The following is a 138,544-nucleotide window of genomic DNA, read 5'->3' on the forward strand; positions in this document are numbered from 1 at the left end:
GTAATAGAACTTCAAAAGTGTTGCTCTCCACTTTCTGGAGGACAGAGTTTTGAAATCAGTGGAATGCCCGATGAAAGCAGGGTATGATAGCTAAGGAGATGGGGAAAATTCTGGCGTTTGATTGCAAATATGCAGAGGGATTCGAAAAGAGAACACACAAAAGGCTGTTGTATAAAACACCTGTCTCCAGATTACATCTTCAAACTAAGGGCAACCATGGCATCTGTGACATAGAGGGAGAAGCAAGAGGGTCTAGCTAGCTACATTTTCAGATATTATACGTTTCTAATTCTGTCAGAAAGTCATTTTCATTGCAAGGTAAAGCATACTGTTAGCTAGATAGCTAACATTAGCTGGCTGGCCCGCTAGCTAACATTATGTGTATGATCTGTGTAGTAATATTATTCATATCTCAGAGCCATTTGCATTGCTAGTTATAGCTAGCTAGCTAACGTTGAACCTAGTTGGTTAGCTTTAGCTACCTGCAGATTCATGCAGGGTAGTAACGTTATGAGTTGGATTATGGTTCATTGTTTATCTAGCTAGCTGATGTCTAAACAAAAGACTCCACTATGCAAGTAACCATTTCACTATACCGTTTACACCTTCTGTATCCTGTGCATGTGACAAATAAACTTTGATTTTATTTGAAATAGTATGTGTTTACCAGAGACTGTAATGTGAAGAACAACATGACCTGCACCAAAGTCAAATTAGGATATAACGTTAGGTCAACGAGACAGTGTCCAAGTTCTAAAATTTGCCGGTAGAATGCCCTGCTTTTATTTCGTCACACTCACAACCGTAAGCTATTTTCAGTAATTGGATCACCATTAACTTGTAAATAATTGTCACGTTCGTTGAGTACAGGATTGGACCAAGGTGCAGCGTGGTATGCGTACATGTTCGTTTATTGAATAAACACCAAACAAAACAACAAAAGTAACGTGAAGTTCTAAAGGCTAACATAAAACAAGCCAAACAAACAGAAACAAGATCCCACAACTAAAGGTAGGCAGAATGGCTGCCTAAGTATGATCCCCAATCAGAGACAACGATCGACAGCTGCCTCTGATTGGGAACCACACCCGGCCAACATAGATCTACAATATCTAGATCTTACACATAGAAATTCACACCCTGACCAAACCAACTAAAGAAAACCGAGCTCTCAAGGCCAGGGCGTGCCAATAATGATCTTGTTGTGAGTTTATTTTCGTGTAATAATGAATACAAATGAGCTAAAGTGAAGATGGTGTCTGCTATATGATATTGTCATTATTTGAACTGGCTAGACAGCTAACTTAACATTAGCTAGCTAGCTAACAAGCTAGAAACGAACCAAAACATTGTTTAGAAAGTTGCTTTTAGTTGCCTGGTTTGCTAGATTGACATATACTACATTAATTTTTAAACGGGTGGGTTTATTGGTGTTAAAATACACCTGTTATGCTATTTTGGACCACCAGTCTGCTGTCATTAACATGCCACCTGTAGTTTTTGTGTTTATACTTTTTCATAATGACAACAAGTTTATCAACTTTCAAAGCAGAATTAATTTCCCATTGTTCCTCAACGGTAGTGTATGATATACAATTTTCTAGCTCTGAGTCTCTACTTTGATCCAATGTAAAAAACACAATTTCAAATTTTGCTACATAAGACCGAATTGAGTCGGTCGGTCACGAATGCCCTCTTGGGTAAATAAATGAAACTAGCTCCAGTAGGCTAATCTTTTTTTAGTGTGAACTGTATTACTGTACTGTATTATATGGACTGAAATTACGCATATCGTTCAAACCATGATAAAGCAGAAGAGAACAGGCGATTCTGGTGCAGCACATGCAGCCTACAAAGTTACAAGTATAGGCTAGCGAATTTGATTTTAATTTTGAAATATTTGTATAATTAGTAGGCTGACATGTACAGTGGGGAGAACAAGTATTTGATACACTGCCGATTTTGCAGGTTTTCCTACTTACAAAGCATGTAGAGGTCTGTAATTTCTATCATAGGTACACTTCAACTGTGAGAGACGGAATCTAAAAACAGAATCCAGAAAATCACATTGTATGATTTTTAAGTAATTAATTTGCATTTTATTGCATGACATAAGTATTTGATCACCTTACCAACCAGTAAGAATTCCAGCTTTCACAGACCTGTTAGTTTTTCTTTAAGAAGCCCTCCTGTTCTCCACTCATTACCTGTATTAACTGCACCTGTTTGAACTCGTTATAGCCTACCGCTATAGCCTACCGCAATCGAGTGTTCGCTCTTTCAAACTACCCATGAGTTCTATTGGTTGCTGTATTTAACATTTAGCAAAAAAAAGCTTGCGTCCCTCTTCGAATAGTCTATTGGTAGGCTATAAGAAATGCAACAACAACAAAAAATATTGTCCAGCAAGCTCTTCTAGTCTAGATTTTCCTGCATGGGACTCCAAGAGCTAAGGAGTGTTTTTTAAGGAGAGGCTAGCGGAGCACAGGTGCTTGTGTCTTGTGCAAGAGACAGAGGCTACAAGTTAGAAGCTTATTATGCATAACCCATCATTCATTTGCTAAATATAAAGGCTAATACTGCATTTAATGTATTACCTGAAAGAGGTAGGCTAGGACATCTATATATAGGGCTGTACAGTATATCAATGTAGAACAGGATTATCTATTTTGAATGCAATTTGAATGGAGTTGATGGAGAGAGAAAGACTGTGAGAGAGTGCTCGCGCGTGCACTGATTTAAAGCAATGATATTCGAGTGATAGGCTGTTTTAAAATTGCAGACCCCCAAAAAATCTTTATAATAAAAATAAAAAACAAGGTGACCCTGAAAGCCAGATGGAGATGAGTAAATTAGATTTGACTTTCGGTATTTATATTACTGTAGCATAGGCTGTGCTGCAGCAAATGTAGGCCTACCTGTCACAATAAAAAAACGTTTCCATTATGAGATGATCGGACTACATGCATTGTGAACTGCACTCCATACTGAGATGTTCTGTCCCCACCCTGAGCCTTGACTCATCATACAGAGGCCGTAGAGAAGCCAGATTTAGACTGCATTTAATTAACAGTTCAATTTCACACTTCTCATATAAATAATTTATTATAATTTACCAGTTTCTCTCAGTTATTTATCCCGGGAAAAGGGAGTGGGTTTTGGGCGTCAAATCCCGGTAAATATCAGTAACCGGGTTCCCGCCATTCAACCCTAGTTCACACACACACCACACTTTAAAACAGAGGTGAACTACTAACCTATATGGTTAATGGTGTCGTGACATGACTTTCATTGTTGTGATGACTATTATTTATCGAATAATTACCAACTATGTTTAATTGTTACTAGATTAAATTAATCATGTAACAATTAACTCATTAGGAATTTGGGGCACCACGGGAAAAGTTGTTTAACGAGTTACCGTTTCCCAAATTAACTCTAAAGATATATAGATATCTCTTATCATTTAACAGTCATTTATTAATCATTTACCTCATATCAGTCTCATTCTGAAAGTCGTAGGCTCTTTAAGTCTGCACGAACCCGGGTCTTACTGATCATTCCGTACCACACAAATTGATTTAATTATTTATTTACTAACTAATTAAAAATGATAACACAAGATACAAACACATACACGGTATAGGTAGGGATTAGAAACTTAACACAATGAAAATGGGTCCCTAGCGGACTAACACAATATGACACTTGTTACAAAAGATGGCGATTTAAAGAGAGAGAGAGCGAGAGAAAACACTTAGATACACATGGACCTATACTCATAGTAATCCTAATAATTTGCCAAGTACTGCCGCCTGTTTGGTAAGAAGTAATGCATGTATTTACGTGTTTGTCTTCGTCGTCTCTGTTGGACCCAGGCCTTTGTGGGAAGGGTCGATTGGGCCTTCTCTTTTCGGATGGCCTTTTAGATGTAAGATTCAGATGTAAGGCTCAGATTGTCCACAAGAGGTCACAATGTCCTTCTTCTTAGTCGTCTGTTTACTTTCACTCGTTCTGGAAGTGGTCTTCTGAGGACGGCTAATTAGCCGTGTCGATGATCCCCTGTGGGGTGATGAGAGCAGTGTAGTAGACGATGGTTTGAAGAGAGTAACAGGATGGTCCCACTTATATTCACCGTCTTAGATACAGTACTTAGAACAGCTACTCAGCCGTAACATTGATTGTTAGTGGAGGCAACTTTGTCGTCTTCACCTCGTGTTGATTTTCAGGGTCGGGACCAATATAGAAAACAGCTGCAGCTTGAGGTCTGTCTAGTCTGATCTGATAATTCTTATCTAAGTCTTTTATGCACGCTCTCTGAGCTCCCTCGGGTGTGGCTAGTTACGAGGCAAAAGTATTATTATCACTAGATTTTGTTAGCTTTCTAAAATCACATTCCTATCTTCACGAAAACATTGTCTTCCTCCTTGATATTTTCTACACAAGGTAAAGGATGTAAGCCTGATATACACAGTGTAAAAGCTCTTCAAGTTGCAATGTTTTCTTTATAACGCCTTTATACAAAAAAATTTATAACGCCTTTATACCACGTTTGGATGTTGAAATATATTGCCCCAATGTTCATTGTTGGATGTTGAAGTTTTTGGGCGGCAAAAGTCTCTGAAACAAAGGACATTCCTTTCACCATACTACAGGGCCAGAGATAGATTCATGACAATGGTCTTTAACAGTGTATTCATCAATCATTACAGTACACCGTCAGGCATACAGTATTGTACGGTCAATCGAGAATATCGTGGACAGCGATGACAGTGAACTATTATTACCTAGCCAAACGTGTTGACTACATGCTACAACTAATCTATAGTATGACAACACTACATAAACACGGTTGACCACAGAGGACCTTCAAATGTCATCGACTCTTAATAACCACCATGCCATCCTTGCGTATCATTGGTAATGTTTAGTTACGTCCCAAATGGCACCCTATTCTCTATGTAGTGCACTACTTTTGACCAGGGCACATAGGGGCCTGGTCAAAAGTAGTGCATTACATAGGGAATAGGGTGCCATTTGAGATGTAGCCCTTGTTATACCGCAGTGAGGATATATCTGGAAATCCTTGTGATTAGTTTCTTCATTGAGAAACAGTGTGTGTGCTGTGCTCTGAAACACTCCACTATAGAGATCTAGCCGAATTACCTATTAATGCTTGGCGCACGCACAGACGCACACACAGAAATCCACAGCAGTCCACCCTCATGTATTCCTGCCCTCGAACATCCGACAGCTACTACTGCGAGCGACAAATCACATTAACAATGGCTGGGCACAGACATGGTCGGCCAACACTGGAATCACTTGGAGCTCATTTCCCATTCACACAATGTAAATCTCACAGTACAGCGTGGGGAAGAGAGGGAGAAAGAGGGAGAGAGAGAAAAACGTATCTAGTTCTAAAGACCAAGTGTTCCAGAGGATTTTTCACAGATTGTACTAAATTTGGCTCAAAAGCCAAATGTCTAAAAACGCATATTCCTCAGACATGTAATGGATTCAGTGCATAGTGAACAGAACTTTATTTTGGTCCTGGACTAAAATTAGTATGCTCACAATCTTAAAGAATTGTTTCTCAGACAAGAACAGCTGATATAGGATCAGTTTAGCCTTGAAAATCATAATGAATTAGATTATAGATGGAGAGCGGGGGGGGTCTGATCCTATAGTTACTCTGTCTCTCTTCAAAAGAAGTACCTTGTAGAATCAGAGTTTCTGCAGGGAATTGTGTCGTCTCTGTATTAACATTTTATATATATTGTATGCAGACACTCCTCTGGGGTTTCTCTCATAGGATATGGATAGAGCGAACTCATCTGTCAGGAAGTGATGCGAGGTTGTGGGCGGCTAGCCAACTAGGCCATCACCTGAGAGAAATCATCACCTCCTCCCACAATGCACTGCGCTCTGGGCCCCTATCCACAAAGCGTCTTTGAGTAGGAGTGCTGATCTAGGATCAGACCATACAATCTTATTCATTATGATCTAAAAAGCAAAACTGATCTGAACTCGGGCACTGGTCTACACTCTCTACTATCACCTCAGAGCTATTATAGCTTCGCCTTAGATCAGTGGTATTCAAATACAATTTTATTGAGTACATTTATTTATTGGTTTCTTTTCATTTTGATAAGTGATTAAAATACAATGAATTGAAGATTGTGTTTATGACCCCATTAGATTTGAGGTGGGGTGGAGAGAAATTCTTTGGGGAAAAATGGGGAACCCAGAAATTCTGGCGGAAAAAATGGGGTCCCCGCTAAAAAGGTTTGAATACCACTGCCTTAGATGAACTATAAGCAAAACCTTTGAAGCTACTAGAACTAGAGGATAAGTGTTAAAAACTAGAGGCTCAATCAATAAAACTGACTGAAATGGAGGCAAAACAAATCTAATAAAATAAAAATACGACTTCATTATCCGGTGTAAAACAGAAATTAATATATCACTGAAACTAAACCTACAAATACAAAGTAGACCCACATAACCCTTCATTTCCATAAGCACAAGAAACAAACAGTCAAATCTTTGCATCTGCACACACACAGAATTCCTCAGCGCTTCGCTGTACAGAAACCTGTTAACGCAGATCTCGCCTCTCCATCTCTGACTCAGACAATTACTTTGTCATCGTGAGAGGGGAAGAAAACACTTTCAAGGGGTGCATCCCCAATGGCACCCTATTCCCTATGTAGTGCACTACTTTTGAGCAAAGCCCTAACCTTAACCCTAACCCTAACCCTATGGGCTCTGGTCAAAAGTAGTGCAATAGGGAATAGGGTGCCATTTGGGACACAGCCAAGGACTGGCGCTTACGAAGGGCATACTGCCAGGCAATCTAGGCAGTGACAGACAGCTTTCCAGCACATTGGGTATTATCAGCACTCTGGGCCTCCTGAGAGTTGTCACCCTGGAATAAGGGCCTTGAAGGGATGTTCTTTTCCACAAGGTTTAGCTTATTTTCATTTCCTCCAAAACGTTTTTGAATTCGTTAGCTGCTTATTTAGCAAAGTCCAGAATTGCTAGTGGAAATAACAGTTACCGGGGTGCATTTACCAGTACAGAAAAAGATCACCAGCTATAAGGGCCTCAGCTTTGGCTCTCACTGCTGCCTCTCTTCAGGGGCAGACTGACGTGCAGCAAGGAGAAAAGCACTGTGGTCACGTTTGTAGTGTAGTGCACCCAAATAGGAGACGTCATTAGGACAGACAGTGGCCATTTTTTTCTCCCAAACTGCTTCAAAATGCCTCTTTGGTTCTGGAATATTACAATATCACCACATAAAAGTAATCCATGACCCCATTCCTGATCTTTTCAGAGAGCAAGCGTGTGTATAAATACTCAGCGTGAGGCCTTGTAGAGGTGGAAACATGCTCTTTGCTCTCCCTCCCCATTCCCTGTCTGCATGTGGTCCAGGTGTTTGAAATCCACCCTGTCGCTGCCATGGCGACAGTCAACAAAAGCGTTGCCCTGCCCGGCGGGTCAGCGATCCCTCTTGTGAGAGAGTCATCACATTGCTAGCGTAGCTTTGCCCATCATCACCAGATACCATAGCAATGAGGGGAGAGAGACAGCAGTTAAGAATCAGCGAATAGGTGTGTGAGATACGGAGAGAAAGGGGTAATAGACTGATTGAAAGAAAGAAAAGAGAGAAGAAGTTACAGACGGACAAGCAGGTAGGCAGTCAGGCAGACAGACAGACAGACACAGAGAGACCAGACACCGACGCTAGACGTCATTCCAGCCTGATATAAAAATAAGAGGCGATAACGTGTGGCCTCTTATGAGGTGTAAAGCCTGGACACTTTATCCACTCCTGGGTCTGAGGCCCAGCCAGTCTCCCTTTAGACGCCAGTCTCCCCATGGCAATAATATAAGACCTTAGATGAGGTTTGAACTCGGCTTTGATGGTGATCTGTTAGGTGGTGCCTCTTTCAAAAGCAGTGCTGGAACGAGGATATGTGATCTAAAGACTATACCAGGGGTCTGAGCCTGGCGGTCCAGATCACTGCTGGTTTTCTGTTCTTCTACCTGATGATTAATTGCACCCACCTGGTGTCCCAGGTCTAAATCAGTACTTGATTAGAGGGGAGGAATTAAAAATCAGCAGTGGAACTGGCTTCGAGGTCCAGATTTGAATTTGTATTACGTGATGTAATTTTCCCCTCATTAGCAGTCTCCACAGCATTTTGAAATAAGCCTAAAATGTTGTGGGTCTGTGCTATCATCTTATACACTCAGTTTGTTAGTACCGGGTCGGACAGCCTGAATTACTCGGGGCAAGGAAACGGTGCTCAATTGGTATCAAGGGACCTAACGTGTGCCAGGAAAACATTCCCCACACCATTACACCACCGCCACCAGCCTGTACCATTGACACCAGGCAGGATGGGGCCATGGACTCATGCTGCTTACCCCCAATCCTGACTCTGCCATTAGCATGACGCAACAGCAACCGGAATTCGCCGGACAAGGCAAAGTTGTTCCACTCCTCAATTGTCCAGTGTTGGTGATTGTGTGCCCACTGGAGCGCTTCTTCTTGTTTTTAGCTGATAGGAGTAGAACCCGGTGTGGTCGTCTGCTGCAATAGCCCATCCGTGAATAAGACCAACGAGTTGTGCATTCCGAGATGCCATTCTGCACACCTCTGTTGTACTGCGCCATTGTTTGTGGCCCGCCTGTTAGCTTACATGATTCTTGCCATTCTTCTTTGACCTCTCATCAACGAGCTGTTTTCGCCCACAGGACTGCCGCTGACTGGATGATTTTTGTTTGTCGCACCATTCTCTGTAAACCTTAGACACTGTCGTGCATGAAAAGCCCAGGAGGCCGTCCGTTTCTGAGATACTGGAACCGGCGCCTGGCACCGACCATCATACCACGCTCAAAGTTGCTTAGGTCAATCGTTTTGCCCATTCTAACATTAAATCGAACAGTCCCTGAATGCCTCGATGCCTGTCTGCCGGCTTTATATAGCAAGCCACGGCCACGTGACTCATGGTCTGTAGGAGCGAACCATTTTAGTGAATGGGTGGTGTACCTAAAAAAACTGGCCACTGTGTAGTTCATCAAGTGTAGAGTTTACGTTAGCCGATAATTGACAGCTTTAGGCCGATAAATAAAATAGTTGCCGACCAAATTGACTGGGAGAAAGAAAAAAATACAATCTCATTGCAAAATAATGCTTTTTATTCATTGATGGAAATACCAGTCGATTGAAATACATTTGCCTGTCATGCTCATCGGTCTATAGATTAATTTGCATAATGTACTGGAATTTTCGTTAGTCATCATGCATCTTATTTATCACACGTGCATAGCATACAACGCCTATTTTGAGCGGAATATCAACTACAGACAGCGCTAGACCTGCTGCAGCTCCTCAGCCCGTTTCTGCTGGAGTGAAACATGCTTTTATACACCCAGTCATTGCGCAACTATTCTAAATGCAATCACGTGTTAAAAGCAGTTTTGATGGGCACGATTAAAAAGAGCTACTATTTGTATTTCTCAACTGGTAATTGAAGCTCGCCTCCCATTGGCCATTCAAGTCCATAGGCAACGGTAGGCAGGATATCAGCATGTCACCCACCACTTTGCAATCTGAGCTGGGGGCAGTATGCATTTTTTAAAAACATTTACTGTACTTCATTATTTGAAACCTGGATGTTTTACTTCATATTATGAGGCATGTCTTACCTTGATTCAAAGTAGCCTATAGGCAAAATCCCACCATAGAAACGTGGAGCCAATTATTTTATAAAGGCTTTCTTTCATTGTCCAGAAGCCAAAGGCAAAATCCTAGTCAATCCAACCCATCCTAGTTGTTGCATCTTTAGATTCCCCCTCTTTCTAAGTTTCTAACTGAGATTTTCATCTCTGTCACATATGGAACCACTCGCATCAGGTGCGCTGTTTAGAATTTTCCCGCTAATTACATTTTGGCAAATGTTTGAAAATGTTGGTTTATAGGCTGCTTCATTAAATTAGTGGCATGTTCTGTGAAGATTAATTACCATTATCTAAATGTGATATCTGTCATTCTGAGCACCGTGGGTGGACACCCTAATGGGTTGGTTATGCACCCAATGTATATAGGTCCAGTACATTTCTGAATTGGCCGGTAAATTAAAATCTTCCCGGTCACATTGTCCGGTGCCACATTTTCCTAACGGAAACCCTGGACTAGCCCTAGTATAGATCTGGCTGGTTCACAGAGCAACACTTGTGATCTATGTGGTTGTTTTACCTACTTTAGTTGAATGCACTGTTTGTAAATCGCTCTGAATAACATTAACTTGGAGCAACAACAAACCACAGGTACTGCTAGGCTACATTGTATCCCACAATTGTCATGGCTGCAGCATTATAGCTTGCCTAGCTCCCCGAAACGTTTTCAAGGCTGCAGCTGCATTGAGAGTCATTTCACAATGCACGCACGCACGCCCACACACACACAGAGACACACACACCTCTGGCCTGTTCCTCTGTATGCAGTACTAGAGGGTGTGCAGGCTGAGTGGCTGTGACACATTATCTGCACGGCTCAAATAGGCCTCCACGCCCACATACTGTAGCTGTTAATGAGACGGATCCATCAGAACATAGCAGGGGAATGTGCTCTCCTGTTCTCTGCCAGACACAGAAGGAGAGAGCAAGAGTGTGCTAGATCAGAGAGAGGGAGAGAGAGAAAGCGAAAGAGAGGGAACGAGAGAGTACCAGAGAGAGAAAGCGAGACATTGGAGAGAGAGATGTAGCGAGGGAGAGATCGGAGAGTGAGAGATAGAGAACAGAGCTCTACGTTGATGAGTCTTGTGGTATCCGTTTTAAATGTGCTGTTATTAGCTCCACGGCTGTTTAGATTTTAGGCAGTGTAGATGCAATAAGATATTTAAGAAATAAGAAAGTTCTGCATGAACTCATGCTTGTCACTGTAGTTTTGTGTTGAGGAACAAAATCCAAAATATTTTTCATGGAGTGACCCTTTGAGCACAACCTTTCCAATCTGTGTCATCTTGCGCCAAAGCACCTGATCTCGCCTCCTCCCGCCTACCTTCCATGTATTTCCATTGTTAGAGCGGTCACTCGACTATCTTGTCAACATAATAGAAAATCTTTGGTACAACCAACTACAAGGTTCTACCAATGGTGCTAGTCTCCTTTCCCAAAGTTCACAGGTTTTTCAGAAATCCTGGTTGGAGGATTCTCAGAGGATAAGCAGGGAGGGAATCCTCCAACTGGGAATGGTGCAACCAGGAATTCAGAAAAACCTGGGAACTTTTTTCAGAATCTCCTTGCACACAATTGCTGAGGGCAGAACAACAAAAATGAGAGAAGACAGAAGAACACAAAGAGAACAGAGAGAAATTAGAGCAAGAGATGGATAGATGCGCTGCGTTGTGACATCCCACACTAGTACTCTGAGCTCAATTCTAAATCTGGCGGATTTTACGGCGGTTTCGAGATTTTCAGATCATGCGCCTATAACACTAGACTTATATACCAGAGTTTGTAGGCCACAACTCATGAGCAGTTAGGGTGGTAAATCCTAGCTGTACTGACAGTGTGCCATTTGGGTCACACAGTCAGGGTTAAGATGACCTGGTAGAGGCCAGCTAAGGGTAAGTGGATTCTGGAGACCAGGCTCTGGACATTTGAGAGGGGACATGGTCCGCCCTTCCAACCTTGATGATCCATAAAGGAACTGAGAGAAAGAACATCCTATTTGGGTTAATGTACCACTCTGTTCCATAATCTCAGTTTCCGAACAACACTGGCTTTGCCTTTTACTTCACACCCAATGCTGTATTCACCAAACAACAACTACAGATCTATACAACAAAGCCAACTTTCCCACATTTCAGCTTCCCCAACAGTACTGGCTTTTACCACTATTCCATTACTCCACAGATTATTGTTTCACTGCTCCATATACCTTGACATATCTGGCCAATGCAACAATTCTAAGGCTCCTATCTACAGTCTTGAAATAATATACACTGTTGGATTTACTTTGAAGATTGATATTTGTTTGAGACGCTATATGAATACAATTTAATATAGATACTTAAGCTCGGCATTGGCTGTGTTGAGGTTTACACACTCGTAGTTACAAATAGATGCACGCCATTGACATTCCTGAGAGGCCACAGGTCTGTTATTGACAATTACCAACTAGCATACCAGCGATATTCTGAGAACCAAAAGTTGTCATCGCACAAAAGGCAGATAAAAGGAGATTAGTCACTCACTGTTCTTGGAGGATAAAATCAACGTTCTCCTGAGACACCTGTCCCGTCACGGGGTGCCGGAACGCCGTGGTCCTCTGGTTATGGCTATGAGAGGAACAGAGGAGAAGAGAGGGAAGAGTGGTGGGGAATGGATGGAGGAGGAGAGAGGGGGAAAAACAGAGTGGAACAAAATTAGCATCGCTGGCTATCAAATCAGTCTGCGGTCATTGCGTTGGATTTTCACCCCCTTCCACTCACATGTAGACACAAGCGGATCATTCTCTAGATCATTCTCTAGGGGGTTTCAAATGCCCCCTAACCCTCTACTCTCGCCCCCCTGACTTTCTCAGGCGTGTGTAGAATGTGTGGGGTGGCGGTGGCCCCCTGTCCTGGACAGCTCGTATGATCTCGCCCTAAAGTGTCAGGCTCAGCACTAAATTCTGGACACACACACACACACACACACAGAGAGATCGGTCAGGCCAGGCAGGGCCTCCATTGATTTCGACCTCAGCCAGTGATTCAGGGCCTGCGTCCCTAGGCTATTCCCTATAAGAACTACTGCACTACATAGGGAATAGGGTGCCATTTGGGACACAGACAGGCCCTCTATCAGGGGTGTAAAAGCATTCCACTGCCAAGGGGATAAACAAAGAAGGGGTGGTGGCAGGAGGGCTGGTCAACGCTTTGCTTTGGAAATACTTTGAAGGTAAATGGCACACAATGTTTTCCAACTATACACAGTCTACAACACTCGACTCTTGTCTCGTGGGAGCTCGCAGGGTGAGGTTGAGTTGGAAAATCGGTTAACTGCCAGCGATAAGGTTGATGACAAGTGTTCCATTTATGAAACACAATCACTCACAGTGTAACTCACGCTAAATGAATCATTCAAGTTTTTAAAATGTTTTTTAAATGAATTTTAAAAAACATACAATCCACCTGCAGTGAAGCCGCTCAACATTTACATTCGATTTTAGTAATTTAGCAGACGCTCCCATCCAGAGCAACCCACAGGAGCAATCAGGGTGAAGTGCCCCGCTCAAGGGCACATCGACATATTCACCATCCAGTCCACTCGTGGGACCCGAACCAGCGAGTGTTGACATCTAATAATAACTAGAGAAGAAATGTGTGTAGCATCTTCTGATATCGCAAAGCCAATCATACATACATACTAAGTTCAGTTAGTCTTCAACAGGTATTGTTGTTGCTTGCTATGTAGGTTAAGTCAGTCCCTTTCAGAACATAAAGGCAGATTTGGATCTTTAGGGAGATCGCTGACAAAATCACAATTTGCAGCGCTTCGTCCCCAGATATCTCAGAGTACCAGGAAGCTCTAATGCATTCCTCTTCTTCCAGGGGTTAGGATGTAATCAGTTAGGCTCTGCGTACACACCACCAAGCCTGCATCCCAAATGGCACCCCATTCCCTATATAGTGCACTAATTTCGAACCGGGGCCCATAGGGCTCTGGGCAAAAGTAGTGCACTATGTAGGGAATAGGCTTCCATTTGGGATGCAGGCCAAGTGACTTCAAAACAAGCCTTTATAGGGCACACGTCGCACAACACCCTCCCAATAGATTCCCTCCATCAAATCCCTGTACGGGAGCTGCTGCGGTCCCTGTTCCTGTTCCTGTCCCTGTAGGAGCTGATGTGGAGTGACGGCTGAGAGCTCACGTCCTGGTTTTAAGGAAGGAAATAAGCACTCCGGTCCAATACACACAGGGATGTGTGAAGTGGCTGCTGTGCTGTTAGTTGTCTTGACAGAGGCTGCATCCCAAATGGCACCAAAAGAAGTGCACTAAATATGGAATAGGGTGCCATTTGGGACGCTGCCAGAGTTATGTTTCTCACAGGCAAATACGCACAATGCTCTAGATACGAGTATGTCTCAGGGGACACTATTGGGGTCTACATTATCATAGACAATTATCTTAGAAAAGTTTGTACTGCTGTCTATGCAGATAGGCATAAGTATTAGCGATATTGGCTGAACAGGAATTAATACTTTTATAGTACTTGAGTAATAGCGCTGTCCAGGGGATGGCAGTGGCACCCACCCTCCACAGTATTTTTAGCCATGCGCTAAAATGGTGACGTGCTCACAGATCCTCATCAAATTCAACAGCAAATGTAATGTTACACTGAGGTCATCACAAATCGTTGCATTACTAGTAAACAACCAGTGCCAGTCTCAGGGCCCAGAGACATTACAACAGGGAAAATCACTGTGTTTTTGCCTGCTACTAACTTTTCAATAAAACATTTGACCCATCATGGAAAAGCCCATTGAGAAATGGTTTCAATCCTTTAGAATTTAAATTGTCTGTTTCCATCTATGTTAACGTATATTGAATTCACTTTAAATTCATGGTTAACTCTATGGAATGTCTTTGGGACCGCCAGATGGAACATTTTATAGCACAGATGTTCCCACCACACCATCTCAGGCAATTCTTATCCATGACGTCTAACATACAGTGCATTCGGAAGGTATTTAGACCCCTTTACTTTTTCCACATTTTGTTACGTTACAGCCTTATTCTAAAATTGATTAAATAAACAATTTTCCTCAATCTACACACAATACCCCATAATGACAAAGCGAAAAACGTTTTTGAAAATTTTGCAAATGTATTAAAAATAAAACAGAAATACCTTTTTTACATACTGTAAGTATTCAGACCCTTTGCTATGAAACTTGAAATTGAGCTCAGGTGCATCCTGTTTCCATTGATCATCCTTGAGATGTTTCTACAACTTGGAGTACACTGGTAAATTCAATTGATTGGACATGATTTTGAAAAGGCACACATCTGTCTATATAAGGTCCCACAGTTGATAGTGCATGTCAGAGCAAAAACCAAGCCATGAGGTCCAGAGTTCCTCTGTGGAGATGGGAGATTGCCAAAAAGGCACCTAAAGGACTCTCAGACCATGAGAGACAAGATTGTCTGGTCTGATGAAACCAAGATTTAACTAATTGACCTGAATGCCAAGTGTCACGTCTGGAGGACGGTGAAGCATGGTGGTGGCAGCATCATGCTGTGGGGATGTTAGATATTACTGCACTGCTGGAGCTAGGAACATAAGCATTTCGCTGCACCTGCGGTAACATCTGCAAATCTATGTACGCGACCAATTAACTTTGATTTGGGTATTTTGGGGTTGTTTCTAGTAGTTTCCGGTATTTTGAGGGTAGCTGTTTACAGTAGTTTCTGGTATTTTGGAGGTATCTGTTTGGAGTAGTTTCTGGTATTTTGGGTTGTTTCAGGTATTTTGGGGGTAGCTGTTTCCGGTAGTTTCTGGTATTTTGGGTTGTTTCTGTTAGTTTCTGGTTTGGGGTAATAAGTAAGACTACATAAATGTTAACTCTCTAATTATCTGGCTTTGAAAATGTTGTGGAAGAACCTAAACAGAGCCACAGGTGAAGCAGACTCAGTCTGCATCATAACAACAGATAACATCCCTTTAAGAAAAAATTTTTATCTCATGGTGAGAGAAATAACCCATTCCACACTGGCTTTAACGCTGAGCTCAACCCTCTACATGTACGGTGTGGTATTTACCTACAGTGCTGAGGGGGTACGTAAGGACACTCGAGTCTTGACTGGCACATCAAGGGAGGTAAACATTAATGTAAACAAATGTTGGTTACTAGGCTCCCATGCCCCCACCCCTTCATCCCTATACAGTTGACTTAATAACCTCTTAGAATGTGTGTGTGTGTGTGTGTGTGTGTGTGTGTGTGTGTGTGTAGTAGTAGTAGTAGTAGCAGTACATCTAACATCAGCAAGCGCTGCTCAATAAGTAGGGGTGTGAACGTTTAAACTTTTAAACAAAATTGGGATCCTTATTGTCGAGTAAAATCCCTAAACGAAAAACAATGTTTTTTTTATGTAGATGCAGAACGTAAACAGCATAGTGGGTCTTTTTCCGCATCAACTACGAGCGTTGAAGCGCAAAGCTCAACTTCTCCACTGTTTTGGTGCCCTGGCTACCACACTGAACAGCGTGAAGTGAAAACCGTGCACATGCGCAGATACTGTGTGTGACTGTGTGAGTGCGAAGTATTGCATCTCGCTCACCTCAATATCCTAGCCTATTAATTGATGATAGGCCCTGCTTGACTGAAGTTGCTTGAAATTGCAATCCAAGAAATTGCGAGATACAGCATTTCATTGCATTGCGAAATTGGTTCTGACTGTCTGCCTGGTGGCCGACTTGCCTATACGGTGCCCCTCCCCTCTCTCTCCATCCCTCGCCATGAAAGATGCGAGTGCTTGTGTTCTCGGAAGTATGGCAACAAATCAGTCTCCTCTGTTCCAAAAATACTGAATCTTAGGAGTCCATTCCTAGTGGAATCGAATCTTGACACTCAGAAATGGCAGTAGACGCCGGGAGTCGACATGCAAGGAGTCAAGGAATCAATTAATTTGGAGTTGACGCTCCACCACTACGTCATCATCGTTAACAGTTGGAAAAATGGCAGAGAAAAGCCAGCGACAGCAGCAAAAGTTCTTTATTTCTGGCCATTTTGAGCCTGTAATCGAACCCACAATTGCTGATGTTCCAGATACTCAACTAGTCTCAAGAAGGCCAGCTTTATTGCTTCTTTAATCAGCACAACAGTTTTCAGCTGTGCTAACATAATTGCAAAAGGGTTGTCTAATGATCAATTAGCCTTTTAAAATGATAAACTTGGATTAGCAAACACAGCGTGCCATTGGAACACAGGACTGATGGTTGCTGATAATGGGCCTCTGTACGCCTATGTAGATATTCCATTAAAAATCAGCCGTTTACAGCTACAATAGCCATTTACAACATGAACAATGTCTACACTGTATTTCTGATCAATTTGATGTTATTTTAATGGACAAAAAAAATTGCTTTTCTTTTGAAAACAAGGACATTTCTAAGTGACCCCAAACTTTTGAACGGTAGTGTATACACACACACACACACACACACACACACACACACACACACACACACACACTGCCTTCGGAAAGTATTCAAACCCCTTGACTTTTTCCACATTTTGTTATGTTTCAGCCTTATTCTAAAATGGATTCAATTGTTTTTTCCCTCATCAATCTACACACAATACACCATAATGACAAAGCAAAAACAGGTTAGGAAATGTTTGCTAATTTGAAATATCACATTTACATAAGTATTCAGACCCTTTACTCAGTACTTTCTTGAAACACCTTTGGCAGCGATTACAATACTTTGAGAAGTTAAATGAGAAAGAGATGCTAACTTTGCGAGGTGGAATTGAGGTACAGCAATGGTAGTACAGGTACAATGCTTAACCATCTGAAAGTGACGCACCGTGAGATCCAAACCGTTGTTGGCAGCAGCATTGTGAATTCACGTGGAACTGTATGCATTTTTCTTATCGTAAAAAAATACAAAAACAACACGTTAACAATTTTTTTTCCATTTGTCACATCCCTATAACTCACACAACCTAAAACCAGTATTTAACCTACATTCTCCTAACCTGCTGCCATTTCAGACTGAATTCAAGTCTCCCATGGGTGTGAAAAGTGTGTGTGTGTGTGTTTACTGTAAAAGCAGGATGCTGTGTTTGGTTAGCGGTGATATTGAAGTGCTGTGATCTGTCAGGGGCTCTGTATTGAGGCCTGTCAGGACACGGTCAGCATCAAAGGGCTGTTTTTGTTGCGCATACACACACACACACACACACACACACACACACACCTGTTACTGCACTGCCTCTCTGATCTCCGCAGCAAATACACATTTCCCTTCAACAAAACCAGCCACCATTTCTACCACAAGCTCAGGAGCGTCAATAAAACCAAACACACACACTTCTCCTATAATAGGCCTTGGCTTAACAGTTTCCTTTTTTTCTCATCCAGTACAGTATGCATTTCCCTCTGAGAAACCATCATTCTCCTATATCAAAACCACTATCACTGAGTGAGAGAGAGAGAGGCTAAAAGGTCATACAAGTAACAACCTGTGAAAATCCTTCTGTGCATGGTTGTGCACTGAAGCAAGTAGTACACTACATAGGGAATAGGGTGCATTTTGGGACACAAACCATGCTGCAAACTGCTCTCTGTCTGGCGGTTCTCTGCTTTAAGTTCCTACAGTGCCTTGCAAAAGTTTTCATCTCCCGTTTTTCCTATTCTGTTGCATTACAACCTGTAATTTAAATAGATTTTTATTTGGATTTCATGTAATGGACATACACAAAATAGTCCAAATTGGTGAAGTGAAATGAAAAAAATAACTTGTTTAAAATAATTCTAAAAAATAAATAACAGAAAAGTGGTGCGTGCATATGTATACCCTTTGCTACGAAGCCCCTAAATAAGATCTGGTGCAACCAATTACCTTCAGAAGTCACATAATTAGTTAAATACAGTCCAACAGTGTGCAATCTAAGTGTCACATGATCTGTCACATGATCTCAGTATATATTGTGATGTCACGAGAGGCTACACAGCTTTCAGCGGGATTGCTCAAGTAGTGCAAGGAGACCAGGTTCAACCAAAACAAGGATTTTATTAAAGGTCTTGGGAAACTAACGAAAGTATAACACAATACTGTTCTCTGGTGGCTCTTAAGGGTTAACAGTTCAGGGATGTCTCTTCCACATCCAAAATCATAACTCTCCTCGCTCAAATAACTTTTCCCCCAGTCTTACTGTCTTCCACGTTGCAGCTAGTGGCCAACCCAGCAAAAACGTCCTTCCAAATGTCCCACACGTATTTCCACAGGTGCATATATCCAAAGGTGAGTATTTCCCAAAGGTAAGTATCTCCAAATCCTTATATTCCTCATGGAAGTGGACGTGCAGCACTCTTGTCCTCCAGAGAGCCCAGGTTGGAGACTGTGTCTCTTCCCCTTCCCAAACCTTCAGCTCATCAGCTCCTCATTTGTTTCAGCTGCGTGGGAAGATTGGCCATAGAGGGTTGGAGTTCCCGACCATACCAGCAGATGGAGCCATAGCTGTCTGGGTTTGCAGCCATCTCAGGGGATGTAACGTCCCTCCAGGACACAGCCTCTCGTGACATCACACATCCCCCCTCCTCGGGACCGACGTCCCTCGTCGGGGTAAAGGCAGCGAAGAAGGCATCACGCCGGGAGAGGGCGTCCGCATTGCCGTGGTGCTTGCCAGACTGCTCTCTCTTCAACTCCTCCAACTCTAGGACCAGGGACTCAGCCTCCTGTTGTCTCTCCTTGAGTTTCTTACTGAAGGCATCAGCCTTGGTTTTAGCAGAGTTTAGCTTCTGTTGAGCAGCTTTCAGTTCCTTCTCTCTCTCTGCCTCCGCATTCTTCATCTTGTTCTCCAACACCTTGTACTTCTCCTCTGCCTTCTTCTGGACCTCCCTTACTACTGCGCAGGGTCTCCTCACACTCCTCGATGGTCCTGCGCAGCCTCTCCAGCTCCTCCTGTTGCTTAGGGGAAGGAGCTCTGTTGGAGTTTAGCCTGGAGGATATCTAACTCTTCTGTCTTCATGTCTAACTGTTGCTTTAACAAACGATACCTCTCAGCGGTCCCCTTCAGACCAGACAGTTCTTTGTCCAGATTCTGTAGCTCCGTCTCTGTGTCGGTCTGGGCACCTGCCATCCCTATCAGAGCCCGGGCGGGGAGTGAGTAATTGGAGGATTGCACCGGAGCCTTCCCAGGATGAGTCTTGCCTCTCCGTTTCCGAGGTACTCGGGTTATCCTCTCCTGAGACTCTCTCCAGAGTGGGTAAAAGGCTGGGCAGTCTCGTCCAATTGGGACAGGGGACGGGGAGGGAATCAACCACCCCACGCCCCGTCGTGTGTATGGTTCCCCGTGTGCTGGTCATTGTAAGTTCAGTAATGGGGTATTCTCTGGTGTCCCCATGGACACAGGGGAAACTGGGAGGACTTTCCCGGGGTCAGACACGTTGGGCCCACCAAATCCTTACGCACCAGGGTGGCCCGGCTACCAGAATCCAGTAAGGCCTCCACATCATGGTGATTCACAGTTACCGGGCAGGTGGGGGGGTCGATCTGGGCCGCCATCTACGACTCCCAAGAGCGAGGCAAAGCGGTGTGTGGGTGCTGAGCTGGAGGACTCCGCAGTGGGCAGGTTCATCGGCTGGTTTCCCACACTGCCAGGAGATATGTCCCATCTCCCACACCGGTAACACTGTCGAGTTTCCCCCTCCTGGTGTACTCTTCTTGGACCCGCCTGGTTTCTGGCTCCCCCTGGAGCCGGGATAGTCCTGACGTGGCTGGGTTCGAGACCTCAGGGGTCCTTTGGACGGGTTCTTCCCATTTGTGGTGGGGCCGCCCTCCTGGGGTCTTTTCGAAGCATTCAGCATCTCCGCTGTGGCCTGGTACTTTTCCACAGCTTCCACGGTCAGATCAGCCGTGGTCAAGGCCTGTTGACTGATGAACCGTTTTGCCTCATAAGGCAGGGCGCGTGAGGTAACGATCCACCACAACGGCCTCCACCACCGCCGCTGCTGTATTCCTCTGCGGATCCAGCCATTTCCTTGCGATTCGGACAAGTTCATGCATCTGCGCCCGAGGAGGTTGGTCTGGTTGGAAGGTCCAGCTGTGAAAGCGCTGGGCCATACCAAACTTTGTGAGTCCATATCTGCTGAGGATCTCAGACTTCAGGGCATCATAGTCAGTAACCTGGTCAGGGCCCAGGTCCCGGACAGCATTCAGCGATTCCCCGGTTAGAAAGGGGGGCTAACAGACCAACCCACTGTTGCTTGGGCCAGGCTTCCCTAGTGGCCGTGGCCTCAAATGCATGCAGGTATGCCTCAATGTCATCCGGTAGCTCCCATCTTAGATATAAAGTCACTTGCCTTTATTGGGCGGGTATTTTGGACCACCCTCTGTCTCTGCAACTGCAACTCCTCTGCCTTCAGAAGGTTGGCTTTCTTTTGCTCCTCCAAGAGAGCCACGTTTGCTTGCATCTGGGCTTGCTGGCCAGCAACAAGGGCTTTCAATATGTCCTCCATTCTCAGTCGGGCGGGAGCCTACGGCCAACTTGGAAAACTGGGTGATCAAACCTTCGGTATCCTCCTCTGACATGCACTATTAACGCTTGAGCGTGCCTGTATTCTCCACCATCTGTGATGTCACGAGAGGCTACACAGCTTTCAGCGGGATTGCTCAAGTAGTGCAAGGAGACCAGGTTCAACCAAAACAAGGATTTTATTAAAGGTCTTGGGAAACTAACAGTATAACACAATACTGTTCTCTGGTGGCTCTTAAGGGTTAACAGTTCAGGGATGTCTCTTCCACATCCAAAATCATAACTCTCCCCTCGCTCAAATAACTTTTCCCCAGTCTTACTGTCTTCCACGTTGCAGCTAGTGGCCAACCCAGCAAAAACGTCCTTCCAAATGTCCCACGCGTATTTCCACAGGTGCATATATCCAAAGGTGAGTATTTCCCAAAGGTAAGTATCTCCAAATCCTTATATTCCTCATGGAAGTGGACGTGCAGCACTCTTGTCCTCCAGAGAGCCCAGGTTGGAGACTGTGTCTCTTCCCTTCCCAAACCTTCAGCTCATCAGCTCCTCATTTGTTTCAGCTGCGTGGGAAGATTGGCCATAGAGGGTTGGAGTTCCCGACCATACCAGCAGATGGAGCCATAGCTGTCTGGGTTTGCAGCCATCTCAGGGGGATGTAACGTCCCTCCAGGACACAGCCTCTCGTGACATCACAATATACACACACCTGTTCTGAAAGGCCCCAGAGTCTGCAACACCACTAAGCAAGGGGCACCACCAAGCAAGTGGCACCATGAAGACCAAGGAGCTCTCCAAACAGGTCAGGGACAAAGTTGTGGAGAAGTACAGATCAGGGTTGGGTTATAAAAAAAGATCTGAAACTTTGAACATCCCACGGAGCACCATTAAATCCATTATTAAAAAATTGAAAGAATATGGCACCACAACAAACCTGCCAAGAGAAGGCCGCCCACCAAAACTCACGGACCAGGCAAAGAGGGCATTAATCAGAGAGGCAACACCGGGATGCTGACCTTCTAGGCAGAGTGGCAAAGAAAAAGCCATATCTCAGACTGGCCAATAAAAAAAAAAGATTAAGATGGGCAGTCTGAGATATGGCTTTTTCTTTGCAACTCTGCCTAGAAGGTCAGCATCCCGGAGTCGCCTCTTCACTGTTGACGTTGAGACTGGTGTTTTGCGGGTACTATTTAAATGAACCTGCCAGTTGAGGACCTGTGAGGCGCCTGTTTCTCAAACTAGACACTAATGTATTTGTCCTCTTGCTCAGTTGTGCACCGGGGCCTCCCACTCCTCTTTCTATTCTGGTTAGAGACAGTTTGCGCTGATCTGTGAAGGCAGTAGTACACAGCATTGTACGAGATCTTCAGTTTCTTGGCAATTTCTCGCATGGAATAGCCTTCATTTCTCAGAACAAGAATAGACTGACGAGCATTGAGTCTTCTTGGGTATGACGCTACAAGCTTGGCACACCTGTATTTGGGGAGTTTCTCCCATTCTTCTCTGCAGATCCTCTCAAGCTCCGTCAGGTTGGATGGGGAGCGTTGCTGCACAACTATTTTCAGGTCTCTCCAGAGATGTTCGACTGGGTTCAAGTCCGGGCTCTGGCTGGGCCACTCAAGGACATTCAGAGACTTGTCCCGAAGCCACTCCTGCATTGTCTTGGCTGTGTGCTTAGGGTTGTTGTCCTGTTGGAAGATGAAGCGTCGCTCCAGTCTGAGGTCCTGAGCGCTCTGGAGCAGGTTTTCATCAAGGATCTCTCTGTACTTTGCTCCTTTCATCTTTGCCTCAATCCTGACTAGCCTCCCAGTCTCTGCCGCTGAAAAACATCCCCACAGCATGATGCTGCCACCACCGTGATTCACCGTAGGGATGGTGCCAGGTTTCCTCCAGACGTGACGCATGGCATTCAGGCCAAAGAGTTCAATCTTGGTTTCATCAAACCAGAGAATCTTGTTTCTCATGGTCTGAGAGTCTTTAGGTGCCTTTTGGCAAACTCCAAGCGGGCTGTCATGTCTGGCCACTACCATAAAGGCCTGATTGGTGGAGTGCTGCAGAGATGGTTGTCCTTCTGGAAGCTCATCACCACAGTGGAACTCTGGAGCTCTGTCAAAGTGACAGTCGGGTTCTTTGTCACCTCCCTGACCAAGGCCCTTCTCCCCAGATTGCTCAGTTTGGCCGGGGGGCAGCTCTAGGAAGAGTCTTGGTGGCTTCCATTTCAGAATGTGGAGGCCATTGTGTTCTTGGGGACCTTCAATGCTGCAGACATTTTTTGGTACCCTTCCCTAGATCTGTGCCCTGACACAATCATGTCTCGGAGCACTACAGACAATTCCTTCGACCTCATGGCTTGGTTTTTGTTCCGACATGCACTGTCAACTGTGGGACCTTACATACACAGCTGTGTGCCTTTTCAAATCATGTCCAATCAATTGAATTTACCACACGTGGACTCCAATCAAGTTGTACAAAGATCTCAAGGATGATCAATGGAAACAGAATGCACCTGAGCTCAATTTCGAGTCTCATAGCAAAGTACTGAATATTTATGTAAATAAGGTATCTGTTCTTTATTTTTAATATATTTGGAAACATTTCTACAAACCTGTTTTCACTTTGTCATTATGGGGTATTGTGTGTAGATTGCTGAGAAAAAAATAATATTTAATCAATTTTAGAAAAACGCTGTAACGTAACAAAATGTGGAAGAAGTCAAGGGGTCTGAATACTTTCCGAAGGCACTGTTTATGGCTATTTCAGCCACACCCGTTGCTGACAGGTGTATAAAATTGAGCACACCACCATGCAATCTCCATAGACAAACATTGGCAGTAGAATGGCTTACTGAAGAGCTCAGTGACTTTCAACGTGGCACCGTAATAGGATGCCACCTTTCCAACAAGTCAGTTTGTCTAATTTCTGCCCTGCTAGAGCAGCCCGGTCAACTGTAAGTGCTGTTATTGTGAAGTGGAAACGTCTAGGAGCAACAACGCTCAGCCGCAAAGTGGTAGACCACACAAGCTCACAGAAAGGGACCGGAACTGGAAGCAACATCAGCACAATAACTGTTCGTCGGGAGCTTCATGAAATGGGTTTTCGTGGCCGAGTAACCGCACACAAGCCTAAGATCACCATGCGCAATGCCAAGGGTCAGCTGAAGTGGTGTAAAGATCGCCGCCATTGGACTCTGGAGCAGTGGAAACGTGTTCTCTGGAGTGATGAATCACGCATCACCATCTGGCAGGCCGACAAACTAATCTGGGTTTGGCGGATGCCAGGAGAACACTACCTGCCCCAAGGCATAGTGCCAACTAAAGTTTGGTGGAGGAGGAATAATGGTCTGGGGCTGTTTTTCATGGTTTGGGCTAGGCCCCTTAGTTCCAGTGGAGGGAAATCTTAACGCTACAGCATACAATGACATTCTAGACGATTCTGTACTTCCTACTTTGTGGCAACATACGTGTGTGTGTGTATATGTGTGTGTATAAGTTGGCGTGTGTAATGCAATGTGGGTGCGTGCATGCGTGGTGTCATAGACAGACATTTAAAGTAGCCCTTTGAGTGGAGCTGCAATGTAGGCTCTGAATCATACAGCTAATAATTAGCCTTCCATCCCACACACTGGCTTTTGTTAAATGGATGAAGAGGCTCAGGTGTCATCAGAAGTTGAGAACTCAGAACACCAGCACTCTCCTCCAAAAGAACACTGTTTTAACACCGACTTTGAACTATTGGTAAAAGCACAGATTGATTTCGACAGTCGGGTAGTTAGGACTGGATATACAAGCCCCCACACACAACCATCACACGCAGACCACATACAGTATGTACACGTGCGTACACACATGTAGCCTACACGTACACACACAAGTAAACGTGCATGTACACGTACAAGTGAATGAGCACACGATCACGCACACAACCCTGCCAAAGACTAAAGGGTATCATGTATGATGAGTGAGTCCACTAGGTTGAATTACACAAAGCCAAAGTCAAATACAGTGGGAGCTGTTTTTCCACAAAAATGACAATAACTTACCATTTGCATGACAATTAATCCAGAATTCCATTATCGTCACAGCCCTATGTACATTTACCAAAACTATAAAAACAACACACCTCCCAGAAATGTTATCTAAGGTTACTGTGCATGACAGTACAGCAACTGTCAACTTTATCACAGTTAAGCTCACTAAAGCCATTCCCTCTCCCTCAATGACATTGTTGTCACCTAAATGAGAACACCTCTTCCTCTTTAAATCTTAAATCAAATCCCAGCTAAAGCTAGCACGTCCACACCTGACTGTACTATCACAATAGATCAATGGTTAGCTTGTGTAACTGCACCGCACAACCCGCTGAAGATAGCCTACAATACTGTATATAATAACCAAGCAAAGCCCCAGCTCACCAAAGCGACTTGCTGCTACATCTTCCGAATACAAACTGCAACTCAGCTGAACTATGACAGTAGCTACAGTTCTAGCCCCGTTTCAGAGCTGCTTCGGTTGGTTTCCCTAGAGCTGGTGCCACTAGGCAGTTAGCTCCTACAGCTCCAGCATTGCCCCCGCGGTCAATGTCGCCTCAGTAACCCAATAGCTCAGTTCCACCTTGCCCCTCTCTCTCTCTGCCTCTCGCTCTCCCTAGATTGCTGGAACTCAGTGCAATCAGTGAGCACTAACAAAATAGTTTTTTTTAAATGGTTCAATTAAAGTTAAGGGTTAAATCAAGCTGGCCTCTTACCTGCTTCCACATGGCTACGGTTCTGGCTTTCCCTCTGCTGGTCTGTGGGTGTGTATGAGCTATTCCTGTGTTTAGCGGGGAGTGGGTAAAGTACCATTACAGTAGCTAGGTCCTGTCATAGGGAGGAGGGAAAGGGGGGAATACTATCTGAGCCGCACCTCACTCTCTCATTCCCTCTCTCTCCCTCTTTGGCTTCTCAGTACGACTGCACTGCTGCCTGGGATTTCATTCACATACAGTGAGAGGCAGTGACAATATAGCCTTGTTCCAAACTACCACGGTCTCACGTCCCCCTATACAGCGCAGGCAGAAAGCTATGGGCATTGGCACATGGAGAAAGTAGGCCCATTTATCAGTGTGGGCCGGCTGTGTGTAGAATCCTATCTGTGTGTGTCTGGCGGCACAAATCACTTTAATGAGGGTTACTAACCACGCAGGATGAGCATGGGCCATTATACGCCCATTTTACCATCTCCTCTGTAACAAGCCCCTTCGGAAATATCATATGCTATTTTGGGGCGTTTGTTTTGCAGCAAACTCCAAGTCCTTTAAGACTGGGCCCCTCAGAGGTATTTTGTGTTCACCTCAAATAAATATCAGGAGGTTGTCTTGGCAGTGACTTCAAAAAGCCTTTGTTGCAAAGAACTGGAAAAGCTAACGGTCAGCTTGTTCCTTTCATATGAATCCACAATTTCAAACTTTATTTGTCCATCTGTTACGACGGAAATGTGTCTTCTGCTCTGCTCTCACGCACAATAGAAATGTGCGCGCAAACACAGACATGTACACACACAGTATGCCTTCATATCTCCATGTTACCAAGCCTCCATATTCTCCTCTATACCCAACTAACTATTCCCTCCCATCTCCATTGTCCTTTCGATAAAGTATAACTTGTGGGATTGCTTTCACCCTAGGGCTTGACGTCACAGCCTAACCCTAACCAAGCAGCCTGATGCATTAAAGTGGTGTTTGGCATTGTGGCACTCAGGAAAGCTTTTGTTTGGCCAGCTTGTAACCAGTGCCAGCCCCCCCTCTCCTGTTTCACTGTGGCCCTGAACAACAAGGGCATCTCCAGCACAAGAGCTGGGGAAGGGGGCATGGCGGGCACTCAATGCTGGTGACAGCCTGGCATCGCTGCTATGCTGCGACAACCTTGTGCAACATGCTGTTGATGGCAGAACATGCCAACACTGAGGCGGCCATTTTGCATTGAGAGGTTTGTGTATTGCAACCCCCATTGTCTAGCTGGTGTGATATGTTTATCAACTGTGTGTTGATGCCACCAAAACAAGCAAGAGATCTGAAGTCCAGGTGTCTCGTGACCCCAAAATGTTGAGGGTTATGCACAGTCTCACAGACATTTACATTTAAGTCATTTAGCAGACGCTCTTATCCAGAGCGACAACCACCCCCTTTTTTTTATGGGGGGGTGGGGGATGGGGGGGTAGAAGGATTACTGTTATACTATTAGTATAAGTATGTCTGAGGTGTAATGGCATGTGATTAATCAGTATCCACATTCGTAGGACTATGAAGCCAACTGAAGCTAGCCATCTTTAGAAAATCCCAAATATGTCTAGCTGGCTTCGTGACATATGCCTCAGGTGTTGGAGGGCCAGTAGGAGGCACTCGTTCCTCTAGTCTAAAAAAATATCCCAATGCCCCAGGGCCGTGATTGGGGAAAATTGCCCTGTGTAGGGTGCAGTCTTTCAGATGGGATGTTAAACGGGTATCCTGAATCTCTGTGGTCACACAAAAATGTCATGGCACTTATCGTAAGAGTAGGGGTGTTAACCCCGGTGTCCTGGCTAAATTCCCAATCTGGCCCTCATACCATCATCCCCAGTTTCCAATTGGCTCATTCATCCCCCCTCCTCTCCCCTTTAACTATTCACCAGGTCATTGCTGTAAATGAGAATGTGTTCTCAGTCAACTTACCTGGTAAAATAATAAATAAGTGTGTCTCGTCTCCAAAACATTGTGGATTACAAACAGACTCATAGACGAAAGAAGCAGGGAGAAACTAGGCTAGAGTAGACTATCAACTCTATCTGTATTGAGAGGATACAAGAACATAACCTATAGTGACTCCATTGGACTTTTCTTGCTCTGTCTCCAGGTTTGGCAGCAGCTTGCCTGAAATAGACTACAACAATCTCCTCCAATGAACAGGTTGGTCCTGACCCTCCGTTGAACTTTCGGAACACATGCACATTCCAAATGCATTAAATCGGATGTAATACCACATATCTGCATTGTTAAACTGCAATACGTTGGAGGAGAACAGACTTGTGTATGTGTGCGAGTGTGATGTAGGGGGAAACAGCTGGTTTTACAGCACCAGTGCTAACATTAGAGGCCTGCTAACATTGCGTGAACATTTGTATGAGTGATTTATAGTTTACACTATACCTATAATCCCCTCTGGTTGTCCTCTCTAGAAAGTGCTCTTTTAACGCACGTCAAATTTACTTTCAAACAGTGTTGTTAGACATGGTCAAGGTAACTGAGGTGAGTGTCAGGGTAGGTCAAGTTTACTCAAGTAAAAAAAAAATCATGACTCATCTTGTTCACTTAATTGAGTTCACTTAACAAGAGATTTTGGCAAGGTCACCAAGTCAAGCTTTTGCGCTTGAACATTATGTTTTTCATGGGATGAAATTAACTTTAACACTGGGTAAAGTGAACATGAAATGAGTTTGGCATGCTTTATTACTTTAACCAGAGTTTCTTAAATCAACCAAGTTAGCTTCAACACTCTGGCAAGTTCACTTTAAGAGGCGTTTCCTCAATCACTCAAATTTCCTCTGGAGTTGGACTGCTTCCCTGATGAGCACATGCAAATTATTTTCTCCGATAGCTATGGAAATTAGAGAGCTGGTTGTTCGACCCTTGACCACGCACCAATCAACGTTGCCATTTTGGCAGTCTACTTCTGTACTTCTGTGCCTGATTCGCTTTCATTAAACCCACTCTGGGATAATACAAATATTGACATTAGCATAACCACTGATGGCAGAGAGACAGCGATGTGGCATTGTGTGATTGGGATGAGTGCGGTGAGCGCTGAGCAGTATTGAGACTTGTTAGAGAAGGGCCTATGCCAACTCCAAAACCCAGTCTACACACGGCAGTTCATGCATTCACTGCAAATGAGCTATTTTCCCCCAACTGGGAGGAGAATTAGAAATTAGAAATGTACTCCTATCTCAGGAGTAAAGTGAGTGTGTGAGAGGATGAAGGTTTGCATAATGGACTAGGGTTCTGTTCGTCTTCCTCCTGTATAGCTTGATAACATTTTTCTCTGTCTTTTCAGAGTTTAATGGTCCAGGGAAGTGACAGGGACAGATGGTGGGTTTGAGAGAAAGTGATAGAAAGAGTGTGGGGGAAAGTTGGAGGAGAGGAGGTAAAGGGAGGAGAGAGATTAAGAAAAATTAAATAAATAGCAGTGCAGATGGCACTCTTTTGGTAAGTGCAGATATGTATTATAGGTAATGAATGTTTAAGGAAATACTACAGATTTTGTGGCGCAGCAGAAAGACCAGCGTACCTCAAATGCAGAGGTTGTTAGTTCAAATCCCAGGTGGGGTCATATTTTAGCTGAACAGCGATAACACATGGAATTGCACATTTGAAAAAACATGAGGCGTTTCAAAAACATTGGAACACTTCATGTGATAACATTGCTGTTAATTTAGTGGTACATTTTACGTTCATTATACAGTACATTTCTACATTAATAGGATACTGTATTAGTGTTTTGCTACATATTTACTGTCAAATCAATCAAATCAAATTGTATTTGTCACATACACGTGTTTAGCAGATGTTATTGCAGGTGTTGCGAAATGCTTGTGCTTCTAGCTCCGACAGTGCAGTGGCGCAGTGGTCTAAGGCTGTGCCACTAGAGATCCTGGTTCGAATCCAGGCTCTGTCGTAGCTGGCCGCGACCGGGAGACCCATGGGGCGGCGCACAATTGGTCCAGGGTATGGGAGGGAATGGCTGGCAGGGATGTAGCTCAGTTGGTAGAGCATGGTGTTTGCAACGCCAGGGTTGTGGGTTCGATTCCCACGGGGGGCCAGTATGAAAAAATAAAATAAAATAATAATAATAATAATGTATGCACTCACTAACTGTAAGTCACTCTGGATAAGAGTGTCTGCTAAATGACTATGATGTAAATATAAGTAATATCTAACAATTTAACAACATATACCCAATACACACAAATCTAAGTAAGGAATGGAATTTAAGAATATATACAAATATGGACAAGCAATGACAGAGCGGCATGGACTAAGATACAGTAGAATATTATAGAAGACAGTATATACACATATGAGATGAGTAATGCAAGATATGTAAACATTATTAAAAGTGACTAGTGTTCCATTTCTTAAAGTGGCCAGTGATTTCAATAGGCAGCAGCAGCCTCTAATGTGCTAGTGATGGCTATTTAACAGTCTGATGGCCTTGATATAGAAGCTGTTTTTCGTCTCTCGGATCCAGCTTTGATGCACCTGTACTGACCTCGCCTTCTGGATGATAACGGGGTGAACAGGCAGTGGCTCGGGTGGTTGATGTCCTTGATTATCTTTTTGGCCTTCCTGTGACATCGGGTGCTGTAGGTGTCCTGGAGGGCGGTAGTTTGCCCCCGGTAATGCGTTTGGCAGACTGCACCACCATCTGGAGACCCCTGCGGTTGCGGGCGATGCAGTTGCCGTACCAGGCGGTGATACAGCCTGACAGGATGCTCTCAATTGTGTATCTGTAAAAGTTTGTGAGGGTTTTAGGTGACAAGCCAAATTTCTTCAGCCTCCTGAGGTTGAAGAGGCTCTGTTGCACCTTCACCACACTGTCTGCATGGGTGGACCATTTCAGTTTGTCAGTAATGTGTACGCCAAGGAACTTGAAGCTTTCCACCTTCTCCACTGCGGTCCCGTTGATGTGTATAGGGGGGGTGATCCCTCTGCTGTTTCCTGAAGTCCACAATCATCTCCTTTGTTTTGTTGACGTTGAGTGAGAGGTTATTTCCTGGCACCACACTCCCAGAGCCCTCACCACCTCCCTGTAGGCTGTCTTGTCATTGTTGGTAATCAAGCCTACTACTATTGTGTCATCTGCAAACTTGATGATTGAGTTGGAGGCGTGCTTGGCCACCCAGTCATGGGTGAACAGGGAGTACAGGAGGGGTCTGAGCACGCACCCTTGTGGGGCCCGAGTGTTGAGGATCAGTGAAGTGGAGGTGTTGTTTCCTACCTTCACCACCTGGGGGCAGCCCGTCAGGAAGTCCAGGACCCAGTTGCACAGGGCCGGGTTCAGACCCAGGTCCTCGAGCTTAATGATGAGCTTGGAGGGTACTATGGTGTTGAATGCTGAGCTATTGTCAATGAACAGCATTCTTCCATAGGTATTCCTCTTGTCCAGATGGGATAGGGCAGTGTGCAGTGTGATGGCGATTGCATTGACTGTGGATCTATTGGGGCGGTAAGAAAATTGAAGTGGGTCTAGGGTGTCAGGTAAGGTAGAGGTGATATGATCCTTGACTAGTCTCTCAAAGCACTTCATGATGAGAGGTGAGTGCTACGTGAGTGCTACATGCTCTGAGGATGCGGCTAGGGATGCCCCTTTCCTTTTGTAGTCTGTGATTGTCTGTAGACACTGCCACATACGTCGTGTCTGAGCCGTTGAATTGCAACTCCACTTTGATGTTTTGCCAGTTTAATTGCCTTGCGGAGAGAGCTAATCCCTACCATTGTGACGCAGAGTTGTCAAAATGCTTCAGCAAATGTACATTACATCAGGGGCGTCGGTAGTCACAATATAAGTAACCTAATTTATGTCCCTCTAACTGCCCTGAATACCACCGCTGATCCTACAGCTATTGTGTGTTGTAATCATGTGCCTAAGAACCAGATTTATACTGTTAGCACTGAGCCGGTGTAACCGAGGAGGCAGTCCACTGTGTGCAGCTCACCGTGCACTAACATAAAGAATATGAGCACATCTACTGCTGCTAAGCTTCCCAGTAAAGCAATAAAAACAAGTAAGTATCCCAGATGAAAAGTGCTCAAAATAGCCCACGTTAACATACAGTTGAAGTCGGAAGTTTACATACACCTTAGCCAAATATATTTAAACTTCACAATTCCTGACATTTAATCCTAATGTATGACCCTCTAACACCCTGTCTTAGGTCAGTTAGGATCACCACTTTATTTTAAGAATGTGAAATGTCAGAATAATAATAGAGAGAATGATTTATTTCAGCTAAAATTTCTTTCATCACATTCCCAGTGGGTCAGAAGTTTACATACACTCAATTAGTATTTGGTAGCATTGCCTTTAAATTGTTTAACTTGGGTCAAACGTTTTGGTTAGCCTTCCACAAGCTTCCCACAATAAGTTGGGTGAATTTTGGCCCATTCCTCCTGACAGAGCTGGTGTAACTGAGTCAGGTTTGTAGGCCTCCTTGCTCGCACATGCTTTTTCAGTTCTGCCCACACATTTTCTATAGGATTGAGGTCAGGGCTTTGTGATGGCCAATCCAATACCTTGACTTTGTTGTCCTTAAGCCATTTTGCCACAACTTTGGAAGTATGCTTGGGGTCATTGTCCATTTGGAAGACCCATTTGCGACCAAGCTTTAACTTCCTGACTGATGTCTTGAGATGTTGCTTCAATATATCCACATAATTTTCCTTCCTCATGATGCCATCTATTTAGTGAAGTGCACCAGTCCCTCCTGCAGCAAAGCACCCACACAGCATGATGCTGCCACCCCCGTGCTTCACGTTTGGGATGGTGTTCTTCGGCTTGCAAGCATCCCCTTTTTCCTCCAAACATAACAATGGTCATTATGGCCAAACAGTTCTATTTTCGTTTCATCAGACCAGAGGACATTTCTCCAAAAAGTACGATCTTTGTCCCCATGTGCAGTTGCAAACCGTAGTCTGTCTTTATGCCGGTTTTGGAGCAGTGGCTTCTTCCTTGCTGAGCGGCCTTTCAGGTTATGTCGATATAGGACGTGTTTTACTGTAGATATAGATACTTTTGTACCTGTTTCCTCCAGCATCTTCACAAGGTCCTTTGTTGTTGTTCTGGGATTGGATTTGCAGTTTTCGCACCAAAGTACGTTCATCTCTAGGAGACGGAACGTGTCTCCTTCCTGAGCGGTATGACGGCTGTGTGGTCCCATGGTGTTTATACTTGTGTACTATTGTTTGTACAGATGAACATGGTACCTTCAGGCGTTTGGAAATTGCTCCCAAGGATGAACCAGACTTGTGGAGGTCAACAATAGTTTTTCTGAGGTCTTGGCTGATTTATTTTTATTTTCTCATGACGTCAGACAGAGGCACTGAGTTTGAAGGTAGGCCTTGAAATACACCCACAGGTACACCTCCAATTGACTCAAATGATGTCAATTAGCTTGTCAGAAGCTTCTAAAGCCATGACATCATTTTCTGGAATTTTCCAAGCTGTTTAAAGGCACAGTCAACTTAGTGTATGTAAACTTCTGACCCACTGGAATTGTGATACAGTGAATTATAAGTGAAATAATCTGTCTGTAAACAATTGTTGGAAAAATTACTTGTGTCATGCACAAAGTAGATGTCCTAACCGACTTGCCAAAACTATAGTTTGTTAACAAGAAATATGTGGAGTGGTTCAAAAACGAGTTTTAATGACTCCAACCTAAGTGTATGTAAACTTCCGACTTCAACTGTATGTAGCTTAAGAAACAAGGTTCATGAAATCAATAATTTGCTAGTAACAGATGACATTCATATTCTGACTATCTCTGAAACTCACTTAGATAATACCTTTGATACAGTGGTAGCAATACAAGGTTATAACATTTACAGAAAATATAGAAATGCCACATTGCCTTTATTATTTTACTCTAACTCTACCTCCCCTCCCCTAATTGGAGTAAACTAATGGGCAACAATACTTGTACTTCCATCTCATACATGCATTTTATGGACACTGTACATTTTACACGAGTTATCCTTTTGTGTCCCACTCTTCAGCTACCCCCAACACTTCCCATCAATCTCTGAAAACCATCCAGTTTAGATTTCTACTTGCCATATATTTTTAAACTGTGCTGTGATGTTTCACAAAAGTTCTGAACCTTTCTATTCTCATAGTTTCTAAAGATAGTAAAGAGTATTATTATATTATTGATCGAATGACTATGGCTTTTTAAGTCATCCATCAGTGCTATTTGCAGAGTTAGCTTTAGGCAAATGTTGTGATTTTTCTGCCATTCCTGAACCTGTGATCAAAAACAAGCTACATATGGGCAGTACCAAAACAATTGATCTGGATTCTGTATCTTCGCAGAAAGATCTGCAGAGCAACATTCTATTGGTTGCAATAATTTTGTATAACACATTTAAATGGAAAAACTTTGTTTTGAATCCAGCATTGTTTTGTATATCAGTTCATAAACGATGTGCCATGGAATCGGAATATCTCTTCCGAATGCTTTTGACACCTTGTAGAGTCCATGCCACGACGAATTGAGGCAGTTCTGAGGGCAAAACTCAATATTAGGAATGTATTGTACACTCAATGTACAGTGGGGAAAAAAAGTATTTAGTCAGCCACCAATTGTGCAAGTTCTCCCACTTAAAAAAAGATGAGAGAGGCCTGTAATTTTCATCATAAGGTACACGTCAACTATGACAGACAAAATGAGAAAAAAAATTCACATCGAGGATTTTTATGAATTTATTTGCAAATTATGGTGGAAAATAAGTATTTGGTCACCTACAAACCAGCAAGATTTCTGGCTCTCACAGACCTGTAACTTCTTCTTTAAGAGGCTCCTCTGTCCTCCACTCGTTACCTGTATTAATGGCACCTGTTTGAACTTGTTATCAGTAAAAGACACCTGTCCATAACCTCAAACAGTCACACTCCAAACTTCCACTATGGCCAAGACCAAAGAGCTGTCAAAAGACACCAGAAACAAAATTGTAGACCTGCACCAGGCTGGGAAGACTGAATCTGCAATAGCGTAAGCAGCTTGGTTTGAAGAAATCAACTGTGGGAGCAATTATTAGGAAATGGAAGACATACAAGACCACTGATAATCTCCCTCGATCTGGGGGCTCCACGCAAAGATCTCACCCCGTGGGTCAAAATGATCACAAGAACGGTGAGCAAAAATCCCAGAACCACTCAGGGGGACCTGGTGAATGACCTGCAGAGAGCTGGGACCAAAGTAACAAAGCCTACCATCAGTAACACACTACGCGCGCCAGGGACAAAAAACCTGCAGTGCCAGACGTGTCCCCCTGCTTAAGCCAGTACATGTCCAGGCCCGTCTGAAGTTAGCTAGAGTGCATTTGGATGATCCAGAAGAGGATTGGGAGAATGTCAGATGAAACCAAAATATAACTTTTTGGTAAAAACTCAACTCGTCGTGTTTGGAGGACAAAGAATGCTGAGTTGCATCCAAAGAACACCATACCTACTGTGAAGCATGGGGGTGGAAACATCATGCTTTGGGGCTATTTTCTGCAAAGGGACCAGGACGCGACTGATCCGTGTAAAGGAAAGAATGAATGGGGCCATGTATCGTGAGATTTTGAGTGAAAACCTCCTTCCATCAGCAAGGGCATTGAAGATGAAACGTGGCTGGGTCTTTCAGCATGACAATGATCCCAAAACACCGCCGGGCAACGAAGGGTAAAGTAAAGCATTTCAAGGTCCTGGAGTGGCCTAGCCAGTCTCCAGATCTCAACCCCATAGAAAATCTTTGGAGGGAGTTGAAAGTCCGTGTTGCCACGACAGCCCCAAAACATCACTGCTCTAGAGGAGATCTGCATGGAGGAATGGGCCAAAATACCAGCAACAGTGTGTGAAAACCTTGTGAAGACTTACAGAAAACGTTTGACCTGTGTCATTGCCAACAAAGGGTATATAACAAAGTATTGAGAAACTTTTGTTATTGACCAAATACTTATTTTCCACCATAATTTGCAAATAAATTCATTAAAAATCCTACAATGTGATCTTCTGGATTTTTTTCTTCTTATTTTGTCTGTCATACTTGACGAGTACCTATGATGAAAATTACAGGCCTCTCTCATCTTTTTAAGTGGGAGAACTTGCACAATTGGTGGCTGACTAAATACTTTTTTTCCCCACTGTATGTTCCAAGCAATTAGTATGAACCTGCTGGCACTGCAGAACAGGGCTGGGCGATATGGCCAAAATATCATATCACGGTATTTGACGGTATTTTATGTTTTTAAATAATAAAAGTTCTGAATTTGCTTGACCCTAGGGTGGCAACACATACATTCTAAGTGAGTCTTTCTCCATTCTGATTGTTTTATAATTTTCAGCATTTTCAAATGTTGCAATAGCGATTTGACTTCGATTTAGAGCAAAACACTTGGGTGGGAAATGGAATGATTATTCTAATTCTATAGTTAGAATATAATAGTGGAAACTTTGAATACAGTGTTGTGACATGACAACAAATGAAAATGCCAGGGAGGAGTTATTGTGACAGGGTAGGAACCAAAGTGTTGATAAATGTTTCCTAGGGGACACTATAACTGGCGACCGAAGTCAGCTTGCATGCGCCTGGCCCGCCACAAGGAGTCGCTAGATTGCGATGGGACAAGGACATCCCGGCCGGCCAAACCCTCCCGACGACGCTGGGCCAATTGTGCGCCGCCTTTTGGGTCTCCCGGTTTTGTGACACAGCCTGGGATCGAACCCGGGTCTTTAGCAAAGCCTTAGACCGCTGCGCCACTCGGGAGGCCCACTGCGTATTCCTCTTTGATTTAGAAGATACTGTTGCACAAACAACATGTTGATTTAGGTCTACACCATCACTGGTATTATCAGGCTGTATAGCTAATTATGTTTGCTCTGATTTTTTAGCTAGCTAGCCAGCTAACTAGCGATTAGCATTAGCAGCTAACAAGATTTAGGCCCAACTTGCTAAAAAAAAAAGTTTGCAGATGTAAGAAACACAACTAATATTGTAAGTAGCAAAGTGAAAACAGCATCATTGTCATCAACATTGTTGCATGTGCTGCATTGACCATGCAGACTAAACGCAAGTGTCTGGTGATCGAGGAACAACTAATGCGCTCCTTGAGTGACAGAGGCGGGGCTAGGTCTGTTTGGAAAGCGGCATAGAGAGAGAGAGAGAGAGAGCGAGAGAGAGAGAGAGAGAGAGAGAGCGGAGAGAGAGGACTCAAGTAGCGAAACTATAAAAATGGACATTGCACACGGCGTATCACATTTAACAAACCAAACATTCAAATACCATTATAGAAGGTAAAGTAAAAACCCAAACCAGTTCGTGCATCAATACTGGTATATCGTAAAATACGGTATACTGCCCAGCCCTACTGCAGAAACATCGATGCACTCCCAACCAAGAAGTTGCATGTTGAAAACCCCAAATAATGTATGTATACTCTACGTCAAATGTCCTTGAGAACTGCTAGTTTTATGTTGATGTTATGTTGGTGGTGATAATTGGACAATTCTTTTTTACTTGATTCTTGGAAAAGTGCAGAAATGCACAAATAATTAACACTATGACTATGCATAAATAATTAACAGAGTAGCAGCAGCGTAAAAAGCTGGGGTGGGGGTGCAAATAGTCCGGGTAGCCATGATTAGCTGTTCAGGAGTCTTATGGCTTGGGGGTTGAAGCTGTTGAGAAGCCTTTTGGACCTAGACTTGGCACTCCGGTACTGCTTGCCGTGCGGTAGCAGAGAGAACAGTCTATGACTAGGGTGGCTGGAGTCTTTGACAATTTTGAGGGCCTTCCTCTGACACCGCCTGGTATAGAGGCCCTGGATGGCAGGAAGCTTGGCCCCAGTGATGTACTGGGTCGTACGCACTACCCTCTGCAGTGCCTTGCGGTCGGAGGCCGAGCAGTTGCCATACCAGGCGGTGATGCAACCAGTCAGGATGCTCTCGATGGTGCAGCTGTATAACTTTTTGAGGATCTGAGGACCCATGCCAAATCTTTTCAGTCTCCTGAGGGGGAATAGGCTTTGTAAGAACATTACGAGTCTGCAGCTGTGCGTGTAATGTGATCTAGAACTTTGACTAAAGACACGAGGTAGGAAGGAGAAAATCCCATCTCAGACAATAACGAGTATCTGCTCTGAGTACACTCCACTACAACCCAGAACAAAGAAGGCCATTGTGACCTCTGGTGGACAATCAGAGCCTTACAAGTGAGCTGAGCGAAGACCCAGCCAAAACCTCCTTTCAAAGAGGGCTTGGGTCAACAGAGATAGACGAGTGTCAAACACGTAAATACATTCATTGGTTTCTTACTCCAAAAATGGTGGTGGTTCATGAGCAAAGTATTTATGATTACTTTGATGGTAGCTTCCAAATGTATCAACGACAAGTTTGACTCTCTCTTTGTCTCTCCCTATCTACCCCTCCCTCTTTTGATAAACAAGCCATCATGCTGTTGTTAGTCCGCTAGGGACTTTTTCTAACGTATTAAGTATGTATGTATTCAGTGTTATTATTTAGTTAGCTAGTAAATAAATAATTAAGCCAATTTGTGTAGTGCTGAATCATAAGTAAAGCTGGTGTTTGTGCAGATCCAAGAAGTCTACGACCGTTCAGAATGAGACTGATAAGAGGTAATGATTGATACGTTGACTGTTTTATACATAGTGATAGGTAAAAACCTTTTAGAGCTTAATTCGGGAGATGGTAACTCTAAACAACTTCTTCCGTGGTGCCCCAAATCCTAATTAGTTAATTGTTACATGATTAATTTAAATCGAGTAACAATTAAACATAGTTAGTTGATTCGATAAATAACAGTCATCATATTAATGAAAGTCACCTCAACTGTGGGACCTTATATAGACAGGTGTGTGCCTTTCCAAATCATGTCCAATCAATTGAATTTACCACAGGTGGACTCCAATGAAGTTGTAGAAACATCAAGGATGATCAATGGAAACAGGATGCACCTGAGTCTCATAGCAAAGGGTCTGAATACTTATTATTTTGTGACAAAGGAAAAACCTGTTTTTACATAGTCATTATGGGGTATTGTGCGTAGATTGATGAAGAAAAAAGATAATTTAATACTTTTTAGAATAAGGCTGTAACGTAACAAAATGTGGAAAAAGGGAAGGGGTCTGAATACTTTCCGAATTCACTGTAACCGCACCGGGCCCTTACGGTGACACGGAAAAGCCACTTCCCTTCAGTCCTCACTGCTACACTGGACTGATGTTACACCATACTGGCACTCCAACTAACCGCCTCCTTCAAATGGGTCCTCCGCAGCAGAGGAATGCATTTCCTTCTGATATGTCTGATCTACGAGTGTGCTAATTTTATTCTTGACTGAAAATAACCTCCTGGTAAATGCAAGGGATGGAGTTGAATAGATGTAAATGGATGCTAAGGATGGGTGAAAAGAGTTGAATTGAATGTCCATAAAGAGGAAAACCAAACTGGCCAATCTGCGTGCAATTGCGTTATTCAAATCATTTCATTAATTCTGCGTTGCCGAACGCTAAAATAGAACGTGGTTCTATTTGAGACGCTTAACACGCTGCAAGTCCAGCAACAACCCAATGTTCATATCCTAGGACAAACTGGCTAGCAACAGCAAGCTAGCTAAATGTCCATGAATGTTTCATGTGTGTTTCGACTTGCCCCCAATGTAGTGAGTTCACAGTTGGTTTTGTTGTTTTAACCTGCGTGTCATGATCGCATCTAGTGTGGATAGACAAAATCAACATGCGGACGCACACGCATGGCTGGTTTGTGTAAGGCAATGACCAACCATATTCATCCCTCGCGCCATCCATCACGCTATCAGATCACTGATCTACGCTTGTCTCTATGCATCAAGCCCATTATATGTCTATCCCAAAGCAGTCTCTCCTGTGAGCCCACACCAAGTGTCTCCATTTTTATTAGCGCTAGCTGTCTCGGAAATGAGCTCATTTATAAATATTTATGGAGGACAATTTGACGCAATCCATCACCCAAATTTGGAGTTTTCTTAGAGGCACCACGGCACTAAAACGACTGTGAAGCGTTTACAATCAGATTGATCAAAAAGGAGGGAGGTAGGGAGAGCTGGCTTCGATGAGATGGATGAAGAGGATGGCGTTGGTGGTCTTGTAAATTTGAGGGGATGGAAGAACATGGCTGATTATTTTTTACTAACTATGCAAAGACTATAGTCCACTGTCAGTAAACACAATCAATTGTTTCAGATGAATTACTTAGAACAGATAAAGAGTAACGTTAGAGTAGAGTACAAAAAAAGAATAGAAAAATAGAAAACCTTTCTTGTCCACACAATGTGGAAATTTGCCTTGGGCTTCAAACTATGGCATTGACGGACATTCAAAACATAAACAAACAGCATCAGTTCACTTTATCTAAACTTCAATCTCCCTCCGCTCCAATGGTACAACTCACTTCTGTTGTCCAAACACCCTCTATTTAACAGGCTTATAAGGACGTGACCCTGAGAGTAGATATTGATTTACATGGCACTCAGACAGACCATGTGGCAGCGTCCCAAATGGCACCCTATTCCCTATATTGTGCAGTACTTCTGACCGGGGCCGTTGGTGCTATCTACCTTGTCATCTCTTATCTGATCTGTCAGTTTCCCCTAGGTACAGATCTAAGAGCAGCTTCCTTTCCCCCAATCCTAACCTTAACCATTAGTGGAGAAAATTCTAAACTAACCCCAGATCAGCATTTGTTACGGCATGGGGTGATCATCGGAAATGCCTAGTGAAAACAGAATAGAGATGAGGACACTGTATTCAAATAAACACCGCAATAACGTGAAAATATGTAAGTATGGAACTGGGTAACTCCGGTCACACAGCTCAGTGGGAAAATCTCAGTGTGACAATTGGACCATAGTGTTTACGCTGTTTGTTTAGACCACTCCCAATTTACCTGGCTTATCTACAACATAGCAGTGATGCATGTCAGGTTAAGACATTCTGTTGATCAGACATGCTTTAGGCTACTCCTGCAGGTCATCAAGATGACAACATTATCCTGGAAAGAGATTCATCAAATCGTTTGTCCCAAAAAAGTGGTCTATGTCTCGTCCATGGTTTGACGTGATAAATATTGATTAAAAAGTGAGACGATACTTTCTTTCTCTCTCAATGGCTCTTTCTCCAGATAGACAGGCGTACACAACAAGCAGTCAAAGACCCCATTCTCAGTCCCTCTCCTTACCGCTTACCCCTTCCCGATTTCCCACCTCAACCCTCTCTCTATCCATTTGAATATCACTTGCTTTCCCTCTACATCTCCCTCAATCTTCCCCTCTTTCATTCCTATCCTATGATTCTCTCTTCCTCCCCCCTCCTCCTCTACCCCTCTCTCCTATCCCTTGCTTCCCTCTCTCCCTCCCCGTTCCCTCTCCTCTACCCCCTTAGCCTCTCTCTGCCCCTCCCTCCCTCACTCTCCCCCTCCGTTCCTCTCCCTTGCTCCTGCCTCTCCCCAACCCCTCTCTCCCCCCTCCCTCTCAGAAAGTATGAGGCAGTGCTCAGAGTTAATTGCAGCTGTGCAGAGAGATGCTGGTGGATTGTGATTCTCCAGCCCTGATGAGATGCTCAATCTGCGTCCCAAATGGCACCCTATTTCCTATTTAGTGCAGTACTTTCGACCAGGGCCCACAAGGCTCAGGCCAAAAGAAGTGCACTATATAGGAAATAGGGTGCCATTTGAGACGCAGCCTCTGTCTTGATTGGGGCCAGTCAGGGAGACATCAGGGAAAACACGCCACAGCCACCATAGCAAAAAGAACCGCAAAGCCTTTTTCGCCAATCACCCTCTATACGACAGCTGGACTGCGTCCTACGTCTCAGTTGCCATCGGCAACGCCATGGGGCCAGCCGTGGCTTTTTGTTTTCCTTCTCTCCAAAGGCTGCTCCGGGACACTTGTTGCCATGGCGATCAGTGATGTGGCCTTACATACGGATGGATACCATTTGTTTTTGCCGTGACATAATTGATGTAATCAATTATAATAAACGAGCTTGGGGAGCAGTGATATTGAAAAAGTGCCCTTTTAGTGAAAGAAAGGGTAAAAGTGTTTACTACTACATATGCTCTGCTTACTCCAAACAGGTCTGAGTCACTGTATAAACACGGTATAAACAGCGACCGGCTGGGCCTCCCGCTGACTGGAGAGCAGGGTTTCAGTCTAGAGAGAATGTTGTGGGAAGGTTGAATGCAAAATAACCATAGGACAACCACACTCTCACCAAGCTCTAAGAAACATATGGTTCTCAGAACGTTATGTGCTAGCTGGGTCATAAGAATCGTATTACATATCGTATCGGCACCTAAGTATCGTGATAATATCGTATTGTGAGGTCCCTGGCAATTACCAGCCCTATTATACTCAGCAATAACAGTTGAAAGAAGGTGGGTGGGGGGCATTGTGTGCGCGCACGCTCAAATTTACTCCCTCAGAGGAGATGACATCCAAATGCACTGCTTTGAGGAAGCATTAAAACGAATCAACTAAACAAACATGGCATATCAACATTCCCGACACAGCTCCTCCATACTGCTCTGACAGTTAAATGAAGTCATCACACACTGCATTCACATTCAAATGATGCTTAGCGACAGCTCATATCTATACAGTATGTAACTGAACAATCATAGCTTGTACAGTATGTGCATAGTGCTTTTCAGTATGTCTGAAATTGCTTTACATTTTACAGGGTTAATTTACAGCATCAATCTCCTCCAAAGTATGGCACCTTTTTGCAGTATTGCTAGAATTACTATTAAAAAAGCACTCACTTTCAAAATACCACCAACACTACTAAGCTGCATCCCAAATGGCACCCTATTCCCATTCCCCATGGGCCCTGGTCAAAAGTAGTGCACTAGAAAAGGAATAGGGTGCCATTTGGGATGCAAAATAGTATCTCTGTCCCATTCATTGATACACACAGAGACATTCAGTCCTTGCTGGTTGTTTAACAAACAAAAAGCTTGCTTAGCAGATGGCAAGGTATCTAAACTGACCCAGGACCAATCAGTGGAGATTGAACTGCCCTAAGGCTAGTGAGAGAGCATTAGAGGGCAGGACAACAATAGAGCACCTAGACTGACCTAGGATCTGTTATCGAGTTGTGCTTTAATGGACCTGGTTTAAGACTGGAAAGTTGACTTACCCATCCAGACTCCCAGGCTAGGTCTAGTGGGACTTTCTGAATTGACTGAATTGAAAAGAAGTTGACCCTAACCCTGGTGTCCAGTTATCAAATCATGTCAACACATGAGGTAATGGCCATCCTAACATATTAGAGGTTAGGGGTGGCATTTAGAGGGCTAGTGCTGGGAAGGTCAGGGCTTGGTTTCAACTCATTACAAAAGGTCTGCTGCTTGGCAAAGTCTTATGCCACTATCAGTCCAATGTTGGATCTCGTGACCGACTGTTTTGCAGAGGCAAAGTGGGTGAGGTACTGTGGACAATAATGTGCAATGACCATGCCTTGTACTATTGACATACAGTATCTCATTACTCATTTATCTCACCAATGTCATGTACCATATTTCACACCCCATGATAAGAAAGACACCACATGCCATGTGCTATTAAAAAGTAGTAACGGGGGAAATAATCGATACAGTTACATATTGCAATATTATTTTTGGACCCACAGTTGTGTCAAGATGGCTGGATGTCCTTTGGGTGGTGGACCATTCTTGATACACACAGGAAACTGTTGAGCGTGAAAAATCCAGCAGCATTGCAGTTCTTGACACAAACTGGTGCGCCTGGCACCTACCACCATACCCAGTTCAAAGGCACATAAATCGTTTATCTTGCCCATCCAAACCTCTGAATGACACACATACACAATCCATGTCTCAAGGTTTAAAAATCCTTCTTTAACCTGTCCCCTCCCCTTCATCTACACTGATTGAAGTAGATTTAACAAGTGACATCAATAAGGGATCATAGACTGACCAGGTTAAAACTATGTAATGGAAAGAGCAGGTGTCCTTAATGTTTTGTACACTCAGTGTATATAAATAAATAATTTTTGCTACTGTAGGTAGCGTTAGCTAGCGCTAGTCGACTGTACCTGCGCCAAATCTCCAGTATTTTTCATCCTATAGCTTGTTCTCCATCTTCTTTTAAAATAGTGAGCCAACATGTTTTCAGCACTTTTATTTCCCTGATTGATTAAAACTCGTTTTCTCATGCTCTCTCATCACTCTGTAGCAGACATATAGTGAGCAATGTTTGGAACATCAAAAATCAATACATATAAAATAGTGAGAACCGTCAGAATCCCCAGCAAGCACATTTGGTTCCTTGGAAGTAGTGGGAACGTACGTTTTTGATTTCCCATTGGTTCTGGGAACGAAGCCATAACTTTCGTGACCGGTAAAACGGAACGTGTGAACGGAAGTGAAAATGTTGCGTGATTTGGGACCGTTACTTTGTATGTTGCAGGGAGGTTCTGAGAATATTTTATTATGGTTCCCTAAAAGTTTTCCTAGGAGGTTTTATTAACGTTCTGAGAACAGAAATTATAGGTTATTTGAAGGTAATTAAATAACGTTCTGAGAACATGTTTCAATAATACTTTTAACCCTGCTAGCTTAGTTTGGGTTAACTGTTTTGAACTCCAAGCACAGATAGGTCACATGGAAATTCCTTTGCTTAGGCATTAATCATGTAAATATATAAAACATTTCTATCCCTGAAATTAGTCCACTGCGCCACCAGGACAGAGCTAGAATGCCATGTTTTTTTAACTCATAGAAAGCTGTTAATATTAGTCTATTCAAACAGACCATATTTTAAAGGCAACAAGCACTCATTAAGATCAGGTGTGGCCAATTAGTGTGTGTGGACAACACACCTGAACACACTTAACAAAATTGAGGATAGAGAGTTTTGTTGATGCCGAGAACGGAATTTATGTTCTTAAATAACATTCTTAGAAAGTTACGACTGTTTTCTTGTGATTTTTATGGAACATTTTATGAATGTTCTGAGAACATGACTTTAAATAGAACCATGAGGAAACCTGTATAAATTCCCACAGAAGAACGTTGTTTCTTAACGTTCTCTGAACAATTTGCGAGCACTACTTTAAATACAACCATGAGGAAACGTTATGCTGAAGTACTGAATTTTCCACCTAAGAAACATATGGTTCTCAGAATGTTATGTGCTAGCTGGGTATCCAGCACCATTCTCAGAACGTTGTGGGAAGATTGTATGCAAAATACAACCTTCCCACAACCACGCTCTCACCAAGCTAAGAAGCATATGGTCTTCAGAACGTTATGTTCTAGCTGGGTTGTGAGAATCGCAATACATATTGTATCGGCACATAAGTATCGTGAAAATATTGTTTTGTGAGGTCCGTGGCATTTACCAACCCACTTTTCTTTTTTTACCATCACTTTGCACAGTGACCCAAACTGCCCCCATGAGACTAAAGCTGAGCTATTGTAATGGTTGTGGACATGACAGAGGACAGATGTGTGTATCCCTGTTAGGGAGCGGATGTGCACTCGGGGACACAGGAAGAGAGAGAGAGAGAGAGAGAGGAAGAGTGGTCATGTCATCTGCCTTTGATGCATGTGTCTACCTGCCTGCTGGGGCTGTGTGCTCGGCTGCTGCTATTGTTCCCACCTGACTGCATATGAGTCATAAGTCACACAGGGAGAATCAGCAGCATAGAGAAAGCTTGGGCTTTACTGAGAAACAGCACAGTCTCCTGAGGATGGATGTGTGTGTGTGTGTGCTAGGGATGGGACAAATGGACACATTTTCTTAACGTTTAAAAACAGCAGTTTTTTAAATAGTTTTTCCGTTAAAACAATAAGTACAATTGTGAATTCACAATGCAGCTGCGCTGCTGCCAGCAACGATTTGCACTAGACCTATCGATTGATCGGCAATCAAAAGCTGTATTTCACGGGCCTCCCGAGTGGCGCAGCGGTCTAAGGCACTACATCGCAGTGTTGCGGCGTCACTACAGCTTGCGGTTCGATCCCAGGCTGTGTCACAACAGGCCGTGACCGGGAGTCCCATAGGAAAGCGCACAACTGACCCAGCGTCGTCCGGGTTAGGGGAGGGTTTGGCTGTGGGGCTCATTGCGCTCTAGTGACTCCTTGTGGCGGGCCGGGCGCCTGCAGGCTGACTTCGGTCGTCAGATGAACTGTGTTTCCTTCGACACATTGGTGCAGCTGGCTTCCGGGTTAAGCGAGCGGGTGTTAAGGAGAGCGGTTTGGCAGGTCATGTTTCGGAGGACGCATAGTTCGACCTTCACCTCTCCCGAGCCCATTGGGGAGTTGCAGCGATGAGACAAGATCGTAATCACGAAATTGGGGAGAAAAAGGGGGTAAAAATTACAACAACAAAAAATGCTGTATCTCGCAATGGAATGCTGTATCTCGCAATTTCTTGGCTTGCAAGGTCTTGCAACTTCAGTAAAGCAGGGCCTATCATCAATGAATAGGCTAGGATATTCTACACGTGACAGACCAAAGACTGAACACACACGCGCATCATTAGCGAAGCGCAAGAGCAGGCGAGCCAGCGCGAGGGAGAGCGAGGAGGGGGCAGGGAGAAAGAATGTCTTGGTAATCGGTAGCTCGCAATGACTTGTCTTGCAAAATCACCAAAGTAGCCTAAAGTTTGCCTCTTCCTCTGGTTTTATTAAAATTACACATATTTCCCCAGGCCTTTATAGCCTACCGTCTAGTTAGGCTATAATGTGAAGAAAAAAAAAAAAAAAAAGAGGGAGTTAAGGATTCACAACTTAGTTTCAACGTTCACGTACGTAGAGTATATATATATATATATATATATATATATATATATAAAAAATACAAAATGTACACACAAAACAAATTTAGGCAGCAGGGATTTTGATCTAGTAGGGGATTGATTATCTCTGCTGTAAGCAAGAAGCTTGATCTTGCAAGCTAGCAAGTTAGCAAACCAAATGCATAGCTGGAGCTCTGAGCTGGAGATTTATTTGGCACATCTTAGATAGTTAACATATAAGCAGTGGCGTAGCACGCACACCCGCAGCCCCTCACGCAAAAGCACACGTACACACACACACACACATGCGTGCATAGCAGCACAGTGCGCGCACACACACACACTTCACACCAGGCATCCACTAATCACGGTCTTGTTATTCTTTCAATTTAAAAAGCAAATTAAAATGTCACCCTGTTACAAATAATCAAAAAATTATCAGACAGCATCCCCCTGCAACATTTCTCCTACGATTACAATTACAACATAAAAACACCAGAACAGGCTTTTTATTTAGGCAATATCAAAGTTATATACGCACCCCCCTCTGTGTTATTAATTAAAACTAATTAAGACAAATTGCTAGCCCGACAGTGGAAAACGTGGAACAGAGACAAACCGTTGTCTTTGCACCACCACCCATGGAGTATCAGAATGTCTGCATATAAAGGCCATTATGCCCAAATATGCGAGCAGGCGAGCACTTGAATCCAGGCTACCCACAAAGCCCCGTGAGGAGAATCGGTCTTGTTTGTGTTCCGGCCTACTCCTGATTTACCATGTCTACTGGGTTGGGATAGAGGGAGTTTGTCTTTTATCCAGTTTCTAGTGTGGGTTGTGTAAGAACGCATTGGAAGGATTTGTTTAGACTCTCTCTTTTGAAAAATAAAGTTTGGAGTCGGGACGGCAGTGTCGAACAACACGAATGCCTGGGTGCCAGTGTTTCTGTTGCGTTCAACTACACACACACACACACACACACACACACACACCTCATCCTGAATCATGTTACTGTTAAAGGGCTGAAAGTGATCTCGCTCTCTTCTCCCACCCTCCCTCCCATCAGATCACATTAGTTTGTCCCACTCATTCTGACAAATACCAGTGTGCCCGGTCCATTTCCCTGTGGTGGGGGTTTGGATTGAGTGGCATTGGATTTCAGCTCTTAGAGGTCCTATTGTGGATTCTTTGATTGCACACAAAGACATCTCAGATTAGGCTGGGATTACAGTGGCGTTGCCCACACAGATCGCGGGCAGCGTCTGGAGTAATGTGAGACCTACAGTATTCCTGTATTCTTCTATACAGCTCTGTAAAGGCTTTAAATGCACATGAACAGGCTGGTAGCTGGGGACAAGCAGAATTACCGCAAATACCTATGCAACGGTTGGAAGTCAAAAGGAACGCTCAGACCTACCATTTCCAGTTTAAACTTTGGCCATCTAACCATCCGTTTCATGGCACACTATTGATTGAGCAAGGCCAAAAATAAGCCTAGATGCTAGCCTTGCGCAGTAAACCGTATGGATGGTTTTTCAATACTGTCAATACTGTTGAAACTATTTTACACATTTAAATTTTTTTAGCTACTTTAAGTAAATACCTGCAGTCAACGTCACGTGTGCAATACATTAGGTCAGGGTTTCCCAAACTCTGTCCTGCGTGCACGGATTAGGTTTTACCCTAGCACTACACAGCTGATTCAAATAATCAAAGCTTGATGAGTTGATTATTTGAATCAGCCGTGTACTGCTAGGGGGGGGGGCCAGGACAGAGTTTGGGAAACCCTGCGTTAGGAGATAAAGCAGATCGTGTTTTTCATTTCACCGGTCACATTTTTCATGATGAAGCTTACCAGTAGTCCCCAGTCACATGTTGTTTTGTTTACAAGCACACAACAACGAGAGACCGGAGCCTTGAGTCACTTACTGTTGTGTAGCATGCGCCAGGTGATCTAGTTACAGTATAGAATTCAAAACTAAATGTATGCCAGCTAGATATCTTATAACTATTAAGTTAACCGTCTAAAATGTGCTAAATGCTCTGCAGTTGTGCATTTGGTTTGCTAACTTACTAACTAGTTTTCTAGCTAGCTAGCTTTGGTTACCTTCTTGCGAAATCAAGCTTCTTGGTAACAGCAGACAATCCCCTCCTGGATCAAGAGCCTTGCTGTCAAATATTGGTTTTGTGCGGGCAACAAACTGAGTAGGATTTTTTTGTTATTTGTATAACTTTATGAGCTGGATGTCTGTCCTCCAAATAGTTTGTCAGAGACTGTATAAAATGTTTGCATGTGCTCATTAGCATTTAGTTAGCATTCACTATGGGGTTTTACATTACTTGTTAGCATTGAGGGGGGTGGGGGTGGGGGGGGAATAGTTCCTTTTTTTGTCTTATTTGTTGTTTGTTTCACAATGGAAAATATTTTGCATCTTCAAAGTGGTAGGCATGTTGTGTAAATCAAATGATACAAACCCCCCAAAAATCCATTTTAATTCCAGGTTGTAAGGCAACAAAATAGGAAAAATGCCAAGGGGGGTGAATACTTTCGCAAGCCTGTGCCCTGGAAACCTCACTACAAATCTTTTTCCGACAGTACAACTGGCCATATCCACAGCGCACAGAACCCATGGCATAGCAACTGGCATTTTGGCTCGACTCAAATAACAACTGCCATGTAAACAGCTCAGTTGGTAGAGCACGGCACTAGCAATGCCAGGGTCATGGGTTCAATTCCCACTGGAGCCACCCATACGACAATGTGTGCACTCACATGTCAGGCAGATACAACAGTCTGCTAAATGGCATGTATTAAAGCTACATGGGGCATTCTCTAGTTCCTACCTGCTTGGCCTGAGACCCACGCAGGAGCACATACTCCACACACAGTTGGTTAGCATCTTGCGTTCTCACCTCCGTAGCTAACAGAACAGATAACAATGGGCTTTGGTCCTTTTTAGAGCAGGTTCTGGTGGTTGTGCTCCTTCAACAGGTTTGCTGGAGCAGCAAAGTCCATGCGAGAAGATACAGAGAAAGAAAATGCAGCACCTTTGGCGCATCCAAGAACATTACGTCTAAACAGTCAATGCAGAGGAAAACATCCAAGCAGACTGAGATGGGAGGGAAAAGAGGAGATGGAGGGAGAATAACAGTCCACAGCTGGGTCAGTGTATTAGATCCTCTCTGATCATCTCTGATCCTCTCAATCCCAGCGTAGCATGGCACAGACAACATAACGAAACTGAAGTCTGGTACCACAGATTACATTCGTGGTCAGTCACAACAGCTTTCAGGACTTGTCCCCAGAGTGTCCCCAGATTTCAGTTCAGAGTTTAAACTTTGTCGTCATAACGACCTTTTCAGTGCAATCGTCAACATTGGCTCAAGTTACAATGTAGGAGATTGAAATGTTAGAGGTGCCACACACACAATATGGTGGTTTGGGAATTACGTGCAGATACGATATGCATTGTGATTCTCACGATTCCATATGTATTGCGATTCAATACTGCGATTTCATTGAGATTTGATGTTCCAAACATATTGCTTACTATTTGTCTGCTGCAGAGAGACGAGAGAGCATGAGTAAGTGAGTTTTGATCGGTCAGGGAAATAAAAGTGCTGAAACGTTGGCTCACTATTTAAAAAGATGAGATCAAGCTACTGTTACAGGATGAAAAATACCAGCTTTTTGGCGACTAGTGCAGGTACAGCCTACTAGTGCTTGGTGCAAGTAGCCGACTAGCGCTAGCTAATGCTACCTACAGTAGCAAAAAATATGTGCTAAACAAAAATATAAACGCAACATGTAAAGTGTTGGTCCCATGTTTCATGAGCTGAAAAAAAAGATCACGTGCCTAGGACCTCCACATCTGGCCTCGTTACCTGCGGGATCGTCTGAGAACAGCCACCTGGACAGCTGATGAAACTATGGGTTTGCACAACGGAAGGATGTCTGCACAAACTGTCAGAAACCGTCTCAGGAAAGCTCATCTGTGTGCTCGTCGTCCTCACCAGGGTCTTGACCTGACTGCAGTTCGGCATTGTAACCGACTTGAGTGGGAAAATGCTCACCTTCGATGGCCTCTGGCACGCTGGAGAAGTGTGCTTTTCACGGATGAGTCCCGGTATGGCTTTGTGTGGATGAGCGGTTTGCTGATGTCAACGTTGTGAAGAGAGTGCCCCATGGTGGCAGTGGGGTTATGGTATGGGCAGGCATAAGCTACGGACAACACAATTGCATTTTATCGATGGCAATTTGAATGCACAGAGATACAGTGACGAGATTGTGGCCCATTGTAGTGCCATTAACCCGCCGCCAAAACGCTCATGTTTCAGCATAATAATGCACGGCCCCATGTCGCAAGGACCCATATACAATTCCTGGAAGCTGAAAATGTCCCAGTTCTTCCATGGCCTGCATACTCACCAGACATGTCACCACCCATTGAGCATGTTTGGGATGCTCTGGATCGATGTGTACAACAGCGTGTTCCAGTTCCCACCAATATCCAGCAACTTCGCACAGCCATTGAAGAAGCGTGGGACAACATTCCACAGGCCACAATTAACAGGCTGATCAACTCTATGCGAAGGAGATGTGTCGCGCTGCATGAGACAAATGGTGGACACACCAGATACTGACTGGTTTTCTAATCCATGCACCTTTTATTTATTTTTTTAAAGGTATCTGTGACCAACAGATGCATATCTGCATTCCCAGTCATGTGAAATCCATAGATTTGGGCCTAAGGAATTTATTGAAATTGACTGATTTCCTTATATGAACTGTAACTCAGTCAAATCTTTGAAATTGTTGCGTTTATATTTTTGTTCAGGGTATATACAGTGAGGGAAAAAAGTATTTGATCTCCTGCTGATTTTGTACGTTTGCCCACTGACAAAGAAATGATCAGTCTATAATTTTAAGAGTAGGTTTATTTGAACAGTGAGAGACAGAATAACAACAAAAAAATCCAGAAAAACGCATGTCAAAAATGTTATAAATTGATTTGCATTTTAATGAGGGAAATAAGTATTTGACCCCCTCTCAATCAGAAAGATTTCTGGCTCCCAGGTGTCTTTTATACAGGTAACAAGGTGAGATTAGGAGCACACTCTTAAAGGGAGTGCTCCTAATCTCAATTTGTTACCTCTATAAAAGACACCTCTCCACAGAAGCAATCAATCAATCAGATTCCAAACTCTCCACCATGGCCAAGACCAAAGAGCTCTCCAAGGATGTCAGGGACAAGATTGTAGACCTACACAAGGCTGGAATGGGCTACAAGACCATCGCCAAGCAGCTTGGTAAGAAGGTGACAACCGTTGGTGCGATTATTCGCAAATGGAAGAAATAACTGTCAAGCTCCCTCGGCCTGGGGCTCCATGCACGATCTCACCTCGTGGAGTTGCAATGATCATGAGAACGGTGAGGAATCAGCCCAGAATTACACGGGAGGATCTTGTCAATGATCTCAAGGCAGCTGGGACCATAGTCACCAAGAAAACAATTGGTAACACACTACGCTGTGAAGGACTGAAATCCTTCAGCGCCCGCAAGGTCCCCCTGCTTAAGAAAGCACATATACAGGGCCGTCTGAAGTTAGCCAATGAACATCTGAATGATTCAGAGGAGAACTGGGTGAAAGTGTTGTGGTCAGATGAGACCAAAATCGAGCTCTTTGGCATCAACTCAACTCGCCGTGTCTGGATTAGGAGGAATGCTGCATATGACCCCAAGAACACCATCCCCACGTCAAACATGGAGGTGGAAACATTATGCTTTGGGGGAGTTTTTCTGCTAAGGGGACAGGACAACTTCACCGCATCAAAGGGACGATGGACGGGGCCATGTACCGTCAAATCTTGGGTGAGAACCTCCTTCCCTCAGCCAGGGCATTGAAAATGGTTTGTGGATGGGTATTCCAGCATGACAATGACCCAAAACACACGGCCATGGCAACAAAGGAGTGGCTCAAGAAGAAGCACATTAAGGTCCTGGAGTGGCCTAGCCAGTCTTCAGACCTTAATCCCATAGAAAATCTGTGGAGGGAGCTGAAGGTTCGAGTTGCCAAACGTCAGCCTCGAAACCTTAATGACTTGGAGAAGATCTGCAAAGAGGAGTGGGACAAAATCCCTCCTGAGATGTGTGCAAACCTGGTGGCCAACTACAAGAAACGTCTGACCTCTGTGATTGCCAACAAGGGTTTTGCCACCAAGTACTAAATCATGTTTTGCAGAGGGGTCAAATACTTATTTCCCTCATTAAAATGCAAATCAATTTATAACATTTTTGACATGCGTTTTTCTGGCTTTTTTTTCTGTCTCTCACTGTTCAAATAAACCTACCATTAAAATTATAGACTGATCATGTCTTTGTCAGTGGGCAAACGTACAAAATCAGCAGGGGATAAAATACTTTTTTCCCTCACTGTATATAAAAAAATGAAAGACATCCATACTCGAGTCAAATATCGATATAATATCATCCAAAGATAATATTGCGATATTTAACTATTGATTTCTTTCTGCCATCACTCAACGTGTCAAGACAAGATAGTTAATCAGCAACAGCTGGGCATTCAACTAGTTTCACATTGCTGTGACAACAAGGGAAACTGACTGAAAATCGGGCTTTGACAAAATGGAGCACTTACAAAGTGTCATTCTTGTAATCTCCGCACCCAGAACCAAATCTCGCACTAACAATCTGTCACAAGAGACTCTGGTTGGTCTTTTCTTTCTCTTTCTATCTGTTATGTTTTTTGCCGGGCTTCGGAGAGAGACATTGGCAAAGGGCACAGTATCAATAACTGTTTCTAACCAAACTCACATTTTCAACAAAGAGGAATATATTAAATAGCAGATACCAGTACCATGCTAATAGATTTGGTTCTGGAGTTCTATATCTCATTCAAGACACACATTGCCCATTTCAAAGGGAGCAATGAGGCGAGATTACCAGGCTATCGCTGCGACTTTGTTGCTCAGACATGAGAGATAGTGAATGGATAGGGTGATCCCCTGGCTTTCTGGTTACTCCTGTATTGCATCATATTGGATAGCAGGTTGTGGCAGGGGTATGGCATCGTTATTAAGGTGTGTGTGCACACGTGTGTGTGTGTTTGTGCACGTGTGTATGTCAGACAGAGCGATGAGCAGAGGCTCCCAGACAATCTGCTCCCTCCACACCCCTGCTGTGACAGCCAGCCCAATCCATTTACAATGCTGAGACCATGGGCTGTTGACAGCACAAACACTGCCTGATACAAAAATTACTTGTACAGATACAAAAGTGAGCACACATTTACATTTTAGTCATTTTAGCAGACGCTCTTATCCAGAACGACTTACAGGAGCAATTAGGGTTAAGTGCCTTGCTCAAGGGCACATCGACAGATTATTTCACCTAGTCGGATCGGGGATTAGAACCAGCGACCTTTCGGTTACTGGCACAATGCTCTTAACCACTAAACTACCTGCCGCCCCATACACACACAGGCAAGAATAGGCATGAACACACTACACCATACAAAACACACACACCAAATACACAATCATACACAACCTTCTTGATTGCTGTGTACTTAAAATACACTCACCATGCCTGAATGGGGCTCTTCCGTCTAAGGATTAGGCGCCCAAACGACTGAGATGTTTCCTAAGTACTTCCTCAAACAGCCAGTGACACTGTCATTTGAATGTAAACAGAGAGAGCCGAGAAGGGGCGGAGGCTATCGGTGTCACGATGTGCTTTATTGACAGGTGAGGAACTGATTAACCTAAAACAGCCAGGTCCCGGCTAAAATCTGAACTCATCATGAGGGGCCGCAGTGGCTTGCGCGTCTGTGTACCCTCATCCATTTTTAGTCATCCATACCCACACATGCAGTCAGAGCCAGCCCTAGCCTTTTGGGGGCCCTAAGTGAAATGTTGTTGGGAGCAAAACATTTTAGCGGTCCCCCTCTTGACACTAGTTAATTTCCTGCAATTCTACACATTTTGCCATGAGGCAGAGAGAAGATTTTGACATGTTATAACCAATTTCATGGAATTCAACAAATTTTTCCATGGGGCGGAGAGTAAAATTAGCAGTTTTACAGCAGATTTCCTGCAATTCTACTAATTTTGCCATAGGGTGGAGATAACTGTTTGCCGTTTTGAATATCATATCTGAGTGACAATGACTAACAAAATCAATGGGAGCCTCCCGGTCGGTAACGTCTCCATGATTACAACAAGTTTAGATAGCTGGCTAGACATGGGCTAATTGAATGACAGTCAGTGACTGACATAACAAAATAGGCAAACTGCTGATGCACATCCACATTTCGAGATTGCAACTTGTGTATTCTACTATTCTAACGCTCAACAGTAGAGAGGGGGGAATTTATCCACAGGCCTACAAATGGCCCAGTTCCCCAACCCTGATCTATAGTATTGTGTTCAAGATGTGAGTCAGATTTCTACCAATGAGGCCGTAAACATAGACTGCATCCCAAATGGCACCCTATTCCCTAAATAGTCATCAACCACCATCAATGCCCCCAACAATAACGGAGTTCTATGAACAATACACTGAGTGTACAAAACATTAGGAACACTGCTCTTTCCATGACAGACTGACCAGGTGAATCCTTGTGAAAGCTATAATCCCTTATTGATGCCACCTGTTAAATCCATTTCAAATCAGTGTAGATTAAGGGGAGGAGACAGGTTAAAGAAGGATTTTTAAGCCTTGAGACAATTGAGACATGGATGTTGTATGTGTGCCGTTCAGAGGGTGAATGGGCAAGACAAAATACAGTATTTAAGTGCCTTTAAAGTGGGTATGGTAGTAGGTGCAAGGCACACTAGTTTGAGTGTGTCAAGAACTGCAACGCTGCTGGGTTTTTCACGCTCAACAGTTTCCCGTCTGTGTCAACAACGGTCCACCACCCAAAGGACATCTAGCCAACTTGACATAACTGTGGGATGTATTGGAGTCAACATGGGCCAGCATCCCTGTGGAATTCTTTTGACACCTTGTAGAGTACATGCCCCGACGAATTTAGTCTGTTCTGAGGGCAAATGGGGCTGCAGCTCAATATTAGGAAAGGTTTCCTAATGTTTTGTACACTCAGTGTATATCCACTATATCCAACAATATGTCCATACACTTATAGAGATGAGTACTACTGGGTAGGTTTTAGTGTTAATCCCACCAATTAAGATAGAATTCAAACATAAAATTGGACCTCACTACATTTCTCTCATGATTAGAGCCAGACGGAATCTGCGGAGGGCAAAAGCTCCTCAAGCTTCGAGAAATTATTTGAGATTATTAACGCCTGTGGCATTAATTAAAATACTGTTAATAGCTATGAGAAGGGCTTACCAAGAAAAACTTCCAACAGGACTTATTCAAGGCAGAAAGGAGTTGGAGCGCTCAACAAAAAAAAGCGGAGATTTATTTATTTTAGCTCACTTTAATCCATTGTACAAGACGCAAACAGCTGACTGACGTTTTGACTTCAAGCTGACGTCTTCTCAGAGTGACCTGACCATTGCACTTAGCTCCTATTTATGGCCTAGTGGTAGGAAAATAATAATGATAATATCTTTCAAGGTAAATGGCAAATTATAGCCCAAAATATTAAGATAATGTGGCTCGTTAATCAATAGGCCAAAATATACATAGGTGATATTTGGATGTCTGTGAATCCAGACACAAAAAACCAAGGCAACATTATTGAAATGAGGACAGAGAAAAATTGTTGAGTCCCTTAGGATCCACAGTGTCTAAGGCAGGGTTCCCCAACTGTTCCCAAGTATTCCCCAAATGTAATCAAGGTTTGAAATGATTATGTTTTAGTCAAAACATTATATCTGTTTGGGCTTCTTGCAGTCAATTTACAGTTTACAAATTATTTGTAATTATGTTCCGGCCCCCCGACCATCCGCTCCAGAACAAATTTAACCGGCCCGCGGCTGAATCTAGTTGATGATCCTTGGTCTAAGGAGTACTGCCAGAAAGCCTCTTTTTGTTTTAGTTTACATAGGATGTCACCTCCTCTTGGAGAAATGTGGACGTGTTCCATGGCTACAAAGCGCAGGGAGGAAGGTGACTCATGGTTAGCATCTATGCAGTGGTGCGCAATAGCATAGTCTGTTTTTATTACGAATAGCAGCCTTATGTTCTGCAATGCAGAGTTTCAATGCTCATTTAGTTTGACCAATATAAGCAGCCCCGCAGATGCATTTGAGCATGTACTGTATATGACATTTGTGGTGCGACAATTAAGGAAGCTTTGGATTTGGTAGTCTTTACTTGTTCTCGGGTGGTAAGAAAATGTTAGTATTGGTCGCGTTGTCACAATGTACACAGTGGCCACCCTTGTAATTGCCATTGGGCGGGCCTGGGAGCCAAGGGTCAGGCTTCTTGGGTACCTGCATGCTGTGAGTAACGGAATCGGTTAGATTGCGTGTACGGCAAAAAACAAATGCGAGGGGGCAATGTTGTGAACTCTGTGTGCTAATCCCACAAATTAAGATAGAATTCAAACATAAATTGGTCTCACTACATTTCTCTCAACAGGGGGTTTGTATGTGTTTTCTCCTGGTTTCTGTTAGTGCCAGTGAGTAGGCTTTGAGTAGGCTTTGATGTTCAGTCTCTCTAGCACAGGTATAGGCCTGTTCAATGACACTTATACCCCTGTTGCAGGAATCTGGTGCGCATATCATTAGCTTTACACTCGAACTCTAGGTCTGTACTACAGTTAGGTCAGAGTCTTAGGAATTGACCCTATGTTCTGCTTATGGTGTACCGGGTGGTTACTGTCTGCGCTTAAAAGTGTGTTCCTACTATGCGGCTTGCGAAAGACAGTAGACTTCAACTAGTTTTCTTTATTTTTGTAGATTGTAAGACGTCAATTCTTTCTAGCGTGAAGGCCCACCTGAACTGTTATTTGCTAGTTGTATTGCTATTACATAATACATAACCATAAGGGTGGTGATATTAAATTCTTAGAGGTCTATAGAGAATAGAGATTGTGATCCGGCAGATGAGGAATGTGTGTGTGTGCGTCTGTCTGTCTGTTACCCCTCAGGTGATGAGAATTGATGTGTCCATTTGAGAGCGGGGCACATCTGCAACAGTGTGATAAATGTAATGATGTCATTATTGCTGGAGGGGTAATAGAGAGCCACAGTTTCTCTAATATGAGGAGTCATTTCTCATTACCTCAAAAAGATTCCAATCTCTCAGAGCTTTCCATCAAACCTGGGAATGGGTTTGTGCAATTATTCAGATTTTCTGTGCAGTGAAACTATGCTAAGACGTGGAGTCAACAGTGATGCTATGAGAAAGCATGACATGTAATGTAGAGAACTAGCAATGCTGAACCACCAACCTTTTAAGCCAAATAGCAAGCCTCTAACACTACAGGATTCATTAACAAATCATGGCATATCCATGGGAATTCCGATTTCAATGTGGGTGACAAATATTAACCACCATAAGGGTAACAAATACAGTGAGAGAAAAAGTATTTGATCCCCTGCTGATTTTGTATGTTTTCCCACTGACAAAGAAATGATCAGTCTATAATTTTAATGGTAGGTTTATTTGAACAGTGAGAGACAGAATAACAACAAAATCCAGAAAAACGCATGTCAAAAATGTTATAAATTGATTTGCATTTTAATGAGGGAAACAAGTATTTGACCCCCTCTCAATCAGAAAGATTTCTGGCTCCCAGGTGTCTTTTATACAGGTAACGAGCTGAGATTAGGAGCACACTCTTAAAGGGAGTGCTCCTAATCTCAGCTTGTTACCTGTATAAAAGACACCTGTCCACAGAAGCAATCAATCAATCAGATTCCAAACTCTCCACCATGGCCAAGACCAAAGAGCTCTCCAAGGATGTCAGGGACAAGATTGTAGACCTACACAAGGCTGGAATGGGCTACAAGACCATCACCAAGCAGCTTGGTGAGAAGGTGACAACAGTTGGTGCGATTATTCGCAAATGGAAGAAACACAAAAGACCTGTCAATCTCCCTCGGCCTGGGGCTCCATGCAAGATCTCACCTCGTGGAGTTGCAATGATCATGAGAACGGTGAAGAATCAGCCCAGAACTACACAGGAGGATCTTGTCAATGATCTCAAGGCAGCTGGGACCATAGTCACCAAGAAAACAATTGGTACCACACTACGCTGGGAAGGACTGAAATCCTGCAGCGCCCGCAAGGTCCCCCTGCTCAAGAAAGCACATATACAGGCCCGTCTGAAGTTTGCCAATGATCATCTGAATGATTCAGAGGAGAACTGGGTGAAAGTGTTGTGGTCAGATGAGACCAAAATCGAGCTCTTTGGCATCAACTCAACTCGCCGTGTTTGGAGGAGGAGGAATGCTGCCTATGACCCCAAGAACTCCATCCCCACGTCAAACATGGAGGTGGAAACATTATGCTTTGGGGGTGTTTTTCTGCTAAGGGGACAGGATAACTTCACCGCATCAAAGGGACGATGGACGGGGCCATGTACCGACAAATCTTGGGTGAGAACCTCCTTCCCTCAGCCAGGGCATTGAAAATGGGTCGTGGATGGGTATTCCAGCATGACAATGACCCAAAACACACGGCCAAGGCAACAAAGTAGTGGCTCAAGAAGAAGCACATTAAGGTCCTGGAGTGGCCTAGCCAGTCTCCAGACCTTAATCCCATAGAAAATCTGTGGAGGGAGCTGAAGGTTCGAGTTGCCAAACGTCAGCCTCGAAACCTTAATGACTTGGAGAAGATCTGCAAAGAGGAGTGGGACAAAATCCCTCCTGAGGTGTGTGCAAACCTGGTGGCCAACTACAAGAAACGTCTGACCTCTATGATTGCCAACAAGTGTTTTGCCACCAAGTACTAAGTTATGTTTTGCAGAGGGGTCAAATACTTATTTCCCTCATTAAAATGCAAATCAATTTATAACATTTTTGACATGCGTTTTTCTGGCTTTTTTTGTTGTTATTCTGCCTCTCACTGTTCAAATAAACCTACCATTAAAATTATAGACTGATCATGTCTTTGTCAGTGGGCAAACGTACAAAATCAGCAGGGGATCAAATACTTTTTTCCCTCACTGTATAAGCACATTGGCTCAGCCTACTATTTTTAGGACATCCCAAAGAGTCAACGTGTAATTTGAGCACTTCCTAAACCAGTCCCTCCAGCCGTTCAATAGCACATACTGTACCACAGCATTGAGACAATGACCAAACCTACCAGCCTGTTCACCTGGCTCTACTCCACTTCAGTTAGCCAGGAACAACATCACTCAATCTAAACCAGCCTGTTCTGCTAGCCTCATTGTTCATTCCAAATGTGTTTAATCCCCACCAGAAAACAGCCTATTCAGAGACATGTTGCCATCTACAAACCAAGTATGACTCCACAACAGAAGCTAAACCACTTTGTTAAACAACATCACATCGAGATGACCTGGGAACCATGTCTGATCCAATATCCCTTTAGCAAAAGTTCTGTCCAAATGCACAACATCACCGGCACTAACACTCTACCCTGAGGAACACATCTGCTGTATTTCCAGGCTATAAACAGCAGGCAGGAAAAGAGCAGGATGTGGTGTAGTTGAAGTAGTACACACCTGCAGGAGGGCGCATGGTAGAAGGGATGTCCGGGGTGAGGGAAGTGATTGCAGTGTCCCGACTGGCTCCACATGATGCTTCTGGTAATCCACTCAGTTACTGTGGCTAACGGCTGTTGCTTCAGTTTCTATAGCTGCTGCAGACCTGCACTCTTAGACTTATTGCGGTGGAGTTACTTTAAAAAGACTCTTCTGCTTTTGCTCTCTTTAACTTTTCCATAGGGAGGGATAGAGGGGGAGAGGTGAGAAAGATGGGAGAGACAGACAGACAGAGAGAGAGCTTTAAGTGAAGGAGAGATTGAGAGAGAGATCGAGAGAGCAGATATGATAGAGCGAGAGGAACACACTGGTGTAGTTAACACACCTGTGCCGTCATTCAGACAGCCCAAAATCCTAGCCCCTTCCCAGGCCCCACAACAATTCTCAGCAGGGTAGGAAAGGAGTGTGGCTGATCCCACCTGACATCACTGGGGAGACGTGTCTATGTCTAGCCTAACCAAAATATTCAGTAAAGTCTCGGATGCCCCTCCCTAGTGTCTAACAGGTATCCCCAACAATCTGACATGTGAACTATGTCGGAGGTCGTCAGCTTGTATCGGCAAAGTCTTCAATCTCTTTAACGGGTATGTCAGCGCGAGCAATATACCCACGGTCTCTGACACTAATCACCAGTCTCTCCCCGGTCTCTCTACAGTGGATCTCCACTGTCTCTGGTACTAGCTGTATCACTTCAGTCTTCAATGCGTATCTCCTCAGTCTGTGGTGGGTACCGGTAGTCCAGTCTCTCTCTATCCCGTATCTCCAGTGTCCCTTACGTGTAGGTCCGGACAGTTTTGGCGCATCTCTCTGGCGCCGTCTCTAATACATCTCTGAGGTAGTCACTACCAATAGAAGCAAGTCTCTCTCCCCTCAGCACCGGCTTTCCGCCGGCTCCCAAGCCTCATGACACAACAGCACTGAGTGACTGAGCACACAGACTGGGAGAGAGAAAAGGGGGGGGGTGAGAGAGAGAGAATGAGAGAGAGAACGAGAGAGAGAGAGAGAGAGAGAGAGAGAATGAGAGAGAGAGAGAGAGAGAGCGAAGCTGCTCTCCTTTTCCCGCCTCATGCTCATTGGCAGGATATGCACTGCTAAGAGAGAAAGTGAGAGTAAAACAATACAAGGAGAGAAGGACCGATAGAGATAGATACAGATAGACCAATCCTACTCTACCTCGTCTTGGCAGCGGTGTTGGTGGTGTGCCAGTACACAACTCCACTTCACCAAGGGAGTGACCACCACAGCCCAAATCTGGAAAACGGACAGTTTCTGTTGCTGTATAGGTCAATGTCCCAATCTATAAAATCTAGATTTGTTTAGAGGACTATAGACAGGGGACATAGATTTGATAGAAAAAGTGGGTATATTTTTGGTTTACGATAGTCATTTTTGACCAAGAGCCTATGCCTAACTATTGAAACATAATCATTTTGTATGTCCAGCTGTGATGTTTTTAGTCCTATTGTATAGTAAAAGTCCAAAACTTTAGATTAGTAATGAACCATGCAAATGGGTGGAACAGTGGATCTTTCAGTGTCCATGTTCTACTGAACATGACAGGGCAAAATGGCAGCGCAGGGGACTGGTCAAGAGGATGTAATAGTACAGAATGTTCAGGTAGAAATGTATCGTGTAAAACAAATGATTGTCAGTCGGATAGAATTGTCACCTCTATTCATTCTATTTTGATCTGCAATGTTCAGAGCACTCCACGCCCCTGAATATATCCACTAAATCCATTTAGTGGATATGAATACAATGACCTAACTTCCTCTTGCTCATGTCCGCTCTTGCTCTTGGTACTGATGGATTGCGTCCCAAATGGCACCCTATTCCCTATATACTGTAGTACACTAATTTGACCAGAGCCCATAGGGCACTATATAAGGAATTAATTGGCTGCCATTTGGAACGTAATTCAGCAGTGCCAAAAGCAAGAGAGGACAGGAAGTTAGGTCACTGCATTGATATCCACTAAATGGATTTCCCATGATCAAATCTAACAGGGTAGTTCTGGTGAACGTACACTTGGGGCAGTAGGACATCAAACTGAACATAAACATGAATCCAAGGGTGTATTTACTAGGAAGCAAACTGCTGAAACGGGGAGGGACTAACCTTAACTTAACTCCAGTAATAAACGCTTGTTTTCGTTGCAAACCGGTTTCCGTTGCAAACGTTTTACTTCGGGGTGACTAATGAATACATCCCAGAGGACTCGTTGGGTTAGCTTAATAGCCCTACTATATACAGTACATGTAACTGCCAAAATAAAGGAAACACCAATATAAAGTGTCTTAATAGAGTATTGGGCCACCACGAGACAAAACAGCTTCAATGCACCTTGGCATAGATTCTACAAGTGTATGGAACTCTATTGGAGGGATGAGACACCGTTATTCAACGAGAAATTCCATAATTTTGTGTTTTGTTGATGGTGGTGGAACATGCTGTCTCAGGCGCCACTCCAGAATCTTCCATAAGTGGTCAATTGGGTTGAGATCTGGTAACTAAGACGGCCATGGCATATGGTTTACTGTACATCCTTTTCATACTCATCAAACCATTCAGTGACCACTCGTGCCCTGTGGATGGGGCATTGTCATCCTATGGGGGCATAGCCATGGTAGCCAAAATAATGGCCTGCCCAGCATTTTTTTCCTTAAGCATGATGGGATGTTAATTGCTTAATTAACTCAGGAACCACACCTGTGTGGAAGCACCTGCTTTCAATATACTTTGTATCCCTCATTTACTCAAGTGTTTCCATGATTTTGGCAGTTACCTGTACATTGATCCTTGAATGATCCAACAGCCTTGTTTGTCTAAGTGTTACTCAGAGAGCATATTGAATCAGCGGCCTCAGGCAAGTCAAACACCCACCTGTTATGGGTCATACATGACAGAGTAGGTCTGACACAATATGGCAGACAGACCGATTGAAAGATACAGGTTATATGTGTAGGCAGAGAACAGCACTCTCCGAAGGAGACTGGTGTAATTTTGTGGTTACATCATGCTCCTGTGCCGTCGAGACTAGGGTGAGAATGGGAGGGAGGGAGGTGGGTTCTGTCTCCTGCTGTTTATGAAACTCAATTCCAGCCCAATTTCATCAGGGAGAGGAAACAGTGCCTACCCACCCCCTCTTTTCCTCTCTCCTTCTCTCTGTCTCCCTCTCCCCCTGTCTAGAAGCAGGTGGACAGTCGTCACCTGTGCTCTTGCTCTGCCCACGCACAGAAATAGAAGGAAAAAAACATACTGGCACATGCAGTCTCGCTCTCTCTCTCTCTCACACACACACACACATAGAAATGTCCACCTACCCACCCACCCGTGTACAAGCATCCCCAGTGGAAGCGCCTTAGAGGAGGAAGGTGAACCATTTTTAAAAAGTTATCATTTTTAGATAAAACTATACACGTCACCAAATAACTGATTAAAACACACTGTTTTGTAATGGTCTACAGTAGCCTCAACAGCACCCTCTAGGGCAGCACCATGGTGTAGCCAGAGGACAGGTATTTGCAGTCCTCTGGGTGCACTGACTTCAATACAAAACCAAGGAGGCTCTTTTTCTCACCCCCTTCCATAGACTAATATAGTAATTATGACAACTTCCATAGGACGTCCTCCAGCTCTTGCAGTATGAACTGACATGTCCATCCAATCAAAGGATCAGAGAATTAATGTAGTACTGAAAGCATAAGCTACAGCTAGCTAGCACTGCAGTGCATAAAAGTGTGGCGAGTAGTTGACTCAGAGAGAGAAAGACAATAGTTGAACAGTTTTAAACAAATTAATTTCTTCAAAAATTAAGGAGAAGAAGCAGAGTTTAGAAGAGTTTACCTTTCACTTACTTAGCTAATGCAGCTAATTTAGTCTACTCGACCACCTGACTCAAACAGAGAGGAATGCTATTTATGTTAGCTAGCTGGCTAAGGCTATTCAACACTGCAACTCTTCCAAGTCAAGGTAAGCTTTCGGTTTTATTAATTTATTGCCACCGGGGCCTGCCGGTGTAACTGCTAAACTGCTTGCGGTACCCTGTACCGAGTGATTGTACACATGGATTGGATTGTGGTTTACTAAGGCGTTAGTTCTAGTTTGTTGACTATAACCTAATATGGTGACAACGATGTAGGCTATGTATCGTTTAGCGGTTATGGTATGAAGGTTTGGCTTGGAGAGGTTTTTTTGCGCCTGGTCACAGACAGCTGTTATGTTATGCACTGAAGTCCACAAGCGAAGGGAAAAGGTGAGAGGAGAGTGTGTAGAAGGAATTATACAATGAGCAAAGGGATGACACTGTATGTGTCTGCTATGAAAGTGAAAGGTGTGTGTGGGTGCTCAGGAGTGTATTCATTCCGCCGATTCTGTTGCAAAACATTTCTTAAACGGAAGCAAACGGAATGAAACGGGGAGGGACCTACATGAATTGTCATATAGAAACTTTTAGTTGCAAAATGGAACGTTTTGCAACTGTTTGGACTAATGATTACCCCACAGATCAGCTAGATGCAGGCAAGTGTGTGCAAGGTGGTATTGAATGTGTCACTGTCTGTCATCTTGATTACTCCAGTTTCTCTCGACCAGTGCACTACGTTATAATCTTTCCTTTGTAGGCTAGGTTGTAGCAACCTCATGATGGGTATAGGGCAAATTTGAGCATCATGTAGTAGCCTAAACCTATCGATGTTACAATGAGCTGGGTAAATGGAATTTGAATGACAAGCATCCAATATGCTGTAATAGAAATAAGGCCATGCTCCTAAAAAAATGAAATAGTCCTCCCTAATCTTAAATGGTGCCGACTGCCACGGACACTCACACACATTCACCCACCCCCCAAAAAACACACACATCTTCTGCCAGATCACAATTTCTATTCTCTATAGACCTCTAAGAATGTCATATCACCACCCTTATGGTTATGTATTATATAATAGCAATATAACTAACTAATAACAGTTCAGGTGGGCCTTTGTGCCACACACACACACAGGGGGCTGGATTGAATCATCATGTCAGTGGGTGTGATGGGCCAGTGTGATGACGCCTCTGAGCTTATCAGTGTCCCACAGCAGCCTTTATCCCCTTGTACGCTGTCAAGGTTACATCCAGCACAATATTTCAGGAATGCAACCCCCCGAAAAAAAAAGTCTCAGCAGACCATGGCTGTGTCCCAAATGGCACTCTGTTCCCTATACAGTGCACTACCTTTGACCAGGCCCATAGGGCTGTCGAAAGTATTTGCTTTATAGGGAATAGGAGGCCATTTGTGACAGCTCCACTCTCTCGGTCGCCATCTTACTCTCGCGCTCTCTCTCCCTCTCTAACTCGCTCTTTCCCCGCTCTCACTTCATCCATCCCTCCCTCCTTCCCAATCTCTGTTTCTTTCTCCCTCCCTAGACAGACATACAACCCCCAACCCCCCAAGGGTCTACTGATCCAGATACTTCAGACTAAACACACACACACGTCTTATCTCACTGTAGCGGTGCCCTTCTGTGGAATCATTGAGACCAAACCCAAAACTACATCCATAAACTGTCCTTGTCATACATACTCAGAATTTGTCAAAGCATCAATGCAATGTTGACATCACAATGTGGGGATTCTCAGTGCTCTTGCTATGGGAGAGTTTGAAATGACCCTCTGTTAGGCCATGGACCAATAGTTTCCAATAGTTTCCTTCCATTGTCTGTAGTGGAGAACTGATGGGCCTGTTGGCTTTGGTTGAGTCATTGAATGAAGTGGAGATAAAACGCAGTCAATCAATCTAGGTGCAGCGGACTCAATCAGTTCTCAACAGCAAAGTTCTCAAAAATCAGCCACTCACCAAAGCAAGTGTTCAATTCATTCAGAAGTCACGCGGTGCTACTATATATATATATATATATTTTTTTTTTTAAAGCTGTTATACAAGACTGGCTAACTAGCTAGCAGGCTAATGCTACCTAGCTAACCTAGCTTGTTAGCAAGATATGTCAAGTTTGAATGCGGTCCTTGGCTAACGATAACCTGTTATTGCTAGTGAGCTAACTAGTTAGCTATGCTAACTAGCTGTATTTTAGGACTGGATTGCTAGCTATTCTATCCAGGACCAGCTGTGGAGTTAAATCCAGTGTGTCAGGTAATTGCAAGGAAGTAAAACATTCCTGGGGATTCCGAACCAAACCAATCAGCCGAGGGCCGGCATTGGATAAGAAAGTAAAGCATATCTACTTCCTGGATACCATCTTCATAATGAGTCTGAGAGAAGATTAATGCTCTCTCTAGCCTTCCAGGCTTTCATTAATTGTGTCCCAAATGGCACCCTATTCCCGATGCACTCCTATTGACCAGAGCCCAATAGGCACTGGTCAGAAATTGTGCACTATGAAGGGAATAGGGTGTCATTTGCATATCCCCACCATTGAATCCCCTCAATACAATAGTCTGATGGTTATCATTTTAACTAAATGAATGCCTTTCGTCAGGGAGAGTTTCTCATACTGTTGGACGAAGGACAGAAATTAATCAAATCCAAAACGATTTCTTCATATAATTGTTTTCTAATTCCGTTAAACTGTGACTGCATCCCAAATGGCACCCTGTCCGCTTATAGAATAATACTTTTGACCAGGGCCCATAAGCTCTGGCAAAAGTAGTGCACTATATAGGTAACAGGGTGCCATTTGGAATGTACCCGGTCTCTTCAAAATCATACTGTGCTCATATTGTATTGTTATATAAACATTCTAAACTGATGCAGGTAAATTGTGTTACATTGTCTTCTCCACTCCTTTAGGGAGCCTGGGTTATCCTGGATTCTATTTTAGTCCATAAATTGGATTCCCACAGACAAAGTAATGGCCTGACTGTTGGAATCAAATGTATATGGGCCCCGAGTTATTAATAAATAACTTTTAAATGTAATGGCCACCATTTTTCAGAGCCTTTTATGACTGAAGAATTAAATAAACATAATCTCTGCTAAGATTGTTGAATACTCGTTTCTGATTGGCTAGAAGGGCATTCTAGAATGGACATTAAAACCAGACAACGGGACAGTTGGAAAAGATATCGGGACACCTTGAAATCATGACGCTATATGCGCCTACACATGCACACCGCACTTGCTACAAAGTTACAGAAAGCTAAACCAACAATCACACAAACCAAAATTGGATACATTGTAAACGCAGGTGCAACAAGGATTTTTTTTGGAGCATCTGATGACCTAACGAGGTGAGTGATGAACATGAATATCTCCAGTCCCTACTGTTGCAGTCATGATGCAAGTGGCGCTATGCTGTCAAATATACATTTCTTCTCTGAACAAAAATATAAAGTGTCCCATGTTTCATGAGCGGAAATAAAAAGATCCCCGAAATGTTCCATTCGCACAAAAAGTTTATTTCTCTTAAATGTTGTGCACCCATTTGTTTACATCCCTGTTAGTGAGCATTTCTCCTTGGCCAAGATAATCCATCCACCTGACAGGTGTGGCATATCAAGAAGCTGATTAAACAGCATGCTATTTACACAGGTGCACCTTGTGCTTGGAACAATAAAAGGCCACTTAAAAAATGTGCCGTTTTGTCACACAACAAAATCCCACAGATGTCTCAAGTTGAGGGAGTGTGCAACTGGCATGCTGACTGCAATAATGTCCACCAGAGCTCTTGCCCGAGAATGTTCATTTCTCTAGCATAAGCCGCCTCAAATGTTGTTTTAGAGAATTTGGCAGTACGTACAACTGGCCTCACAACCGCAGACCACGTGTGACCACGCCAGCCAAGGACCTCCACATCCGGGTTCTTCAACTGCTGGATCATCTGAGACCAGCCACCTGGACTGCTGATGAAACTGTGGGTTTGCACAAATGAAGAATTTCTGCACAAACTGTCAGAAACCGACTCAGGGAAGCTCATCTGCGTGCTCGTCGTCCTCACCAGGGTCTTGAACTGACTGCAGTTCAGCGTCATAACCGACTTCAGTGGGCAAATGCTCACCTTCGATGGCCACTGGCACGCTGGAGAAATGTGCTCTTCACAGATGAATCCCGGTTTCAACTGTACCGGGCAGAAGGCAGACAGCGGTTTGCTGATGTCAACGTTGTGAACAGAGTGCGCCATGGTGATGGTGGTGAAGTTATGGTTTGGGCAGGCATAAGCTACCCATTGAACATGTTTGGGATGCTCTGGATCGACATGTGCGACCGCACGTTCCAGTTCCCACCAATTTCCAGCAACTTCGCACAGCCATTGAAAAGGAGTGGGAGACAACATTCCACAGGTCACAATCAACAGCCTGATCAACTCTATGCGAAGGAGATGTGTCGGGCTGCATGAGGCAAATGGTGGTCACACCAGATACTGACTGGTTTTCTGATCCACGCCTCTACCTTTCTTTTTTTAAGGTATCTGTGGCCAACAGATGTATATCTGTATTCTCAGTCATGTGAAATCCATAGATAAGGGCCTAACAAATTTTTTTCAGTTGACTGATTTCCTTATATGAACTGTAACTCAGTAAAATCTTTTAAATTGTTGCATGTTGCGTTTATATTTTTGTTCAGTGTAGTTTGACCAGCTTTTTTCAGCAACTGATATTTTTGAATTTGGTTGTCATATTGGCAGGTTTGCTAGCAACAGATGATTTAGCTAGCTTCTAGCTTAGTGTTTGATATGCAATGCAATCTCCTCGTAATGAACAGTGTCGAGTGTCCTGACGAGAAGGCCAATCTTTCTAGCTATGCCAGGCAATATCGGCCAACATCAATAGAAAACAGCTTAAACAAATGCAAATGCAGCTACTTTGCTGCTATTTTGGCTGCCGAGGTCGTGACTGTGTTAGCCATTGCTAGTTGGCTAGCTAGCAAGCAAGGGATAAGAACGTTGCCGGCGAGCATTGTAATGAAACATATAGAATGAACAACTGTGTATTTGAGACTTTTTATGACGATCTTCATCCATAACAGTTGGTTACACAGTTATACGGTAATTGTGCCAGCCCTAAAGTCAAGTGCTCTCATTATCATCTTACAGATGGCAGTATTGCATTAACAGTGTCAGATATTTTAAAGAAGTTTATGGCGAATCCGGACTTGAACCCACATTGGCGAGCATCCACACTAGAGGAAAGTTTATCGCTCTACAGTACACCTGTCAATCAACTGAGCAACGCATCCTACTGAATGCTGTAGGCCTATTAATAAGGTGGTAACACAAGACAGTTAAGTGCTTTCAGGGTGTGTTCATTGTCAGTGACATCTGCAAATAATACGTCAATGTACAGTACATAATACAAAATAATACAACTCGTATTTAAAATGTAGCAATTCAACAGTAAATGCCGTTTAGCCTGCGTATCTTTTACAGCATATCATTGCTCAAGTGGTTTGCAAGTGATTTCCATTTTTCTAATGGTTGTCAATTCCTTTGGATCTTCTTTTTCACTGTGCTCATCTCTGTCTGTCCTGTGCAACTATTTGCAATGCATCAGTGCAACAATGTTATCGTAACCGGCCAAAGTGATCATATCAACGCACTTTCCCCCCTCAACTTCGCCAACAGTAAATTTGGCCTATTTTAGTAAAAAAGATATACAGTGGGGAGAACAAGTATTTGATACACTGCCGATTTTGCAGGTTTTCCTACTTACAAAGCATGTAGAGGTCTGTAATTTTTATCATAGGTACACTTCAACTGTGAGAGATGGAATCTAAAACAAAAATCCAGAAAATCACATTGTATGACTTTTAAGTAATTAATTTGCATTTTATTTGCTTTATTATTAATTATATTCCGTCCCTCCGACCATTCGCTCCAACAAAAATCAGCTCTTGGCTGAATCTAGTCGCCTACCCATGGTCTTAGACTGTAAACTAAAATGATTTGAATAACGCTCAAACGTCCAGTTTTGTTTTATGCCAAAATAACTGCATACAGCCTAAGCCTGATTATGCAACCATTTAGATCAGTTATGGGTCTATTCTTGACAGTTTAGAAGGTCCAGAAAGGTACATTAGCAGCCCACCCATATGGTGTATTTTGTCAGGATGTATCGGTGATAAGAAAATATGGGCTTCTGACACCGAGATGCACTGTCTCTCTACAAATATAAACTTGTATAATCCTCCTACATCTTTATTGCTTTGTAGCCTAGTCAAGGATGCATCAATGCAATATTGGCACACAACATTTCGTTTCAGACCAACGGAACAAAAGTAAACCTTGAATTTGTAGGTTTCAAATATCCCTCTTGACCAGGGTTGACGTATTTTAAAAAACGCCATTGGTTGGTGGATATAAAGTCTAAGATCTTTGATAGGGGCATTTCCATCCATGAGCAACAACATGTGTAGTTCATAGGAGCATGTCAAATTTGGTGTCAAATGAAAGCGAAGAGTCCATTTTTGTTCCTTTTTTAAAATTAAGGCATAGATACATTTTTCTTGCATTGATTTGTCATCCTAAGGGTCCCAGAGATAAAATGTAGCATAGTTTTGTTTGATCAAATAAATTTTTATATTCAAATGTAGGAACTGGGTTCTACAGTTTGAACCCCTGCTGTCCCTGGCTCCACACCCACCCCGCCTGGCCATCTAGATGTGTGAAAGTTAGTGTATAAGCTAATGATCCATCATGTATGACATTCCTGGGAGTGTGTAAACTTACATTTTGTATTACCATATAATTTTTTTATGTTCTCTATAGTTATGTACTTGAAAATGTATCAATTGACCAATTCGGCACATTTGGGCAGACTTGATACAAAATAGTCAGTATTGCAATGCTTCACTGGATCAATCTGAAACTTTGTACACACACTGCTGCCATCTAGTGGCCAGAATCTAAATTGCGCCTAAACTGCAATATTATATTGTGGCCTTTCTCTTGCATTTCAAAGATGATACACAAATCTAAAAAATAAGCATGATTTTTTGTTTGTATTATCTTTTACCAGATCGAATGTGTTATATTCTCCTACATTCATTTCACATTTCCACAAACTTCAAAGTGTTTCCTTTCAAATCGTATCAAGAATATGCATATCCTTGCTTCAGGTCCTGAGCTACAGGCAGTTAGATTTAGGTATGTAATTTTAGAGAGGTTAAAAATACATAACACAATTATGTTGAATTAAAGACCCCTGACAACTAATATCAACACTTACATTTCGTTTTGGAGAAATTATTTGCCGTCTGTAAGTCAAACCAATTCCGTTACCACAAACCCACATATCTTTACGATATTTTCTAATTTCGCTCCCTCAGGAGGAGGTAGGATAATGAAAGTTCACAGAAGTAACAAGTAAAGGTACACCTACCAATTAGTTAGTGTTTCTACTGATTAAAACTCATAATTCAGTTACCACATCTTTAACTGAATTACTGCAATTGAGCCAATCATAGACGTCTATGTTTCACAAGTTTGGACAGCACAGTACAGTAGAGCACAGTAAAGAACAGTATATACAGTGAATAAAAGTAGAGTACAGCAGGGTTTTGTAGAGTACACTAGAGTACAGTATAATGTACTATATTGTACTATATTGTACTCTACTAAACATATCTACTTTACTGTACTATAGTGTGCTCTCCTGCGCTGTAATGTCCAAACTTGTGAAACATAGACATCTAATATGCAAAAGAAGGATATTGTATATTTCTAGTTTTGTGTACCTATTCAGGATACATCACCATGGAGAATTATAATAATATCCATAATCATGCATTTCTATATAGTACAGATCAGGGACCCATGATGTAATTCCATTACCGGATGTAAATCCACTTCACCTACTGTAGTTCAATAACCAAAATAATTGTTTTCAAACTCAAAGTGTCATGTCAGAACTCTGCTTTAAATGTCTCCTAGTACACCCAAATGACCAGCTTGGTATAGGAACAAAGTCACATGCAATCACCTCTAAAGGATCAATTCATAAATATCCTAAGTCGCAACTATGTCTGCTAACACTACACAGACAATCTTCTGTTACTATTCTTTCTTTCTTGCCTCTATAGACTTGTATAATATTCACTGCAAAGGTAGACAAACCATACTACGAAAGAAATGCAGTAGCCTTTATTCAGTTTTTGTTAACAGCATTAAAATATCCCCTTAACTGGGCTGTTGGTCAAGCCTCAGGACTAAAAGAGCAACAACAACAAACAACAATGTATAAATGTCCAAAATGCACTGGGTTTAGTTTTACCTCACACTGACTGCTCTCGCTGTCTAACAGAGCGAGGTTACCATTACAATACAGCCCGGGGGGGACAAAGGTAGTCCCTTTGCTAATTGACTGCTTTTTCCTCTCTCTCTAAACCGATTCGAGCAAACACACAAGGCTTAGCTGTTACTGCACAGTCCGACTGTGTGCCTGACTGTTAGGCAGACTGGCTGACAGACAGGCTGGCTGACTGACAGACTGGCCGACAGACAGGCTGGCTGACTGACAGACTGGTTGACACACAGAGTAACGGCGTTGTTCAAAGTCATCTTTTTTGCAGTCACTGACTGAATGAATGTCTGAGTTGATGACTCATCTCCACAAGACCACATTACACTTTTCACACGTGCCGACCCGAACTGTGTTGCCAGATGCTAGTGGCCTTGATGTTTGTTTTTTATTTGATCAGGGAGTCATACTGAGACCAAGGTCTCTTTTGAAGATGAGCCCTGAATTACAGAAAATACACACATCAAAATATAAAAACAAAATGCAAGCAGAAAGAAAAAGTCGGTCCTAAAAAACAAACACATTCATCAGTAATAAGGTCCTCAATCAGCTTTCTGAATTGCCCTAGAGGCACCATAACATAACATTTAAGAACATTTTGAAGATTGTTCCACAAATAAGGTGCAAGAAAACTAAAAGCTGATTTACCCAACTCAGTAGAGACCAAAGGAATTTCCAGAGTTAGCCATCCCTGAGACCGGGTGTGGTAACTCGTATGTCTAAAGTTTAGTAACGATGTTAGGTACAGTGGGACTTTTTGTGAAAGGGCATAGCAATGTATCAACCTACAGTTGAAGTCGGAAGTTTACATACACCTTAGCCAAATACATTTAAACTCAGTTTTTCACAATTCCTGACATTTAATCCTAGTAAAAATTCCCTGTCTTAGGTCAGTTAGGATCACCACTTTATTTTAAGAATGTGAAATGTCAGGATAATAGTAGAGAGAATTATTTATTTCAGCTTTTATTTATTTCATCACATTCCCAGTGGGTCAGAAGTTTACATACACTCAATTAGTATTTGGTAGCATTGCCTTTAAATTGTTTAACTTGGGTCAAACATTTTGGTTAGCCTTCCACAAGCTTCCCACAATAAATTGGGTGAATTTTGGCCAATTCCTCCTGACAGAGCTGGTGTAACTTAGTCAGGTTTGTAGGCCTCCTTGCTCGCACACGCTTTTTCAGTTCTGCCCACAAATTTTCTATAGGATTGAGGTCAGGGCTTTGTGATGGCCACTCCAATACCTTGGCTGTGTTGTCCTTAAGCCATTTTGCCACAACTTTGGAAGTATGCTTGGGGTCATTGTCCATTTGGAAGACCCATTTGCGACCAAGCTTTAACTTCCTGACTGATGTCTTGAGATGTTGCTTTAATATATCCACATAATTTTCCTTCCTCATGATGCCATCTATTTTATGAAGTGCACCAGTCCCTCCTGCAGCAAAGCACCCCCACAGCATGATGCTGCCACCCCCGTGCTTCACGGTTGAGATGGTGTTCTTCGGCTTGCAAGCGTCCCCCTTTTTCCTCCAAACATAACGATGGTCATTATGGCCAAACAATTCTATTTTTGTTTCATCAGTACAATCTTTGTCCCCATGTGCAGTTGCAAACCGTAGTCTGGCTTTTTTATGGCGGTTTTGGAGCAGTGGCTCCAGGTTCAGGTTTTACTGTGGATATAGATACTTTTGTACCAAAGTACGTTCATTTCTAGGAGACAGAATGCGTCTCCTTCCTGAGCGGTATGACAGCTGCGTTGTCCCATGGTGTTTATACTTGCGTACTATTGTTTGTACAGATGAACGTGGTACCTTCATGCGTTTGGAAATTGCTCCCAAGGATGAACCAGACTTGTGGAGGTCTACACATTTTTTTCCTGAGGTCTTGGCTGATTTATTTTGATTTTCCCTTGATGTCAAGCAAAGAGGCACTGAGTTTGAAGGTAGGCCTTGAAATACATCCACAGGTACACCTCCAATTGACTCAAATCATGTCAATTAGCCTATCAGAAGCTTCTAAAGCCATGACATCATTTTCTGGAATTTTCCAAGCAGTTTAAAGGCACAGTCAACTTAGTGTATGTAAACTTCTGACCCACTGCATTTGTGATACAGTGAATTATAAGTGAAATAATCTGTCTGTAAACAATTGTTGGAAAAATTACTTTTGTCATGCACAAAGTAGATGTCCTAACCGACTTGCCAAAACTATAGTTTGTTAACAAGACATTTGTGGAGTGGTTGAAAAACTAGTTTTAATGACTCCAACCTAAGTGTATGTAAACTTCAGACTTCAAATGTATGTGACATCAAAAGAGGGCCAACCAACTTTCTGGTAGAGAATGCAGTAATGACTACAAAAATTGTCACCCTTAGTAAAGCGCAGTGCGCTATGATAAACTGCATCTAACGGCTTTAATGAAGTGGTAACTGCGTTCATATAGATGTCGCCATAGTCTAGGACCAATTGGAATGTCGACTGAATAATCTGCTATCTACTATTTAGCGAGAGGCAGGACTTATTTCTATAGAAGCCCATTATTTTTTATGCATGATGTACATGTCGAAAACAGCCAACCAGTGCCCACGCATGAGACTACAGCAGACTACAGTGAGAGGTTCATATTGAGCTGCAAAGGAAACTGACAAAAGAATGTGACATGTAACCAGTTTAAAGTGTGAATAAACCAATCATCATTTCCTTTGACAAACTCAACGTTACATCTGGCAATCCAAGTCTTAGGTTAGGCTTTACAGACATAATCTTTACAGTAAAGTGCAAGCTAAGGGCCCACTAACTCAATCCTCTCTGCTGAATAATTCACATCTTTTCCAAATATATAAATCATTCTCGCCCATAGCCGATAGTGATCTAAAGTGACAGAGAGAGGTGCCTCAAGAGGACCTGCCACGGGAGAAAAACGTGGCGAGAACAAAGTGTTCCTACATCAAACAATAAGAAAAAGAGCAAGGTTGCTCTTAGGGAAGTGGGTGTTTGGTGTTAAGATAAGAGGTTCAACCCAATGCTGTAGTACTCAGAGTAGTGTTTTTCCATAGAGAAGGTCTAGATTTATCTTACTAAGACTAATGTTTCTCACACATTTTGCTGTAAAGCAGGAACGTCAACAGCAGGCCCTGGTGGTGGGTCTGTTGTGCAGCATAGCCCAACAGATAATGAGCTCTTTCTCACACAGAAACCATTGTGATAACGTTGGGTTATGGTTCCTTAGACGTCAGAGTCAAGGACGTACAGTAGGTACAGTGAGGGAAAAAAGTATTTGATCCCCTGCTGATTTTGTATGTTTGCCCACTGACAAAGAAATGACCAGTCTATAATTTTAATGGTAGGTTTATTTGAACAGTGAGAGACAGTATTTGACCCCCTCTCAATCAGAAAGATTTATGGCTCCCAGATGTCTTTTATACAGGTAACGAGCTGAGATTAGGAGCACACTCTTAAAGAGTGCTCCTAATCTCAGTTTGTTACCTGTATAAAAGACACCTGTCCACAGAAGCAATCAATCAATCAGATTCCAAACTCTCCACCATGGCCAAGACCAAAGAGCTCTCCAAGGATGTCAGGGACAAGATTGTAGACCTACGCAAGGCTGGAATGGGCTACAAGACCATCGCCAAGCAGCTTGGTGAGAAGGTGACAACAGTTGGTGCGATTATTTGCAAATGGAAGAAACACAAAATAACTGTCAATCTCCCTCGGCCTGGGGCTCCATGCAAGATCTCACCTCGTGGAGTTGCAATGATCATGAGAACGGTGAGGAATCAGCCCAGAACTACACAGGAGGATCTTGTCAATGATCTCAAGGCAGCTGGGACCATAGTCACCAAGAAAACAATTGGTAACACACTACGCTGTGAAGGACTGAAATCCTTCAGCGCCCGCAAGTTCCCCCTGCTTAAGAAAGCACATATACAGGGCCGTCTGAAGTTAGCCAATGAACATCTGAATGATTCAGAGGAGAACTGGGTGAAAGTGTTGTGGTCAGATGAGACCAAAATCGAGCCCTTTGGCATTAACTCAACTCGCCATGTTTGGAGGAGGAGGAATGCTGCATATGACCCCAAGAACACCATCCCCACCGTCAAACATGGAGGTGGAAACATTATGCTTTGGGGGTGTTTTTCTGCTAAGGGGACAGGACAACTTCACCGCATCAAAGGGACGATGGACAGGGCCATGTATCGTCAAATCTTGGGTGAGAACCTCCTTCCCTCCGCCAGGGCATTGAAAATGGGTCGTGGATGGGTATTCCAGCATGACAATGACCCAAAACACACGGCCAAGGCAACAAAGGAGTGGCTCAAGAAGAAGCACATTAAGGTCCTGGAGTGGCCTAGCCAGTCTCCAGACCTTAATCCCATAGAAAAATGTTTTGCAGAGGGGTCAAATACTTATTTCCCTCATTAAAATGAAAATCAAATGTATAACATTTTTTGACATGCGTTTTTCTGGATATTCTGTCTCTCACTGTTCAAATAAACCTACCATTAAAATTATAGACTGATCATGTCTTTGTCAGTGGGCAAACGTACAAAATCAGCAGGGGATCAAATACTTTTTTCCCTCACTGTATGTGACGTGGTACACTGGGAGATAGCCATTCCACATCTGCTATATGTCAGAGTTTCTCAAACCCCGGTCCGGGGACCAGCTCTGGCACCTGGGGTGTTGCTGGCCGGTCCTTCAGATGGTTTTCTTACACCTATTTAGTCAGTTCTCAAGGGTTAGTTTAAATGTAAGAGTTCCTGCAAAGGTGTTAGTTTTACTAGAAGCAGTCCTCCAAGGAGGGGAACCACAGCTTGCCAGTCTCAAAAAAGATAGTCAAGAAATCCTGGGTCTGTCCTAGACAGTGTGACACCAAATCTCATTTTCTTCGTTACATTCACAGTTTACAGCAGGTATAAAAGGGGCATCGCAATGCCAGTGGCAGCACTAAAGTGTAACTGAGTCCCACAGAGACAGCAGTCATCCCACGTCATGCATGCCCAGAGTAAACCTGAGACACAACAGTCAAGACACCTCAGGGGCATAAACATTGTGGAACATTGCAGCTTGAAATGTCATGACTCGAGCTGAAGTGATTCCTTATTCTACATGTCAGAAAAGACAGGTTTGTTATACATATTATATTTATATCGGAACATTCCACATTGCTGTGCCCTGCTGAACAGGGCTCTGGATCTTACACTCTTAAGTGCCTATCAGAGTCCAAAACGTGTACACACAGCAGTGCTCTAGAATATTGGACTGTCGGCTTTCATACGTTCCAAATTCTTAGCGCCGCTCGGGCAAATTCGGCAACTGTCAACACATTCAAACGCGGAGCCGCGTTGGTTGGGAATTTTGGGGAGTTGCGCGTTCGGGCTGTGCGTCCCCCGCGTTTGGTGGTCTCAGAGCCGCGTAGCTATGTTTCAATGGGATGCCAGACTATCGTCTCTGCGTCTGTGGATGCTGAATTACGCTTAACACTGCCACTACCAGCACTTCATTGTCCTGCGTCATAAGAAAGTAACACACAAACAGTAAACACACAGCTACGCGGTAGAATCACAACTTCAGTGAGCCCACCTAAAGACTTTGAAGACACATGGTAGGACCCTAGTCTTGAGCTCCGTCGCTAAACAAGATTAAGAACTCAACACGTAGGCGAGTAATCGACCTCAGATACCTTGGATAATCCATATCTTATTGCCTTCCTACAGTTAATTCGATTTCCATTTAATTTCCATCTCTCATATCTGAATGAAAATGCATGAAAGGCTAATTTCCTCCTCCTGATATTGGGTGTTGATAAAAAAGTAAGGTTTCGCATTTCATTTCAACCCACTGTTTGATGGTGAATAAATAACTCAGTACATGGAAGTAAAGTTAATAATCAAATGAGCGCCATGGAACGTCAGACTTTAGGGGCAGGCGGAATCAGCAGGGACGTTTTCTTATCACTTGCTTGGCAGCGTTGCGTTGTCTTTGCATACATATTGAATCCAGTAATCTGCAGCTATACATGTTCAGTAGCAGCAATTGTTTGATTGTAATAATCAAAGTTTTAAATTTAAAATAGTTTGATGGTTTAAAGCACGTGTCAAAATCCTTCCACGGAGGCCCGAGTGTCTGCAGGTTTTCACTCCTCCCTTGTACTTGATTGATGAATTAAGGTCACTAATTAGTAAAGAAGTCCCCTCATCTGGTTGTCTAGGCCTTAATTGAAAGGAAAAAACAAAAACCTGCAGACACTAGGCCCTCCTTGGAATGAGTTTGACACCCCTGGTTTAAAGGACTCTGGCCCTTGTCATCAATGATTTGCATGTTAAAGTTTTCTGAACAGAAACTGTAGATATAGCTGAAGATCAGTCTCATAGCTATGCCCACCGAACATTGCTGTATAATCGAACTGAGTCATTGCCATATTTGTGCCACACTAAAAAGAGAACTGTTAAAATGAGCAATTTCCTCCACATTTTCAAAATAATAATTTCTTGACTCAACTGAATCTCATTCAAAATGGCAGTTGGACAAATAATCAATCACAGCTTGGATAATGAGGTCTGTTCTATCCATTATATATCTATGGTCTATCATACTGCTACGATGAGAGGGTATCCACCTGTTTTATAGGCTGGCTTGGGTGAGTGGGACAGGGAAAGTGTTGAGCGTGCTAGTAAAGCTGTCATATGCCTCTTGCCACCGCAAATTAAACCAATATTTGTTTTCTGCGGGTGCCGTTAGGGTATGTGTGTGCGTGCATTGGTGTGATTGACTGTATGAACGCATGCATGTGTTTGTGCGCGCAGTTGACTGTGTACACGTGTGGTTAAAACAGAGTGGAGCAGATGTCAGTGCCACACGCACTGCTTTCCTGTGGAGTGTGATGTACGACACGGGATACCGCTACACCACAAAACAAACCAGGCGTGATGTAACAAGCTGTAATGCAGAAGTTCATTCACCTTGCTGCTGCTGTGGATCAATATCAACAGGGGAAGAAAAAAAAGCACACCACAACAATAAATGGATTTATACTGTATCTAACACATTGCGTTCATTAGGGCACGCAATGTAAAAACCAAAATTAGCGGTTCTTATTGGACCAGTCCAGATAGTACCTCCCTGTTTCAGTCTGTTTTCTTCCGTTTGGTGCCTAAGGAACAAACCCTACTATCAGAGTTTGGCAAAACTGAATTAGAAGTTTAAATGTGGTGCCAACATAAGGAACGTATAAAAAAAGGTTAAGTAGGTTAAGTATTCAATGTTTACCTGGTGTTGCATATCAGATCCCATCTTTCTACGCTAGCGACAGCCTTGGTTCGTCTTGGCAAGGTGGCATGACGCTTGACGGGAACCAGTTCGGGACCCGAGTCTCTAGCGGGGTCACAGCTAAAGCAGGTCCCCATCCCTCAACTCTTCCTTAGAGGACAAACTATAGTCTCTCTCGCCCATGTAGCCTTCCCTCTGTGTTTTTCATCTCCCACACTTCTCCCCTCCTCTAAGTCCCATGCAATGTTTATCCTCCCTCTCATCCTCTCCCTCTGTTCCTCTGTCTTCGGTCTCTTCCTCTGTCTTTGTCCTCTCCAGTGCTTGCTCACATGACACCCATCCTCTCACTCCGTCCACGCCGACTCAAAATGCTAATGGTTTTGCGCCCAAGCACTATTTGTCACATGTCATTCGGGTGACAGAATGCCTACTGTCTCCCGCGGTACAGCATGGACACTGGACAGACGTTTGGGCCACAACACTATGTATCTGCCATCTCTCCATCACTTCCTCAATCCCTCCTTTGTGTGTGTTCTCCTCCACTATCTGTGTTCTGTATGGTCAGACCCCCACACTGCCCAGACGAGCCCCTCTTGTTTGTCTATTGGAATAAATCGTGTAGAGCAGAATTCACATGCCCTATAGGCCCAGGTCAACATTAGTGCACTAACTAGGGAATAGGGTGCCATTTGAGATGTAGCCATGTAGTGATGAACTGGAAAGGTCCCTCCCATAGAAATATAATTATTAGAAAGGGTAGTACTATTCAAGTGGTATGAGGGAGGGGCTTTGACCCCTCTAGTAAATATATTTCTATGGTTCCTCCCTTCGGTCAGGCCTGTGGTCCACATGATAATCCCACACCGCATGACGGAGACCCACACTGGTCGAAACTACACTATGACTCAGAGCATCCATAAAAGTGTATTATTTCCCTTTCTTTTCAAGGGATGTCTTCATTTGATATACCCTTCAAGGTGTGTTTGCGTACACCTTGAATTGAAATGTGATGGCTCTATGGACTAGACTGGATCCGCACCCAAGTCTAAAAGAATCATATTCAACTTTCCTAATGTTGTGTAGGGGGTAAAGAAACATGTTTGGGGTCAAAGCAATGTCCGAGCCATATACAAGAGAGTTGCATGACTTCATTCCAACATAGGATTGCAAAATTCCGGTAACTTTCTCACAATTCCCAGGTTTTCCAGAAATTCTGGTTGGAGGATTCTGGATTTTCTGCCTTTTCCCACCTGATTCCAGGACCTTCCAACCGGGATTTCTGATAAACCTGGGAATTTTGGAAAGGTTACAGGAATTTTGCAACCCTATTCAATGATTATCAAGATAAAGGGGTAATCAACATGGTTGGTTTACAATAATGCAATAAACCTCAATGCAGGGCATTTGCAACACTTGGAAATGTGTCCTGTGGTAGTGAGTCTAAAACTCCATCCTAAATGGCACCCTATTCCCTATGGGCCCAGGTCAAATGTAGTGCATTATATGGGAATAGGGTGCCATTTGGGACCCACCCTAAGACATCTTTGCTTTGTGAAGTGTGTGAAAAACCATCACTGGTGAAAGAGAGGAAAGACAACCAGAGTGGAAGCAGAGAAGCAATTCCCTTGATGCCTGGAACCACAGCATGTTAGAGTTCAGGAGAGCAAAGCCAAAAGTCATGCACATGTTGATTTGGTTTTCTACTAGTGAGTGAGAGTGAGTGAGTGAGTGAGTGAGTGAGTGAAGAGAGGGAACATAGGAGAGTGAGCGAGTGAACAAAATTGGAATTAGACTTTAAATGAGGGAGGCAGTGAGAGAAAGAGGGGAAGAGGAAGGGGTGTGTGTATGTATGTGTCCATAGAGAATCAGACATGAAGCAGAGTTACAAAAGGCCCATTGGAATCATAGATTTATACTTGGATTTATACTATAAACAAGTGTTACTGATCAGAACACTAAACTCACAGCAATGTTGATACGCACAGCCCTGGTGTAATGTGTTGTCAGTGACTGAACCATAGATATAGAATATACAGTATATTTTGGTAACCCTTCTTTCCAGATAGGCCTCCATTCTTAACATTCTTGAGAGATGCAGTAGCCTACACAATGCTATTGTAACAGAGTGCATAGGTGTATCATACCATGGCACTCAAGATCTACACACCTAACAACCTGCAAATGCATAAATTTCAAACTACTAATACCAGCTCTGCTGGTTATTACAATATTGATGGAACATCTGTGGATATGCGTAGATGTACAGTTTAATATATATGAAATGTAATAGACAGCACCTGGGCGTTAGACAGAGAAAGAGCTTCAATCCCAGTCTTATCTCTATGGTAGAGCTGGACACACACACACTTTTGTTTTACTATCCTTGTGGGAACCAAACAATTGATTTCCTTTCAAAATCCTACTTTCCCTAACCTAACCTTAACCCCAAACCCCTAAACCTAATTATAACCCTAAGCGGATACTTTAAGAAATCCCACTATGACCTCCGACGAACCATCAAACAGGCAAAGAGTCAATACAGGACTAAGATTGAAATCGTACTACACCGACACGAGCCTACCAGATGAGCTAAATCACTTCTATGCTCGCTTCGAGGCAAGCAACAACGAAGCATGCATGAGAGCGTCAGCTGTTCCGGATGACTATGTGATCACGTAGCCGATGTGAGTAAGACTTTTAAGCAGGTCAACATTCACAAGGCCGCAGGGCCAGACGGATTACCAGGACGCGTACTCCGAGCATGCGCTGACCAACTGGCAAGTACCTTCACTGACATTTTCAACATGTCCCTGACTGAGTCTGTAATAACAACATGTTTCAAGCAGACCGCCATAGTCCCTGTGCCCAAGAACACTAAGATAACCTGTCCAAATGACTACCGACTCAGTAGCACTGACGTCTGTAGCCATGAAGTACTTTGAAAGACTGGTCATGGCTCACATCAACACCATTATCCCAGAAACCCTAGACCCACTCCAATTTGCATACCGCCCCAACAGATCCACAGATGATGCAATCTCTATTGCACTCCACACTGCCCTTTCCCACCTGGACAAGAGGAACACCTAGGTGATAATGCTATTCATTGACTACAGCTCAGCGTTCAACACCATAGTGCCCTCAAAGCTAAGGATCACTAAGCTAAGGACCCTGGGACTAAACAACTCCCTCTGCAACTGGATCCTGGACTTCCTGACGGGCCGCCCCCATGTGGTAAGGGTAGGTAACAACACATCTGCCACGCTGATCCTCAACACGGGGGCCCCTCAGGGGTGCGTGCTCAGTCCCCTCCTGTACTCCCTGTTCACCCACGACTGCATGGCCAGGCACGACTCTAACACCATCATTAAGTTTGCAGACGACACAACAGTGGTAGACCTGATCAATGACAACGATGAGACAGCCTATAGGGAGGAGGTCAGAGACCTGGCCGTGTGGTGCCAGGATAACAACCTCTCCTTCAACGTGATCAAGACAAAGGAGATGATTGTGGACTATAGGAAAAGGAGGACCGAACACGCCCCCATTCTCATCGATGGGGCTGCAGTGGAGCAGGTTGAGAGCTTCAAGTTCCTGGGTGTCCACATCACCAACAAACTATCATGGTCCAAACACACCAAGACAGTCATGAAGAGGGCACGACAAAGCCTATTCCCGCTCAGGAGACTTGAATTGGGGCCTCAGATCTTCAAAATGTTCTACAGCTGCACCATCGAGAGCGTCCTGAGTGGTTGCATCACTGCATGGTATGGCAACTGCTCGGCCTCCGACCGCAAGGCAGTACAGAGGGTAATGCGTACGGCCCAGTACATCACTGGGGCCAAGCTTCCTTCCATCCAGGACCTCTACACCAGGCAGTGTCAGAGGAAGGCCCTACAAAGTGTCAAAGACTCCAGCCACCCTAGTCATAGACTGTTCTCTCTGCTACCGCACGGCAAGCGGTACCGGAGCGCCATGTCTAGGTCCAAAAGTCTTCTTAACAGCTTCTACCCCCAAGCCATAAGACTCCTGAACAGCTAATCATGGCTACCCTGACTATTTGCATTGTCCCCAACCCCCCCCCACCCACCCCACCCTCTCTTTTACGCTGCTGCTACTCTCTGTTTATTATCTATGCATAGTCACTTTCACTCTACCCACATGTACATATTACCTCGACTAACCTGTGCCCCCGCACATTGACTCTGTACCGGTACCCCCTGTATATAGCCTCCCTACTGTTATTTTATTTTACTGCTGCTCTTTAATTATTTTTTACTTATCCATTTTTTACTTAACACTTATTTTTCTTAAAACTGCATTGTTGGTTAAGGGCTTGTAAGTAAGCATTTCACTGTTGTAGTCGGCGCATGTGGCAAATAAAATGTGATTTGATTTGAAACTATCATATATTTACTCGCAGACATAAACACACCTCACACAACCAGGTACATATTGCCTGGAGGAAAAAGCTTGACTTAATAAAACATTAAGCGGCAATAGTCTATGATTCATTACGTTATCAGCTTCATCAGAGGCACACACGAATGAGCATAAACACACACCGACACAGTGGTGGGATCTGTGTCTATGCAGGACCTCGTAACTGGCCATGATCCCAACATGGTAAATATCAAAAGTGCCCAGCCCGGAGACAACTTGCAAAGGTCCCACACTGAGCTTGTGCGAGCGCGGTGAGACAGGTGTAACCATGGTGATGTGACACACAGCGTGATGGGCACAGATAGCTGGGTGAACAGAAGAAACAAAGCCAATTCTTCTCTGACATCTGGGCTTTGTTTAGTGAGACACACACACACACACACACACACACACACACACACACACACACTTATCTTTAGAGGCCATTCTCCAGCTCTATGTGGAGAGGAACAAAGAAGCTTGTTTAAACATTCCATTTATACTGAACAAAAATATAAAAAGCAACAAGCAACAATTTAAAATATTTGACTGAGTTACAGTTCATATAAGGAAATCTGTCAATTTAAATAAATTCATTAGGCCCTAATCTATGGATTTCACATGACTGGGAATACAGATATGCATCTGTTGGTCAAAGATACCTTTAGAAAAAAAAAAGTAGGGGCGTGGATCAGAAAACGAGTCAGTATTTGATATGACCACCATTTGCCTCATGCAGTGCGACACCTTCACATAGAGTTGATCATGCTGTTGATTGTGGCCTGTGGAATGTTGTCCCACTCCTCTTCAATGGCTGTGCGAAGTTGCTGGATATTGGCGGGAACACGCTGTCGAACACGTCAATCCAGAGCATCCCAAACATGCTCAAAGGGTGACATGTCTGGTGAGTATGCAGGCCATGGAAGAACTGGGCCATTTTCAGCAACCAGGAATTGTGCATTATCATGCCGAAACATGAGGTGATGGCAGCGGATGAATGGCACTACAATGGGCCTCAGGATCTCATCACTGCATCTCTGTGCATTCAAATTGCCATTGATAAAATGCAATAGCTTATAGTTTATAACTGCCCATACCATAATCCCACCGCCACCATGGGGCACTCTCTTCACAACGTTGACATCAGCAAACTGCTCGCCCACACGACGCCATACACCTGGTCTGCGGTTGTGAGGCCGGTTGGACTTACTGCAAAATTCTCTAAAAAAAACGTTGGAGGTGGCTTATGGTAGAGAAATGAACATTCCATTCTCTGGCAACAGCTCTGGTGGACATTCCTGCAGTCAGCATACCAATTGCATGCGCCCTCAAAACTTGAGACAGCTGTGGCATTGTGTTGTGTGACAAAACTGCACATTTTAGAGTGGCCTTTTATGGTGCACCTGTATAATGATCATGCTGTTTAATCAGATTCTTGATATGCCAAACCTGTCAGGTGGATGGATTATCTTGGCAAAGGAGAAATGCTCACTAACAGGGATGTAAACAAATTTGTGCACAACATTTGAGAGAAATAAGCTTTTTGTGCGTATGGAACATTTGTGATTCTTTTTTTTTAGCTCATGAAACATGGGACCAACACTTTACATGTTGCGTTTATATTTTTGTTCAGTGTACATTTTAGCCCACTCTTTTCTCTGCCCACCCGAGACCTTGCCAGTCAGAAATAACTAAAATAACACAGACATTCTAAGGTTGCATCCCAAATGGCACCCTATTCCTTACATAGTACACTACTTTTGAACAGAGACCTATGGGTCCTGGTCAAAAGTAGTTCACTATATAGGGTGCCATTTCAACCTAAAAGATCAGCGTCCTTACAATGCTCGCAAGATGAAATTACAAAATGTTTTGTACAGTACAAAAACAGTCTTGGATTTTACCTTCGCAAATAGAATAGAGTAGAACGGAAGAACATAGCGTCTATGGACTACTCATTAATTATTAGGAGATAAAGGTAATGTGTTGCAGGAAGCAAACCCTGGCAGGATTGTTTTTTTTTTATTAATAAAACAGACGAATGGGGATTTTTATACTGTATAGACTTAATTTCATATTCACTACAAAAAACTCTTAACGAAACTAGCCTCATCTCTCAACAATACACTTGTGTATTAGCAAACAGAGGTGATAAAATAATCTCTTTCAAATATATTACATTCTTTATACATTCACCCTCCAAGAGATATTGTCCAGATATATTGAAAAAATTCAAGATTAAAACGCTAACTTTGCCCAGGACAAAGTTAAGGACGAAAGACATCCATTTTAAGTTTGCAGCCGAGTTTACGAAGTACTCTACGGGCGCTAGTCAAACATACTTTTTTGGGGGTCATGTTGGATTTGTACTTTTCAGCATTGGGAATCAGATCTCATTCTGAAGAAGCTTTTTTTCATCATTAGTGCACTACACACACAGAGAGTTTGAATGTGTCCACCACCACCGCTGCTACCAGAGACCCCAGCAGGCAACAACGGCGTCATTGTACTGCCTCTCGCGCCACACAGAGAAACAAGGGACCCAGGGCCGTTGTCACGCCAGCACTACCAGGCTAGGGATATACTGGGATCAGTACAAACACCCACCCACACATACAGTGGGGAAAAAAAGTATTTAGTCAGCCACCAATTGTGCAAGTTCTCCCACTTAAAAAGATGAGAGAGGCCTGTAATTTTCATCATAGGTACACATCAACTATGACAGACAAAATGAGAATTATTTTTCCAGAAAATCACATTGTAGGATTTTTAATGAATTTATTTGCAAATGATGGTGGAAAATAAGTATTTGGTCAATAACAAAAGTTTCTCAATACTTTGTTATATACCCTTTGTTGGCAATGACACAGGTCAAACATTTTCTGTAAGTCTTCACAAGGTTTTCACACACTGTTGCTGGTATTTTTGGCCCATTCCTCCATGCAGATCTCCTATAGAGCAGTGATGTTTTGGGGCTGTCGCTGGGCAACACGGACTTTCAACTCCCTCCAAAGATTTTCTATGGGGTTGAGATCTGGAGACTGGCTAGGCCACTCCAGGACCTTGAAATGCTTCTTACGAAGCCACTCCTTCGTTGCCCGGGCGGTGTGTTTGGGATCATTGTCATGCTGAAAGACCCAGCCACGTTTCATCTTCAATGCCCTTGCTGATGGAAGGAGGTTTTCACTCAAAATCTCACGATACATGGCCCCATTTATTCTTTCCTTTACACGGATCAGTCGTCCTGGTCCCTTTGCAGAAAAACAGCCCCAAAGCAAGATGTTTCCACCCCCATGCTTCACAGTAGGTATGGTGTTCTTTGGATGCAACTCAGCATTCTTTGTCCTCCAAACACGACGAGTTGAGTTTTTACCAAAAAAGTTCTATTTTGGTTTCATCTGACCATATGACATTCTCCCAATCCTCTTCTGGATCATCCAAATGCACTCTAGCAAACTTCAGACGGGCCTGGACATGTACTGGCTTAAGCATGGGGACACGTCTGGCACTGCAGGATTTGAGTCCCTGGCGGCGTAGTGTGTTACTGATGGTAGGCTTTGTTACTTTGGTCCCAGCTCTCTGCAGGTCATTCACTAGGTCCCCCCGTGTGGTTCTTGTGATCATTTTGACCCCACGGGGTGAGATCTTGCGTGGAGCCCCAGATCGATGGAGATTATCAGTGGTCTTGTATGTCTTCCATTTCTTAATAATTGCTCCCACAGTTGATTTCTTCAAACCAAGCTGCTTACCTATTGCAGATTCAGTCTTCCCAGCCTGATGCAGGTCTACAATTTTGTTTCTGGTGTCCTTTGACAGCTCTTTGGTCTTGGCCATAGTGGAGTTTGGAGTGTGACTGTTTGAGGTTGTGGACAGGTGTCTTTTATACTGATAACAAGTTCAAACAGGTGACATTAATACAGGTAACAAGTGGAGGGCAGAGGAGCCTCTTAAAGAAGAAGTTACAGGTCTGTGAGAGCCAGAAATCTTGCTTGTTTGTAGGTGACCAAATACTTCTTTTCCACCATAATTTGCAAATAAATTCATAAAAAATCCTACAATGTGACTTTCTGGATTATTTTTTCTCAATTTGTCTGTCATAGTTGACGTGTACCTATGATGAAAATGACAGGCCTCTCTCATCTTTTTAAGTGGGAGAACTTGCACAATTGGTGGCTGACTAAATACTTTTTTTCCCCCACTGTACATACATACATACATACGTAAATACACACACACACACACACACACACACAAGACCTTGGTTCAAATACTATCAATTATTTTCACAAATATCTGAATACTTACTTCGAATTTATTTATTTGAGAAGAAAAGGGTTTTGAAAATGTTATTGTATTTGGAAATACACTTGGAAAGTATTTGAAAGGTTCAAATACACTCCCATGCATTTAACCCAGGTATTTGAAAATCCTCTTAAATACAATTGTGTACAATTTTATTTTTAAATAACCATTCAAATAAAAGTACTTGTTTTGGGCTGTGTATTTGAAAATACTAAAATACAATTTTTTTAAATAATACCAGATACTCAAATACACATGTATTTGAACCCAGGTCTGGGGCGCACACACACACACACTTACTTACTTACTTACTTACTTACGCAGGCCAGAGATACAGTGCATTCGGAAGGTATTCAGCCCCTTGTCTTTTTCCAGATTTTGTTATGTTACAGCTTTATTCTAAAATGGATTTAAAAATATAAAAACTCTCACCAATCTACACACAATACCCCATAAAGACAAAGTGAAAACAGGTTTTTAGCAATTTTGGCAAATGTATAAAAAATAAACTGAAATACCTTATTTACACAATTATTCAGAGCCTTTGCTATGACTCAAAATTGAGCTCAGGTGCATCCTGTTTCCATTGATCATCCTTGAGATGTTTCTACAACTTGGAGTCCACCTGTGGTAAATTCAACTGATTGGACATGATTTGGAAAGGCACACACTTGTCTATATAAGGTCCCACAGTTGACAGTGCATGTCATAGCAGAAACCAAGCCATGAGGTTGAAGGAATTGTCCGTAGTGCTCCGAGACAGGATTGTGTCGAGGCACATATCTGGGGAAGGGTACCAAAAAATGTCTGCAGGATTGAAGGTCCCCAAGAACACAGTTGCATCCATCATTCTTAAAAATGGAAGAAGTTTGGAACCACCAAAATTCTACTTAGAGCTGGTCATCCAGCCAAACTGAGCAATCGGGGGATAAGGGCCTTGGTCAGGGAGGTGACCAAGAATCTGATGTTCACTCTGACAGAGCTCCAGAGTTCCTCTGTGGAGATGGGAGAACCTTCCAGAAGGACAACCATCTCTGCAGCACTCCACCAATAAGGTTTTTATGGTAGAGTGGCCAGACAGAAGCCACTCCTCAGTAAAAGGCACATGACAGCCCACATTGAGTTTTCCAAAAGGCAACTACAGACTCTCAGACCATGAAAAACAAGATTCTCTGGTCTGATGAAACCAAGATTGACCTCTGTGGCCTGAATGCCAAGCGTCACGTCTGGAGGAAACCTGGCACCATCCCTACGGTGAAGCATGATGGTGGCAGCCTCATGCTGTGGGGGTGTTTTTCAGCGGCAGGGACTGGGAGACTAGTCAGGATCGAGGCAAAGATGAACAGAGCAAAGTACAGAGAGATCCTTGATGAAACCTGCTCCAGAGCTCTCAGGACCTCAGACTGGGGCGAAGGCTCACCTTCCAACAGGACAACGACAGCCAAGACAACGCAGGAGTGGCTTCGGGACAAGTCTCTGAATGTCCTTGAGTGGCCCAGCCAGAGCCCGGACTTGAACCCGATCTAACATCTCTGGAGAGACCTGAAAATAGCAATGCAGCGACGTTCCCCATCCAACCTGACAGAGCTTGAGAGGATCTGCAGAGAAGAAAGGGAGAAACTCCCCAAATACAGGTGTGCCAAGCTTGTAGCGTCATACCCAAAAAGACTCAAGGCTGTAATCGCTGCCAAAGGTGCTTCAACAAAGTACTGAGTAAAGGGTCTGAATACTTAAATAAATGTGATTTCAGTGGGGTTTTTTTTTTTATACATTTGCAAAAATGTATAAACACCAGTTTTTGCTTCGTCATTATGGGATATTTTGTGTAGATTGATGAGGGAATATAAATATATATTATTTTTTTAAATCAATTTTAGAATAAGGCTGTAACAAAATGTGTAAAATGTCAAGGGGTCTGAATACTTTCCGAATGCACTGTGTACTGAGATATATTGAGAAAAAATCTTGAACGAACACACACACACACACACACACACACACGTTGATGCCCATATAGGAAAGAACTGTCGACCAAGTCTAGGAGAAGAGGCTGTTTTCAACCAGAGAAGATATTCTAGAATCCTGGCTCTCTGCAGTGTCGTGTGTGTATCTGTAAAAACCTTGACCACATACCAACAGTACACACTGTCCAGCTCTCCATCTGAAACAAGTGAAAATCCATCAGCAAAGCAACTCTTTTTCTTGGGCGCCCTGAAGCCTTCTTCACAACAATTTAACCTCTCTCCTTGAAGTTCTTGATGATCCGATAAATGGTTGATTTAGGTGCAATATCCTTGCCTGTGAAGCCCTTTTTGTGCAAAGCAATGATGAAGGCACGTGTTTCCTTGCAGGTAACCATGGTTAACAGAGGAAGAACAATGATTTCAAGCACCACCCTCCTTTTAAAGCTTCCAGTCTGTTATTGTAACTCATTCAGCATGACAGAGTGATCTCCAGCCTTGTCCTCATCAACACTCTCACCTGTGTTAACGACAGAATCACTGACATGATGGCAGCTGGTCCTTTTGTGGCAGGGCTGAAATGCAGTGGAAATGTTTTTTTGGGATTAAGTTCATTTTCACGGCAAAGAGGGACTTTACAATTCATTGCAATTCATCTGATCACTCTTCATAACATTCTGGAGTATATGCAAATTGCCATCATAAAAACTGAGGCAGCAGACTTTGTGAAAATTAATATTTGTGTCATTCTCATAACCTTTGACCACGACTGTACATTGGGAACACATAACACTATTCCATTACAGTACCGGTATTTGGCTTGACGTGCTCTGCATGCTTTTCATGTTAGCTTCAGCAAACAGTACAGTAGCATGTACCTTCAGGTTGTGATTTGAGGTTAGATTGTCTGATATGGTTTGGCCACCAATGACCCCCCCCCCCCACCACACACACACACACACACACACACTAAATAATTTGCCAGAAGTGCTGAATAACTCCCTGAGCTCAGCACTACAGCACAGATCTGGTGAGTCAGGCAGCAGAAACAGTGAGTCACTCCTCCCTCCTCCCTCCTCTTTCCTTCCCTCTCTTTTCATCTATCCTCCTCTCATGCCCTCTCCTCCCCCTCATCTCTTTTCTCACTGCCCGTGTCCCAATATCTATACTAGCGTACTACATACTAAAACTGCATACTCATTTCGGGTGTTTGATCTAATAGAATTCACTTGTCTTTTCCAACTCAAATCAAATCAAATGTTATTTGTCACATGCGCCGAATACAACAGATGTAGACCTTACAGTGAAATGCTTACTTACAAGCCCTTAACCAACAATGCAGTTAAGAAAAATAAGTGTTAAGTAAAAAATGTACAAAAAATTAAATAGAAAAATAACAAATAATTAAAGAGCAGAAGTAAAATAACAGTAGCGAGGCAATATACAGGGGGTACCAGTACAGAGTCAATGTGCGGGGGCACAGGTTAGTTGAGGTAATTGAGGTAATATGTACATGTAGGTAGAGTTAAAGTGACTATGCATAGATAATAAACAGAGAGTAGCAGCAGCGTAAACGAGGGGGTGGGGTGGGGGGGACAATGCAAATAGTCCGGGTAGCCATGATTAGCTGTTCAGGAGTCTTATGGCTTGGGGGTAGAAGCTGTTAAGAAGCCTTTTGGACCTAGACTTGGCGCTCCGGTACCGCTTGCCGTGCGGTAACAGAGAGAACAGTCTATGACTAGGGTGGCTGGAGTCTTTGACACTTTTTAGGGCCTTCCTCTGACACCGCCTAGTATAGAGGTCCTGGATGACAAAAAACTTGGCCCCAGTGATGTACTGGGCCGTACGAGCTACCCTCTGTAGTGCCTTGCGGTCGGAGGCCGAGCAGTTGCCATACCATGCAGTGATGCAACCAGTCAGGACGCTCTCGATGGTGCAGCTGTATAACTTCTTGAGGATCTGAGGACCAATGCCAAATCTTTTCAGTCTCCTGAGGGGGAATAGGCTTTGTCGTGCCCTCTTCACGACTGTCTTGGTGTGTTTGGACCATGATCGTTTGTTGGTGATGTGGACACCAAGGAACTTGAAGCTCTCAACCTGCTCCACTACAGCCCCGTCGATGAGAATGGGGGCGTGCTCAGTCCTCCTTTTCCTGTAGTCCACAATCATCTCCTTTGTCTTGATCACGTTGAGGGAGAGGTTGTTATCCTGGCACCACACGGCCAGGTCTCTGACCTCCTCCCTATAGGCTGTCTCATCGTTGTCTGTGATCAGGCCTACCACTGTTGTGTCGTCGGCAAATTTAATTATGGTATTTGAGTCATGGGTGAACAGGGAGTACAGGAGGGGACTGAGCACGCACACCTGTAGGGCCCCCCGTGTTGAGGGTCAGCGTGGCAGATGTGTTGTTCCCTACCCCCGCCGTCACGGAATTTAGGGAGGTGTTTAGTCCCAGGATCCTTAGCTTAGTTATGAGCTTTGAGGGCACTATGGTGTTGAACGCTGAGCTGTAGTCAATGAATAGCATTCTCACGTAGGTGTTCCTTTTGTCCAGGTGGGAAAGGGCAGTGTGGAGTGCAATAGAGATTGCATCATCTGTGGATCTGTTGGGGCGGTATGCAAATTGAGGTGGGTCTAGGGTTTCTGGGATAATGGTGTTGATGTGAGCCATGACCAGCCTTTTAAAGTACTTCATGGCTACAGACACGAGTGCTACGGGTCGGTAGTCATTTAGGCAGGTTACCTTAGTGTTCTTGGGCACAGGGACTATTGTGGTCTGCTTGAAACATGTTGGTATTACAGACTCAGTCAGGGACAGGTTGAAAGTGTCAGTGAAGACACTTGCCAGTTGGTCACCGCATGCTCAGAATACACGTTCTGGTAATCTGTCTGGCCCTGCGGCCTTGTGAATGTTGACCTGTTTAAAAGGTCTTACTCACGTCGGCTACGGAGAGCGTGATCACACAGTCGTCCGGAACAGCTGATGCTCTCATGCATGCTTCAGTGTTGCTTGCCTTGAAGCGAGCATAGAAGTAATTTAGCTCGTCTGGTAGGCTCGTGTCACTGGGCAGCTCGCAGCTGTGCTTCCCTTTGTAGTCCGTACTAGTTTGCAAGCCCTGCCACATCTGACGAGCGTCGGAGCTGGTGTAGTACAGTTCAATCTTAGTCCTGTATTGACGCTTTGCCTGTTTGATAGTTCGTCGGAGGGCATAGCGGGATTTCTTATAAGCTTCCGGGATAGAGTACCGCTCCTTGAAAGCGGCAGCTCTACCCTTTAGCGCAGTGGCGGATGTTGCCTGTAATCCATGGCTTCTGGTTGGGGTACATATGGTCACTGTGGGGACAACGTCGTCAACGCACTTATTGATGAAGCCAGTGACTGATGTGGTGTACCCCTCAAGGATCTGGATAAGGTCTGTATGGAGGAGTGGGCCAAAATCCCTGCTGCAGTGTGTGCAAACCTGGTCAAGACCTACAGGAAACGTATTATCTCTGTAATTGCAAACAAAGGTTTCTGTACCAAATATTAAGTTCTGCTTTTCTGATGTATCAAATACTTATGTCATGCAATAAAATGCAAATTAATTACTTAAAAATCATACAATGTGATTTTCTGGATTTTTGTTTTAGATTCTGTCTCTCACAGTTGAAGTGTATCAAATACTTGTTCTCCCCACTGTATGTGTGTGTGTATATACAGTGGGGAGAACAAGTATTTGATACACTGCCGATTTTTGCAGGTTTTCCTACTTACAAAGCATGTAGAGGTCTGTAATTTTTATCATAGGTACACTTCAACTGTGAGAGATCCAGAAAATCCAGAAAATCACATTGTACGATTTTTAAGTAATTCATTTGCATTTTATTGCATGACATAAGTATTTGATCACCTACCAACCAGTAAGAATTCCGGCTCTCACAGACCTGTTAGTTTTTCTTTAAGAAGCCCTCCTGTTCTCCAATCATTACCTGTATTAACTGCACCTGTTTGAACTCGTTACCTGTATAAAAGACACCTGTCCACACACTCAATCAAACAAACTCCAACCTCTCCACAATGGCCAAGACCAGAGAGCTGTGTAAGGACATCAGGGATAAAATTGGAGACCTGCACAAGGCTGGGATGGGCTACAGGACAATAGGCAAGCAGTTTGGTGAGAAGGCAACAACTGTTGGCGCAATTATTAGAAAATGGAAGAAGTTCAAGATGACAGTCAATCACCCTCGGTCTGGGGCTCCATGCAAGATCTCACCTCGTGGGGCATCAATGATCATGAGGAAGGTGAGGGATCAGCCCAGAACTACACTGCAGGACCTGGTCAATGACCTGAAGAGAGCTGGGACCACAGTCTCAAAGAAAACCATTAGTAACACACTACGCCGTCATGGACTAAAATCCTGCAGCGCCCGCAAGGTCCCCCTGCTCAAGCCAGCGCATGTCCAGGCCCGTCTGAAGTTTGCCAATGACCATCTGGATGATCCAGAGGAGGAATGGGAGAAGGTCCTGTGGTCTGATGAGACAAAAATAGAGCTTTTTGGTCTAAACTCAACTCGTCGTGTTTGGAGGACAAAGAATGCTGAGTTGCATCCAAAGAACACCATACATACTGTGAAGCATGGGGGTGGAAACATCATGCTTTGGGGATGCTTTTCTGCAAAGGGACCAGGACGACTGATCCGTGTAAAGGAAAGAATGGGGCCATGTATCGTGAGATTTTGAGTGAAAACCTCCTTCCATCAGCAAGGGCATTGAAGATGAAACGTGGCTGGGTCTTTCAGCATGACAATGATCCCAAACACACCGCCCGGGAAACGAATGAGTGGCTTCGTTAGAAGCATTTCAAGGTCCTGGAGTGGCCTAGCCAGTCTCCAGATCTCAACCCCATAGAAAATCTTTGGAGGGAGTTGAAAGTCTGTGTTGCCCAGCGACAGCCCCAAAACATCACTGCTCTAGAGGAGATCTGCATGGAGGAATGGGCCAAAATACCAGCAACAGTGTGTGAAAACCTTGTGAAGACTTACAGAAAACGTTTGACCTGTGTCATTGCCAACAAAGTGTATATAACAAAGTATTGAGAAACTTTTGTTATTAACCAAATACTTATTTTCCACCATAATTTGCAAATAAAATCATAAAAAATCCCACAATGTGATTTTCTGGATTTTTTTCTGATTTTGTCTGTCATAGTTGACGTGTACCTATGATGAAAATTACAGGCCTCTCTCATCTTTTTAAGTGGGAGAACTTGCACAATTGGTGGCTGACTAAATACTTTTTTCCCCACTGTACACCTTAGCCAAACACATTTAAACTCAGTTTTTCACAATTCCTGACATTTAGTCGTAGTAAAAATTCCCTGTCTTAGGTCAGTTAGGATCACCACTTTATTTTAACAATATGAAATGTCAGAATAATAGTAGAGAGAATGATTTATTTCAGCTATCATTTCTTTCATCACATTCCAGGTGGGTCAGAAGTTTACATACACTCAATTAGTATTTGGTAGCATTGCCAACTTGGGTCAAACGTTTCGGGTAGCCTTCCACAAGCTTCCCACAATAAGCTGGGTGAATTTTGGCCCATTCCTCCTTGACAGAGCTGGTGTAACTGAGTCAGGTTTGTAGGCCTCCTTGCTCACACAGGCTTTTTCAGTTCTGCCCACAACTTTTCTATAGGATTGAGGTCAGGGCTTTGTGATGGCCACTCCAATACCTTGACTTTGTTGTCCTTAAGCCATTTTGCCACAACTTTGGTAATATGCTTGGGGTCATTCTCTCCGAAGTGGCGCAGTGGTCTAAGGCACTGCATCGCAGTGCTAGCTGTGCCACTAGAGATCCTGGTTCGAATCCAGGCTCTGTCGTAGCCGGCCGCGACCGGGAGACCCATGGGCGGCGCACAATTGGCCCAGGGTAGGGGGAGAGAATGGCCGGCAGGGATGTAGCTCAGTTGGTAGAGCATAGCGTTTGCAACGCCAGGGTTGTGGGTTCGTTTCCCACTGGGGGCCAGTATGAACTAACTAACTGTAAGTCGCTCTGGATAAGAGTGTCCGCTAAATGACTGAAATGTCATTGTCCATTTGGAAGACCCATTAGACTCTTTAACTTCCTGACTGATGTCTTGAGATGTTGCTTCAATATATCCACATAATTATCCTTCCTCATGATGCCATCTATTTTGTGAAGTGCACCAGTCCCTCCTGCAGCAAAGCACCCTACAGCATGATGCTGCCACCCCTGTGCTTCACGGTTGGGATGGTGTTCTTCTGCTTTTTCCTCCAAACATAACGATGGTCATTATGGCCAAACAGTTCTATTTTTGTTTCATCAGACCAGAGGACATTTCTCCAAAAAGTATGATCTTTGTCCCCATGTGCTCCTTCCTGAGCGGTATGACGGCTGCGTGGTCCCATGGTGTTTATACTTGCGTACTATTGTTTTACAGATGAACGTGGTACCTTCAGGCGTTTGGAAATTGCTCCCAAGGATGAACCAGACTTGTGGAGGTCTACAATTTTTTTTCTGAGGTCTTGGCTGATTTCTTTTGATTTTCGCATGATGTCAAGTAAAGAGGCACTGAGTTTGAAGGTAGACCTTGAAATACATCTACAGGTACACCTCCAATTGACTCACATGATGTCAATTAGCCTATCAGAAGCTTCAAAAGTCATGAGATCATTTTCTGGACTTTTCCAAGCTGTTTAAAGGCACAGTCAACTTAGTGTATGTAAACTTCTGACCCATTGGAATTGTTATACAGTGAATTATAAGTGAAATAATCTGTCTGTAAACAATTGTTGGAAAAATTACTTGTATCATGCACAAAGTAGATGTCCTAACCGACTTGCCAAAACTGTAGTTTGTTAACAAGAAGTTTGTGGAGTGGTTGAAAAACGAGTTTTAATGACTCCAACGTAAGTGTATGTAAACTTTCGACTTCAACTGTATGTATATATATATATATATATATATATATATATATATATATATATATATATATATATGTGTGTGTGTGTGTGTGTGTGTGTTTGTGTGTGTGTGTGCGCGCGAGTGTTTGAAGGGCAAGAGCAAGCAGCCTCAGCAGAACTAGCCCACTGGGAAGCTCTGATTCAGAGAAAAATATCAATCTCTTTCCAAGGACACCCAACCCCTCTCTCCCTCCTTGCCTCCCTCCTTTCTTTCATACTTTATTTTTAAACAGAAAATGGAATATTCAAGGTTTACTCTAGTCGGTTCCAATCCAGACAGTCCTGTGGTGCGTGTTGATTCGTTTTGCCGAGTGCAGTGCAGACAGCAACTGAATAGAAAACCATTCCTTCCAAACATACACAGCACGTCACACTGAACAATGACACAGTATTTGTGACTTCAAGGCCGAAGTTTCTTTCATAGAGTAACGCAGAGCTGTCAGCGTGAGGAGAATGATTTACCGGTAACTTCTCTATAGGTTAATCACTCACACTAGCAGAGATCTACTTCCTATCTCTGAGCTACCAGACAGGCAGAGAGGCAATATATGGATAGATAGATGGTATACAGCAGAAATGGCTGGTCCATAGGCCCTGTGTTGTCAAATAACTGAGTTGCAATGAAAAGTTGATCTGTTGTCTGTCACGACTTCGGCCGCCTCCCCTTCTTGTTCGGGCAGACTTCGGCGTTCGTCGTCACCGGAGTACTAAACACTGCCGCCCCAATCATCATCACAATTGTCTTGTCTCGTTATCACACACACCTGGTTCTAATCCCCTAATTAGTCTGTGTATAAGTGTTCCCTCTGCCCCCTTGTCCTTGTGGGTGATTGTTTATTGTGAAGGTTAGTGAAGCTTGGTGGAGCTCGTGTATTTTGTTTGACGGGAGTATTTTCCTGTGTGCCTTGTATTTTCCAGTGCACCTGTTTTGTGCCCTGGAGTGTGTTTGACGCATTTCTGCGTAACCCTGTATTTTTGCGGATTAAAGCCTGATATTCTGTGATTTACCCTCCTGCGCCTGACTCCTTCAACACCACCTCATCACAGAATCACCCACCTCCTTCATGGAGTCAGCAGGAGAAGAGCGCATGCCTGGAGTCGTGGCACGGGTCCAGGAGCATTCCACGATGCTGGCCAGCTTGGGGGAAGCGATGGATTGGGTTCTTCAGATCGTTCAATGCCTGGAGAGGAGAGAACCCGATCTGTCGAGACCGGATCCAGCCACCTACACCCCAGCACCCGGAGGGATCCAGATATCCCGACCACGGGCGTTTGATGGGACGGCGGCACTGTGCCAGGGATTCCTCATCCAATTGGAGCAATACTTCGCCAGCATCAGGCCGGAACCATCGGAGCGGGAGAAGGTGTCCGTCCTCGTTTCCTGCCTCTGTGGGAAAGCCCTGGAGTGGGCCAACGCGATGTGGAATGACGGAGGAGCCGCGTTGGAGGACTACAGGGAGTTTGCGCGCCTCTTTCGGGTGGTCTTCGATCACCCGCCCAAGGGTCGAGAGGCGGGTGAGCGACTGGTCCACCTGAGGCAGGGGACGAGGACCGCGCAGGACTTCGCCTTGGAGTTTCGGACACTGGCAGCGGGGTCCGGGTGGAACGAGCGGGCCCTGATCGACCAATTCCGGTGCCATCTGCGGGAGGACGTCCGACTGGAGCTAGCCTGCCGGGACACTGTGTTGTCCTTTAATAAACTGGTGGACATGGCCATTCGGTTGGACAACCTGCTGGCAGCCAGAGAACGTCCTGGTAGGGGTCTGCCCGTTTCCACCCTGGACGACTCGGATCCCGAGCAGATGGAGCTGGGTGGAGCCGCCAGCCGAGAGAGCGGAGAAGGACAGCGACAGTGCCACTCTGGTGGCACGAAGGGACAGTACACCACACGTCATAGTTAACGTTCTTTTGGGCCTGGAGGCGGCAGGCAGGGCACTCACGCATCACCCCAGGTATCGAACACCCACACTTGTTCAGAGCCCTCTGTTGCACACTGTCCCTACCTATCCACTTTCCCGATCACACGGTAGTTCCCCAGTGTAAGGCGCTAGTCGATTCAGGTGAAGCTGGGAACTTTATGGACAGAGCATTCGCACGCCGTCAAGGCATTTCATTGGTTCCCCTATCCATTCCACTCCCCATCAGAGCACTCGATAGGCAACCAATAGGGTCCGGGTTTGTTACGGAAGTCACGATACCAGTCACCATGATCACCCAGGAGACTCATTGTGAGCAGGTATTTTATCGATTATTGAAACTCCTGCTTTACCTGTGGTATTAGGTATCCCGTGGCTAGCCCTCCACAACCCCACCTTCTCATGGGCGCAGAGGGCTCTCATGGGGTGGTCACGAGAATGTCAGGGTAGGTGTCTTGGTGAAACCACGGTGGAAAAAGTCCAGACAGTACCTCCACCGTGCGCATTCCCCCTGAATACCTCGATCTGGCGCAAGCGTTCTCTAAAACGCAGGCGACTAAATTACCACCTCATCGAGCGTGGGATTGCGTGAGAAACCTCCGGGTAGACGCTGTACCTCCCAGGAGTCATATATACCCCGTCACAGGCTGAAATGGTGGCTATGGAAACATATGTCACCAAGTACCTGCGCCAGGGGTATATACGTCCCTCCACTTCACCCGCCACCTCGAGTTTCTTCTTTGTGAAGAAGGACGGAGGTCTGCACCCGTGCATTGATTATCGACCACTGAACAGGGAGACGATAAGATTTAGTTATCCTCTCCCCCTCATTCCTTCAGTGATTGAATCAATGCATGGGGCGCGCTTCTTCACCAAATTAGATCTCAGGAGTGCGTACAACCTGGTGCGTATCCGAGAGGGAGATGAGTGGAAGACAGCATTCAGCACAACCACGGGGCATTATGAATACCTGGTGATGCCCTATGGTTTGATGAATGCTCCCTCAGTTTTCCAGTCCTTTGTGAACTAGGTGTTTCGGGACATGCTTAGTCGCGGTGTAGTGGTCTACATCGATGACATCCTGGTGTATTCCGCTACGCACGCTGAGCATGTGTCCCTGGTTCGCAAGGTGCTGGCCCGACTGTTGGAAAATGCCCTTTATGCTAAGGCAGAGAAGTGTATGTTTTCCAGAAGTCCGTCTCCTTCCTTGGACACCGCATTTCCACATCAGGTGTGGAGATGGAGGGAGATTGCATTTCAGCCGTGCGTAATTGGCCGACTCCAACCACGGTTAAGGAGGTGCAGCGCTTCCTTGGCTTTGCCAACTACTATCGGAGGTTTATCCAGGGCTTTGGCAAGGGCGCAGCTCCCATTACCTCCCTGTTGAAGGGTGGGCCGTCCCGGCTCCGATGGTCTGCTGAGGCTGACCTGGCCTTCAGCAAACTGCAGGGTCTGTTCACCTCAGCCCCAGTACCGGCCCACCCCGATTCATCACTACCGTTCATAGTGGATGTGTCCGAGGTTGGGATAGGAGCTGTCCTGTCTCAACGCTCGGGTACGCCACCCAAGCTCCGCCCCTGTGCCTTCTTCTCTAAGAAGCTCAGCCCGGCGGAGCAGAACTACGACGTTGGTGATCGGGAGCTGTTGGCTGTTGTCCGAGCCTTGACCGTGTGGAGGCATTGGCTCGAAGGGGCGAAACACCCTTTCCTCGTCTGGACGGACCACCGTAACTTGGAATACATCCGGGCAGCGAGGAGGCTGAATCCTCGCCAGGCCAGGTGGGCCCTATTCTTCACCTGGTTTGATTTTACACTGTCATACATTCCGTGTACGAAGAACGTGAAGGCAGACACACTGTCCCGGCTGTATGACACAGAGGAGAGGCCCAGAGACAACACCCCCATACTCCCGGCCTCCTGCATTGTGGCGCCGGTAGTATGGGCGATGGACGCGGATATAGAGCAGACATTACGCACAGATCCATCTCCACTGCAGTGTCCAGCTGGGCTGCGGTACGTGCCTGCTCTTATCAGTGATCGTCTGATCTTCTGGGCACACACATCACCCTCCTCTGGTCACCCAGGTATCGGCCGTACAGTGCGCTGCTTGAGCGGAAAGTACTGGTGGCCTACCTTGGCTAAGGACGTGAGGGTGTACGTCTCCTCCTGCTCGGTGTGCGCCCAGAGTAAGGCACCTAGGCACCTCCCAACGGGTAAGCTACAACCATTACCAGTTCCACAATGACCATGGTCTCATCTTAGTATTGATTTTCTAACTGATCTTCCCCTCTCCCAAGGTAACACCACCATCCTGGTCGTTGTGGACCACTTCTCCAAGTCCTGCCGCCTCCTTCCTCTGCCCTCTCTCCCCACGGCCCTGCAGACTGCGGAGGCCCTGTTTACTCACGTCTTCCGGCACTACGGGGTGCTAGAGGATATCGTGTCCGACCGAGGTCCCCAGTTCACGTCCAAGGTTTGGAAGGCGTTCATGGAATGCCTGGGGGTCTCGGTCAGCCTGACCTCTGGGTTCCACCCCGAGTCTAATGGGCAGGTGGAACTAGTAAATCAGGATGTGGGTAGGTTCCTGCGGTCCTACTCCCAGGACCGCCCGGGGGAGTGGTCGGTGTTATTGCCATGGGCCGAATATGCCCAGAACTCTCTCCGCCACTCCTCTACTAACCTAACACCATTCCAGTGTGTTCTAGGTTACCAACCGGTTCTGGCACCGTGGCACCAGAGCCAGACCGAGGCTCCTGCAGTGGATGACTGGTTTCGGCGCGCGGAGGAGACGTGGGACGCTGCCCACGTTCACCTCCAGTGCGCAGTGCGTCGTCAGAAGGCCAACGCTGACCGTCACCGCAGTGAGGCACCGGTCTTCGTACCGGGGGATCGGGTCTGGCTCTCGACCCGGAATCTGCCCCTCCGCCTGCCCTGCCGGAAGCTGAGCCCGCGGTTTGTGGGGCCGTTTTGTGGGACCGTATTAACCCCTCGTTTCATGTGTCTCTCCTCAGGCCGGTGGTGGTTGGTTCGCTCCAGGAGTCTGAGGTGCGGGAGGTTCCTCCACCTTCTCTGGACATCGAGGGGGCCCCGGGATACTCTGTCCGTGCCATCCTGGATTTGAGGCGTCGGGTGGGGGGCACGGACAGAGTATCCCGGGGCCCCCTCAATGTCCAGAGAAGGTGGAGGAACCTCCCGCACCTCAGACTCCTGGAGCGAACCAACCACCACCGGCCTGAGGAGAGACACATGAAACGAGGGGTTAATACGGTAATCAGGGGGAAGTAACAACCTATACCTATAAAACCTGTTATTCTGTGATTTACCCTCCTGAGCCTGACTCCTTCAACACCACCTCATCACATTGTCAAAAGAAAGTTCCACTAAAACAATAAAAAACATTCCACAACCGTGCATGGAGACTGTCCTTGGTTTGACATTTCCAAAGAACAAATAATGGTACAGCGAGCAAACACAAACTCAGTTGGTGCTTCCTCTTAACCGCCCTTACTTTGGCTGCTCTTTGAATTAGCCATGGTATTCGTCCCAAATGGCGACCTATTCCCTATAAAGTGCACTACTTTTGACCAGAACCCTATATGCCCTGGTCAAAAGAAGTGCACTACATAGGGGATAGGATGCCATTTGGGACACAGCCATGGTCTCTGAGACCAAACAAAGCCCTTTGTATCCTAGCCGTGACAAAAGAGAGCTGGAGCAAGCTGACCCTATACTTTTTATGACTTTTCCACAGGCCTACTAAATAAATCTTAATTAGCATTTACCTGAGTTGAACCATCCATCATAAGACCTACATATACACTACATGCCATAATAATGATAAGATTTCATTATTGGTAAGCCCATATGGGCACCTAAAAAAGGTATGAGATGCTGAAATAAAACAATCAGACAATCAATCGTATTCAACTAGTTAGCATTAGGCTACCACTAGACAGAATGCGGAAACAGCGCCACGGCCGCCCCACCACCACTATTATTGTTGCAGAGCTGGGGAGACGTCTGTTACTGTTGCAGAGCTGGGGAGACGTCTGTTACTGTTGCAGAGCTGGGGAGACGTCTGTTACTGTTGCAGAGCTGGGGAGACGTCTGTTACTGTTGCAGAGCTGGGGAGACGTCTGTTACTGTTGCAGAGCTGGGGGAGACGTCTGTTACTGTTGCAGAGCTGGGGAGACGTCTGTTACTGTTGCAGAGCTGGGGAGACGTCTGTTACTGTTGCAGAGCTGGGGAGACGTCTGTTACTGTTGCAGAGCTGGGGAGACGTCTGTTACTGTTGCAGAGCTGGGGAGACGTATGTTACTGTTGCAGAGCTGGGGAGACGTCTGTTACTGTTGCAGAGCTGGGGAGACGTATGTTACTGTTGCAGAGCTGGGGAGACGTATGTTACTGTTGCAGAGCTGGGGAGGCGTATGTTACTGTTGCAGAGCTGGGGAGGCGTATGTTACTGTTGCAGAGCTGGGGAGACGTATGTTACTGTTGCAGAGCTGGGGAGACGTATGTTACTGTTGCAGAGCTGGGGAGACGTATGTTACTGTTGCAGAGCTGGGGAGACGTATGTTACTGTTGCAGAGCTGGGGAGACGTATGTTACTGTTGCAGAGCTGGGGAGACGTATGTTACTGTTGCAGAGCTGGGGAGACGTATGTTACTGTTGCAGAGCTGGGGAGACGTATGTTACTGTTGCAGAGCTGGGGAGACGTATGTTACTGTTGCAGAGCTGGGGGAGACGTATGTTACTGTTGCAGAGCTGGGGAGACGTATGTTACTGTTGCAGAGCTGGGGAGACGTATGTTACTGTTGCAGAGCTGGGGAGACGTATGTTACTGTTGCAGAGCTGGGGAGACGTATGTTACTGTTGCAGAGCTGGGGAGACGTATGTTACTGTTGCAGAGCTGGGGAGACGTATGTTACTGTTGCAGAGCTGGGGAGACGTATGTTACTGTTGCAGAGCTGGGGAGACGTATGTTACTGTTGCAGAGCTGGGGAGACGTCGCGCAGCATGGTGAAAAAATTTTCTGTAGATACTGTGCTGTTCTATGGCGTGTGCAATGATGTCAGAGGGGGAAAAAATTGTGCTCATTGTTTGCAGTAACTTCTTTGTTGTTGTAATATCACAAACGGACATGGCTGTTTCACCATTAAGGATTTCAGCTTTAAACAGTTTGTGTCATAACAGCGTAGAATCTAAATGTGTTACAAGTGTTTCCACATGGTTTTAGCCTGTTTTATATCACAAGAATTCTACAATACTTGACATGGCGTAGTTGTAAAGAGCCTAGCAGAGCTCCTCTTTGCCTGACTGGTCAAACTCACAGGGGGCAGTCATAATGCACTGTGGCTTTCTCCACAGTCAAGGCCAGTGCCATAAAAATTTTGCTTTGTTTTTAAAATGAGGAATTTAAAAAAGTGCTAGATTAACTATTTACATGCTCTAAGACAATACTACAAAGAACAATATGTCATGTAATCTTCTATGTCAAGACCAGCCATACAAGTGTGATGTTTTTAAGCCAGGGTTGCTTTTTTGAAATAATGAAAGGCAATAATTGACTGAAAAATACCCTGATGAGTTTATTACTTTAATGTGGTCTGATCTTATTTATTGAATCAACCGGTATTTATACAAGTTAGTCCATTAAGAACAGATTCTTATTTACAATGATAACTCAGTTGTGTATAGCATGATGCCCATTAACCAGTATCACTAACATTGTGGATTTAATTCCTGCAAGGGCCATATTACAGTCTGTTTTGTTCCTTGTACGTGGCTTTAGGCTAAGCCTATCTGTGACATGATACATGATATTATTGCCATTATGCTTCCATTGGCAAGCACACATACTACATTTATTACTACAACAGGGACCCATGGCCTCTAGGCCAAAAGCAAAACTTTGGTATGTGCATGTGTTACCGATATTTGTTATGCAAAAGGTAACAAAAAAGTAATACAAGTAGCCTACTCAGCTACTTTTTTTTTTTTTTACAATGATCACGCTCTCATCTCTCTGCAGCAGACATATCGTGAGCAATATGTTTGGAACATCAAATCGCAATATCGAATCATAATACACGTAGAATCGTGAAAATCGTAATACACATCGTATCAGCACATAAGTATCGTCATAATATCGTATCATGAGGTCCCTGGCAATTCCCAGCCCTAGTGCTGCAGGTGGCAGCAGCATGCTATTGAATCCCAGTACAGATGCTACATGTGGTTATTTGTTATTTGCATAACAGCTGCATATTGCATCCTGAATGGCCAGAGCTAATGATGGCTTTGGGTCAAGTGGGTTTGATCAAGAAAGCAACGGTCTCTCGTATGATGCCATGCAATGTTAGTAATAAATATACCTTCATGAAGTTACACCGTTCATAGTTAAACTCATATATGGGTCTTTCTATAAAGCTAGGGTACCGGTGAGGATTTCCTACACTGGACAACTTGTGACAGCTGTTGATAAGAATCTGCCCATTTTTTTTCATCTCATTACATTAAGATATAAGGGGGATTTTAAACCTATCATGGTTGGTGTCTTGACGGATTTGTCCAAAATCGTGTGACATACAACACTCAAATAAAATAAAATAAAATGGTATTGGCCACATGTGCCGAATACAACAGGTGCAGACATTACAGTGAAATGCTTACTGTATTCCCCCATTTGTAGGCCTCAATTTGGTGCTTATAAAGTCCTTGCAAGTAGCCTACTTGAACTTGGAGCTCAGAAATGCAAGTACTGGAATAGGCCTACCTTGAAAAATCAAGGTAGGCCTCAATTTGGTGCTTGAAAAGTCCTTGCAATTATTGTAGCCAATTTATAACACTACTTTTCTGTCCTTGCCATTTATGATAGTGTAAGTTGTCGTTATATCATACAGTATATTAAATCAGTTAAATTAGACATTGAACTTAAACCCTGCAAGACTCCTGGATCTAGCTGTCGGACAGTTTTTTGTATAGAGATCACAGAAATGCAGTGTAACTACGTAACATTTTGTGTCTCCTTGTTACGTGGGGAAAACAGTTTTCATGGGCACACAAATCCAAAATAATAAAATGCAATTGAAAAATCGAATACTTCTAACCGAAAGATATTTGATACTTAAAACTTAAATAGATGCTGTCATTAACGTGGTTCTTCAATCATACATAATACCTGTGGTATTACATTTGGTGTTGAGCTGTTTAATTACACAGTGATATTTTTCACACCAGGAAGGAATTTTCAGAATGACAGCCAAGTGACGAACAGCTGTTGTGATAGTGCATGCAATCCAACAACAGCCCAAGAGCTGGAAAAAAGGTATTCGCGAGGAATGTCCAGAATATTTTGGTGTCTCATTCATTATGCTGGTGAAGACAGTTGTGCCTGGATCCACGTTGGATCTAATATCCCTAGCGAATTGAGGTTGATCATCTGTTGTTGTCTGCTTGATTTACAGCAGAGTCTTGTTAGATTTAACATTGTCTCGGGCCTAACAACACCAGTGCCAATATATCCTCCAAACACCGGCTTCTCTGGCATTATCCCTTAAATAATGACAAATTACATAGCCTAGTGGGCTTATGCACAATGATGATCTGGTAATGAAATAATATGACAAATACATTTTGTTTTCCATGTTACACCTGCAATGTTAAACAATACAAGGGGCTTGAAGTAGCCTACTTGAACTTGGAGCTCAGAAATTCAAGTACTGGAATAGGCCTACCTTGAAAAATCAAGGTAGGCCTCAATTTGGTGCTTGAAAAGTCCTTGCAATTATTGTAGCCAATTTATAAGTTCTCCTGCTCCCTTAATTATCCGTGATTACATTTATCCGTTTTTGTGAGAGGGATGTGGCCAATTCCGTTTGTTTCCCGCCGCGTCAACTGAAGGGTGTTGCGCTACTCTGCTGCGGTAAAACCACGTGGTTATTATGAGGACGTCAACATCTAATGTTGGCTTCAACTTGGCTTTCCATACAAACCCTTCCGTTAAAAAAAAGGAACCTGGTTTTTGGTAACTTTCTCATTATAAAAATAGCGATGGTGAGACTAATGCTACAGCTATTCATGGCTTTATTATGTGTGCCTGCGTCGGCCACATAGGCTACAGATTATTTTTTTGCCATGCAGGCATCCAATCTATTTAGTCAGGCAATGTCCACGTTATTAACATATTTTAGAATATAATAATAATTTGAATAAAGGCCTTAAAAAATTAAAGTGGTAATGGCCTACATTTTCATTTTACACTTTTTGCACGTTTTTTGGGGGGAGGAGGGGGAATTCTATATTAGGTCTTATATGTACAATTATATCAACTATACAATTGTATAACATTGAGGTCCTCGACCCAGTGCCTTCAGATCTGCTAACAGGCTAAAGGAGGAGGCTAGGAGGACTTGGGTTTAGGGGGAGGGGGATAGAAGTGCCATCTTTCATTAGAGATTGGCCCTGACATCCGCTACTCACTCCTGGCTGTGCCATATGCAGCCCCCCAGTCCTTCTGTACCAACCATCCCTCCTCCCCTTTCTCCTCCAATAGGCACAGCCGGAGTTAAGATCCGTCTGACATTCCTGTGAGGGGTTTATCCCCTGGTTTTCCTCTTTCATCCCTAGGATTTGATCCCACTCTGCCCCCGAAGGGCACGATAGCAGCTCAAGGGACTCCAGAAGGGGCTCTGAGCAAGCTACCCCCCTCCCCCATTTGTAGCCCCTGACATCCAAAGGGAAAAGGGAGCGTAAATGGGATTATTCTCCACAAGCCCTGATAAATAAGAGTCTGGAGGAGTAACAGTTGAGATGGATTTGAATGTGGCCCAATGCAAACAACCAGAGACACAGATAAGGCACAAATCTGGCCTTCCTATCTCCACAATGAGTTCATCATCGTCATCATCATCTATGAGCTCAGTCTATTTTGTTGATGGGTTAGCAAGTAGAAATAATGGGGTTTCGGATGGCTGCGTTTTGGTGATGCACATAAAGACGGTTAACATTTGCGGTGAGATATTATGATTGCACAGGTGGGTACATGCTCTTTTCTTTCACATGAGTGCCTCTGGGAGATTTGTGTTTTTGTGGTCTACAAAGTGGGTAAACTTTCAGTAGTTCTTTCCACTTAAAGCACACAGCTCCATTCAGGTAGTTGAGATACAGAGTTGGCTTGACAAACTGGAGAAAGGCCAGATTAGGTATCTAAAGAAAGTAGCTATGCTTTGGGTCGTGTTCATTGAGCCACACAATAGAAAATGTTTTTTTTTAAATACAATTTGTGTTCATTATTAGTCCAGATAGTTCCTCCCTGTTTCAGTCTGTTTTGTTCCATTTGGCACCTAATGAACATGACCCTGGAGAAGGTAAACCCTGGATTATGTCATGTTTATGCCAGTCCCTAAATTAGAGCGGGTAGAGGCTACTGCCCAGTACAGAGTGTGGGCACCCTGAGTGAGATTAGGGTGGCATTTCATCAAGCTACAAGCATGCTCTCACATTGAGAAATAGTTTGTGGCTTATTGGTCTGTAAATGATTAATCTTGACCAGGCCACAATTAGCCTGGTCCCAGGCCACAATTAGCCTGGTCCCAGGCCACAATTAGTCTGGTCCCAGGCTTGTTTGTTCCCAATTGTGTGACAATGGCCGTAGGAGTTGGTAAGACAACACAAACAGATCAGGAACCAGGCTAGACCACACTACTCCTGAGAGAGAGAGAGAAACACTGTGAGAGGGCATTTCACCAGAACTCTCCCATGTCTGTGGTATTCATGTCTCTGAAGAGAATGCCAAACATGGACAATAGTAAATTGACTGAGGGGGGAGGGTGGGGATGTCTTATGAGAGCATACAAGAAATGGGGAGGATTATGTGGCCAGACAGGAAGCCGTACAAAGCTCCCAAACTCCCAAATAGTTTTAAGAAAATATTTGTTGATCTTTCAATCAACACAGGTTGATGGATGTCAAAAGAGAGCTATAGGTGAGGTCCAGGCCTCTGAAGTTTGCATCTTTCGGTATTGGAATCTAATACCACACACCCACACACACGCACTCACTCAATAAGCAAACACACGGTCTAAGTGCTGGCCAGACAGACCAACTATACTGAAGTCACTCATTAAGATTCATTTCACCACAGAGTATTGATCCTGCAGTAGCCCTGAGTTGCATAATAGCATTATGTCACATAACAGCAGACCCTATGTCACGGTAGGGGTATCTGGCATCATAACATTACATAATGCCAGGTCACAGTTGTGCTGCTCTGCACTCCTGGCAAGGAGCTGCAGGTGCCAGGTGGATAAGAGTGGAGACAGACACTAGACACTGGAAAAGGAACTTCATTGAACACCGACATTAGCAAATAGCATGCAAGTGCCTTGGCTCTCTTGAGCTACATTGTTTACATTACCTCCCTTCGTTAGGTATCAAGAGTGCTGGTCTTCTTTTACAATAGTACAATAACAGTTGTACACCACTATATCATAGCACATAGGACAACTTCACATAAATGCAGCATCCCAACGAATATTGTAAAAAAAGAGCACAATATATTGAGTCACACTGATAGCAGAAGATAAGCTGGGGGAAATCAACGTGTGAAATCTCAACTAGTGTGTAAATCGACAATGGACAGACAGTAGCCTAATACACCTTATTGAAACTAATAGCTAGAGGTACACAATAATACATCAAGCCTCACATCGAGATTCAAGATCGTAAGTGTCATAGATGTTCAAAACATTCTGAATCAGATTGTCAAACACACACATTTTTGCAGCCTAAAGCAATAGGTGTGATATTGTACAACCAATTTTCCAAATAGTCAAACAATAGCCACAACTGTTCAATGAACAACCAAGTCAACAAGAGAGTGTGTGTTGTAAACAGGCAGAAGACAGATTCGACTACCTGTGCTAATTAGCTATCTGTGTCTCCTAACACCTGTGGCAAACATGTTGTAACTGAAAAATACTGTCAGCTGCAACTGTGTTAAACCCGGTTTAAACAGTGTACAGTAAGTAAGTATTTTGCATTTGTGAAATTATTTTGATGTGATATTAAAGTAGATGGATTTATGTTTCTAGAACCATACTGCAATTGAGAATCAATTCACGTTTAGATGGAGTATTTGGCTGTTTTGGCTTCCAGCGCCAATTCGCCTTTAAACAGAACATGTAAGATCCTTGGACTAAGGGGTAACGTTAGGCTCCTTTAGTCCATTATTGGGCTAGTTGTAAACCAACTAACTGACGTCTTTGAACCTATGAACACACACACCTGCGTCAGCTTAGCACCACAGAGGCATGTAATGCAATCCAATAAAGACTGAAACAACTATTTAGTAGGCCTAATAGCCAATAGTAGGATACCAATACAGTTAGTGATAGGGTCATTAGCACGTCACGGGATAGTCCCTACCTTTAAATTCACGCACACTAGGCCTCCTCGAGTTATGAAGTCTCGTGTGTTGACGAATTATTAGTAGGCTAGAGGAGCCATATTTTAGTAACCTCAACAGCTGTAGTACGCTCAGGTACTTCGCCAAAACATAATATAGTCGTCTTCAATTGCTTTGACTTACTTTATGAAGTAGCTGGCCCCTTCGTCCGTGAAACCCTCTTCCCATCCTCGAGGTAAATCTGCAATGGGCGTGTAAAAATTCGTTACCTTCGAGAGTTGGCGCATTCCCTGAAAGTTTTGTGCTTCATTAGGTTACCGGCATAGCAACAACGCACAAAAGGAAACCCGTTCTTCTGTGAAGTAGGCCAAACAGCATTAATAATATGTTTATCGAATACATTAGCCTACTAATAATTCGCATACCTGCCCGTATCATGTGTCCGGAATTGACAGGTTCGCCCGTTCGCGGATGGAGCCAAGTAGTGGTGTTCGTTTCATCGCTGCCAGAAAGACAAAACACCTGTTAAAAGGAAATAAACACTAGACAAACGAACTCTCATTAAAGAGCCGCCAAAAATCTACCACATTTCGCCTCGCCAAAGCACATATCCGACTCACTGAACGAAAAACACCCTGCCATCTACGCAGACACCGTAGGACCAGTGCTCAGGTAAGGTCTCCCGCCCGAGCGGCGCCGCCATGATCCCGGTATGAAGTCCTATTTCATTCCCTCTCCATGGAGTCTCCAGGGGCTCAAATCCAACGATCACCGCCGGGGCAACCGATTAGACAACAATCCCGAATCTGGTGGCCAGGGAGAAGAGGCTAATAAAGGGGAGGGCTGTCAGCTAGGCTACTCCGTTGACGGAGAAGTACGTTTTCTGAGTAGCTTACTTTTGTCTGCCGACTGAAAGTTACACTCATTTGGAAACAAAAAGTAGGCCTAGACTAGCGGCTTTGGTTAATTTAAGGTTTTGTAGTTACACGTGTAGGACAATTATTTCAGTTGTTTAACAGGAGGCGATTGTAGTATTGCATTTCCATAGTATTAGCCTATTTAGAAATACTGCTCTCAAAGTAGTTTTTCAGAGGCATTTTCTTATTTAACGCACGCCCCAAGGTAATCAGTGCATGGCAATCTATACTGAACAAAAATATAAATGCAACATGTAAATTGTTGGTCCCATGTTTCATGAGCTGAAATAAAAGATGCCAGATATTTTCCATACACACAAAAATCTTATTTCTCTTAATTTTTGTGTACAAATGTGTTTATATCCCTGTTAGTAAGCATTTCTCATTTGCCAAGATAAACCATCTACCTGACAGGTGTGGCATATCAATAATCTGATTAAATAGCATGATCATTACACAGGTGCACCTTGTGCTGGGGATAATAAAAGGCCACTCTAAAATGTGCAGTTTTGTCACACAACACAATGCCACAGATTTCTCAAATTTTGAGGGATTGTGCAATTGGCATGCTGACTGCAGGAATGTCCATCAGAGCTGTTGTCAGATAATGGAATGTTCATTTCTCTACCATAAGCCACCTCCAATGTTGTTTTAGAGAATTTGGCAGTATATCCAACTGGCTCCACAACCGCAGAGCACATATGGCATTGTGTAGCCGAGCGGTTTGCTGATGTCAACGTTGTGAACAGAGTGCCCCGTGGTGGCAGTGTGTTTATGGTATGGGCAGGCATAAGCTACGGACAACGAACACAATTGCATTTTATCGATTGCAATTTGATTGCACAGAGATACCGTGAAGAGGTCCTGAGGCCCATTGTCGTGCCTTTCATCCGTCGCCATCACCTCATGTTTCAGCATGATAATACACAGCCCCATGTCGCAAGGATCTGTGCACAATTCCTGGAAGCTGAAAATGTCCCAGTTATTCCATGGCCTGCATACTCACCAGACATGTCACCCATTGAGCATGTTTGGGATGCTCTGGATCGACGTGTATGACAGTGTGTTCCAGTTCCCGCAACATTCCACAGGCCACAATCAACAATCTATGCGAAGGAGATGTCGTGCTACATGAGGCAAATGGTGGTCACACCATATACTGACTGGTTTTCTGATCCACGCCTCTACCTTCTTTTTTTTAAAGGTATCTGTGACCAACAGATACATATCTGTATTCCCAGTCATGTGAAATCTATAGATTAGGGTCTAATTAATTTATTTCAATTGACTGATTTCCTTATATGAACTGTAACTAAGTAAAATCTTTGAAATTGTTGCGTTTTATATTTTTGTTCAGTATAGCTATGCAATTAGACATCATTAAAGCCATAAAACCATTCCATCCAAAATGTTGTATTTATTTGAATAAATAGATAAATACAACAACGGGTTAAAATCAGGCTTAGCGCTAAAAGGCTAAATAAAACAAGGAATAAAAGTACAAATTTTTTATTTTTTGTGAGGTCCAAAAGTATTTAGACAGTGACAAATGTTTTGTTGTTTTGGCTCTGTACTCCAGCACTTTGGATGATAAAATGACTGAGGTTAATAAATTGCAGACTGTCCGCTTTAATTTGAGGGTATTTGCATCCATATCGGGTGAACCGTTTAGAAATTACAGCACTTTTTGTAGTCCCTACATTTTAGGGAACCAAAAATATTTGGACAAATGTGGATGATTACGGATAATCATGAATGAATTGTGAATAATGAGTGAGAAAGTTAGAGGCATAAATATCCAGGGGCGCAACTTTGGTTTAAGAAGTGGGGGGGGACATAATTATTTTTTGTTTTTATCCAGTCGGATAAACACTCCAAACAGCCTACCCGACTGCTCGGAGGCGTCCGCATGGTCCTGAAGCACACCGTTGCCTCGTTTTGTATCACATTCCAATGATAAAGCTGGGGGGGACAAATGCAATTTCAGAATGTGGGGTGGACATGTCCCCCGTCCCCCCCCCCCGTCCCCAGTGAAAGTTGCGCCCCTGTAAATATCATCCCACCCCAACAAAATGCTAACTTCCCCTGTTATTGGTGCGAGGTTAGCATGTTTTGGGGGCAACATTCCCTCTAAACTGCGTGCGCGCAGTAGCCCCGAGACTGCTGCGCAGCTCTCCTGGGACTGCCTCGCAGAAATATCAGCCCACATAGAGAAGCATGAGATTGAACTTCACTCAATTTTCTAGAGTAGTGCTCACCAACCGGTCGATCGCCAAACATTTCTATAAAAAACCCAACGATAAATCCTTGTGTTCCTATATTTTTTATGTATTACTCTCAGGCTGTTGGTGGTGGGTGCACTCGATTCAGCTGCCTTTCACGCTGGATAGGCGAACTGTTGCCATTTTTTCCTACCATTTCATGTGTCTGAAGGTACTTCCCGGCGGGCCCAGAGAGCAAATCAAGTGCACTATAGGTCTACCGCTGGCCAATCGGATGGCTCAGATGACCTTGTCTGCAGTAATGTAGCAGGCATAAAAGAATGCTACAGCAAAGTTGATACTGTGAGATTTCAAAACCATGACCAGAGCGAGACTGTCAACGAATACAGCAAAGAGCTGCTGTTTTTATGAGTGAGTTCATGTTTAAGTTCTTACTCAGCACTGTCAACACTTTGTATTCAACACCTTTATAACCCATAAAATACCCGTTCTTCCTATTTCAACTCAGCACTACAACAAGCACTGCAGCAGTAATGAATGAGTAGGAAAGTGTATCTATAGGCTTGCGTTGTTGTTGTTATTATTAGCAGCTTGTGTCTTTTTTTAATATCAAGGAATATTTCACTTTCTCTGTTCATAGGAGTAACAACATTAATTTGTGCATGAGGCAGAAATAATGCGGTGCCCCTTTTTTGGTCAGTGTCAGCAGAGGACAGGGAGAGCGGAGGGACGTTGAGGCTGACTCTCAGTCTGCTGTTCTCTCCCTCCGCTGAGACTGACCATCAGATGCAGGCTCTATCAGCCCAGTAAAATAAAAGCAAACGATTTAAATGTATGCTCACTCAGCTATGCTTCACAAGTAATACAACAACGGATCTATAACCGGTTTGATCATATAGCCTACCTCAAATTTTGAAATATTATTTTCAAAAATGTCCCGAACAACAATGCATTGGCAGGGCAATTCAAGCAAAGCCAATATGCAGTGATAATGTATTGGGCCTATAGCTTACTGAGCGGTAGATCTCGGCTTGCATTTAGACTCAAAGTGATCTTGACTCAGAAAACGTTGGTGACCACTGTTCTAGAGTTTTCCCTGTTAACACTATCAAAGTTTCCCTTTACTGTGGTAATTGTGATCGAATCAACACAATATTAGCCACTTTCAATGCAACATACCGAAACAAAACAAACTATGCAAGAGATTTTGTTGTAGGCAGAATGCATCAGAGTAGGATTCTATGGCATTGACACGCACTACTCAGCCCGTACTCTACACAGACCAGTGCGGCATAACCAATCAGAGCTGCAGTAGGCCTATATGCAAATAGACCATTACCATATATGGATCTGTGCCATTTAGTGAACTGGACTGTGTTTACAGCGTGAGCGGTTGTGAGTATATGCACTTGTTTTGAGATCAACGCCAGAGCTGCATTTAGCCACGTCTGTACATTTTGTTCTTATCCTTTGCTAGTTAGTGAGTTATTAGCCCAGTTATAGATCGTTTGTAGTCAGCAATAGGGGAGTGATTGCTTCTTACAAGAGCGAGTCAGGTAAAAGTGTTTTTTTTTGTCTTAAAGGGGCAGTGTTTTTGAGACAGGCTTGAATAAGCTAAGTAGCCAATAGGCAAAGGGTAACATAATTTGTCTGATTCTCTGTAATAATGGTATGAGAATAATAATGCATTTTATTTTGTAAAGTGTTTTTTTGCATCAAACACAACATTTTCAGTCACCTCCTTGTCTAAAGGACAAGTGGATAAACAGGTTAATGTCAAGCCCTGCATGCTGGTTTTTTTCAAAAGTCACATGGAATGTAGGCCTACATTGAACACCACACATTGGCTGCTACCGTAGGCTGAATGATAGAACAGCTATTTCCATGTTAAAATGTTATGGGATGCATTTTCTCCATTGCTTTTGATGGTAGGCCACTCTGGTAGGCCTACATTATGATCAAATAGCCACAGTAGCCTAAAGCTATAACTTAAAGCAGGTACCGCCTCAGTGTTCACAGTAAATGCGCGCTGGGAGTTGCACCGAATTTTCACAACATTCATGTTTGCGCTCAGCAGACCTGATATTTGCTCAGTACTTTTGATACTTAAGTATATTTAGAACCAAATACTTTTATGCTTTTACTCAAGTAATATTTTACTGGGTGACTTTTACTTGAGTCATTTCCTATTAAGGTATCTTTACTTTAACTCAAGTACAATGGTGGGAAAAAGTACTCAAGTGAAAGTAACCCAGTAAAATACTACTTGAGTGAAAGTATCTGGTTTTAAATGTACTCAAGTAAAGTGGTGGGGAAAGTACTCAATTGTCATACTTGAATAAAAGTGAAAAGGAATTGCTATACATCAAATTCCTTTTATATTAAGCAAAACAGACGGTTTAAACTTACGGACAGCAAGGGGCACACTCCAACACTCAGACATGATTTACAAATGCAGTATTTGTGTTAAGTCCACCAGATCAGAAGCAGTAGGGATGGTAACACGTTATATTGATAGGTGTGTGAGTTGGACCATATTGCTGTCCTGCCTAATCATTTGAAATATAACGAGTACTTTTGGGTGTCATGGAAAATGTATGGGAGTAAGAAGTACACATTTTATTTAGGAATGGATTGGAGTAAAAGTTGTCAAAAATAAATATACTGAACAAAAATATAAACGGAACATGCAACAATTTTAAAATATTTTACTAAGTTACATATAAGGAAATCAGTCAATAAAAATAAATAAAGTAGGCCCGTGGATCAGAAAACCAGTCAGTATCTGGTGTTACCACCTTTTGCAGCACAACACATCTCCTTTGCATAGAGTTGATCAGGCTGTTGATTATGGAATGTTGTCCCACTCCTTTTCAATGGCTGTGCGAAGTTGCTGGATATTGGCGGGAACTGGAACATGCTGTCGTACACGTCAGCATACCAATTGCATGCTCCCTCAACTTGAGATCTGTGTCATTGTGGTGTGTGACAAAACTGTACGTTTTAAAGTGGCCTTTTATTGTCCCCAGCACAAGGTGCATCTGTGTAATAATCATGCCGTTTAATCAGCTTCTTTATATGCCACACCTCAGGTGGATGGATTATCTTGGCAAAGGAGAAATGTTCACTAACAGGGATGTAAACAAATGTCTGCACAAAATGTAAGAGAAAAAAGCTTTTTGTGCGTATGGTACATTTTTGGGATTTTTTTATTTCACCTCATGAAACATGGGACTAACACTTTACATGTTGCATTTTTATATTTTTGTTCAGTGTAGTAAAGTACAGATACCCAAAAAAACTACTTACCTAGTACTTCACAGTATTTTTACTTAGTTACTTTACACCACTGCTCATGGATGAGAATTGGGTACTTTTTCCACCACTGAATCATACGAGCATCCACATTTTAATGTATATATGTTTAGAAACATATTCTATTCTTATTTACAATAAAAGTGACTATTGGGGCTCAAACATAATCTGAAACACAACCAAAACAAAGGTTTGTAGAGTCACAAGCTTGATGTAGTCATTGCATGCTAGGAATATATAGGACCAAATACTCAACTTTTGACAAAGTTAATACACATACAGTATAAATTAATTTGTCCAAATACTTTTGGTTCCCTAAAATGGGGGGACTATGTACAAAAAGTGCTGTAATTTCTCAACGGTTCACCCGATTTATGGATGAAAATCAAATTGTATTTGTCACATGCAGATGTAGACTAACAGTGAAACGCTTACTTACGAGTCCTTTTCCAACAATGCAGCGTTAAAGATAAATAAAATATAGGAATAGTTGCACAGTGAATAACAAGAGTAAAAGTAACATGGCCTTTTTATATAGGGAGTAGAAAGTAACTGCCATATACAGGGAGTACGTGTGTGTCAGCAGGGGTGAAAGTAAGGCGGTCCAGTACGGCATCCCAGCAAAATAAATGGTGGGGGGGTACACTGTACCGGTAAAACGTGAGCATATCACAATTAATACAACATGCCCAAAAAACTATAGGCTATTACACCATTATTTAACATTACTGCATGTCAGCCGCATAAAACATTTGCGAATTGACTTCAAACCGGGTAGTACAGTGCATTTGGAAAGTATTCAGACCCCTTGACTTTTTCCACATTTTGTTACGTTACAGTCATCAATCTACACACAATACCCCATAATGACAAAGTGAAAACAGGTTTTTAGAAAGTGTTAAACATTTATTAAAAATAAAACAGATACCTTATTTAACTCCTGAGTGGCGCAGTGGTCTAAGGCACTGCATCGCAGTGCTAACTGTGCCACTAGAGATCCTGGTTCGAATGCAGGCTCTGTCGCAGCCGGCCGCGACCGGGAGACTAATGGGCGGCGCACAATTGGCCCAGCGTCGTCCAGGGTAGGGGAGGGAATGGCCAGCAGGGATGTAGCTCAGTTGATAGAGCATGGCGTTTGCAACGCCAGGGTTGTGGGTTCGATTCCCACGGGGGGCCAGTATAAAAAAATAATAAAAAACAATTAACCAAAAAAATAAAAAAATAAAAATATATATGTATTCACTAACTGAAAGTCGCTCTGGATAAGAGCGTCTGCTAAATGACTAAAATGTAAAATGTAAAAAAACCTTTGCTATGAGACTCGAAATTGAGCTCAGGTGCATCCTGTTTCCATTGATCATCCTTGATGTTTCTACAACTTGATTGGAGTCCACCTGTGGTAAATTAAATTGATTGAACATGATTTGGAAAGGCGCACACACCTGTCTATATAAGGTTCCACAGATGAAAGTGCATGTCGGAGTAAAAACCAAGCCATGAGGTTGAAGGAATTATCCGTAGAGCTCCGAGACAGAATTGGGAAGGGTACCAAACAATTTCTGCAGCATTTAAGGTCTCCAAGAACACAGTGGCCTCCTCCATTCTTAAATGGACAAAGTTTGGAACCACCAAGACTCTTCCTAGAGCTGGCCGCCCGGCCAAACTGAGCAATTGGGGGAGAAGGGCCTTGGTCAGGGAGGTGACTAAGAATCGCTCTGTGTAGATGGGAGAACCTTCCAGAAGGACAACCATCTCTGCAGCACTCCACCAATCAGGCCTTTATGGTAGAGTGGCCAGACGGAAGCCACTCCTCAGTAAAAGGAACATGACAGCCCGCTTGGAGTTTGCCAAAAAAAGCACCTAAAGGACTCTCAGACAATGAGAAACAAGATTCTCTGGTCTGATGAAACCAAGGTTGAACGCTTTGGCTTGAATGCCAAGCGTCACGTTTGGAGGAAACCTGGCACCATCCCTATGGTGAAGCATGGTGGTGGCAGGACCATGCTGTGGGGATGCTTTTAATCGGCAGGGACTGGGAGACTAGTCGGCATCGAGGTCCTTGATTTAAAACCTGCTCAGGACCTCAGACTGGGGGCGACGGGTCACCTTCCAACAGGACAACGACCCTAAGCACACACCCAAAAGAACGCAGGAGTGGCTTCGGGACAAGTCTCAATGTCCTTGAGTGGCCCAGCCAGCGCCCGGACTTGAACCCAATCAAACATCTCAGGAGGGACCTGAAAATAGCTGTGCAGCGACGTTCCCCATCCAACCTGACAGAGCCTGAGAGGATCTAAAGAGAAGAATGGGAAAAACTCCCCATATACAGGTGTGCCAAGCTTGTAGCATCATACCCAAGAAGACTCTAGGGTGTAATCGTGCCAAAGGCGTTTCAGCCAAGTACTGAGTAAAGGGTCTGAATACTTATGTAAATGTAATATTTCCGTTCAAAACTGTTTTTGCTTTGTCATTATGGTGTATTGTGTGTAGATTAATGAGGGGGGGAAAAACAATTTAATCAATTTTTGAATAAGGCTGTAACGTAACAAAATATGGAAAAAGTAAAGTGGTCTGAATGCTTTCCGAATGCACTGTATACCATCCAAATTGCGTTGTGGTTTGAGGAGAATACTTAGTTTGTCAAGGCAGAGTTGAGTGGCCAAGACGCTAGTGGACAAGGCGGAGATGAGTGGCCGAGACCGAGGCGCACGTGGACAGCAGTGGATGCATCAATTCAGGCTACAAGTGTAAGCCTAATGAAAATCGCAGAATGTCATTACAATACAATTAGGTGTTTTGGAACATTCATCAAATTGCGGGTGCACAGTGCACTGTAGGATGCTGAAATATTTTTGTGAGTGGACGAATGTGCGCGGGTTGCCTACAGGAGCGCCTTTTGTTAAGTGATTGTTTGACAATCAGATGAAAACATGACTGGTTGTGTTTATGCAACGTTAAAAGGCATAGCTGGCTTGTCCAGAAGGCTAGGGGAAGCTTTCCCTAAAGTAAATTGAATTAAATTGTCGAAATTATATAGCCTAATTAGCTTACTCCTGTCTATACACAAATAAAAAATCATTCAAAATAGGCTACTACACCAGAAAGCAGGATTTGGCCACAGAGGATCATTAGCTTCTTTAAAATAAACTGTGGATTGTTGTAAATCGCATGGCCCACAATTGGGGCAGCACTCGCTGCAAATACCATAATAAATGATTGTTGAGTTGCTACTGTCAGTGAAAAGCAGAGGCATATCGCAATATTCAAAAATACAATCGCGGAAAAAAGGTTAGGAGTCTTTTCATTGTCATATCTTTACAGCAAGCCATTTGCTTTCCAATCTGTCTTTTAGTTATCAAAATTCTTAGGCTACTGTTTGCTCAATTAAGTTCTTATTTGCACCAGTGGAGAACATCGGCCATATCACCAGTGTGTGCATATTCACTTTTGTTTCTTTTTGGACAATAATTTCCTCCTCCAGGTTAGATGGACGTCATATTGGATTTTTGTCTCCCCTTTTCCTAGGCCTATTCTACGGATCTGACAACATCGTTTTTATTGATCTGTTGTCAGTGTCAGCAAAATGTGTACACGCACTTGGGTGTCCCATACCGGTAAGACATTAAATCTACTTTCACCCCTGGGTGTCAGTGTAAAGTATGTGTGGGTAGAGTCCAGTGTGTGTGCAGAGTCAGTGCAAGAGAGTTTGTGCAAAAAAGGGCCAATGCAGATAGTCTGAGTAGCTATTTAGCAGTCTTGTTTAGAAGTTTCATGGCTTGGGGGTAGAAGCTGGTCAAAATACTCTCAGATGTAAGCTTGGCAGTCATTGTTTCATTTCAAATCCAAAGTGGAGTACAGAGTCAAAACAACATACAATGTGTCTCTGTAAAAATACTTTTGGACCTCACTGTATCAAACAAATGCTCTCCTCTATCCTTGCTTCCAACTAGCAACTGCCCCTCTCCCACTGAAATTAGTTGGCCCTACATCGAAGTTAAATTTACTCAAATTGCTGGGAGGGGCCTACAATATTAGTCAATCCTTCTAAACACACACACACACACACACACACACACACACACACACGAACGAGGCGGCAGCGAGGAGTAATGGCGGCTTGTAGAGCTATTGGAGTTTATGCGGCTAATTCAAGATACAAGAACAGTTTGCTATTACAGCGGATGAAGGAGCGGAAAGAGCGTGGAGAGGTGGAAATGGAAAGTGAGGAAGAAGGTAAGGAGCTGAGTGTAGAGGGAAGCGGTGTGGTGAGGAAGATTGCCGTCAAGTACAACAACAAAAAAGGGTGAATTACCTGCGGTGCAAGTTTGGGCCTTGTCCCGATGATGAAAAGGATGATTCTGGCCCAGTGGGAGTGATTATTGATTTCTGGCTGATCCATATGTGGTGTCAGTGTGGGTGGTGTCGTGGAAATTCTTACCAGAAAGGAAGGGAGACTGTAGGTTTTTCAAACAACAATTTTATTACAGGATTTGCAAATCTGGAGCAATTAACGATCACTCAATGGTGCAGAGTTAAGGCTCAACAAACAAGAGTTGGGTCTCAGCTTTTATAGGAAAGTACAACCTCTTTTGTCTATGTGGCAGTTTAGCATGTGTGTGAGATCATGGTGGGAACATAGCGTACAAACAAGTGATAACGCCAGTTTTCTTACTATCTAGCTGCTGCTGCTCAAGCTAGCCTCTGTTCTCTTCATATCTCCACACAGCTGTGCCCTTGAAAGATACGAAAAGAACATGATGGACTCAAACTGTGGTCACTCTCAGATGGCCCTTTTGTCTTTGGCCGCGTGACCAAGTTACACAAAGACAAGAGTGAAAAGAACACTAGCTTCTTACATGACAGAAATAGACAGTGGAAAAATACAGGTTTAAGGCTTGTACAGCGCATATGCATAAGAGTTTTTCATTTTCCCACCATAGTGGAGAAGAGGTTGGGGAATGTTAACCCGGTGGAGAGCGTGGTGAAACAGAGAAAACACTCTGTCCTGCTGAGTTTTGACGCAGTCTTTAACTGACAAAGTGAAGTTAGGATGTGTTCATTATCACGTGAGAGCTTTTGTCTCGAACCCATTAAAGGTGTTTTAGGTGCCAAGATTATGGTCATGTTGCAGCAGTGAGTAGGAGGGAGATTGCTAGATGTGAGAAGTGTGCAGGAGGGAATGAGACAAAGGAATGTGTACTACCGGTGGAAGAGGTTGTGTGTGTTAACTGTGAGGGTACCCATGGTGCTGGAGCTCAGAAGTGTCTGGTGAGAGATAGGCAGTTTGAGGTTGCCAGGAGAGTGGTAGAGGAAGATGGGTCCAGGGTGAGGAATCCTAAGAGGATCCCTGTGAGTAGGCAGAGGCCAATAGAGAGTGATAGGAATAACATGTTCCAGTAAGTTTGGCTTCTCAGCGTTTTATAGCCATGGTTATCAACTGTACTGCAGAAGTGGAACGCAAATCACAGAAAATAAATGTTGTGGTGGCAGCTGCAGAGAAGTACATGGGTGTATGAGATTTTATTGCAAAAAAGTTACAAGGTGTTGAACTATAGTGTCCCGTCCTCCCAGGCTGCTAGCCTGGTATAGGATCAGATGGGGCCAAGTAGTGGAATAGTGGTGAGGTTTTAATGGGTGTAGGGTTAGTTGGTAGGGCAATTTGTCATCCCTTTTCCCTGTCCTTTTTCCCTTCTCTTTTGTGTCTCAAAGTGTATTGAAAAGTAGGCAGGAACACAGGGCTAGATAAGAGAAATAGATGAATAGGGAGGCTGTGACCGGCCTCACACTCCAGTACAGTAGGTGGCGGTGTATGCACCTTTCAGTTGGTTGCGATCCGCCAATACAAATTTGAAGAACACACACACACACACACACACCTTCCTCACACATTCAATTGACACACTTGACTGCTGCAGGTGAAACGGTGGAAAACATGGTAACTATGGCAGGATATGAAAAATGACTGAAAACAGGGCTTAACACATTAACTAACACTAACATATTTGCATTCACGCACATGGGGAATGTGAGAATGTGCCATGATCCTCACAAGTTGTTTATTAGCATCCAATGGTTATTAGTTTTCTCACATTTAATGTCTCAAGCATGAAAGGGGGCTGAATTGCCAACTGTACAGCTCCCATTAATTAACGATGTTATTTTGCTGTTTCATTCCAGTAAATGTTTCAAGTTCAAGATTTCCCCAAACCAGGAATCTGACACGGTGCAAAAATGGAATCTTTTACATTTTCAGTGTGACATCTGAAGCATATCACTGTCTCAGACCACAGACATATGATGAGCTGCACAACAGTTCTTTGAGAGGATCATTGGGAATAGAATGAGATACTGTAAATTCAATAGGCTGCCTTCTAAAACTCTCAGCTGTTATTCACACACTATGCACCCCCCAGATCCTCTGCGCATCAACTTAGAATCATAGAGAGTTAAGGAGAAACATTGACACAGACTTATTTGCCTATAAATTGTATAATTAAAATAGCCTACAGGACTACATTTTGGTGACACACTCCTCCTGGAATGAGCAGTGGGTGAGACAACAGGTCTTTATCACGATGAGACATACAGTGTGAGACATCGGTTGTGTCCCAAATGGAACCCTATTACCTACATAGTGCACGACTTTTGACCAGAGCCCTGGTCAAAAGTCGTGCACTATATAGGGAAAGGGTGCCATTTGGGATACAACAATTTTTTCATTCATGGCCCCTCATGTTAGCCCTGTCTTTTGGCCCCCCTGTCAAAGAATAAAGGATGTTTGTTTCTTTACACGCAGACATGTACAGTAGGCTACATGCCCCCCTAGGCAAGTCATAAGCATTTTATTGCCTTACTTTTCATATAACCACCGCAGAATTATTGTCACCTCTGTGAATTTTATGTTTGGTTTTTTAAAAATCTGTGGTATACTATGGATTTCCCATGCGTTAGAACATACACAATAATGTTAACTTCTTCCATTCCTTCAATTGGCCATATATGGCTAAGTACATACAGCCCCCAGAACACAGCATAGAAAGACAAACCACTTGTTTTGAGCTGTGTGTCAGGAATTATGAAGCCATCTAATTGAGAAGGCTTGTGTCAGCTTGTTCCTGAGGACAAGGTAACTCGTTTTTTCCATCATACACAACCTTTTGGAATTCCAAGTCTGGAAATGAAAAGGTCCAACTGCTGTGCTTTTTCGCTTTGTAAACGCAGCGTGACTTTGGAGCTCTCGAGATAATTGGGACAAAATACTCAAAAAAATCATTATCATCCCAAGTAACTTTTTTCTCCCATTTGTCATTCTCTGACTCTCACAGCTGAGGTCATCGATTAGCAACAGCTCACTGGTGCTACTTGGCTGATCACAGAGTACATAGAAACTCATTCAGCCCTTTATTATCCTTTGCTCCTACCCCAGTGCTGGTGAATTAAAGGCAGGGTGAGTACAAAAAGGTCTTCCGACCTTTGCCCTGTGTTGTGGTCTGTGTGAATGAGTGGAGACGAGGCAATCTATGACTTTGATTTCTTCTCGCCTCTCCCCTATTGGGTTGCGGTGGGCAGCAGCATTCACACAGGCACAACAACAAAATAAATGCCTGACATGGCAAGCTGGGATCATGGGCAGAGAGAGATTATGGTAGCCACAGAACGCAAAGTCTTATAAAGAGTGTGTGTGTGTGTGTGTTCTACATCCCTGTTGTGGCTCAACTAAGGGACAGAGGGCCGACCCCTCATCCATGACACCGTGGACATTAGAATAACACTTAGCTCAACAGTGACGTATCTAACCCTCACTCACTTACTCAGTCACACACACACTCAATCCTCAGCAGAGCCCAATGAGCTGCCCTCATGGGAATTCAGGTAGAGAGCATTTTGTATTCACCCTTGTCTCTACATCCTATCCTTTAGTGGGACATTAAAACATTTGGCTAAACTCATTTGTCATTTAGATTAGGCCTGGCCTAGTCAGTGGTGTAAAGTACTTAAGTAAAAATGTGGCCGACCACTGATTCGGTCTTAAGTAGCAAAATTTGAATTTTTTATTTATTTTTACATTGGATAAAAGCAGAGACAGAGCTACAAAATGGTATATCATGCACTGCATTTGAGGAACAGTGGGAAAGTAATTCTGCTTTGAAAGTTGATAAACTTGTAGCTAGTTAAAACAGAACACTTTTTAACTTGAAATGAAAATGACTTTCTGTCAAAATTAGAAACGTGTAATATCTGAAAATGCTCTGAAATCGGAGTAGATAGTAAGAGCGAACTTACCAGCTAAGTTACGTCTATCAACAGTTGTCGCAGTGACATTCTATTGAAATGGATACTTGCATGGAGTCTTTTGTTAAGACATCTAGCTAGCTGGCTAGCTAAACAATGAACCATAATCATTAGGCTATAACTAGCAAAGCAAATGGCTCTGAGATATGAATAATAAGGTCATACACGTAACGCTAGCTAGCTAACAGTACCGTTTAACTTGAAATGAAACCACTTTCTGTCAAAATTAGAAACGTGTAATATCTGAAAATGTAGCTAGCTAGAATATCTTACCCGGATGCCATGGTTGCCCTTAGTTTGAAGATGGAATTCAGAGACAGGTGTTTTCTCCATCTCCTTAGCTATCATACTCTAATTAGAAGGATTGCTTTATACTATTCCAGGTATTCCTTAAAGAGGTAGGGTTTCAAGTGTCTCCGGAAGGTGGTCAGTGACTCCGCTGTCCTGGCGTCGTGGGGGAGCTTGTTCCACCATTGGGATGCCAGAGCAGCAAATAGCTTTGACTGGGCTGAGCGGGAACTGTGCTTCTGTAGAGGTAGGGGAGGACCGATTTTCAAAACTCGGTCCTCCAGAAAGTACTACTTAAGTATTTTTCTGGGGTATCTGTAATTTACTTTACTACACTGAACAAAAATATAAACGCAACATGTAAAGTGTTGGTCCCATGATCCATGAGCTGAAATAAAAGATCCCAGACATTTCCCATAAGCACAACAATCTTATTTCTCTCAAAAATTGTTTACATCCCTGTTAGTGAGCATTTATCTTTTGCCAAGATAACACCTGACAGGTGTGGCATATCAAGAAGCTGATTAAACTGCATGATCATTGCACAGGTACACCTTGTGATGGGGACAAACAAGGCCACTCAAATTTGCAGTTTTGTCACAACACACAATGCCACAGATGTCTCAAGTTTTGAGGGAGCGTGCAATTGGCATGCTGACTGCAGGAATGTCCACCAGAGCTGTACCCATAGAATTGAATGTGAACCTCTCTACCAGAAGCCGCCTCCAACGTTGTTTTAGAGAATTTGACAGTACGTCCAACCGGCCTCACAACCGCAGACCACGTGTATGGCGTCATGTGGGCAAGCGGTTTTCTGATGTCAACATTGTGAACAGAGTGCTCCATGGTGGGGTTATGGTATGGGCAGGCATAAGCTACGGACTTTATCGATGGCAATTTGAATGCACAGAGATATCATGACGAGATCCTGAGGCCCATTGTGGTGCCATTTATCCACCGCCATCACTGTATATTTCAGCATGGTAATGCACGGCCCCATGTCGCAAGGATCTGTACATAATTCCTGGAAGCTGAAAATGTCCCAGTTCTTCCTGCATACTCACCAGACATGTCACCCATTGAGCATGTTTAGGATGCTCTGGATCGACGTGTACGACCGCACGTTCCAGTTCCCGCCAATATCCAGCAACTTCGCACAGCCATTGAAAAGGAGTGGGACAACATTCCACAGGCCACAAGCAACAGCCTGATCATCTCAATGCAAAGGAGATGTCGGGCTGCATGAGGCAAATGGTGTTCACACCAGATACTGACTGGTTTTCTGATCCACGCCCCTACCTTTTTTTAAAGGTATCTGTGACCAACAGATGCATATCTGTATTCCCAGTTGTGAAATCCGTAGATTAGGGCCTAATGAATTTATTTCCACTGACCTGTTTTATTTTATGAACTGTAACTTAGTAGAATCTTAGAAATTGTCGCATGTTGTGTTTTTATATTTTTGGTTAGTATATTTATGGCTTCTTTTACTTCACTACATTCCTAAAGAAAATTATGTACTTTTTGCTCCATACATTTTCCCTGACACCCAAAAGTACTCGTTACATTTTGAATGCTTAGCAGACAGGAAAATGGTCCAATTCACACACTTATCAAGAGTGCATCCCTGGTCATGTCTACTGCCTCTGATCTGGTAGACTCACTAAACACACATGCTTCATTTGTAAATTGTGTCTGTAAATAAAAAAACGAATTATGCCATCTGGTTTGCTTAATATAAGGAATTTGAAATAATTTATACTTTTACTTTTGATACTTAAGTATATTTTAGCAATTACATGTACTTTTGATACTTAGGTATTTCAAACTAAATACTTTTATATTTTACTGGGTGACTTTTACTTGAGTCATTTTCTATTAAGGTATCTTTACTTTTACTCAAGTATGACAATTGGGTACTTTTTTCACCACTGGGCCTAGTTTGATGCAACACGCAGCAATTTTCTGCCTGGGAAATGAACATGCAGTTGAAGCGCACCATAAATGTAGATCGTTCAGTTTGGCCTGTGGGTGCTTGCAGGACACGTTTTTATCAATTGTGAATAATAACGTCTCATTAGTTTGTGGAGTTGTTCCCTCAGGTCTTTAGTTTGACCCCTTATCTGCATCGAGTTCTTTGGAAAAACAAACAACTCTGAGGTGAATGCAATGTCAGTTGCATATTATCCGGGTTCCATTCCGATACTGCTGAAATTCTGTAGTATTTCAAGGCGAGTCCCTGCTGTTCTGAGGTAGAGCAGCAGTAGTAGTGTTGCCTCTGGGAGGATCTCTCGTACTAGGAGAGATCAAGTGCTGAAAGACAACATTGTAAAGGCAAATATTTATTTGAGGGTAAACACACGTGACACCTAACACTAGGAACAGGATCAGGAAACGAGAGAGCGACTAACAGGTTTGTTTACCCCCCTCACTGAAGAGACACATTTGTATACTGTATGTCCCTGACAATAATGTAGTACGACTTTAGGGATGAGATCTCTTTAGATATCCTTAGGATAAAACGGGGGAATACAGTATGTACAGTGCATTCGGAAAGTATTCAGACCCCTAGACTTTTTCCACATTTTGTTACGTTACAGCCTTATTCTAAAATGGATAAAAAACATAAAAAATCTTCAATCTATACACAATACCCCATTATGACAAAGCGAAAACAGGTTTTTAGAAATGTTAGCAAATTTATTACAAATAAAAAAGATACCTTATTTACATCCTGTTTCCACTGATCGTCCTTGATGTTCCTACATTTACATTTTAGTCATTTAGCAGACACTCTTATCCAGAGCGACTTACAGTTAGTGATTGCATACATTTTATTTTCATACTGGCCCCCCCGTGGGAATCGAACCCACAACCCTGGCGTTGCAAGCGCCATGCTCTACCAACTGAGCTACAGGAGGCCCATACAACTTCATTGGAGTCCACCTGTGGTAAATTCAATTGATTCGACACACCTGTCTATATAAGGTCCCACAGTTGACAGTGCATGTCAGAGCAAAAACCAAGCCATGAGGTCGGAGGAATTGTCCATAGAGCTCCGAGACAGGATTGTATTGGCACAGATCTGGGGAAGGGTACCAAAAAATGTCTGCAGCATTGAAGGTCCTGAAGAACACAGTGGCCTCCATCATTCTTAAATGGAAAAAGTTTAGAACCACCAAGACTCTGCAAACGGGGGGAGAAGGGCCTTGGTCAGGGAGGTGACCAAGAACCCGATGGTCACTCTGACGGCGCTCCAGAGTTCCTCTGTGGAGATGGGAGAACCTTCCAGAAGGACAACTATCTCTGCAGCACTCCACCAATCAGGCCGTTATGGTAGAGTGGCCAGACGCAAGCCACTCCTAGTAGAAGGCACATGACAGCCCGCTTGGAGTTTGCCAAAAGGCATCTAAAGGACTCTCAGAACATGAGAAACAAGATTGTCTGGTCTGATGAAACCAAGATTGAACTCTTTGGCCTGAATGCCAAGCGTCACGTCTGGAGGAAACCTGGCACCATCCCAATGGTGAAGCATGGTGGTGGCAGCATCAAGCTGTGGGGATGTTTTTCAGGGACTGGGAGGCTAGTCAGGATTGAGGGAAAGATGAACGGAGCAATGTACGGAGAGATCCTTGATGAAAACCTGCTCCAGAGCACTCAGGACCTCAGACTGGGGCGACGGTTCACCTTCCAACAGGACAACGACCCTAAGCACACAGCCAAGACAATGCAGAACCCGATCTAACATCTCTGGAGAGACCTGAAAATAGCAATGCAGCGACATTTCCCATCCAACCTGACAGTGCTTGAGAGGATCTGCAGAGAAGAATGGGAGAAACTCCCCAAATACACGTGTGCCAATCTTGTAGCATCATACCCAAGAAGACTGGAGGCTGTAATCACTGCCAAAGGTGCTTCAACAAAGTACTGCGTAAAGGGTCTGAATACTTAAGTAAATGTGATATTTCAGTTTTTATATCTATTTTTTATAAATGTGCAAAAATGACTAAAACATTTTTTTTGTTTTGTCATTATGGGGTGTTGTGTGTAGAAATAAGGGGGGGAACAATTTAATCAATTTTTTAAAATAAGGCTGTAACGTAAAAGTGGAAAAAGTCTAGGGGTATCAATACTTTCCGAATGCGCTGTATGTACAGTATTTATTTTTACAGTGTATAAAATACAATATTTATTATACAATACACATGTGATGAGGTAGCCTGAGTCCCAGATCTGTTTGTGCTGTCTTTCCAACTCCTTTGTAACAAAAGTCAGGTGCGTATTGTCTGGCTGCTCCCTGGATTCCATTACAGGGTGTTACATTACAGAAAAAAAGGGAAAATGTGTGTGTGTGTGTGTGTGTGTGTGTGTTTGAGTAAAAAGAGAGAGGCCTTTTAATTAGACTAAAAGCAGCACTTGGATAGTGAGCTTGTGCCTCCACATCAATACATCACACATCCAAGACAAATTAAAGCCAAGTCCATTTGTGGGCTTCAACAAAAGGACCGCTCACAGTAGATTGAGTGTGCTCTTGTGCTGGAAGTATATTACTTTTCCATGTTGCTCTTTTACCTGCTAATTAGTCATTCATTGTGTCTTTTACATGTCTGGAACGTGTTTATTGATTAGCTGGGGCAGTTGGCATGCAGTCCTTTGTTAGAAACAGAGACGGTTGATTGGTTGGGCCAGAGGGCTGTCACTTGAAGTATAATTACTGTACATTTGTCAGGCAAGTATTTATCAATGCGGCACTAATGATGATGGCCAATCAAATCAGTTGGGAAATGATGATACAATGCAACTTTATCCAAACCAGTGCACATGATCACTATTCAATCTACAGTGAGGGAAGAAAGTATTTGATCCCCTGCTGATTTTGTACGTTTGCCCACTGACAAAGACATGATCAGTCTATCATTTTAATGGTAGGTTTATTTGAACAGTGAGCGACAGAATAACAACAAAAAAATCCAGAAAAACGCATGTCAAAAATGTTATGAATTGATTTGCATTTTAATGAGGGAAATAAGTATTTGACCCCTCTGCAAAACATGACTTAGTACTTGGTGGCAAAACCCTTGTTGGCAATCAGAGGTCAGACGTTTCTTGTAGTTGGCCACCAGGTTTGCACACATCTCAGGAGGGATTTTGTTCCACTCCTCTTTGCAGATCTTCTGCATGTCATTAAGGTTTCGAGGCTGACGTTTGGCAACTCGAACCTTCAGCTCCCTCCACAGATTTTCTATGGGATTAAGGTCTGGAGACTGGCTAGGCCACTCCAGGACCTTAATGTGCTTCTTCTTGAGCCACTCCTTTGTTGCCTTGGCCATGTGTTTTGGGTCATTGTCATGCTGGAATACCCATCCACGACCCATTTTCAATGCCCTGGCTGAGGGAAGTAGGTTCTCACCCAAGATTTGACGGTACATGCCCCCGTCCATCGTCCCTTTGATGAAGTTGTCCTGTCCCCTTAGCAGAAAAACACCCCCAAAGCATAATGTTTCCACCTCCATGTTTGACGGTGGGGATGTTGTTCTTGGGGTCATAGGCAGCATTCCTCCTCCTCCAAACACGACGAGTTGAGTTGATGCCAAAGAGCTCGATTTTGGTCTCATCTGACCACAACACTTTCACCCAGTTCTCCTCTGAATCATTCAGATGTTCATTGGCAAACTTCAGACGGCCCTGTATATGTGCTTTCTTGAGCAGGGGGACCTTGCGGGCGCTGCAGGATTTCAGTACTTCACAGCGTAGTGTGTTACCAATTGTTTTCTTGGTGACTATGGTCCCAGCTGCCTTGAGATCATTGACAAGATCCTCCCGTGTAGTTCTGGGCTGATTCCTCACCGTTCTCATGATCATTGCAACTCCACAAGGTGAGATCTTGCATGGAGCCCCAGGCCGAGGGAGATTGACAGTTCTTTTGTGTTCCTTCCATTTGCAAATAATCGCACCAACTGTTGTCACCTTCTCACCAAGCTGCTTGGCGATGGTCTTGTAGCCCATTCCAGCCTTGTGTAGGTCTACAATCTTGTCCCTGACATCCTTGGAGAGCTCTTTGGTCTTGGCCATGGTGGAGAGTTTGGAATCTGATTGATTGCTTCTGTGGATAGGTGTCTTTTATACAGGTAACAAACTGAGATTAGGAGCACTCCCTTTAAGAGTGTGCTCCTAATCTCTGCTCATTACCTGTATAAAAGACACCTGGGAGCCAGAAATCTTTCTGATTGAGAGGGGGTTAAATACTTATTTCCCTCATTAAAATGCAAATCAATTTATAACATTTTTGACATGCGTTTTTCTGGATTTTTTTGTTGTTATTCTGTCTCTCACTGTTCAAATAAACCTACCATTAAAAGTATATACTGATCATTTCTTTGTCAGTAGGCAAACATACAAAATCAGCAGGGGATCAAATACTTTTTTCCCTCACTGTAGATTGAATAGTGATCATGTGCACTGGTTTGGATAAAGTTGCATTGTATCATCATTTCCCAGGAAGCTTGTTTCCTGCTAAAGTAATCCAGAACTAATCCAGCCACTGTTTGTTGAGAGAGAGACACTCTTTATTGTTCCATCCTTGATCTTCTCTACTATCAACATTCTCGCTCTCAGCTTGGTATAGGAGCTAGTGATGTCAGGAGAGTCTGGAGGCCTTAGCCCACCTCCACAACTTCACATCAACAAAACCTTTGGCAGTATTTACTTAGATGCTCGGGTGGCAAAGCATTTCTGAGAATTTAATAGCTTCACAAACACACGTGTGCATGCACACACAAACTCTCGGCACAAATGTCCCTATTGTCTTTTATTTAAATGTGGTGTGAATAATGCATGCCATTGCTCCATGGAAGCACTTGCAACTTGCGTAACAGTGAAATCTCCCAGCAGCCCTGAAAGAACCTTTTTCTTCTTAGTGCACCACAGCCCAAGTAAACAATTTCTACCACATCGCTAACACAGTTTGATGCAGAACTGTATCTGTAGAAAACACCATCTCTCTAATTAAAATAAACTGATACTCTGCTAATGGCTTATAAAAAGAGCCAGAAAATAGTAAAGACCTAGGAGACATTACTGTTACAGTGCCTTGCAGAAGTATTCATCCCCCTTGGCGTTTTTTCTATTTTGTTGCATTACAACCTGTAATTTAAATAGATTTTTATTTGGATTTCATGTAATGGACATACACAAAATAGTCCAAATTGGTGAAGTGAAATGAAAAAAATTACGTATTTCAAAAAAGTTTTTAAAAAAATAACGGAAAAGTGGTGCGTTCATATGTATTCATCCCCTTTGATATGAAGTCCCTAAATAAGATCTGGTACAACCAATTACCTTCAGAAGTCACATAATTAATTAAATAAAGTCCACCTGTGTGCAATCTAAGTGTTGCATGATCTGTCACATGATCTCAGTATGTATACACCTGTTCTGAAAGGCCCAGAGTCTGCAACACCACTAAGCAAGGGGCACCACCAAGCAAGCGGCACCATGAAGACCGAGGAGCTCTCCAAACAGGTCAGGGACAAAGTTGTGGAGAAGTACAGATCAGGGTTGGGTTATAAAACAATATCAGAAACTTTTAACATCCCACAGAGCACCATTAAATCCATTATAAAAATTTTTTTGAAAGAATATGGCACCACAACAAACCTGCCAAGAGAGGTCCACCCACCAAAACTCACGGACCAGGCAAGGAGGGCATTAGTCAGAGAGGCAACAAAGAGACCAAAGATAACCCTGAAGGAGCTGCAAAGCTCCACAGCGGAGATTTGGAGTATCAATCCATAGGACCACTTTAAGCCGTACACTCCACAGAGCTGGGCTTTACGGAAGACTGGCCAGAAAAAAGCCATTGCTTAATGAAAAAAATAAGCAAACACGTTTGGTGTTCGCCAAAAGGCATGTGGGAGACTCCCCAAACATATGGAAGAAGGTACTCTGGTCAGATGACGACTAAAATTGAGCTTTTTGGCCATCAAGGAAAACGCTATGTCTGGCGCAAACCCAACACCTCTCATCACCCCGAGAACACCATCCCCACAGTGAAGCATGGTGGTGGCAGCATCATGCTGTGGGGATGTTTTTCATCGGCAGGGACTGGGAAACTGGTCAGAATTGAATGATGGATGGCGCTAAATACAGGGAAATTCTTGAGGGAAATCTGTTTCAGTCTTCCAGAGATTTGAGACTGGGACGGAGGTTCACCTTCCAGCAGGACAATGACCCTAACCCATCCAACTTGAAGGAGCTGGAGCAGTTTTGCCTTGAAGAATGAGCAAAAATCCCAGTGGCTAGATGTGCCAAGCTTATAGAGACATACGCCAAGAGACTTGCAGCTGCAAAAGGTGGCTCTACAAAGTATTGACTTTGGGGGGGTGAATAGTTATGCACGCTCAAGTCTTCTGTTTTTTTGTCTTATTTCTTGTTTTGTTTCACATAAAAAAATATTTTGCATCTTCAAAGTGGTAGGCATGTTGTGTAAATCAAATGATACAAACCCCCAAAAAATCTATTTTAATTCCAGGTTGTAAGGCAACAAAATAGGAAAAATGCCAAGGGGGGTGAATACTTTCGCAAGTCACTGTATGTTCTGTATCACTTTACTTGTTGGTTATTGAAAGTGAAGCAACCCCTTTGTGTTACTCTGATCCCCTCTGCTGGCCTTTATATGTCATGCCAGTCACCCAGAAGCTGATGCCCCTAGACACTGACCTTGGACCATTTAGCATTTTCAGTTTAGCAATACATTTGGCTCGATGGGCACATCGGGATTTCGATTTGTTCGTCAAAGCAATTTGTGGGACAGAAAAAGGGCAGTTATTTGAAAATGTGTAGGTCCATACATACTTTCTATCTAGTTTTAGACGTTCAAACGTGGCCTGGAGTGTTTTCTTAACCCAAAATAATAATTTCTGCACTAACAGGCAAAACCCTTCTACTACTTAATGTGCATTAAAAAAAATATTATATCACAATAACTACTAGTATAACAGCCCTTGCTGAAGGTTGCTTCCATTGACAGTTGACACATTGGAAGCCATGCTCTTGGAAGCTGAGGAGTCTGTGTAATCACTTAAACATGGATTGAGGGGCTCAGTGAATGTGGATAGGAAGAGATAGAAACTGAAAGGATAGGTGCACATTGAAACAGATTACATTTGTATTGCACAAGCTTGACCATAAAAAAATACATAATGAGTATAAAGTATTTTTTTTAAACATATTATATACAGTGTTTTACAAATAAAATCTGAACACTTTCCTAATATTGAGTTGCACCCCCTTTTGCCCTCAACGTGGTCTCTACAAGGTGTCGAAAGCATTCCACAGGGATGCTGGCCCCTGTTGACTACAATGTTTCCCACGGTTGTGTCAAGTTGGTTGGATGTCCTTTGGGTGGTGGACCGACCATTCTTGATACACATGGGAAACTGTTGAGTGTGAAAAACCCAGCAGCCTTGCAGTTCTTGACACACTCAAACTAGTGTGCCTTGCACCTGCTACCATACCCCGTTCAAAGGCACTTAAATCTCAAGCCTTTGAAAGTCATTCTTTAACTTGTCTCTTCCCCTTCATCTACACTGATTTGAAGTGGATTTAACAAGTGACATCAATAAGCGATCACCTGGTCAGTCTATCGATGTCATGAAAGAGCAGGTGTTCCTAATGATTTGTACACTCAGTGTATTTTACAGTATACAATGGGTCATATGACCATTAGGTGTTTGTTATATTGTGGTGTTGTTGAATCCTCATTACTTTTGGAGATGGATGAAGCTAAGGAAGATCCGGGCCAGTATTCATAGTGTCTCAGAGTACTAGTAGGAGTGCTGATCTAGGGTCAGGTCCCCTCCTGTCCATGTAATCTTATTCATTATTACCTAAAAGGAAAAACTGATCCTAGATCAGCACTCATTGAGGCGCTTTATGAATACAGGCCCTAGTGGTGTATTCTGTGTGGTAAAGATGTGAGGGTCACCTTTTGATATATATCCCCCCGCCCCCCAGGCTAAGTACACACTATTAGAATAGGGATGTGATATTCAGGACATCTGCCACATATTGGCTATTTTGTTTTCTCGTGTTTGGACAGTGAAAGAAGCTCTGAAAAGCAAGTTTCCCAATAACAGTAACTACACATCCGCTCTGCTGGGCTGGGATGCCGTTCCGTCCTCCAGTTCTGTCACCAATCTCTGGCCCATGGACTTAATCTAATGGAGTAAACAGAGGAACAGTGGGAAAACAATACAGACCCACTGACTGAAATATAATGCCAACCAAGGTCTGAGGGAATGTCACCCAGACAGACCCTCTTCACAGTGGCCAGGTGAGAACTCAAAGCGCTCACCTCAGTGTCTTCAGTTTGCAGCATGGATCTTCCAGTAAAGCAGGGAGCAGCTTCACTCCTGAGTCACCTGGGTAGTTCCAGCTCATATTCAGTTCTCTCAGGTGTGAGGGGTTTGACCTCAGAGCTGAAGCCAGAGAAGCACAGCCTTTGTCTGTGAATCCACACTCCGACAGCCTAAAATAAAAGTATCCTTTAATTCTTCAGTTCAGGACACACAGAGAAGATAACATTTTCTTCTTTGCAAGTTTACATTTTCTTTTTTTAAGATTATCATATAGGTTTCTACTTGAGGTGTCCACCATAAGATACAAAAAAGTGAGGTTTGTGGACTATTGTGTATAGCTGCTGTATAAAGAACCAAGGCATATGTACTGTAACTCTCAGACAGGAGACCTTACTTTAGCATCCCCAGTTTACAGTGAGGATTCCCCAGTCCAGAACAGAGCAGCTTCACTCCTGAATCCTGCAGCTTATTTGTACTCCGGTCAAGCTCTCTCAGACTAGAGGAGTTTGAGCTGAGAGCTGAAGCCAGAGCTTGACAGCAGTTCTCAGTAAGTTTACAGATATTCAGCCTTGACAAAAAAAAGATACATTTCAACATTACGCTACACAATGACGGCAAGGCACACACGATCACCTATGATTTTCTATAGTTATTCACAGTTGTGCTATTATGGCCCCAACACTCAGCTCAGTGTCTTCAGTTTGTGTGGATCCTCCAGTACAGCAGAGAGCAGTTTCACTCCTGAGTCACCTGGATAATTGCAGCTCAGGTCCAGCTCTCTCAGGTTTGAGGGGTTTGACCTCAGAGCTGAAGCCAGAGAAGCACAGCCTTCCTCTGTGACACTACAACGTGATATATTGCGGGGAGAAGGAGGAAAGCTCTTTGTGTCTGCTATGTGTGTCACTTTCTGAGGAATGCCATTATATCACGTCTCAAGAGGTTCCTTATTGTCAAAATATCTACAATTTTATGTGTTGCGTATCATTGAGCTGTAATGGGGCCAATGCTCACCTCAGTGTCTCCAGTTTACAGAGTGGATCCTATAGTGCAGGGTTTCCCAAACTCGGTGCATGTTTTTTGAGTTTTTGCCCTAGCACTACACAGCTGATTCAAAAAATACTCATCATCAAGCTTGGATTATTTGAATCAGCTGTGTAGTGTTAGGAGTGGTCCCTTGGGGACCCGAGTGCAGCAGAGAGCAGGCTCACGCCGGAGTCTCCTGGATTACTCTCACTCAGATCCCACTCTCTCAGGTGGGAGGGGTTTGACTTCAGAGCTGAAGCCAGAGAAGCACAGCTTTTCCCAGTGACTCTACAACATGACAGACTGCGCAGAGAAAAAGTTAGTTATTTTATAACATTTATTCTAGTGTCAAAATTGACTACAAAGTGTAAATATAATTATTTTGGTCATAAAGCCAGTCTCGTCCAAAACAGAGATTTGCGAGACAATGAGGAAAAAATGATCTGTCACGAAATTAAGGGTACGTAACAGTTTTCCTTGGGTTGGGTTTATCTCAATACTGCCCACAGCTGGCAGCACCCAAGTAATCACCAATTCGGAGTGTAGCTGCACGGGACCGACCATAATGCCCAGCACACTGACCATGGTCAATTTGGTTTCACTTTGGATATCCCCGTGGGGCTAGTTGGGGACCATCAATAAATTACACAATGTACATGGGACAATATTTACAAACTTCAATAGCTCCAAATTTCAATGACTTAAAAACCTCAAACCAACTATAAATTGTAGAAATTCGTATACAAATATTGAAAACATTTAAAGAGAACTAAAAGGCGTGCAACATGAAAATATTGTGTCATTTACATTGTGAAATGTATCGACGGTCCCTAACTAGCCCCACAGATAGGCTATCCAAAGTCAAACCAATTTTGCGACAGTTACACACCAGCCGGCTGAAGCAAATTGGCTAAAGAAGTTGGCCTAGGCTACTTCCAGACACAAGATCTGGTTAGACTGTTTCAAGTTATCTAGAAGGGTGAGTGACCGTAACTGTGTACTGTCTTGGCAGAGTGATGTAAGAGTGTCTGCTAAATGTGTCACGGTTCAGACAGACGACCAGAGGACCACAATTGCGTCACACCAGAAAGTTTATTAAACTTAAGGGGAAAGGGAT

The 138,544-nt window shown here is 43.6% G+C and overlaps 1 protein-coding gene and 1 long non-coding RNA gene across 3 annotated transcripts; both read right to left on the reverse strand.

The window, feature by feature from the left end:
• Nucleotides 1-10,601: 10,601 nt before the first annotated feature.
• On the reverse strand, nucleotides 10,602-112,001 carry LOC123481401 (pleckstrin homology domain-containing family A member 7-like). The gene is made up of 5 exons (XM_045205206.1): nucleotides 111,633-112,001; nucleotides 111,438-111,514; nucleotides 111,196-111,253; nucleotides 12,273-12,356; nucleotides 10,602-10,653 (listed from the first exon to the last, which is right to left on the reverse strand). The coding sequence occupies exons 1-5, from the start codon at nucleotides 111,713-111,715 to the stop codon at nucleotides 10,602-10,604; spliced, it is 354 nt and encodes a 117-aa protein (XP_045061141.1). The 5' UTR covers nucleotides 111,716-112,001.
• Nucleotides 112,002-135,507: 23,506 nt separating this feature from the next.
• Nucleotides 135,508-138,116, reverse strand: LOC121532076. Of its 2 annotated transcripts, XR_006661996.1 has the most exons (4): nucleotides 137,416-138,116; nucleotides 136,799-137,246; nucleotides 136,401-136,574; nucleotides 135,508-136,263 (listed from the first exon to the last, which is right to left on the reverse strand). It is a non-coding gene; the product is annotated as an uncharacterized LOC121532076 (long non-coding RNA). The 2 variants fall into 2 exon arrangements; XR_006661995.1 differs by having other exon boundaries at nucleotides 136,799-138,116.
• Between the last annotated feature and the right edge of the window lie 428 nt (nucleotides 138,117-138,544).

This window comes from Coregonus clupeaformis, chromosome 19 (assembly GCF_020615455.1).
Source record: "Coregonus clupeaformis isolate EN_2021a chromosome 19, ASM2061545v1, whole genome shotgun sequence".
NCBI lineage: Eukaryota > Metazoa > Chordata > Actinopteri > Salmoniformes > Salmonidae > Coregonus > Coregonus clupeaformis.

Coding starts and splice junctions, on each gene's coding strand:
- LOC123481401 (XM_045205206.1), bottom strand. CDS start 111,715: ATGGCGGCGCCGCTCGGGCGGGAGACCTTACCTGAGCACTGGTCCTAC. Junction 12,357..111,195: donor GGGGCCAGCTACTTCATAAA/GTAAGTCAAAGC, acceptor TTCCTCTCATAG/CCATAACCAGAGGACCACGG. Junction 10,654..12,272: donor GATTTTATCCTCCAAGAACA/GTGAGTGACTAA, acceptor TGTGTCTGGCAG/AGAACAGGAGAGCACATTCC.